This window comes from Diospyros lotus, chromosome 15 (genome assembly GCF_014633365.1).
Source record: "Diospyros lotus cultivar Yz01 chromosome 15, ASM1463336v1, whole genome shotgun sequence".
Lineage (NCBI taxonomy): Eukaryota > Viridiplantae > Streptophyta > Magnoliopsida > Ericales > Ebenaceae > Diospyros > Diospyros lotus.
Genome location: NC_068352.1, coordinates 8,495,765 through 8,639,943, shown reverse-complemented (window position 1 = coordinate 8,639,943; position 144,179 = coordinate 8,495,765). Strand labels below are relative to the sequence as shown.

The 144,179-nt window shown below is 37.1% G+C and overlaps 1 protein-coding gene and 1 long non-coding RNA gene across 9 annotated transcripts in view; one reads left to right on the top strand and one right to left on the bottom strand.

The window, feature by feature from the left end:
* Window positions 1-10,171, bottom strand: part of LOC127792390 (uncharacterized) — a 14,690-nt gene extending 4,519 nt beyond the window's left edge. The window contains exons 1-3 of the long non-coding RNA XR_008021120.1: window positions 9,557-10,171; window positions 8,379-8,524; window positions 1-4,031 (exon numbers count right to left, since the gene is read on the bottom strand). The exon at window positions 1-4,031 is cut by the window's left edge and continues 4,519 nt beyond it. This is a non-coding gene — a long non-coding RNA (uncharacterized LOC127792390). The remainder of the gene's footprint in view (window positions 4,032-8,378; window positions 8,525-9,556) is intronic.
* A 32,316-nt stretch (window positions 10,172-42,487) lies between these two features.
* LOC127791387 (peptidyl-prolyl cis-trans isomerase CYP59-like) lies at window positions 42,488-118,036 on the top strand. 8 transcript variants are annotated; one of them, XM_052321231.1, is made up of 16 exons: window positions 42,488-42,630; window positions 47,986-48,143; window positions 67,757-67,804; window positions 78,347-78,451; window positions 79,060-79,177; window positions 79,519-79,569; window positions 96,024-96,115; window positions 96,208-96,307; window positions 97,327-97,449; window positions 97,536-97,613; window positions 97,806-97,852; window positions 97,934-97,989; window positions 106,523-106,563; window positions 115,843-115,948; window positions 116,875-117,007; window positions 117,084-118,036. In XM_052321231.1, the coding sequence occupies exons 2-16, from the start codon at window positions 48,046-48,048 to the stop codon at window positions 117,703-117,705; spliced, it is 1,818 nt and encodes a 605-aa protein (XP_052177191.1). In that variant the 5' UTR covers window positions 42,488-42,630; window positions 47,986-48,045; the 3' UTR covers window positions 117,706-118,036. The 8 variants fall into 8 exon arrangements, with proteins under 8 accessions (XP_052177191.1, XP_052177189.1, XP_052177192.1 ...); XM_052321229.1 differs by lacking the exon at window positions 42,488-42,630 and adding an exon at window positions 46,985-47,097; XM_052321230.1 differs by lacking the exon at window positions 42,488-42,630 and adding an exon at window positions 46,987-47,550.
* Window positions 118,037-144,179: the final 26,143 nt, after the last annotated feature.

Here is a 144,179-nt window from a genome sequence, read left to right as displayed (position 1 = left end):
ACAATACTGAACCCAATTGAAACTGACAAAGTTCTTGAATCAGCAAAATTGTCTTCTAGAAATTCCCGGGCTGCTCGCCTGTTGGAAATTAACCACATCAGTAGCAATATTCGGAAACCCGTTCGGAATTCTCTTGGCAAGATCACCATCGAAGTCCTTCTCCCCGACTCCGAACCTAATTGTTGCCACAGTAGATACTTTCCAAATCAGATCAGAAGCTCAACCTATCCACCGTCAAGCCAATTTTGCAATAGTCGCAGCCCACCCAATCACTGACTCAGCAACCCAGGCCCAGTCACTCCAGTTTGTGAATCCTCATGGGTTGCTCGTCTTTAAGTCTGGTCCAGATTACTGGAGTCTTGGCCGCAATCCAATCCTCCTACTTCTCCTTCGCGTCTTCACTGGAAGTTGTTGCTTCTTGAATCGCCTTCAAGCGACGAACTAGGATTGTTGAAGTTTTGCCAAACCGGCTTTGATCACCATCGCAGTTTGCACTCGCCTCACCCAAATCGCCTTCAAAGCCTTCTCAATCTGGGCTTGATTAAGTCAACCAGAAAGAGTCGACAGCCCCGGATTTGCTCTCGCCAAGTATATCCGAAAATCTGATCACTGTGATGGGTTCCAGAAGTCACCCTGATTTGCTTCGCACCGTCTGGGTTGGACTTGCTTGCTCATCTAGAAGTTCTAATCAACTAGAATTAAATCCACAGCCAATGATTGACTGTTCTGATACCATTTGTCATGAACCTAGGGTTCATAATGGGTTAAAATTGGCAATCAGAAGGATCCGATTGAAGTAAGGTCAAGAACATAATCTATAAAGGGAAAATTGAAGAAGAATGGGGGAGGAATTAGAGAGAATTGAGGGAGAGTAAAAAAGAGAAATGAGAGGGAGATTTGAGAGAATTGTAGAGAGAGAGAATCAGATTTTCTTTCATTCATTCAAGCATAATCTCTCCACTTACAATTGGCCTTTTATAGGCATAGCTAAATGCTTAACTAATTTCTAACAACATCCTAACAGCACCCATGTGTTTCTAACAACTTGTAAAATATCTCTAACTAACTATTATACCCTATTACAACAATGTCCCTTTATTACTCCTATGGTCATGACAGGGGTGTTATGGATAGCATGAATTGTGTGGAACTCTCTTGTTTCGAGTCATTGATGTACTACTCCTATGATCTCATTAATATATTTGTGCTCACTCATTTCAAAAAAAAAAAAAAGATCAGATCTAATAGGATTTGTCTTTTCTGCAGATCCAGCATCCTTCAACTCCTTGCTTGAGATATAGGCATAATTCTTGGGAGTTAGGTTCTTAAATCCTCCCACTCTGCTCAAAACAGCTTCTTTCTAGTGGAGTTTGAAGCATGTATCCCTAGTGTACCTTGGCTTCTTGCAATAGGTACACCAAAAGCTATCACAGCCTGAATTCTTCATTGACACCTCCGATTTTCCTACTTTGTTACTTGACACCATAGCTGAACTTTCTGCACCATGTTCATTAAGCATGGCTACCCTTCTGTTTTCTTCACTTCTAACAATGGCAAATATTTCATTAAGAGTAGGCAATTTCTACCTACCAAGCACCTGAATTCTCACTTGATCATACTCTTGATTTAGCCCTACTAGGAATTCTACAATCCTATCCCTTTCAAAACTTCGATTAAGGGTGGCAGCATCTACACTACACACCATTTTGATGTCTTGATAGTGGTCTAGTTCTAGCCATAATCCTTTCATCTTATTGTAGTACTCTCTTATAGTCAAGGTTCCTTATCTAGTGCCACTAATCTTAGTCTTAATCTCAAAAATAACCGAGGCATCTTGAACCTTGGAATAGGTTTGCCTCACAATCTCCCAAATATCCCTTGCTAAAGTTAAAAACATTAAGTTCTTACAACATCTGGCTGCATGACACTCCATAGCCAAGACATGATCAAAGAGTCTTTAGTATCCCATGCTATGAAGATGGGATTTGTGTCCTTTGGGGGGGGGGTTCAGTGTCCAATCTCCCCTCGACCCTTGAGGAACGTCCTCACCAGTTGAGCCCACTGCAAGTAATTCCTACCATTTAACCGGTAGGAATGGTGCATCCCCGACAGCTCTCCTGCTCCAGTTGGCTAATCAATTGGGGTTGATTTAGCGGTGGTTATGGTAGGTACTGCTTCAAATATTTTAGACATAATTATCGAAAAAAATGGCTGAACAAAGAGGAAGCACTTAAGGCTTGAATGGAACGAACAAGAATGTGCAATGAAGGCACACTAGGATTTGAGCAGTGACAGTACACTAGGGTTTTAGGATGAACAAGAGGATATCGCTGGCTTTGATACCATGTAGGAAATCAGAATATAATTCTCCTTATTGATTGTATGTACACGGATACATCCTCTTATAGAGGAAAAGGAATACAACATGGAAACAAATCTAATTACAAGAAAGGAAGGAAAAACAAAAAGAAAAGATACATATAAACAATCTTAGGAAAGTTTCCTAAGACTAAATTAGGAAATATCCTATTTCAGTTTTGAATATTTCTAAAGATTTTTTCCTTGACATATCCTCATGATCCAACATTAATAAATAAATCAGTGCCTGCATCTTGAGAAAAGGATGAACAGAAATTTTAAGAATTCCAAGAGTTGCTAGGGAACAAAAACTCTATTAAGTTATAATTAATTTGCTTGGGAAAAGAGGGTGGTTAAGCAGCATAAAGGAATATAATATTAATTTTTAACTTATAATTAATTTGCTTGGGAACAGAAACTCTATTAAGTTATAATTAATTTTTAAGTTTTATATTAATTACTTTTTTGGAAATCTAAACTCTATTATTATATTTGAAGTACCCAGAATAAAATAAAGGTTAAGCAACATAAAAGGAATCTGAAAAGACTTTTCAGAAAGGCACTGCCTTAGGGCATTTCTATTGTCTTGAGGAACCTCTCAAGCATGCCTAGGCGGGCGCCTCATTGAAGGCACCTTGCCTGGGATGCCCAGAGGCACTATTCTGCTCTGGTGCCCAGGTTAGCGCCTTGACAATCCTGGGTGAGACAATGGCTTACTCTCACTGATATGACAAGAGTAAGCCAACTAGCTAATCAAATTCCAAAATGCACAAATGTCATCCTCCTTGCAAGCAAGTTATAATTATTTTATAATTCAAGCCAACCACAACCCAAAACCCAATGCAAAGCAATACTAGAATAAGTTGAAAAAGAAAACCCTATAAGCTCCATCCACGTGTCACCAACACGCTATATAGTCCAAGAAAAGCTTTATCAATTTAACGTTTTGCAACTACCAGATTTGGTTTTTACCCTATAAAGCTCTATATACATGTAAAGCTAACATGCTTTAGTCCAGAAAGCTTTTGTCGATATAACATTTGAAACTGCCAGTCTTAGGTTTCATTCACTTATTCCAAAACAGAAACTAGTAATGCTTCTTTTAGAAAGGGAGTTTCATGTTTTGTAAGTACAAGATGACAAAGAAAATGTACAAACGACAACTAATTACGTTGGGCTTGTCCAAATATAAAATAAAAAAAAAATTCTGGAGAAGGATGATCGGCTCCAAAAAGAGAAAAGGGCTTCAAGTATGCCAACATATTTCAAAAAAGGAAAAAAAAAACAAAAAGTTTCAAAATGTGACAACAGCAACCATATAATATGCAATAGAAGCCTCCCTGCTCTTCAAGGGTTAAAAAGGACCCAATGAATTTAAACACCATCCCTACAAATCAAACTGCACGCCACATTATGACCAACCCCCCCCCCCCCCCCCCCCCAAAAAAAAAAAAGAAAAAAACCTCACATTTAATTAAAAAATATTGATAACATGTCCTATAGAAGACAATAATGACAGTTAAAAATCTCAAAAATAAATGTAGGCACAATTTTTGTCTTTCAAATCTCACTCCAGAAGTGCATGCAAAATACTTCCAACTTTCATGGAAACCAACCTTTGAAAATGCCTCTGCAAGATCATCAATTTCAGATAAAGATCCTAAAACTTCACCCTGCAAATAAGAGGAGAGAACATATTAGTTGCATAAATTAATTGAATGGTGATTACTATAAAATTTGCACAAACATTCAAAATCACTCCCATTAGGATAGCTACAAGGAAGCACACACAAAGATACACTGACTGCAAAACAATTATGCACCAGATTTTGTGATATAATAACATTACTATCAATCTGAGGGCAGTCACCAATTTCATCCCTTCCAATAAAATGTAAAAGTACAACAAAGGATTTTGTGAAAAATGGTTGACTATTAGCATCCAAAAGAGCTTGATATATTTGCCACCCAATCAATTTAAGAAAATCCTCAGCAATACAATAAAGAAACATTTACCAAAGAACGAAAATGCAAGAACCATTAGACTTTAGTATGAAATTTTGAAAACACGTAAGCTCACATTACAAATGTATTTTGGGAAACCCCAATCACTAGGATCCACACCCCAAACAGAGAGATTCAAGTTCAAGGTCCATTTTCTTTCATAAGTACTCAGAGTTCAAGTCCCACCAAGCTACTCATGCACACGCATGCAGAGAGAGAGAGAGAGCAACAAAATCAGCCATACTGTATGTCTTGAAAATTAAATACATGCATGATAAACAGATAGACCTTCATTCTGAAGGAGGGCAGGAATCATTTAATTATGTCAGTAAGAAAATTCTCCAATAATAAGTCATTTGCTCTTATATGACAAGGTTGAAATATAACTCAAAAACTCAAAGCTAGGGACAGAATGAGGAGGATCAACTGGGGGCCATGGCCTAGAAATCTTGCTTTTACCTTTCATGTTTTGGAGATTTGAGAAAACAATACTGTTTTGGCCCCTCAAATTTTCAAAATTGGTTACCTTAGCCACTTCAAACTCAGAAAATTTTACCTCACCTCCTTCACAGTTGAAAACATTTCCATTTCAATTCCTTGCAGAATATCTAAGACCCACATAATTGACCAAATATAATATCCCTTAATATTTTATTTATAACCTATACATACAAAAGAAGGCCACCATTGCTGTGGTTGTGACATGTGGGTCATTCTAGATATTTCTTTTATTTTTCTCCTTCTGAGGAATAAATTATCTCTTATTGATCTGCTCATAACTTTTGATATTATAAGAATTTTTAAGTACTGGTAATTATTTTTCATTAGTTACAAAAATACTACTTAAAGAAGAAAACTTAAGAAAGATTACAATGAAAAAAAAAAACTATATATTTCTCCAAGTGTAATTAGCGAAAAGAAGTATTTCCTTAAATATTAAAATGTGAGTAGAGCAAATGTACCTAATTTGAGGAAGAATTCTGAAAGTGAGTGATGTTATATTTTATTAGTTTCTTCAACGTTTGATTCAAGTGCATGTAAATCATTTACACAACATCAACAAGATTTCTTAATCCCACGAGGTGGGTCAGTTACAAAGATTCTAACCTGCCAATCATTTCAACTCATGATCATATTTTTTCTCAATCCCATTATATTAATTCCATGTGATACTTAAAGAGTTACCTACCAAACTTTCTCTGATCTTCATCTACCTCTTTTTCCATGAACATTTTCCATTTCATCTACTCTCTGCCCAAGTCCAGCTATTGGTCTTCTACACATGTAAACCATCATAATTGCACCTTAGCATTTTATCTTCAATAAGTGTCACGTCAGCCTTATTGAGAATATTCTTTTCTAATTCTATTTTGTCTTGCATAGTTGCACATCAACTGTAAATTAGGTTTTTGAATTGTACATTATTTACGAGATGTAAGCGAAATTTTTATCTTCCTTGGCCCTCATTTCTTACAATTATTTATCTAAACATGAAATATCTAATAGGAAGTGTATTATTTACCAAGTATCTAATAGAAAGTACATTTACACGATTATATTAAATGTGAGCCTTTTGTCTTTGCCAAGCCAAAAAAGAAAGTGAAAACTTTGATTTCTTATGACCCATTACTGCAGCATGCCAAAGTCTTCAGATAACTAAAGTAGCCTCTAGGTCAACCCAGTTATCTTCCTGTACAATTTGGAGCCCTCTTAAGCTTACACATTCATTTGAATGTGTTAATATAACAATTTATGGTTCCTCTTTTCACAATTTTACAGCAACTCTACATTACAATTCCCATTTCTCTTCAACACTTATCACTAAATAATAAAGTCGCATATCCAGTCTGTCCATCCATTAATCCACAATAACTGTAATGCTAAATTAATGTGCCATTGACAAACTCTATCACCACCCAACTCCTCCCTTGAGGAAAGTAGTAATTTTGGCACAAGCCTATTATGTCATACCCCAATTTCAACTTCCCTAGAACAGGCTTATTACTTTTAGAACTTACTCAAACACCACAAAAATCTATTTCTACTAACCCTCTATCATATAGACCAAAATAAGCTGCCTTTATTCAGAGTCAAAGCAACCACATTCTCAATATTTTTGAGATTTTTAGGTAGCAAGGTGAAGCATGCGTACAAAAGGGTCCCCCAACACTCACAAAGTGGGGGAACCTTGTGTGTTAGGGATGCCCTATAGCAAACAAAGCATAGTTGCAATGTAACTTTGACATGTAAGCAGGGTGGCATTTTGATTGAGCTTTCTCTCGGCCAACCAAGCTTTCGCCAATAATTCAATCTTTCAATATAAGAATGAATAAAGGCTGTTCCATTCAGTTTTACTCTAAAGCTAAATATGTTTCACTAAAGTTTCAAAAAACAAATAAAATTCTCAAATGAATGTTTTAATTTCCCCATCTTCTTGCATGGGAACCAAGGACATCCAAAGTATAATTCCTAAAGCATTAAAGCACTATTGACAAAAACCCCACCTCTTTGTGCACTTTTAAACCTTGGAGCAAGTACCCAACCATTTCCTACTTCCCTTCCTTGGTAAGTTAGTGGCCTCATTTTATCTCCCTCTTCATTTTTGGTGAAGACGCTGTTTGGGTCAGAAACACTTTTGGCCAATCAAACAAAAAAAAAAAACTTAAGTGGATCACTTGTAAATGGATATATACAAATTTGTTTTTTCTCTCTGTCCTAATATCATACATCTATCTCTCTGTCCTAATATTTTAAACTAAACGTTGCTCTCATTTTTATAATCAATATTCACTTTATCCATCTGAAGTCAATCTTTCCTAATATCATTCTAACTGGCATTATGTTGGATTTTCTCATTTATTTATTTTTTGTTTATCCTACCTAATGACATTTATTTTTACATTGTTCATGATTCTTTAATTGTACTGCCACAATTGTGATAAACTCTGGCCTTCTTTGTTTCTTTCTTTTTTTTCCCTCTACTACATTAATAAAACTAATCATGTAAACTATAGTTCAATCGCTCAATGAAGCATCTAAAAAATTACTTATAACATAGAGACTATTCTTTTCCTTCTTGCGAATCACTCATTTTCATAAGCTAAATTGGGATTGTTTTTCTCAATTTCACATCCCAACTCTACTCTCCATAAATTAGCAGTAGCACAGTGGAATCATTCCATTAGAAGTGTGTAGCATGGAAATGGCTACAAATATAGACATCCTTGGCATAGAATTGAGTATATAAGATTAGGATCTTATAGATTTCAAAAAAGACTAGGACAAATGCCTTTGTTGTACAATTAATAGATATACCAACCTTGCTCCATCAATACAAAATAAGGTACACATTTTAAATATTTTTAATTGACAGTCCATGCCTGCAATGGCTAATGTGATTATTTGGCCTTTTTTTAGATAGAATCTATCCATGCTTTGCATATTATCTCATTTTACAATGATTTCCTTACCTATCTACATAGGCAACATGTGGGAGTCACAGACTCACAGCTAGTATTCAGCAACAAACATCATAGATGTCATATTAAGTAAGTATCCTATTAATAAAATCTAATACTAAATAGCTTCATCCCCCATTACACGCTCTCCCAAAAATTAATCTTGCAAGAATATCCTATTAATTTCATTCATATATTTAAGGACTTCCATTATTTTTATAGATGAACAGCGGAAATCAATAAAAGCAAAAGCTCTACATGTTCAATTAAGTTCGATATAGATAGAGAGACAAATACATTATAATATAATTAAAGTATTAAGAATATAATGACATGTTCTTTACTTTGTTATTAGATAAAGCCAACAAAAACATATGAGCGCACATGGAGCTAAAATAAGTATAGTAAAAATTAATTAAAAAGCATAAGCAAAGAAGCAGGTGTAGAATTCAAGAACATCCAAAGCAAAAGGTCAACACTAGAAGAAAAAACCCACAAAGACAATACTGAACAAGCACAAGTTCCGTTCAAGACTAGAAGCGAAAAGAAGAAAGCAACCTCTTCTTGATCCAGCTGATGCTGCTCATCATCAAACCCAACTGGAGCAAAATCATCTTCCTCATCTTCTAGTCCCCCCAATTCAACTTCTTCAACAGCATCATTACCAAAGAAGGCATATTGTGATGCATCAAATACAGCATCTTCTGTAATTTATCAAAAATATTAGAGAACATACAACATGAAGAACAAGCCAGGCTTCAAATCAGTATATGGAATCCATAAACATGTATGAGGGCAGGCATTGGAAAAACTGTGTAGTCACAAACTCACACTGGAATCCGAAGTTCACAAATCACTTGGACATGGAAACTAGCAAGCATGGGATAATGAAGAATTAAGTCTTCAAACCAGTTATTACATTCTTAAATCAAAACCAAACAGTTATATTGGGAATATATTATAATTGATAACAAAACAGAGCATAGAAAACCCATAACCAAAACTCAGACCTCACGGCAATACCCTACAATGACTAACCACCAATCTGCAATGGCCAATCTTCCTGGGTTTTATTATCATCTTATAAGTTCATGACAAAGTGGCACAGATTGGTATACCCAACAAAAGTATGATGGCTAACAACCAATCTGCAATGGCCAATCTTATTATTATCAGCCTATAAGTTCATGATAAAGTGCCACAGATCAAATGAACCAAGCAATAAATATCTAGCATTTCATGAGGAGAAAGATAGAAGAAATGCACAACAGAAGAGTAAAGAATAATTCTAAAATGGGTAACTATCTGCAACAAAAAAAACATCTAAAAGCCGCAGAAGCTCGCAACTTAGTTGCCATATTCTTGCTTCAATTCAAACATCAACATATAAAACCAAAAAGAAGAAATAAAATTAAAAAAAAAAAAAAGAAAGAAAGAAACTTAAGCACAAAGGAACAGTAAAAGCATGCTTCTAAAATCGATAACTATTCGCAACCAATAAACGTCTGAGAGTCATGGAAGCTCGCAACTTCGTTGCCTTATTCTTGCTTCAATTCAAACCCTAAGAGATATAAACCAAAAAATAAATTCAAAACTCGTATTTCACCTTCGTTTTTCTCTGACGGGAAAAAATTAGTAGACAAGCTATTAAGAAACTGAAACCAGATCCAGAATCGTCGCCGCCATCAAAAATTCGAACCCACGGGAAAGACAAAGCCGAAAAACCAAACTCGTACCTGACGAATTCGCGCCGAAGGGTTTGAGATCCCGATGATTAACCGCACCTCGAAAGCTTCCCCCACCTTCAAATCCTTCCATACTCGCAACCCTTCCACTGACAAAGAAAGATTTCCCCGAAACCCAAAAATACAAAACCCTAAAACCAATTCAACTCAACCGCAAACAGAACCCAGCAAGCGAACCAAAGGAACAGAATACGATACGAAATTCCGAGGCTCCCTCAAACGTTTCATAGAAGCTAGGCTATAATTCATGGGAATCTTTGGGGGACGAAGATAGATAGTGCCTCTGAGGGCATTTAGGATGGATAACGATGGCTATCAGTTTCTAGAGAGAGATAAAGGGAGATAAAATTGTCGAGGTGATAAGCTGTTGGGTTGGGGTTTAATGCCAGAAAAAGGTCTGGACGGAAAGGCGAAGCAATTATGCATGAAAGATGGATGTGATTTGGTCGCTTAGGCGATGCCGATCCATCTTTTCGATGTGGGTCTGAGATCTACGAGATCAATGGCGAAACTGGACCCTAGACCAAACCAAGCACGAAATCGAGAGCCCCGGTCGGTGTGGCGGCCTGGCTTTCCTTAGCTAGCTTGTATTCTAGTTTCCTCCGCTTCCCAAACTTCTCTTTTTCAAGTCTAAAACAATTACACGACTCGTGAGGAGATTCATTTGTGTACGGAATATAATTTTATCTAACTGTGCAAATTTTACGAGATTATTAGTCGTTTAATCTCATAAGTATGATAATGAGAGTTTTCAAGTAATTTTTTCTTTACATTTCGTTGAGTTTAGTAAGGTATATATTATTGGATCAATTAACGACATTTCAGATACTATCTAACTGTATAAGTCTCACTAAATTGTTAATTGCTTAATCTCATGATGAGAGTTTTTCGCTTAATTTCACAATGAGAGTTTTTAAGTGGGTTTTTTTTTTTTTTTACGTTTCATCAAGTTTAGTAAAGTATATATTATTGGATCAATGGATGACATTTCAGGTACTATCTATCTGTGTAGGTCTCACTAAGTTGTTAGTTGCTTAATCTCGTGACTAAGATAACAAATTAGACATAATTATACACAATGTCCTTTGATCATCTAATCTTATCTTCAACGGGCAAGGAGAAAAAAGAAGTTTTAACCATGATTAAGAATATTAGTGGATCGTATATACTTAGATCTCATCTCCCACCTCTATTGTACCTAGAATGTATTAATGTTTTATCTCTGCTCAACAAGTAATGGTTATTCATTACCTACATGTATGAGAAATTGTATTTGACCTAATTACAAAAAGTTGTCCTCCCATTTTGAAAATAATAAAAAGCACATGTGCTGTTAAAAACCAAAATAAATTAACTATTTTACTATTAAATTCAGCAATGTAAAAATAAATTAACTATTTTGAAAATAAATAAAAAATAAGTTTTATTTGATAAGAAAATATATTTGTAAAATATATTAAAAATCTAATTCTAAATTAAATGACCAATAAATTATTATTAAAAAGATGCTAAATTTGTAACCTAGTTTCAGTTGTAGAACAAATATTTAGTTTCGTCGCTTGTATACTTAACTTTTTTTTTTGTTTCATTAGAATAAACTTTTATTAATAGTGCTAATTTTTTTAGTTTTAGTAGTTACAATGCTTTATCATGGAAGAATTGATCAAATTCTAACACGACAAAAGAACAAAAGAGATAAGACAAAAAAAATAAAGAAATAAACTAGTGGTGGTTGTTGGTCGTTGCCGACCACCATCAATGATAGTTAATAAACCGTTAATAGTGCTACGTTCATTGATTGAACCCTAGTTGGGATTCAACTGAGTAATAGTGCAGTGACTGAGTAATTAACTATAACGAGACAAGGCAAAAATTATAATGCATGAATGAAATAATAGAATTACGGTGGAACAAGATCAAATCAATAAGTAGAGTTGACGAAAAGAAAGGAGCCTTTTAGAGAGAAGATAAATAGATAATCGAGATATCGTTATGATATTATGGCGATGGTTATACTTAAGATAATTTCGTTTCCTATTTGTTTTTTCCTTGTGTGGAGAGAGAGAAAGAGAACTCATGACATGGGGTGTGGCTAATGAGACAAAGATTGAATCCGATGTGAGGTTAAATCAATAAACCCCATTGATACGTGAGGATTCATTTCAACTTTTCACCAACAATTGTTGCACCTCTAATTAATTGTTTTTTAATTTTGTTTCTCTCTCTCTCTCCCGTGCCATGTTAGTGTTCAATCAACTCTTTTACAATGCCACATCAGCATTTTAATAATAGAACAAACAAACGGTAGCATTATTCTATAACTAAAACTAAAAAACAAGTTGATTATACTATTGAAAAAAATTATTTTAAGATTGGAAGTAGGATAATAGTTTAGCATTTTTAGTAATTTACGAAAATATATATATAAATGTATTATAATTATAGGAAATATATTTTTGAATGAAAAAAATACATTTTATAATCTTTAACTAAATATATATATATATAAACTTTATTTAACAAATATATATTTAGAAAATCTTACTAGAAAACATGCAGACTTAATAATTGACATTATTTTTAAAATTATATAAAATATTTTATAAACATTATATTTTATGACATTTAGATATAAATTAAATATATATTTTCTATGAAAAGATTTTATATATAAAAATACTAAAAGAAGGCTTTGTGAACAATCATCAGAGTCTCTGCAAACCCATCGGATGAGGGAATATTTACATGGGGCAATTTTACTATACTACTTCTGGGAGGTTACCATTAACTTGGAGCCATGTGTGCCAGTAAAGACCAATATGCGATCGTCACGTGTCAAGTCCTAGGTGCTCCACGTGTCTTTATAATCTCTATTATGATTTTGAACTAGAAAGAGATAGAAAAGAAAATTTAGTCAACCAAAAATATCTCTAACATCGCAAGAATATTTCCAACATCTCAAAAATTATCTCCATTGGGAAAGGTTATCTTTTCTCCCCATAGAAAGGGGATCGACCTCTATTTTTAAAAAATATCTTATCTCCTAAACGAAAGACCAATGGACATCTATAAATAAATGACAGTCTTTACAGGTATGGGGAGCTGACTCTTAAGGGACTTCTTTATTCTTTCTATTACTATTTTCAATTTATAACCCTATGAATTGACTTAAACGTCGGAATGATCACGGGGAGCAAGTCTCTACCCTTTTTGCATGTACTTAGTTCGAGACAGAAGAAGGTGATTGGTTCTGTATCATCATCATCTAATCAGAAAGGTATTGTTGTTTAATGATTTGATAAGATTAATCGAATTAGGAAATCTAAAATTTAGTTATGTAATAGTTGAATGAGGGGAGTTTTAAAATTTTAGTTGGTACCTTCTTTCCAATGGTAGCTACACAAGAACCAAACACACTTTTATAGGCATCTAATATATTAAGCGAAACTTAAAATGTGATTCCAGTTAAAAAGTTTACCCTCTCCCAAGGAAACACAAACAAATAAGTTTTTGTCTAATAGTCATTTCTCATAGCTATAAAGGGCTTGGCCTATACACAATTTGCTATTTGGGACAAGGTAAAAAATAAAATCACTTTGATCTTGGGGACATTTTTAGGAGCACTTAAGGTTGGAGCAATGATCCTAAATAAAATTATTAATATTACAAGCGAGTCATAAGTAACTATAAGTGACTTACCATTTAAGTAACAAAATGAAAACTTTAGTGGCACTTTGTATGAAGAAAATGAGTCAATATTTGAAAAAAAAATTAGTCTTATATTTAGTATGTCACATTCCTACTAAAGTGACTTTATCATGGGAAACACTTTTCTATATGTTGTGTGCGAATATGATTCTCATTAAAGGGAAAATAAATAATGCAATGGCGATATCAAGTCATCATGCCAACGCGGTATTATAACTTAACGGTTTGTTAGATATTTTGATTAAATAGTGATGAGATAAAATAGCAATAGAATAAAATAATGTTGACCTATGTTTATAAAAAAAATCAATAATATATAAACCAAAGCAATACTTATATCATTAGTTGGTATGTGAACTTGTAAATGACATATTATTAGTCACTATCTAACAAATTACCAAATTCTCTATGTGCCCTTGATAGAATTAAAAATCAGATTTGACCTAATCCCATATAATACCAATTGAAAAAACCCTTATAACCCCCCCCCCCCCCCTCATCCCCAATCATCACTCACACATTTAAAGCTTGAAAATTCACCCAATAACCCAAATACCTAGCAAATTATTCCTATGAATTTCAAACACTGAGAATGGATAAGAGATTAATAAAGACAAATCCTAACAAAATTTTCCCTTCGAATTGAATTAACAAAGATGAATCACACATTAATTTTGTTTACAAAATCTAACTCGTATTTCCTAACATGAATTATTCCAAATTATTTTTATTTATACCCTAGCTTTATAAAACCAACAACAAAGTGATGGTAATGAAAATCTAGAAGAAGAAGAAGAAGAAACTAAGATTGAATTCAAAGAAAACAGAGAATAAACAATTTAAGAAATCAAAATTGGAAGTAATTGAGATTAAAAGATTATATTTGAAAATGAAGAAGAAGAAGAAACTATAACCAAAATTGAAGAAAAATGAGAAGAGATGACCTAAAAAATTAGACCCGAAAATAATCAAGACCAACAAATCAAGCATGGGAATGATAACGAAGAAAGAGAAGAACATGGTAGTGCTAAAATGAAAAATCAAATCAAAAAATCAAGATCTAAAAGAAGAAGAAAAGGGAGGAAGAAAATTGAGACCAACAAATCATACATGGGAAAAAGAAGAAGAAAAGAAAGTGGTGTTGGCAGTGGATGCCGATAATAGTCGTATCTATTGGTGGATACAAGACGATGGTTATAGTGAAAACAAGGAAGAGAAAGGTTTTGTATTCTACACAAATTGAGGAGAAAGAATGTGAGAGTGGGTTTTTAACAAAAGGTAAAATTGTCTAAACAAAAAAAATGTTAAACCTACTAAAGTGAGATTAATTAATACATAGGGTGGTAGTATTAATTTATCCCGCTTCAATGGGATAAATTCATCCTTACCATAGTTAATCATGCTAATTTAAAACAACAAATACGATAATACAATGTTAAAAGGTATTATTGATTGTTGCTCATACCAAATGGGTTGTAACAACCTACCAAGTTTATGGATTTTAAATATATGGCGTTGGTGGTTTAAAATTAAAATACTGTTTATCTTCACCATCGATCATGTATTGAATAATTTAAACACATAATAAGTTATTATTGAGTTGTGATATCACATCAACACAATAATGTGGTATAACCAGTGTTCGAAAACTCGGCCTAGGCGTTGGGCGGCCACTGGCCACGGCAATTTAGGGCTGGTCAGCACTCCTAGGCGTCGGCCTGATTCTCGGGCCACGGCAGCCGCCTGGGTCACGTACGGCCTAGGTCGCCTAGGTTGTGCGCGTCCAGGGTCGACCTTCTTTCCCCTTCCCTTTCTCTATTTCCCCTTTCCCTTTCTCTCTCTGGTTGTTCATCGCGAGTCCTCTCTCTCTCGCCTTCGATCTCCTCTTGGTCGTTCGCCACCGCCATCAATCTCTTCTCTTGGTCCTGCTCTCTCGTCGCCGTCGACCTCACTTGTTGGTCGTCCTCTCTCGTCGTCGCCAATCTCATATGTTGGTTGTCATCTCTCGTCGCCAATCTCGTCTTCCTCTGGTTTGTATCCATTTTCTTCCGCCTCCGATTATTTAGTAAAAAACATTAAAGAAGCTGTAGCAGCAAGCTTGCATTGCTGCTTGCTGCAGCTACTCGCTGTTTACTGCTTATTGCAGTAATGAGAATATTAAGAAAAAAATAAAAATATATTAAATTTTTTAGGGGCCGCCTAGACCCTGCCTAGGCGACCTAGGCGCTAGGCGCCAGTCTGCCGCCCGACTAGCGCCTTTTAGAACACTGGGTATAACCACTATATTGAGTATTTTATCCCCATGAAGAAATGTGGGAAAAAATTATTGTTGCGGAGTGTCATAAAATTCTTCTAAATTTCAAAGCAATTTTTTAGTTCATTATCTTCCGGACAGTTTCCGGGATGAGATCCACACGAACCCCCGATGGGTCATTTGGGACCAGCATAGCATGCATCATTTTTGTCCAACTCTAAGGACACCCTTCGGGATCTCTCAGACCAAAGTCATTCGGTGGCTCGAAGCCTTTTCAAGACCACTTGGAGACAACTATCGGGGTGCCTCTCCCCGAAGACTTCTCTAGGCCCTCCGGCCTTATCCGATGGGGTCTCCCAAAAGACCATTTTGATTCAATCATGGGTCCCACCATTTTATCTATAAATAGACGCCTCCACGAAGTCAAATGGATATTTTTGAACATTTTGGGCAAGAGCTCTTTCAAATTCTCCCCTATACTATTGTCTCAACTCTCTCGAGCCATTCAACCATCATTCTATAGAACCTGTAACACCTCACTTTCTCGGGCATGTTATAACTTGCGACAATTTTTGGATAATAATTTTTTTTTTCAAAACAAATGTTAAACCATATCATTTCTCATATCCATCCTAAAATTTTCATACACTACAAAAAAATTAGCATTTTACGACGATTTTTTTTGCATTTTCCAATGATTTTTTTGCATTTTGCGACGGTTCAAGAATTTTGGCTGCGGTTTTGAAAACAGTTACTATATCAGGCATCGCGAAACATTTAGCAACGATTTTCAGCAACCGCTGGAGTAACTGCCGTTAAATGCTATTTTTTGCGGCAGTTTGTAAACCGCCGCAAACTAAGTGATTTAGCAGCGATTTTAAAAATATTTAGCAGCGATTCTGACATCACCGCAAAAAAATCACAAAAATATTAAATTTCTAAAAAAGATAAAATTATTGGATTTTAGCGTCGGTTTTAAAACTACCGCTAAAAACTCCAAAATTTTGAATTTAAAACCGCCTCTATTTACCGCACCAGTGCACAAGTAAGCGGCCAGGCCAAGCGCCCGGCCGCTCGCTGGCGTGGGCCCATACGCTCGTGCTTGGCCCTACGCGCCATGTGACCATGCTAGAAATTTAATTTTTCAGCCTCTTCCTTCCTTGAATTCGAACCCACAACCTCCCGTACGCACGTGCGTGCGTGAAATCATCTTATCTGTGAAGTCTCCTTGTTAAATATTCGCGTATATAAATTATATACCAAACTAATCCCATTTTTCAAAATTATATTCTATATTTTTTTAATATAAATTAAAAATAAATTGAAATACATAAATTAATGGATTATTTTTTAAAAGGATAATGGAAAAAATTTAAAAATAAATTAATTAGATTAAATTAAATAAATTAATTGATTAAAAAATAAAAAGAAGATTTTATATATTTTTTTAAAATTTAATTTTAAAATTATTAAAAATTTGATCCATGTTTTTTTTTTATTTTTTAAAAATTAAATTTTTAATGAAATTTTATTTTTAATTATTTAATTATTTCTTAATTATATAAACTTTTTTATTATTTTTGAATTAAATTTTGCTGCAAATATTAATTATTTAATTAAAATAATTTTGCTACAAATATTAAACATTAATTTTTATTTAATTATTTAATTTTATTTGAATTTAACCGCGATTTTTCAAAACCGCCGCAAATATTAATTTAATTATTTAATTTTATTTTAATATAGTGATGATTTTTCAAAAACTATCACAAAATTTAATTTAATTTTTTAATTATTTATTTATTTTCTAAATTTAGCGGCGATTTTAAAAAACTGTCGCAAATATTAATTTAAATTTTATTTAATTATTTAATTTTATCTAAATTTAGCGACGGTTTCCATCGCAAAATTTATTTATTTTTTAATTATTTATTTATCTTCTGAATTTAGCGGTGATTTTTTGAAAACTGCCGCTAAGTTCAAGTTTTTAATGAATTTTACGGCAATTCTAAAAAATCGCCACTAAATGTCAAAAAATCACTGCAAAAAACATATTTCACGGCGGTTTACAAACCGCCGCGAAATACTGTATTTTGCGGCAATTTTTAAAACTGCCGCGAAAAATCAATTTTTTTGTAGTGATACATCTATCTGGAATGAGAATCATCATAAACATCAAATGTAGAAGGTAGAATCGAACATTAACTTTATCATTAACCATAAAGAAGGTTATACATCATGATTTTTCAAAACGTTCAGAATTCAAAATAGCAGAACTTAAATTCATGGGCTACATAACATACAATCAATTCATTATGCACTTTACTAAGTGTTATTTCATGCCTCATTCATCATCGTTTCTACTTCAATCTAGATTTGGAACATTTGAATATTTCTGGGGCAAAGCTCAAATTAGATGATATTTCATGTATATATGCAAAATACAAAATGTCATCATTCTTTTTTAGTTTGAGTCGATCGCACCCAACTGCTGCTTTCTATTTTTACAGTCTCCTTACCATGTCGAGGTATATGGGTGCACATTTGGTAAAGCAGCAGTGCCAGACCATAATCCCAAACCCTTTGCAATGCATGACCAATAATACCACCGTATATATATGCACATTTCATCATAGCATGTATATGCATTCTACATGACATTCACATCAAAGCATGACAACATGATAAATCATTTACATAGAATTGGGTTTTGGGTAGAACCACTTATCTCGAACGTATCTCATAACATCTTGATTCTCGTGCCAGGCATTTAACGTACTCAATACGGATCCTCAACATACCCGGACCATCATATTTATTTAAGGATATCAATATCTTATTTTTCCTAAATTTCTCATAATTTTCCTCTATTTATTCTTATTTTTCTCCAATAAATCCAAACTAAATATTTCTCAACTATTTCGTCAAATACTTCTCTATAAAAATTCATAAAATAACTTCCTTGATTTTTTGGGATTTTCTAAAAAATTTTACTCACCTTAGTTTAGCCTCTTAGGCTTCTACGGTATGCGTGCCCAAACCTCGAAACGCATGCTCGATGAATTTTTTGGCTTCGGGCATGCTCTTCTAATCCCAAATTAGTTCATAGAATTTTTCAACAACATTTTTCTCCTTTTTTTCTTTTTTTCCTTTTTTCCTTTTCTTTTCTTCATCCCTTCTTCTTCCTCCCCTACCTCCTGCTCCTGTGCACGCTACCTGCGTACGTGGCACTTTGGCCACCCCTGTGCACCTCCACGGGTCGCTGCTAGTGCCAACGTCGTCGCGCACCACTGCCTATGCTACCACCGGCCTTGCTGGACAACCGTCGTGCCCGCCACAGCTTTGAGCTTGCTGCCCACGGCTATGCCCGACCTTCCTGCGTGTTGCAGCTGCCACGACCAGCAGCCTCCGACCGCTGCTTCTTTTAGCTATCGCTGCCCTCTGCCTTAGCCGTAGCTTGCGCAACCACCTCCGGTAGCCTCAGCCTTCATCGCTGGAGCCGCTAGATGTTACTGTAACGACCCGTTAGTGGGTCTAGGTGTTATGGGTATTTTAGTTTGCACATTAGAGTTGTTGCCTTTATTAATTAATTGTTAAAAATATTATATGAGTTGGTAATGGGGTAAATTAATAAAAATAATATTTGGTGTGAAAAAGTCTCAAAGTTGTGGGCTAAATGGGTTTGGGCCTTATTTGAATTAGACCATTGATAAATAATTAAATCTTAAGTGTAAATGAATTGGGTTGAACCCAAATCTCAAGAAAAGTCCATTGGACCTTAGTTGGATTGGGCTATATATATATTTTGACTTGGGCTTGGCTATATATATATTTTGACTTGGGCTTGGGCTATGGGCATAGAGAATGGTATCTTAATTAAAAAGAAAAAAGATTAAGAAAATGGTAAAATGACCAAAATGGGTAAGAGATATGTGAATTGTGTGTGTTAGTATGAAGGGCAAATTAGAGAAAATTAAAAGTGAGATGGATTGAAAGGAGTTGGGAGACAAGTCTCCCATGTAATACCCAGTATTAAATATCAAGAGAAGTTTTGGAAGTTATGGGATCAAAATTAAATTTACAATAGTTTCGGGCTTAAGTGCAATATGCTAACATAAACAGAAGGCCAGGGATTGTGTCAAGTAGATCAACAAAGGTCAAAATGGTTCAAATAAGCAATACTCAACACAATCAAGGGACTTTCAAAGGATTGAAGTCAAAAGCACGCAATTAGGAGCATCCGGGCAAAAGTACAGTTTTTGTAAACTGCCCGAGGGAGATCAAGATGACAAGTTTTTTTGAAATTCCAAAGGGAAATAGGAAATATAAAAACTGAGGGTCGTGGTGAAGGTGTTAGATAGTCTAGGGGTATCAAGAAATTCAATTAAAAGTTGGCTGGGGGCTAAAATGCAATTTTTGAAAGTTGCTTGGTGTGAAACCGACCGGCCGCCTATGGCCGTCGGCGGCCGCTTCTGGGGCATCGGGCAGGTCACCCGGAGGCTCTAGGCTAGCCTCCAGGCGATGACGAGGCCGTTGGGAGCTTCCATTGGCCGGAAAATGGCCTTGATGTGATCGGAATTAATGGCCAAAGGATTTTCGATTTGGCCGAATTTTTCGAGGGATCTAGCGCTTGATTTGGTGTTTTTCGATTGGTTTAGAGGCTAGATTTGGGCTTAAGGGATAAGGACGAGCCGGATATGGTAGGGAATCGGGTCCAAAACGAGTATAAAAGGAGGTTTTCGGCCGAGGGTTCAAAAACAAAAATCGCTCAAATTTCTTTTGTTTTTGCTTGAATCGAGCTTGAGGGATAAGAGGCTTTTGTTCCTTGGGTTGAGAGGATCATTTCTGGAGCATTTGGGAGCGTTTGGTGTAGATTTAGAGGGGTTTTGGAAGTTTGGCCGGAAAACCGAACCGCCGCCACCGCGACCTGCAACTGGGTTTTAAACCCACCTCCGGCCACTTTTTCCGACGATCAAGGGCACCATTGAGGTCGCCTTGAAGAGCTCTACAAGCCCCTATAAGAATTTAGGGCATTGGACGTCGCCGGAATCGGAGAAGACGACCGGAGAAGAAGACTGTGCGGCGGCGCGTGGCAGCCACTCGCGGGACCTCTGGGTGGCGCGTGAGGGCGCGTGAGGTATGTTTTTTCTTTGTTTTTAATTTCATAATTTAGGTAAAATTATTTTAAGAATTATCATGGAAAAATATTTTGTGAAAATTGATTTTAGGTATTTTTAATGAATTTTCGAAGATAGAAATGTTTGAAAAATAAATAAAAATAGAGAAATCGTGGAAAAATAGAAATATTGATTCTAAAGGTCTTAAATGGTGAAATAGGAATCAATTGGGTCATTGGAAGAAGAATCACACAATTTTTGAGGTGTGGCACGTTTTTCGAGGCAAAATCTGGACTTTTCTGAATTAAGGTGAGTGGTTTGATTTTAGCGTTATCTTGACTCAAAAGTGTTTTTAGGTGCTTTTGGTGAGTTCTTGTGAGTATTTGTACGCTCCTAGACTTAGCTTATTTTACAAGGCATTTACTTACATTCGTTGTGTCGATATTCACTACATTGCATTAACTGTTTTTTTTTTAAAATATTGGTGCATGGCGTGTAAATTTTCGTATCATATGGGGTCAAGTCTAATTGCATCGTTGGGTCCATATGGGGCGGTATGGGGTCTACTTGAGATTGGGACAATTTTAATCCTGCTGAACGGGTGTCACACTGGGGCACTCGAAGGAATAATGTTAAACCAGGTGAACGGGTGTCACGACGGTGCACCCGAGGGATTAACGTTGGACCAGGTGAACGTGTGCCACAGTGGGATATTCGAGGGATTAAGTATGTCAAGGTGATATCTCGAGTTAGACGTGTCTTGCATGTTGTCGTATAGTATGTCATGCTCGTATGTCTTTCATGCATTGTATAACTGTTTCATACCTTCACTTAGATGGTTTATCATCTAACATGGGTTATGCCCCTGGAACATTCAACGTTCCAGTCAGGGACTACAGCGAGGTCGAGGACATGACAGATGAGACAGTGGTGTTTGTTTGATAGCTGTCGTTGTTATATAAATTTGGAAGCATTGATGTTATATATCGCTTGACGATGTTGTAATAATTAGTATTGATGTTGTATACCTATGACGGCATGGGAACATTTTGGTGTGTAACACGTGGTAGGCCACGTCACTTTGATTAATTAAGTATTCCGCTGTGTTTATATTGTCTCGTTCGGTTAAGATTTGTTATTGTTAACTAAACAAGTAAGACTGGATCTCTCGGGGTATATTAACTGCATGTGGAGACTGTTCTTAAGATCATCGCGGGTGCCGGCTGTAGTTTTACGACGAGTGTTTCATCTGCATACGAAGATTGTGCTCACAGGCGCCGCGAGTATCGGATTTTTTTTTAAAAAAAAAGAAACCCCGGGAATTTCCTTATAGTGACACGCCTGTATAGGGCGGGGTGTTACATTCCACATTTTTTCCCTCCTTTTCTTCTTCTTACTTTCTTGTTCCCTTCTTCTTCTCCCTCTCCCGATTGTCTCTTCTTCCTTCATTGTTCTTCTTCATTAGAGCTTCAAGTGGAGAATTTCCAATTTGAAGGGTGTCTTCATCTCTTTGGATTTTGCAACCATCTAAGGCAAGTTCCCTTCCTTCTTGTTTTATACGCAAGATCTTCTTTTTCTTCTTCTCCTTATGATTGTGTAAGTTCTTCTTCTCTTGATTATCTTTTAATGCAAGTTCTTCAACCTTGTTTCCATCTTAGAAGGCTTGTTTCCTTCATTTTTAAGTTGTTGCTCTTAAATTCTTATCCTCGGATTTACTGACCATGTTATGTTCTTTGGTCTATAACTCCTTGTGTTTATATGCAAATTGAGATCCGTTTATTGAGTTGTAAACTAGACATATTAAGCTTCATTTTAGACACAAGAATCGCAATTTTTGACTAAGATTTGATCATGTTATAGCCTTGTAAATCCCTGCTAAGATCTGGAAATTTTACTGCTTTCGAGTAAACTAACCTTGTTGTACTCTTTAGGGTATAACTCTCTGTGGTTATATCCGATTCAAGATCCGTTTGTTTCTGTGTAAACTAGACTTGATAATCTTCATTTGGTAATTTTTTTTTGAATTTTTGGCTGCGTTTTGAGCCTACAATATCCTTGTAAATTCTTGCCCAGAATCTGGAAATTTTCTGCTCTGTTTTTGAATAATCTGTTCTTGCTTCGGTTTTTGAGGTATAATGCTATGTGTTTATATCCAAATTGTGATCCATTTATTTTTCTATAAAATAGACATCATTGGCTTCGATTCGGTATAAGATTTGAAATTTTTGGTTATGATTTGTACCCATAACAACCTTGTTGAATTCTATGTAGAATTCTGTAAATTACTGTTACAAATTCTGCCTTGTTTCGGTTTTTGTGGAATATCTGCTTGTGGTTATTTCCGATTTCAAATCCAGTTGATGTTCCAAAAACTAGACTGATTAGGCTTTGATTTGGTATATCGTTTGTGGTATTTGACCAAATATTGAGCCCGGATTGGATTTTTGAAAATATGCTTGAAATCTGGAAATTTCTGAAATATGTTGTTATTCAACTCTTCCTATGTAGTCTATCCTTCCTACGTTTAAAATTATGATTTTTGTATAGTTCTTCCATTATTTTTTGAATTATTCTTGATAACCCTAATTATTGGATAAAAGGGTTTTATTTTCCTTATTTCGATAAATCTTGCAATATTAATTCGTTTTCTTGTTGAACATTGCAAAAATCTAAATAGGGTTTTGTGTCACCCTACATTTCTTAAGGAATGACATTTATTCATTAGGGTCTAGTGTCATGCAAGATTTAGTGTTTCTTGCATGTATAAATTTTGATTCCTTGAGATTATTATTGGGGTAAAAATATACCGTAAATATTGGTTTGGGCATTTCTATAAGTATGAGTAAATAAATGTATTAAAATTTACCCTGTGATCATAAGATAGTGCACACTTTAATTTATGTAATTGTGCATGTTAAGCATGATTTGAGATTTTTTTTAATCATTGAGGATTGACATGAAATGGGGATATGCATATGTGATGCATGATTATACTGATTTGCGCACCTATTATTTTGCGCGACGGCTAAGTCCGTGGATGAGAAAGGATATCCTATGAGCGCTTGACGCGGGTGAGGTGGCCATCAACCCGGAAGGCGTGGCTCAAATTGTTATCATTTGTTGATGTATTTTCATGATACATATATATTCATGAATGGATATATATATATATATTGGCCGTGAGAGCCTTGAGAATTATGCGGAAAAAAATTCCCTACTATTGAAGCATATGCATGAGTATGGGAACGAGTACATAATATATGTAATAATCACGACATGGGAAATTAATGTAAACGGAGAACTTATGAGTCGCGTTATACTAATATCTTCTCATAGAGTTGTTTATTCTATCTTGATTATCCCTGCCTTTGATTCTATATCTCCATGCTTTATAAATACACTTGCTGAGCCTTGTGGCTCACCTTGTTTACTCTCATGTCATTCCAGGTACAAGTAGAGCAGTGGTTGAGGGCGAGCCCAGTGGGGCTAAAGCCCAGGGTTAGAAGTGTACAGAGACCTTCCAAATTAGATGGTCTATGTTAGCATTTGTGATGAGGGCAAGTGTGAGGAAGTTTTATGTTGTAAAATTTGTTAGTGCCCTTGTATTTCATTTTGTTTAGACTATGGTCTAAGATGTTGTAAACCTTTATGTTAGCTTCCGCTGAGTTTATCTAAGGATAGTATTATGGTGTTGTATGTTATTGTTCTATATCACACTTGTGATGACCTCCTTTCGGATATCCTATGCTAGCGGGACTATCCGGTAGTGGGCCATTACAGTTACTTTAGCCATCGGCTGCTCCAGCTCTCCCTTTCAATCTCCTTCTCTTTCTTGGCCATGCTCAGCCCAAGCTTTCTCTCTCTCAATCTCTATTCCCTCAATCTCCTCTCATTTGCTTTATTGCTTCTCAATCGACCAAAGTTACTCCAATTTATAAGGAATCTGCTGCTTGCTCTCCACGAAACATGTATATATATATGTATAATCATACTTCAAAATCTCCAACCTTACCTATTCCAAATTTCTTACTGATTTTTCTCCTTAAATCTCGTTGCCATATCTCCCCAACTTGAGCAAATATCGACCATGAAAGATTTTGCAAAGGCTCCATCATGCGTATATATACATACATATATATATCATATATTATATTATAATAATAGAGAAATAATGCATTTAAGTATCAAATTTCATCTCTAATTCACTTGGGCAATTCACTAATTGCAATTACACCATCAAATATCAAATTAATTTGCATTACGATACCGAAAATTTAAAATTAATTTCTTATAACTTACTCGATAAGGACAATTTCATCTTTGTGCCCTCACGGAACTTCTATTTCGTCACAAAACCACTTCAGGGTTGATCCTTACTCAAAACTGGAGCCCCCTAGGGTTCTATTGTCTTTCCGGGAGTCCTCTATGATGATTTGATTTTTGATACTGAATCGAACCTATACCGAAAACTGTGTCGATTTCAATATCTTTTAATACCATAAATCTTATATCGGGATGCTCATCAAAATCATATTATTTTTCTGAGACAATTACACTTTGGGGCATTCCCTGCAGTTGATTCGATACTAATAATTATAAAAATTATACTTAAACCCCTAATCTTTTGATATTTTCACTTATGACCCAAATTAAAATTACTCTTGAGTCCTTTAGAAAATTTGGGATATTACAGAACCCATCCAGGAACTTGAACATAACATAAATACTCTATTGGGATAATGGTCATATACATCCACTTGCATCATCTCTATGACATTGGACACACATTTGGACATTTCTCTTAGATCATTGTCTGACTTAGGCATCGAAGGGCCTGCATGGGGGAGTCTTTCATGTGCCTTTTTGACTCTCATTTGTGACCGTAGGGTAAGTTCTAGCTTAGCTCACTCGAAGGACTAGAAGCCCCTTCTCCAGAAGACCCATCGAAGCTTCTTCCTGCTGACTCCCCAAGACCCATCCGGGTAGCACATACGAAAGTCCCCGAGGACCCATCCAGGTTCTTGCCTCATTAAGCTTCGGTCTTAACCTATTCTAGATTCGTTTGACCTCGCTCGTGGAACCTCGGACCCTTTACTATAGTGAAGGATTTTGCTTTGACTAATCTCAAGACAAATGAATTTAATTGTTGTAGTTAGGCACCAACAATTAGGCATTATCTGTGGAAATCGAGTAAAAATCCATCCCTTAGCTGCTACCATAAGGGTCAGTTGTGTGTAGATGTTGTGCTCCCGCTTTATCTTGCAATGTCTCCAAATGAGTCATGCTTTGAATCCTCTAAGAAGGCACTGAGATCTTGTTGGGACGTTTTTCTCCTACTATTATGAGCCTTTCAAGATTCTTCTCCCGTTATTATGCTAGCCCTCGGGAAAAGAACACACCTCTTCACCTGGTACCTCTGCCAGGCGCCCATGTTGTTCATCAAAACAAGAATCCAGGCTAGGCAAATGGGAAGTAAGGATGAATCCCTTGAGGATATAGGAAGGCTAAGGGCTCATTCTCTCTAGCAATGTCGGCTCCAGTAGAAGAGTGTTATTATGAAGAATGAGGTATGTGAAGACCTTTTCCACAAGAAAAGACCTTCTGGGATGCGTCTGCCAGAGCTTTCTATGACCCAGAAGGTAGACCGTTTAGCATGCCAACTCTCTTAGATATGTCCCACCCATGCCAGATGAGGCATCTCCTCGAACTTCCCAACTTCCTCGGATATATTTTTCGAGTTTAAGAAGATTCTAGCTGATATGGCTTAATTATATGTATATTTATTTTTAATTTTTATCTTAACATTGTATTATTTTTTTCTATTTAGAATGTGTGTTATATAGATTTTATATAATTTAAATCTTTTTTTGTAGGAAACAAGCGAATGAATTAAATTTGAAGATTTGGAAGTAAAAAGAAAAAAATATTATAAATTAATTTATAATATTAATTTTAAAATTAATATTATAATATAATTAAAAAATTAATAATTAATTAAAGAAGCCATGCATATATATAATATAATAAGAGATTGATTTGGAGCATAAATGCAATTGAAACAGAATTGGATTTGGAGGAGAAATGGGTTACATGCGTATATATATAATATTTATATAATAAAGTAGAATGGTTTTTAAAAATGCCTCAAATGTATCAGAGACACATTTGAGATGAATGACTGAGATACATTTTAGATGTATATTGTTCGCCTAATTCTATCCCGCAAGTGGACGGATCGTGACGAGTAATATAATGATGAATAGAGTGTCGTACCCACGAGAACTAACTTTTGACGTTTACTCTAACTGATTTAATCTTAACCTAATGCACACAATGATATAGCTATTAACAATGAATTCAATTGCAATGAAAACTAATTCACTAATAAAATATGCAACTAAAATAATTTCTTTGATTAAAAAACTCACAAGAATAAGGCATTAGGGTTTGTGAATCCACCATCGGTCTTCTATGATTCAATTATTCATTACTCGGGTCTTGTTGTTCCTTATCTTAGGTTGAAAATCAATGATCCAATTACAACCAAAAGCCTCTCTCTCGATGGTCATTTAGGTCTATTTATATATATAAGATTAATTATTTCTAGTCAACCTTCGAACATATCAATATGCAATCAATCATAGTGATCATCATAAAATGATTTTATAGGGCATAACGATATCTCTACCTATTATAGGACCTTACGTTGTTTGCTACCATATCTAATCCATATTGAATCTCTCGAAAGCAATACAAATCACAACTACATTTCAATTGTGATCAAGCATTAAAACGACATTATAAACATAACAAACAATCAACCCGAATGAATAAGAAAATAACAAATCTAGTAACTTTAAATCAAACTATTAGAAGTCGAGGTTTCATCATTTACCCTAGCTATAAAAACTTATGTTGCGTTCTCTTTGTTGTTTTCAAGTCAGTTTTAGTTTTCAATTTTTTAAAATAATGAAAACGCGTTCTCATTGCCGTTTTTAAAAATGCATTTTTGAAAACAAAAAAAAAAATTGTAAAGAAAACTCAAAACAACAAAAAGTTGTTTTGAGTGTTTTCATCCAAAACAAAGTCAAAACTCAAAACACATTTATTTATTTATTTATTCATATTTTATTATTATAATAAAAAAAATATTACAAAATTCATTAACTTTAAAATATAGATATTTTTTTAATAATGTATAAATATTAAATATTTTTAATTTACTAAATAATCAAATTTATTGAATAAAATATCATTAAAAAATTATTTTCAAAATTTCAAAGAGAATGCATTTTCTACTTTTCTGTTTTAAGAAATATTTTTTAAAATGACAAAGAGAATGCGTTTTCAATTTTCTAAACATAGACTACCAAAACAGAAAACTGAAAATGAATTCAAAACTCAAAACTGAAAATTGAAAAGCAAAGAGAATGCAGCCTTAGTAATGCATTCTTGCAATCAAAAGAAAAAGAAAAGAGTTGGAATCCATAGCAAAGAATTGAGAAAGAAAAGAAAAATTCAACCCAAGAGTATAGTGTTCAATCTTCCGCCGACACCTCATCTCTCCCAAAAACTCCCAAATCCCCCAAGAATAAGACTTTATATAGTTCTTTTTAGGTTATTAAAGTCGTGCACAGTGAAAACTCTAGTTTCCCATTGATTTGGACAGAGACGGGCTGAAATTGGATTTTGAATTGAAGTTCAGAACGCTACCGCGGTCCTATCGCGGTATGCTTATTGCTGCAAACCCGTGAGCTCCAGATAGCAATTCCTAAATCGGTCTTACAGCGATATGCATTCCGCTATAAGACTGTGAACTCCAGAAACTAATTCTTATAGCGGTCCTACAGCGGAATGCATACCGTTGTAAGCCACTAAATTTCTTCATTAGCCTATTTCTTATTCGCCTTCCACTTTTCGCTCTTATTCCACTTTCACTTTCTCCACCTCATTTCGAGTTGATAGCTAACCATGCCTTCAAGTTTTATTTCCACTCCTATCATGCACCGAAATCGTTTCTTTTCTTTTTTTTGTTTCCGCTTTGCATGTGATGTGTACCTATATTGACAATATTGAGCCCAAAATGAGTAGCAATCATGTTCATTGAATACTTAAATGCTAAGATTGAGCCACTAAATAAGAGTGCAAAATATGCTGATCATATATAAATGGTTGTGCTTAATTTTAAATGTATAAAGTTCTTATCTACCATTTCTCTCTCTCTTCCTCTCTGTTATTCTTCCTGCCCAGCAATCCTCTCCCTTTTGTTTCGTCTTAGCTGTGTTTAGGTATGCCCAAGCTGTCTATCCTTTCTCTCTGTTTTTTATTCTATATATACACAGGCCCATATATATATTTGCACATATACGCACAAGCTGTATACCATTTCTCTCCATTTTTGCTTCTATACATACACACACATATATATATATATATATATTATCTTCACATATACGCAGAAGTTATCCATCTTTTCTCTCTGTTTTTGCTTCTATATATACACAAGCTATATATACACACATTTACGCACAAGCTGTCTACCATTTCTTTCTGTTTTTGCTTTTACATATACACATGCACATAAATATATCTGCTCATATATGCACACAATATACACCCTCACACACACACACATATATATATATATATATATCTACACTAGCCGCCGATAGTCTAACCCATCGCCCTTATCGGTGGCGATGGGGGTTTGACGACTCCTTGAGCCCCTGATCGGCTGCTATCTGGGGCCCTTGAAGCCCCCAACCAGGGACGGTCAAGGCCTCTCCATTTTTTTTTTTAATTTTTATTTTTTGTGAAATTTAATTGTTAAATATCAATACTTAATTTTTAAGTATTTTAAATATCAATACAATATTTGAAATTTATTAAATAAAAAAAACCCGTAAGTTTTAATTTTTTTAAATATGTTTAATTTAGAATTGTTTTAAATATTAACACTAAAAGTGTACTTTTTTTAAATACTAGCGTATTAAAAAAAAACATCTTTAGAATTTAACACCAATAGTGTAATTTTTTTAAATAATTTAGAATTTTTTTTAAATCATAGATGATTCAATTCCAAAAGAAATAAAAATCTCTTTTTTAAATCTTTATTCAAATAATGATATCAAAGGAGTTTAATTCAAAATTTAATATTTTTATCTTTAATACTTAAAGAAATGTAAAATTGGTTAATCTATCCTATTGGTTAATATTTGTTCTCTATGTCTCTTTACAGATTATTATTATTTTTTTTTGTTAATACTTTTTTTTGATAGCTGATTTGTTGCAAAGCTATTTAAAAAGAAAATGAAAGTTTAAATATATTGAAAGTATTTATTTGGAGCTATTTAAAAAAAATATTTAAATATATTGAAAGTATTTTTTTGATAGCTGATTTGTTTAGCAACAAAAAAAAGTATTTAAAATTTTATTATAAAAAAAATTGTATCATTCAAATGTAATATATTTGGTGACAGATTCTAAAAAGAAAGGGACTATTTTTTTCATATATTTTTTTTTGAATATCTAGAGTTCCTAATTAAAAGATAAATTTCGATGACTTGACATTTTAACATTTAAATTTCGGACACTTGGTAAGAGAGTTTATGTTTTTTTTTTTTTTTTTTTTTTTGCACTTTTTAAGGGAGTATAATTATTGCTTATAAAATGACTTTGTTATTTGTTGATTTTTTTTTTGGCATAAATTTATGTTTGGACTTTCCAAGTGATAAATTGTGAACTTCAGAATATTTATAAGTATAACAGGTTTTGATTTTGGTTTTAATTTCATTTCTATAAAATTGAAGTCTGTTAGGAAAGATAAGAATTCAAATTTGGACAATTGTTGTGATTGTTAAAATACATCTAATCTAAACATTGGCAGTTAAGTATTTTTATATTTATGATTGTGATTGTTAATATACATCTTTTTCTTACTCTTAGATGTTTATATTTTTAGTTCCTCTCCTTTTGATTATAGCTCGTTATGTATTTTCTATTCATGACAGTTATTTATTTAAATAAATATTTGAATTTTATTATCCGATTTGGTTGCAATTGATTTGAAAATAAAGTTTCATTGCTAATGAAATCCATGTTAACTTTTAGTATTGTTAATTTTTTGTTTCTTGGTGTCTAAAATTATATAACTAAACATTTTTTATTTAAAGTCCAACAGTTATGGACAATATCACTATTTTTGGTCAAGTAAGTTTTTTTTTTTTTGTTTTTCATATAAATTTAAGTACTTATCCTTTAACCAACTCTTTTGGTGTATGACAATATAATGTTTGTTTTTCTTATATAGTTATAACTGGATGACAGTAGTACTAATTGGTGTGCATTTTAATTTTAATTTTTTTTAAATTGCATAGTACTGTCTGTTGTACAATACAGACTGGTATTAAATACATTTAATTTTTTTTATATTTGATTTTTTTGGAATTGTATAATACATACTGGTATTTAGTAGCAGAATATAGGTTGAAATTGTAAAATACGAACATATATGTAGAATATAGGTTGCTTTATTATATTAAAATTATTATAATACAGACTGGTATGTAGAATATAGGCTAGTACTTTTTTAACTTTTTATTATAAAATGTTAAAAAGTATATAATAATTTTAATTTATGTTTTTGTTCAGTGTTTATGATTTTTTTTTACTTGCTCTTATATTTTGATTTGCAATATTGGTGAACATTATAAATCTTATATGTTTGTTTATTATTTGAATTTTGTAGAGTCTTATTATATAAATAATCAGGTATTGATATAGTTGTTTGTGTAGGAAGAATGGTGTTGTGGTAATTCGTACATAGTTGGATTTCAGAGTGCATATGACATGATTTGATTATGATTATAAAATATATAAGTTTTGTACACATGTTGATATATTTGTTGCATCATATTTTCAGAAAATATTCTTTCAAATTTTTGATAGAGTATCCACATTTTGACCATTTTTATTTCACTAAAGTCATGGCATTAAAAATGATCAAACGATTTTAAACTTAATGCATGTTCATATTCATTGTTTGATTATTTCGTGTTTAAGAACTATATACATTGTCTTCAGACACGTGATATAGGGCGATTTTAGGCTTTTGGTTTAGTACGTGTCCAAGTTCAGTATTTAATTATTTTGTGTTCAAATTCAATGTTTGATTTTTTTTAGTTGCACCATGCCTTCAGGCACGGGTTATCCCTAGTTATTATATAAAGGAGAAAGGCATTGGATTGAAGGGAATTGGAGAAAGCTAGGGCGATCGCGCGTTGCATATATATATATTATATTACAAAGTGGCAATTGGAGATTGGAGGCAAAACAGAAGAGAAAAACGCAAGAAGCTGCACAACCCCCTGTCATGCATAGCAACAGCATAGAGACGCAAACATACAACAACCAACAGACGCAATCCAATTTCTTCAACCCAGATTTGGGTAGGAAGCATCCTTCTCCATTCAACTTTCAAAATTTTATTTTATTTTAATTTTGTCTAAGTTGAATTATTTTAGGTAGGGTTTGGATGGATTTTAATGTTTGGATTATGTGATTATTTGTTTAGTTTGCTTCAAAACTCAATTATTATTTGCATGAGGAATTTAAATTATTATGCTTAATGCTTTAAAAGATTAGATACATTTTAATGATTTATGCATGATTGACTAAATGATTGTTATAAATTACATCTATAAGTAATATAAATCACATGCTAGACTATGAGCTCATGTGTGGGAATCGAGGAAACTTAGTGAGTGAAATCTCTTTTCGAGATTAGAGGTTTATAAAGAACTTAATGCTTATTTGTTCATTTGACATTCACTCGGAAATTTAACGATGAACTTGAATTAAGAAATGATTAATATGACTAGAGAAAGTTTATTAATTAATTGAGAGAAATTCACCGTCACATGCAAATAATTATAAAATACTTAAGGGTATTTTGGTTTTGGATCGGGTTGAATAGATAATTACATAAATTAGATTAAATGAAATCTAAACCCTAGTTATATTCATTAACTAGTTTTTCTCATAAAACAATTTAGTTTTGCATTAATTTCTTCTTGTTAGTTTTTTATTCATTTGATTAATTAATTAGTTCAACTTAGGCTAAGTTAAAATTGATTTGGTATTGTAATCTATTCTTTTTGGGATTGACATTCTTTTCATCACTATATGTATATTTGACTAGGGTACATTTGCTTGAATTAATTGTGCATAAATCACACATTAGTAGCACAGTGAGGTATAAATGAGTTGGTAAAGCTACACAAAGTGCTTATGAAAGGAAATTAATTATCAACGTCTTCTACAGCCTCACAAGAGCTGGACTGTTGATTTAACAAGACAACTCTATGGCGGCATTTTTGCTGCAACCAATCCTGGACCAGTCTCCTCTCCTTTTGTCAGAAGGTGTTTGGCAAGCCAAACGATCGACAGACTGAGAAAGCCATAAGTGCCTTGAAAGGCATAAGACCGCACGATACTATAGAGAAACCTGTAGCATTATATTAATAACTTCAGGAATGCCACGCCTAGAGACAGAGCCAAGAAGCTCTAAGGTTGGAAGTGGAAGCTGTCAAGTCGCAAGCAAAAGTAAACAAATGAAGACATTACTAACTAACTCATTGTAAATCGTGGATGTAGGTGCCTGTATTGAACTGCCCAAACAAAATGATCCCGTGATATAATAGATATAAGGTAACATACATATGTTGGTATCCTTTATTTTGAAGAGTTTTAAGGAAAGATTGAGAATCGGATTAGGGAGCTAAAGGGATGGAAACCCTTAGGCTTGACCCATTGTACATCTCCTGTAATCTCAAGTTCAGAATTAGACATATATGAATAAACATGATTTTTGAGCGGGGAATTCTCATAACGTCGTGAATTATCTAAACAACCATCAGCCAAAGATAACCTTTAAGAGCAGACGTAGGAATGCATCCGAACAGCTAAAAATAAAACACCAAGACCTCAACATCTTTAGCTTTCATATGTCGGGTCACAAGAATTGTGCCCTGATACATCTCGCAGACGTATGCATTTTATCGAACCGCTAAAACAAAAATAGTAGAAGTAGGCATCCCCGCCGAACCGCTTCGACAAAATCTTATCATAGTGGAAGTAGGCATCCCGTCAAACTGCTTTGACAAAATCTTATCATAGTGGAAGTAGGCGTCCTATCGAACCATTTCAACGAAATCTCATGATAGTGAAAATAAGCACCCCGCCGAATCGCTTTGACAAAACCTTATCATATATAGCGAAAGTAGGCATCCTATAGAACCGTTTCGACAAAATCTGATCATAGTGAAAATAGGCATCCTGTCGAACCGTTTTGATAAAATATTATGATTGTGGAAGTAAGCATTCCGTCGAACGCTTTGACAAAATATTGGTATTCAAATTGCGGACATAAGTGGCTTATGAAATTTTCCACCGAATCGTGTCACAAAAATATTGCTCCCATTGGCGTACTTAGTGCCATTAGGCTCCCTATCCTCTTCACCCAAAACTCTCTTATGGGCCCAACACTCTCGCATCTCGGACAGTCCCATCATCTTCGAAAACAAAGACCAAGGTTGCTCCCTTAAATGATTGCTCAACTGGCCTTGTGTATTGACACACCAATTGGTGGAAGGAATGGAGTTGTAAGGAATTGTTTTTCCTTTGTGCAAGTCCACTGTTACTTACCCCTTTTACTACACTAGGGCGCTTAGGACTGTGTACTGCTCCTCATGTCCAAAACTTTCTACAAAGAAACTTTATAGGTCAATGTCCTTTCTCTCGGTTGGCCTTGGGGAATAGTAGTGACCTCCTGACTACGGATGAGACAAGTTGGTAAAAGAGGGCCCGTGGACTCGGACATGCGTCTCACTTCTAGTTGCAAGTGGCAGCAGTAGTACTCCCAGATGATGTTAGATGTGAGGCATCTCACACCTTACTCTGGACCTACAAACATTTATCTCAAATTTTATGTCTTGGGGTTGGCTATTCCTATTACCCTGAAAGGTATACCGTTACTTCTGAAAGTACTTCACTATCTCCTTTGTCCTTTCCATAAACTTACATAGATGATTGATTAACTCACCCTTTATGAGTTGGAAAATAACAACATTCCCCATACAGGGAGCTCGATTATCTTTATATGTCAATAGGCACACAAGTATCAAAACTTCGCTCTAAGAGATGACTTGTTTTCAATGGTAATAGTTAAATTATTTCCTTAGGTTTTATTCATGTTCCATGCATTCATATAACTCATAAACATGATAGGCTCTCAATGGGTCATCCAAATACCAATCCCCAAAAGAATGCTCATTGTATTAATATATGTTTAGTTCTCAAAATACAAAAAGAATAATTAGCCCAAAAAAACAAAAAGAGGTAAAGGGCAGCAATTAATCTTTCCTAAATTAAAGCCCTAGAAAACCTGTCCTCCTGACCAGGGGCCCCCTCGCTAAATTTCAAATCAGTGAACTCAATATCTTCCAGGGCACCAATCGCCTCCAACCCTTGAGAAGTTTCTGAGTCAACTAGCGTGTCCGGCTCCTGTACATATGGACCCCATGGACCTGCAGGCTTGTTAAGATCCTTCACCTCTTCATTCAAAAATGACTTAGGCGATATAGGATTAAGGTCCCAAATAACCGCCAGTCACAAATATCCCATATTTTGTCGCCAGTGAAGATGACATCTGAAAAGTTGGTGTTTGAGCACATTCTCTCTCTAAATATTACCAGGCCAAGTAAAACCCATATTTCATGATTTCAAAAGCATATCTTTCCTTCTCCTTAAAACATACCTAGGACGACCGATATTCTTTGACTATTTTGGCCTTGATGGCCTTAATACTCCTTCCCTGAGCTAGTCGGATACTTATTAGCCCGCCTCTTCTCTTCCAAAAATTAAGAGCAAGCATCATCCCTTTCTTGTAAGGCTCGCTTCAGCTCGACATATTCCTCAAAATTAGCCCTTGATAGCAACGTCTCAGTTTTCATAAGATGCTCCATGTCTCTTTTCAAGGAGTCCTTATCTTTCTTCATCTCTTCTACCTCGCACTCGAGCCAGGAATCCCCCCTATTGTGTTCCTTGAGGTCCTTGACTGTGTGCTCCAGATCCCTCACTTTGCCTTGCATGTGTAGAGTACGGAAGGCCATTAAGACTTTGTCTGTTTAGGCCTTAAGCAGGTCAGCCCGAGCCCTTGCCGTGGCCATTGCCTGTTGTTCAATTCCTTATTAAGCAAAAGTTCCAATATCATAAGCCGCGATAAGCATAAGGGAAATATCAAAAGAAAAATTCAAAGTTCTCTATACCTTAGTCAAATATTGTTTTACCGTGTCAAGCTGGATCAGCGTGTCTCCTGAATACCTCGCCTCATCCCACGATATTATTGAGGTATACATCTACCTCGCCGCAACCCCCAGCTCCAAAATAATATTTGTATCCAGGAGCCTTGGGTTAGCGGCGAAGTTAGTGGCGAAACCTTGTGGCAGAATCTTGCGGCGAAGCCTTGTGGCGAGGGCTAGCAGCGAAGCCTTGTGGGAAATCCTTGTGGTAAGAGCTAGCGGCGAAACCTGGGCCTTGTGACAAAAGGGCTAGTGGCGAAATCCTTGCGGCAAGCATCTAAGCGGTGAACTCTCTTGAGACAGCTTCTTTTACGGCAACCTAACTTCACCTGACATCAAGCTTGAGTGGACCCCACATCACAAATATTAATTGTTGTATTTTGGCAACAACAGTTTTAAAATTGAAAATCAAGTGTAGAAGTTTTAGAAGAATAATTAAATACATTGTCTTCAAAAGCTTTAATAATATGAGTATATATTCAAAAGGATTTTTCGTACTTAGGTGATTTTCAAAAATATTTTCGCAAATGTTTTACATCAAGTTTAATTAATATAAAATTCTATTTTTCTATTTTAGAGAATATAAGAATATATGAACCTAAAGTTCTCCAATTTAAAATACTTATACAAATATTTTAAAAATTATTAATAAATCAAATTTACTAAAATATATTTTTTAATATTATTTTTTTCATAAATCAAAATATAAATTTGTGAACAAGCATTTTTTGAAGCTTATGGGGTGATTAACACCATATGGTACCTTAGGTTGGGACAGGTAGCCACATGGCGATAATATAAAATTGAAGTGAAATTGAAAATTGCATGCCTTAATTGATAAACTTAAAAGTTAAAGTTTAATTATAAACACAATGTGAAAGTTGAGTATTTTTATAATTTATCATATAATTATATTAAAACTTCAATACCATAGTTGTAAAATCTATACAATATTGATCAATACATGGATTCTAGTGAGAAAATAAAACAAATAAATGATTAGTACTACATCAACAATAAGAGCTCATATTATTAGCCAAATTTGAAGTACAGAGTGTTATCTCTTTTGGGAGTAGATTTCAAATTAAAAAAATATAAAAATAGAAAATTCTCCTTAATTTCTTCTCCCACTACCCCATACCTACACAAGATAATAAAATATTCGTCCCCACGGGCATGACGTAGTAGTAAAACACTTAGAGTTTTATATGAAATATCGGGATTCGAATCAATACGACAACTTAGAAGGCATAATTATTGCTGAAAGGTAAGTCTCACATGTACTGCCCCGAATGTTTAGCTCTGAATGTATATAAATTGTAACCATATCCAGATTTACCTGGGGGGTACATTAGGAATAAAGGTCACCTGTGTAATGCCCGAAAAATTCTAAAGGACTCAAGGGTAATTTATCTTGGGGCAAAAATAAAATTTAAGAATAAATAGAAGGTATAACGATAACTTATTACCGTATGAATGACCGAATTGACTGCCGGGAGTGCCCTGGAGTCGAGATGCTAAAGGAAAATGATTTAGCTCTAACAAGCACCCCGAGATAGGATTTATGGTGCCAAAAGATATCGGATCGAGAACAGTTTTCGGTACAGCAAAATGACAGTTGCCAATTAGGCTGCAAAACCGAATCGTTATAGGAGACTTCTCGGAAGTCAACGGAAGCTTGAGGGGGTTTCAGTTTTTCATAAAGAACAACCCTTCAGTGGTTTCAAGAAGTAATGAAGAGGTTTAGGGCCAAAACGAATATTCGGGCCTAAGTGCAGTTTTTAGAAATAGCTAGAAGAATGTCAAAATGATGTTTTTTCGGAATCTTCAGGGGTCAAATGGATGTTTTATGACTTGAGGAACTTATAGGCAATTATCAAAAGTCGAGGGGCTTGGTGAAAGAGGGCCAAAATGAGAAAACCAAAATCAGTGGGGTAAAAGTGTAAAAACTCAAAAATGGCAGCATAGGGAAATCTGACCAGCACATGGCCGATCAGCCATGGCCGATTTTGGCCATAGGGTTGCACTAGGGATGGTCAGGGGAGTAACTTTTGCAAAGGATGATCTAACAAAAGCCATCGAGGTAGCCAAAAATCGAGCAAAAACCAACCAAGAATTCAGCTGATTAGTCGAGCACCTGCAAGTCGATTTCTTGGTTGGCAAGGGCTGCCTCGAGGTCGATCTAAGGAAGGGTTTAGCCCCTAAGGCAATGTGTTGGCCGATCTCGGGCATTTGGTTGCTCAAAAATGCCTATAAATAGGCGTTCATAGATGACCGAAAATGGGGAAGAAGAGGCTTCAAATTAAGGCCGAAATCGAACAAATTGGGCAATGGGAATAAATAGCTTTTGAAGCCTATGAGATGTAGAGGCTATCTGGAGAATTTTTAGCATTTTGGAAGAAGTTTGAAGGCTGTTCAAAGCCTCGCCGGAAAATAGCGTCCGCCTGGCCGATCATTCGAGGCCCCGGTTGGACACCCTCCGGTGCTTCTTTCGGTCGCCAAGTCATTCCATGGTGATCGAATGAAAGAGGGGAACAAGATGGTAGAGTCGGTGAGTTTCTCCGTTATGCCGTGGCCAGGGAAGATGACCGGCGCGTGGGCCACATGCGCTGGTCAGCATGTGCAGCCCACACACCAACGCGTGAGGGCCTAGAAAAATGTGCAAAAATTTCCTAATTTTCTAAAAAAATGTTTTATCGAGGTCCGTGTAAAAAGTTTTGAAGTTGGAATTCCCGATGTCTCGGTTTTTGCACCAAAGAACCTCGTTTTGCGTGAAAACGCACCGTCCGGGTAAGTCCAATATTTTTCCCTTGAAGTTCATAGCCTATGATGAATTGTTGTGGAATTAGATTTGAGAAACAAGTCTAGATGGTATTTATTGGATTTTTAGAAGAAAAAATGAGAGAAATGGAATATTGAGGATATTTAGTGATAAAATATCATTTTTATGATTGAGGTGATCGAGGAGATGTGATGGGTGAAACTTTCGAGAGTTGACACCAAAATTAAGGTCAGACACGCATATCGAGGCGATGCATGCTTTTCGAGGTGTCTTAATCTTTGGGCAAAGGTGAAAATTTTATCCTAAACATGGTTTTGTGAGTGATTTTCTCACAAAAACTTATATTTATGATATGATTGTTATATATGCATGCTACTTATGAATGGAATATTCATTTTGTCATGTTGCATGGAAAGTCGTGATAATTGCATGATACGATATTATTATCACATTGATAATTGTGCATGGGAATGGGATGTCACCCCTAGAGTGTAGCCGTAATTCCCCTAGGGCAATGATGAAATAACGTTAGGCTTATCCTGCAGAAGTTCGGGATTTGCCTAGGATTCCGTGCTGGGCTGGTGGGCCTGAGAAGTTACATTAAGGGCATATGTTGAACAACCAGAGGTGGTGCGGCAGGGTTGATTGTAGAGGCAACCGACGATAGAGCAGCCAGAGGTGGTGTGAGCACAGAGGGAGGGGCGACAGGCTGGTGCAAGCACAGAGGGGGCGACGACCAATGATACTCGTGGCAGTGGTGGGGCAAGGGGAGCGATAGTCGGCGAATGGTGCTCTTTGGGTTGTGGGTTGTTTCAGAGAGAGAGAGAGAAAGAATAGGGGATAACAGAGAAGATGAAAAGACATGCACGATGGCGGATCTGATTTGGTGTTGGCCGTAGATGACTAGTACGGTGGATCTGTGAAAGAGAATAACATAAGGATGGCTCTGGCTGGCTCTGGCTCGGTAGTGGCCGAAAAACGCAAAGGGGAGCAGAGCGGCACTCTAAGGTGCAGCGACTGAGATGGGGGCGGAGGAACGAAGATGTAGAACAGGCGGCGCCATTTGGGGCAGAGGTCAGAACCTCACCTTAACTCTTATATAAACCACCACACAAATTACTTAAAGTCCACACACACACATATAATAAGATTATCAGAAAAATTAATATACATGTTGTACCAAATAAAGCAGAAACTACTCTAATACATTAACTCTAACTCTAGCCAAGATATATACAAAATTAGATAAGAGTAAATAAGTCAATATACGCCAAATATAACTACTGTAATACATTAGCTCTAACTCTAACATGCTGTACCATTTGCTTAGATGAATCTGTTCAAGGATAAGAGTTCCACTATGTGGTTGTTCTAATGGTGATGATAGTGTACATATATAGATAGAGATTGTACTAAAAGGCATTTTATCGTTTTCCATTTTATTGTTGTACATTCTCCCAGTTGGAAGATACGGATTTGGATTAATACAATGACATTCAAAGTTGTGATAAGAGAGTATTTACAATGACGTGTAGATAAATGAACCATTTTGATAAACTAGAGTAAATAATTATCCATTTTGCAAATGTAGTATATATAATTACGTTTTGTGGTTATTCTTTAATCTTATTTATGTTTAGGCACAACTATGGGTTTATTTTGCAATGGTAAATAGTTTGAAATAGGTAGAATAATGGTTATTATTGTTTTGATGCCTAAAGCAATTGGTAAATAGTCATGTTTAGGCATGACATGGTTTTGTGGTATCATATTTTTAAAGGATATTCTGTTGAAAAATTAAAAATTTCTTACATTGATTTCAATTTACATTTTCAAAGGATACTCTCTCATTATATGGTTTTTGAATTAAGCAAATTTTTTAGTGATCCAAAATATAATTCGATACCTCTTGCTTGGTTTTGTTCATTTATTGAGATAATAATTGATTTATAAGTAGTTTATGTCATTTTGTTTTGTGATTAAAGTAGTCTATGATTGAAAATTTTTATGGGTTTATTTTGTTGTCACTTTTACAGTTTTGATATAGTTGTTTGTGTAAGAAAAATGATGTTGTGGTAATTAGTACATAGTTGGATTTTAGTGTGTATATGACATAATTTGATTATGGTTATGAAATATATAAGTTTTGTACACATGTTGATATATTTGTTGCATCATATTTTTAGAGGATACCCTGTCAAATTTTTGACAAAGTATTCACATTTTGATCCTTTTTATTTCATTAAAGTCATGACATTAAAAATAATCAATCAATTTTCAGTTTAATGTATGTTTATATTCATTGTTTGATTATTTTGTGTTTAAGAACTATATACATTGTCTTCAAACATGTGATATAGGGCAAGTATAGGCTTTTAATTTAGTACGCATCTGAATTCAATGCTTGATTATTTCGCGTTCAAATTTAATGTTCGATATTTTTTAGTTGCGCAGTACCTTCAGACATGGGTTATCTCTAATATATATATAAATTAAAATTGTAATACAGAGTCACTAACCTTACTTCAACTTCATCGATTAGTTATTAATATATCATTTTTTCGTTGTTGTTGACTAAAATTTTAATTATAACCATTAAATAATAAAAAATAATTATTAAGATTTAACTAACAATTACATAAATAATCCCTAATATAATTATATTTTTGTGTACATGCCCGAATATAATCATTAAATAAATGTAATTGAGCATTAATTATTTATTGATAATATAATAAATTAAAAAATTATGAACATATTAAAAATGATACAATATACCAAACTAATTCATTATAATTATTAGATTTATAACATAATTACTTTTAAATAAATATTAATTTGATGCAATACTTGAAGTTATTTTATTATCATAAATTATTATTTATTTTTTTAATAATTCTCTTAATTTAAATTATATATTAATAATCATAATTATACATTATTTTATTTTTCATTAAATAAATATTTCAATAAAAAATTTAAAAAGTTAAAAATAATGGCTGCCATGCCTCTTTCCCTTAAATCCCCAAATTCCCATTGCGTTTCATCTTCCTCTCTCGTACTCTCGCTGAAGCCGTCTCCAACCCATCGTCGTCACCGCCTCCAGCTCTTTCGCAGCCTCCTCGCTGCTTCAACGCGGCTGCCACCCCCAATTCCATCATGGACTCCTCACTGTGTCTATACCACTGCCGCCCAGAACCGCCGGATCTTTCACCAGATCCATGAGACTGTTGCCTTAAGACCCATGAAAATTTAAAAATTTGAGTATTTGGGGCCCATAAATTGGACACCTCCCTCTTTGGTAAGGCCGATTGCCTAGGCCCAGCCGCCCACGGTCCACACTCCCTCCCCTACTGCAAAAGCTTCGCCCCTGCTCTTAGCCCTTCTCCTTCTCTCGCATTCACTGCCCTGCCTCTCTCAACTCTTGCTCCGTCACTTCCTCCGTCGCCCTCGTCCTCGCCGTCGACGGCTCGCCCAACTCTCGCCTCTCGCTGCTCCGTCGCTCGCTGCCTGTCGCTCTCTCCCTCGCCCTCGCTCTCTCGCCTCTCGTTGCTCGGTCGCTCGCCCTCGCCCTTGTGGCCAGTGGCTCGCTCTCCGTCGACCGTTGCTCACTGCCTCTCTCTCGCTCCGTCTCTTCGTCGCTTCGCTCGTCCTCGCCGCCGCCGGCTCGCCCTCCGTCGCTTCGCTCGCCCTCGCCTCCGCCTCCTCAACGTTGCTGCCGCTGCTTCCAGCTCCATTGCAGCCTCCTCGCCGCCTCCAGCCCATCGCCTCCGCCGCCTCAACGCCATTGTGGCCTCCAGCCCATAGCCTCCGCCGCCGCCGCCTCCATCTCTATCGCTGATCAGGTCTCTCTCTCTGACACTATTGATTTTGTATTATTTATATCCGATTTTGTGATTAGTATACCTAATTTTGGATTAGGGTTTTTTTGATTTTTTGGTTTCAAATTGCATCCTATGCTAGCTCTGCTAATTGAATTCGCGACATCAAATAATCCGGCAAATCCTACATTTCAGGCACTGCAACCACAAAGAAAATTTAGACAAAACCTACAGCTCTTTCTGTGCAAATCCTACATTTGAGCCTCCTAGTGCACTCTTGTCCCTCTCAACAGTGAAGTATTATCATGCTCATTAAACCCAAGCCCACTGGTGCATTAACAATTAAGCAGCCAGTAGGAATAATTCAAGTCTCTTGAAGTATTATCATCAGCTCATTGCCCCTAACATTCTAAGATAATTTGCAAACAAGGGCGGATTAGTTCCATATATATTTGAGTCAATTATGTTTAGCAGTGTGAACTTGAATCCAAGTATGAAAGAAAATGCCTTGACTTACTGTTGTTCGAAAAACAGACATGCTATTCCCCGTTTCATGGCAGTTGGTGATGTCTTCTATTTACAGAACCACGCCATTATTAAAAATGACACCCCACTGTAAATTGCATGGCATGAACCAACTGATCATCAATATATATATATATATATATATAGTATTCGTTACTTCAAATACAAAATGATTTTCAGCACCTCCAAATTCAGTGCCATTTTTTGAATTTATTAATGTAATTTGCACTGCTATTAATAAAAAATCAAGTTATAAACTTCGAAGTTTCACTTACCACAGTTCGTGAGTCCCAATTTCGGAGGCAATCAAACACTTGCTTTGGTGGGTTTTGCAGCCAAAATGAAGCTGCAACACTTAGCCAATACCCACAGGGTGTCCTGGATCGGCTACGATATTCTTGATGCTATGGTTGATTTGGGTATCTTGCTCTTATTATATAATTCCATCACTTGCCTTAGTTTTAGCGTTTTGATTTGCATCTTTGTTTTTTTTTATTTACTATCTCAACTGAAGTCAGTATTACCTCCCTCCTCCCTAGAGACTTCAAACAGTCTGGCCTGACCAGTTTCCTGCTTGGCCCAGCACTGTGCGTGCAAGGCCATACCCCCCTGGATGTGGCCTAGCATTGCCCTAGGTACCTACTATTTCAGGCTGCCCTTGGCTCACTGGGAAAAATATTTTTAGATATATTAAAGAACTAAATACAAACATAGATATATTATATTTACGAAGTTAAATTTGAAATTTCATCTACCGTTTGATTATCTATTTGAAATTTCAAATGTATTTATATTAACATAAATTGTTGATTGTTACATAAATAAATTTTAAAGTTAAATGTTTTTCTATAACATTTTCCCAACGTATTTATATCATGTACATTGTTAAATAAATGTATTAATGTTATCTATAATAAATTATTATATTAATTTTAAAGTTAATGGTTTAAAACTTGTTGCAGCTGCTGCAGCAAGCAGCAGCAACAGCAAGCACCTGCTTTTGAGGGTGAGCTTGAGATACCTACAAGTGTTGTCAATTGCTTTGAAATACCTAAAAGTACTACTTTTAGATTGTTGCACAACACGTCTAAATCATGATATCTCTAAATTCAAAATTTTTTCCTCTCCTCTTTTGACACAACGACAATTACAGTCTTTTGACACAAGTTTATTTTTTTAAAAGTTCATACAAGTTTAAAATCTAACTGTAATAATGAGAAGCTGAATTTTGTCATGAATAGCCAACTTTATTTTTTATGGCTTTGTTAAACGATACTATTGTTATATTGTTTAGGTGAAGTATAAGGTTTTGTCATTCTTTTACGAGATATTGACACCTAATAAGGAGTGAATGGATCTTGTTAATGATCGGTTTAATGAAGATTATCAAATAGGGGTACAAAAGTTTCTAGATTATGCTTTCAAGTAGTTGGGTGCCAAAAATAAGATTTGGTGCCTATGCACGAAATGTTGCAACATTGATTTTGGAACTCGTGAGTCTATTGAGGCACATCTAATGATATATGGAATATTTGAAGGGTATACATTTTGGTATCATCATGGTGAAATGAACAATGAGCCTCAATCTTTGTCGAGGATGAAGAAAATGAGATCTTACAAGATGATACCACCGCTTCAAATGATAGTGATGAAGAGATCCAACAATTCATAAATGATTGTATCCTCAATTTAAAAGGATGAGGCGAAAATAGTAGAGATGTTAGATTTTCAAGTACCCAAAATTTGCCTAAAATGGAATTGAATGATGGAGCCAAACAGTACTAAAAGTTGATAGATGACCTTGAACAACCAATATATATTGGTTCGCTAGTTTCAAGATTATTTGTAATTCTTAAATTGTTGCATGTAAAGAGTCTTGGTCGTTGGAGTTATAAATCATTCACTATGTTATTGCAATTGTTGAAAGAACTCCTACCTGAAGGGTCTTTCTTACCAGACTCATATTATAATGCGAAAAAGATATTGCATGACATTGGTTTGTCTTATGAAAAGTTTGACTCTTGTGGAATGATTGCATGTTGTATCGGACAAACAATGGATGTGATTGTTGCAAGGTACGTGGTACCTCTTGATGGAAGAAAGATTATCGTAGGGAGAATTTAAGATGAAAACAAATGGCAAAAAAGTACTAGTAAAAACTCTATGTTACTTTTCATTAAGGCCACGACTTTAGAGGTTGTTTATGTCTTCCAAGACAGTCTCTTCTATGAGATGGCATTTTGATTAAAGAGTAGATGATAGAGTGATAAGACATCCGGCTAATTCAATTGCATGGAGGGATTTTGATAAAGTCCATCCAACTTTTGTCTCAGAACCTTGTAATGTCAGACTTGGTCTTACTAGTGATGGCTTTCAATCTTTTTCTAATTCAAAAACACCTGATAGTATATGGTCAGTAGTGCTTATTACATATAATATGGAATCTTGGGTTTGCATGAAGCCTCTTAATTTCCCTCTGTCAATGCTTATCCTAGGACTAGAGATGTGCTAACATGTCAAAATTTTACAATGCATGTAGCTTTGATGTGGACAATCAATGACTTCCTTGCTTATGAGATTTTATCTAGATGGAGTACAAAAGGAAAATTGGCATATCCTTGTTGTAACAAGAATATTTTTTCGACTAGACTTACTAACGGTGGGAAACAATGTTATATGGGTCATCGATGCTATTTGCCTATGAATCAAATAAATAAACTAGAGTATAAAAATAAACAATAACAAGTCAATATTGTAGCTCAAGTGGATGTCATAGAAATTAAATCACATTTGAGTTCATCAAAGAAATAAACTAGAGTATAAAAGAGCGAATGATTTAATATATGTTGGTAACAATTTGAAGCTTAGGGTAAGGTAGTTTATTAATATATCTCTATGCTTAATGATGTTTCTGTACTTGAAATGATTGTTATGCAAGTGTGCATTGTTTTTTTTTATTTTTTTATTTTGTTGTTTATGATTGACTAAAAAAAATAAACACGAAAGGTTAGAAATAAATACTAAAACAAATATATAAAAATCAATAATAAAACCAAAACCACATGCAATTAAAGTACTGAGTGAAGTTCTAAATAAGCCACTGTATTTTTAGATTCAAGCTAAATCAACCATTATAATAAATATCATTTTAATGTTGTTAACGACATTTAAATTTTATTAACAATGTCAACTATATCCCTAATCAATTCTTAATTAAAAAAAATGGATCTAAAATCAAACTTAAAGCCCACTGAACATGAGAGTGTTTTTGATTGTGATCTAGGGTTCTCATATTGTGAGGTGTTTGTCACTATGTACGGTTTTTTGAATTTTTCGAATTTTGATTGCGATTGAGGTGAATTGGCTTGCAATTGATCTAGGGTTATCATGGATTATATTAAGACAACATCTACCGTAATGGGTAACTTAGCGTTAGGTTTAAAAATGCAATGGCTTATTTAGCATCTTTTAAAGTATTGTCACCAATTTGCTATAGAATTTGAAAGCTTAATGGCCTCTTTGGTCATTTTTTAAAGTGTAGTCACCAATTTAACTCTTAAACCAAAATGTAATGGTTTATTTGACACTTTACCCTAAATTATTTATTATTATGTTTGTCTTACTAAAAGAAAATCACTTGTCCACATAAGAAAAAAAAAACCCAACACTGTTTGGGAAAGAGCTTTAAATAAAATAAAATTATATTAAATTCATCCATGCAAATAATGGGAATGTATCAAACTTTATATTGGCTTTTCTTTCATGGTGGTGCCCTAATGGTAAAAGGTAATAATTTGTAGTATTTTATTGATTTCTTAAAATTATTATAAGTACTAGGGAACCATATCGTATTTCGGAATACCGGCCTACGAACCCTGCGCAGCTGGACGGTCTTCTCTCTCTCAGAATATACACGAAGCGCATCCGTTGAGACGCCGACGACCTCACCGCCAGGGGCGGATCTATGTGAGCAACAAAAATTAAATTTGTAGAGTAATTTTTTTGATTATTTAGGATTAGCCCATCACAAACTCAGTACAGCCCACTTGCCTGCAAACCCTTCTCTTCTCCTTCCCGTCGACCTCGCTCTCGCTCGCGGCTCACCCTCGCTGCCTCCTCTTCTCTTGCTCGTCCCCTCGCGCTTGCTCTCGCTCGCCCTCGCTGGCTCTCTCTTGCTCTCGCGCCGAGCTCGGCCCCTCTTGCTCTCGCTCGCCCTCGCTCTCTGCCTCTCTTGCTCTCGCTCGCCCTCCCTCTCTGCCTGACTGCCTCTCTCAGTCTCTCTTGCTCTCGCCCCCACGCTCGCTCGGCCAGTCGGCCTCGCCCTCTTGCTCGCTGCCCTGGCCCCTGCCTCTGATTCAGGTCTTCGTTTTACCCCCCCCCCCCTCCCCAAACATCCAGATTTGCTTCATTCGAGCCCAGGTATGTTTTCTCTTCTTTCAGTTCTTTGATTCTCTCGATTGACAGCAAAATCTCAATAGTTTTTCTATTTTTCGCCCATATTTTTTTTTACTTGTTTATGCTTGATTTGTCGTTGAAATCGCTGCCTTTTTTCAGCAAGTTTTAGGTAAGTGATTTTGTTGTTTATGCTTGATTTGTTGTGTCTGCTTGCCTATTTGACTACTGCATTTAGTTAGGAACTTAGGAATTGGTGTGGCTGGAAGCCTGGAATTTGTTATTGTGAATCTGTTATTGAATATTTGAATTGAATATTTGAATTGACCATGATAGATGTAGACTCTGTTGTAGGCGAAATTTTTGTTTCAAAACCTCGTTGAGCACAAGTTTAATGAAAATTTATTTTACTGACTTTTTGGTTACATAAAAAATTTATTACATTAACTTTTTAAATTTCAGCCCCCCCAACCTAAATTCCTAGATCCGCCCCTGCTCACCGCCGTCCTTTACTGTCAAAAAATGTCGGTGCTGATAGTGACGAGTTTAGGAGACATCGTCATGGACCTGCACACGGATCTCTGCCCCTTGACCTGCAAGAACTTCTTGAAGCTTTGCAAGTACGCTTGGATACACTGTTCATTGATCTATTTTCTAATTTTTTCAGCTCGTTCTCTGTGAAAGCATAATAAACTGTCATATGTGCGTGTCAATTTGATTTTTTGTTAGAAGCACATAGGCTATTCATTGAGTTTTTCCTTAGTGTAATATGTTGGAATTTGTTATTTCGCAGCTGTTGCTTGTCACAGTCATTGCGTTGGTTCTTAAGAATGAGGAAAAGTTTGATTTACATATTTTTTCCTCTATTTTTTGCTTTGCTAATTGCTGGTTCCATTGGTGATTAAACTGTCATATTTGTGTATCAATTTTAGTTTTGTTGTATGTTTATTTGTGTTTGTGGAACTTGTCTTATACTACTAATTTCTCTGACGTAGTGCCCTTGTTTAGAGGCCCAAGCATGGTTGGTTTGGTGACTCGTGGGACAGTTCTGAAAGAAGTGAGATAGATCATCTCCCTAATGGGTGTTGTTAAAAATTTAGAAATATTCTCAAGATGATTTTTCTTCCATGGATCATTAGGCTTAGATGGGTGTTATGGGTTATTCTATTTATTGGACATTTTGTTTCTGCATGATTTAGAAATGTTGTTATTATGTTTTCATTGCAGTCAAGGTGCATGCAATCATGTATAATATGACAAATAAGGGTACAGGATCCATATATCAAATTGATAGTGTAAGATGAGTTGTTCGGCAACATTAAGTAAGGGATTCTTTAGCATATAACTTGGGATATCTGGTGGGATCATTGCATTTGGCATGCTTGGTACTACCATTTGGGGCTTATTTCAAGTGCAGGGCAGCTTGGAATGGCAAGGAGAGATATCTGAGAGGAGGCTTGCCTCTTTCAAGATAATATTTTGTCCAAGGGAAGTAGAGTAATGAAAGTTAGTTATCCGATTTGATGGGTTATTCCTTTTCCTTCTTCACCATTCTTACTTTGGCAATGAGAACAAAAGAAAAAATGATTGGGAAAACGCTCAGGTTGACCCAGGGGATTTTTAAGTAGTTATTTATAAACAATTGTGAGAAAACTTAGTCTATATTTTTCTAATCTTCACTAGGAATGGTTACAATATATATAGGAGAAAGAAATTAATCAAATCCCTATAACTAAGGATAAAAGAAGGAATCCTAATTATATCAATTACTAATTTACATCAATTAATCAATCCTAACAATTAAGGTTGATTATAATCAATCCTATAGATTGAGGGATAATTGGGTTTGATAATCAATCGCATAGATTGTGGGATCTGATTTTCTAACACTCCCTCTCAAGCTGGTGAATAGATGTCAATCATTCCCAACTTGCCCACACAAGACTAAAGCTTGTTTTGGATAGAGCTTTGATAAGAACATCAGCTTCCTGAGAAGTTGTGGGAACACAAGATAAGAATATAGTTCCATTATCTATTTCAGACTTGATGAAATGTCTGTCGATTCTAACGTGTTTCATCCTGTCATATTGAATTGGGTTGTGTACTACACTTATAGTTGATTTATTGTCAATGTAAAGTTTCATGAGACCGGTGATAGGCATGTTTAAATCTGCTACAAGTCTTTGGATCCAAATGAGCTCACAAGTTTTTTGAGGCAATGCATGAAACTTGGCTTCTACACTGCTTTTTGTAACAATGGTTTGTTTTTAACTTCTCTAAGTGACTAGATTTCTCCAAACTTTAGTGCAATACCTAGTTGTAGATTTACTGTCATTTATTGCTCCTGTCCAATTTGCATCTGAGTACCCCACTACATCCTTAGTACTCATCTTTCTAAACAATAATCCTTATTCTAGACTTCCTTTTAAGTATCTCAGGATCTGAATTGCTGCATCCATATGCCTCTTCGTGGGAGCACGCATGAACTGGCTGATGAAGCTCACACCGAAAGCGATGTTTGGCCTAGTTAAGGATGGATAGATCAATTTCCCAACTAGGTGTTGATAGGTCTCTGTGTCCATTGGAGGATCGTCATCTGTTTCCAATTCCTCTTTCGAGATGTCGATGTAGGTCTACACCCAAGTTTTCTAGTTTCCTTTGATAGATTGAGATCATATTTTCTTTGTGAGCTGAAGATTCCCTGTTTACTCCTAGCAAACTTCATTCCCAAGAAATACTTTAGAGTTTCGAGGTCTTTCACTTTGAATTCTGACTGGAGTTCTTTCTTTAAATTCACAATCTCTATAGTGTCATCACCTGTGATAACCATATCATTTACATAGACAATCGGAACTGCTTGCTTCCCATTATCACTTCTTTTGACAAATAAAGTGTGATATGCTTGTCCTTGTTTATATCCAAGTTTCTTCATAACAGAGCTAAATCTAGTAAACCATGCTCTAGGAGACTGTTTTAGACCATAAAGGGATTTTTTTAGTTTACATACCTTCCCTGATCCATCATGCATCTCAAATCTTGGAGTAGCTCTCATGTAAACTTCCTTATCCAGAGTGGCGTTCAGAAAAAAACATTCTTAATGTCCATCTGGTGTAGTTCCCAATCCAAGTTTGCAACTAGTGATAGCAATACTCGAATTGTATTTAGTTTTGCCACCAGAGCAAAGTTCTCTTCATAGTCAACTCCATATGTTTGGGTGTACCCTTGAGCCACCAATTTATCCTTATATCTTTCTACAGTGCCATCTGATTTGTACTTTATTGTAAACACCCATTTGCTTCCAACAGTTTTTTTTCCTTCGGGCAACTCCACCATCTCCCATGTTCTATTTTCTTTTAGAGCTTTCATTTCTTCCATTACCGCCATTTTCTAGTGTCGATCTTGTAATGCTTCAAGATTAGTGTGAGGCACTTGAATCTCATTTACTTTGGAAATAAAGGCCATGTAACTTCTGATAATTGAGAATATGTGAGATAGTTAGAAATTGGGTGCTTTGTACAAGCTCTTACCCCTTTTTCTAACAACAATGGGGAGATCAAGTTATCTTCTTCTTTTACATCTTCTTCAACCACACTTGGTTCCTTTTCCACAGGAGGATCTACCACTAGTTCAAATTCATGGTTCTGTTCAAAAAGTGTGTAGTCTGTGAGAGTAAACATGTTTCAATGGTGGTCCAGGATTAGGGGATACTCCCCTGGGATTTGGGACCGGTTTGGTTTGAGTGTTTGGGGAGGAAGAGCGTGGAAAATCAAGGGCAGATAAGGTTATAGGATGTAAGGGAAAAGCTTGTTGCTTAGGGTTTAGTCTAACAAGTTCTCCTACGGCTATTGGATCCCAACTTTGATCTCTTGATGAAGTCTACCCCTGGAGAATAGCTTGGGGATAGAAGAATTGGTGTTCCACAAAGGAAACATCACAAGAAATCATAAATCTTTTGGAGGGAGGATGATAACACCTGTACCCCTTTTGAGAAACAGAGTTTTCCAGGAAAATACACTTGTAGGCTTTGGGGTCAAGCTTATTGGGATTGGGTTGATTATTGTGAACAAAGGCAAGACACCCAAAAACCCGAGGTGGAAGAGAGTTATGAATGTGAGATGAAGGAAAGACAAAGAGTAAAGCACTAAGCGGAGTGCTAAACTTGAGAACTTTGCATGTCAACCAGTTGATAATGTAAGCTGAAGTCAAAAGAGTCTCTCCCCAAAGGGAATAAGGGACATGACTAGCGATCATGAGGGAGTGAGGAACTTCTAGCAAGTGACGTTTTTTGTGCTCGGCTACCCCATTTTGTTGAGGAGTATAAGAGCAAAAACTTTATGTCAAGTCTTAGATTTGAGACTTGATCAATTCGGTAAATATAGTAGCTGTAGGAATTTGAATTGAGAGAGGGAGAGAATTAGAAATGGGAGGGAGAATAGGAGGGAGAAGAGTTTGAGAGGGAAATAATTATGTCAAATTCATTTATAATCCCCATCCTCGGGCACTTGATTCCTTTTATAGGTTGCCTTTGGTTGTAACCATTTGTTAGGGTCTCAGCTTGACAGAGGGTAAGAGAAAAAGAGAAAACAGGAGGGAGAAAAAAAGCATGGGAGGGAGAGAATTGAGAGAGAGACAAGGAATAGAGAGAATTTGAGAGAGGGAATAGATTGTAAATTCATAAAAGTATTCATCGATGGTTCTTATTGAGAGGGAAAGCCTTTTATATAGGCCCATCCTCAATCGTTACAACCACTTAACTCTCCCACTGTTATTTGTTACAATCTTCCAACTATATCAACAGCCTCAACAACCTATGGTTACAACCTTTAACTACCTTTTCCACTGTAGGGTCCTGACACCATCAATTTACAACAAGCCTATAGCTATAACCGTTAAGTACAATAGTAGCTTATTACATGTATTTAGCTAATTACAACTTTACCCCTAGCTTTACTTATTATAATTATACCCCTGTCTGCCCTTAGGGTCATGACAAATTCCCCCCCCCCCCCCCCCCCACCCCAAAACCCTTTGAGGCCTTTCTTGTCCCCAAGAAAGGATAGAAGATGAGTTGCTTGGGGGTACTATCTTAGCAAATTCGGAAGGTACTCCTAGGTAGTGTTGTCCGGATGTAGGTGGCTCTATTAAACAAGTACCTCTGTTAATGGCAATGTGTCCTTGTAAGTAATCCTCCAGTCCATGATAGCTTGGGGCTCCATAGTCACTTCCCGGTCCTCATCTATTGTGGGGAGGTTCTAGTTGGTAGTGGTTGTAGGTTCCGCTGCCTTTTTAAGCAGTGATACGTGGAACGCTGGGTGAATAGTTGTTAGATAATTGGGCCAATGTACTAGCCATTAGGCATCGATCTATTGGGCTGAAGCTTATGTAAATAAAAGCCTCGGTTAAAACATAGTTGGAGAAATGTTCCAGCATGTTCCCGGGCAAGTTGTAAGACAAGTGGGAAAGGCATAACCGCTTTTGGCGCCAATTGAGCCATAGATCAGTATAAAAAGGATTGATCTACGCCTCCTCCCTTATGTTGAATGAAATTAGGAAATTAGTTTCCTTCTTAATTCTTTTCCCTCCTAAATTTCACTCTTCTTTTCCCTCTAAATTCTCTCAATCCTTCTCTCTCTCTTCCTCTCGCCATTTTTGATTTCACTTGTTAGATTAGGAATCTGACAAATTGGTATCAGAGCAGCTTTCTTAACCGACGCTTGAGAACGCAATGGCTGACAGAACTCGCATGAAACAAATGGAGATGCAGATCCAGCGAGTCACTGCGATGGTGACCGAGGTGCAACAGCGGGTTGGAAATATGAAAGATGCGGTCGGAGACGTGGACAAGAAGTTGGAAGTAGTGGCTGATCGCTTGAGGGGAGATATGCGCATCCAGATCTGAGAAGAAATGCGGGAGCATAGCAATATGGTGAGAGATCAGATGCAACAATTCATGCTGATGTTCTCAAATCAGGCGCAGGTAAGAATATCCCCAGATTTTTCTTCTTCTGAGCAATTGGATCCTATACTCCCAGGTATTGGCACTAGCCATAGGGCGGGGGGATCGTCAGAATTAGGAGGTGAACCAGGAGAAATGGGAGAAAGAGTCATGGATCGAAGGCAAGCAGTGGTGGTAAACTCCAATGACTCTAATTTTCCAATCCCTAAATTAGAGTTATCGGTGTTTGATGAGGCCGAACCAAGGTGGTGGACTCGACGATGTGAAAAATTATTCAATATACATTAGGTGGCCGAGGATCAGAGAGTTAACCTGGCCACAACATACTTAAATGATGTAGGGGATATATGGTTTCAAGGGTGGTCAGGAGTAAGAGAGAACTACAATTGGGAAGAATTTGTTAGGGGACTGTGTGAACCGTTTGGTGAACGAAGGACGATAGACATAGTAGAAGAATTCAACAAATTAAAACAATTGGGGACGGTCCAGGATTATCAGCTCAAGTTCAAAGAGCTGAAGTCGCTCATGCTCCACAGAAATCCTTAATTAACCGAGGATTATTTTGTATCGAGTTTCATCAGTGAATTGAGCGATGACCTCAAATCCTTGATGAAGATGATGAGGCCGAGATCGGTGTAGGAAGCAGCAGAGGATGCACTATTACAAGAACTTACCGTGGAGGCCTTAATGAAGAAACAAAGGGTGCAAAGTAGGGGAATAAATTCGGGAATGATACTGTTAGGGGGCCAGATATAGAACAAGGAAAATTTTAGAGGAACAGGGGTAAGGTATCTGACCAACACCTCCAATGATTTAAATTTACCCTCAAGAGATAAGATCTTTGAACAAAGGAGGATTGCGGGTTTGTGCTTCAAATGTGGGGATAGGTACTCCCCTGGACACCAATGCAATAAACAACCCCTCTTATTAGAAGGGGCAGAGGGAACAGATGAGGAAGAGATCGCTAGCAAAGAAGAAGACGAAGATGAAGAAGGAGGGGCCATCTCTTTACATGCTATAAAAGGAATGGCCAGTAGCAAGATTATAAAGGTGGAGGGGAAGGTTCAGGAGAGTACCCTCATGGTTTTAATAGATAGTGGGAGTACCCACAGCTTCATAGATGAGGGAACAACTAGAAAGATGAAGTGGCCGTTAGCCAGCACTCAACAACTTTTGGTAACTATGGCTAACGGAAACCGAGTTATTAGCAAATCCGCTTGTGTGGGGTTTTGCTAGGAAATGCAAGGAGAAGACTACCAGGCTGACTTAAGGTTGCTCAAGTTAGGAGGATGCCATATTGTTCTTGGGGTTGATTGGATGAAGGAGGTGAGCCCAATCAGCTTTGATTTTAACAAAATGGAGGTTACCTTAGAGAAAGAGGGAAGAATGGTGGTATTACAAGGAAATATGGAGGTGGGCACTTGCAAGATGATTAAGGGAAAAGAAACTGCAGAGACTATTCAAAAAGAAGATATCACAAGTAGTCCAACTCTTTTCAATTAAGGTCACTGAACAACAGGGACTAGAGAGTGAAGCAGATTCATCAATCACATCCACTTGGCAGGTAGACGATTTGGCTCTTCTTGATGCACTTTTAATTGAATATCAAGATTTGTTTGTAGAACCTAAGACCCTTCCCCCTCAAAGATCCTTGGATCACACCATACCCTTTTTACCTAATGCTGAACTAGTTAACATTATAACATTCATAAATATCATGCATAGTAATAGATATCATGCATAGTAATAGTAATCATGTCATATATGGGTATTTGGGACAAAATTGCTCACCTTAAAATAGAAATTTGGCTTGCCTTGATTTGCGTGCCAATCTCGAAAATAATGCAAATCATCAAGATCCTTGGCCAAATCACTTCCCGGCTAATCATTTCCAAGGAAAATCAATAATATAATTTTTCCAAACTTTTTCTTATTTTTCCAGACTTTTCCTCTATTTTTCAGTCATAAATTCTTCCAAAATTCAAAATAAATACCTAATCATGTAATTTCTTCAATTTTTCTTCATGAAAATCTTAAACTAACATTTCTAATCTCCAGAAATTTTTTAGGAATTTTTCAAAACCTCTTTCTATTTTTTTCTAATTAACTTTGCTTTCAAAATAATTATTTCCTCATGAAATTTCCAAAAAAAAAATTCATAAAAGTAAGCTATTCTTTTTTCCTGTATTTTTGGACATTTTTCTAGAATTTTATCCCTTTTATTTCTATTTCTACTCTATTTTCCTTTATTTTCAGCATTTAAAAACAATAAAAATTACCTCCGGTTGTCTTCTCCAATGCGGGCTCGCCAAAAAATCAAACGGCTTATACCAGAAGATAGCCCACCTTGAGTCGATCACTCTGGTCAAATTTGATCTTGAAACAACACCCCGAAGATCTCCCTCCGGGCAAATATCAGTCCGGCTCCGACGAGATTCGATTTTTTCAGCGAAGCTCAGTTACCCCTTCAAATGGACTCTAAATGTTTCAGATCAAAGACCCATGACCCAAGGATAAAAATCCCTATGGTATTAACCCTTGAATCACTCTCTAACCCCTTAGATCTGAGGTTTAAACTTTTGGAAAAAAACTCTCAATTTTGACCCCTATTTATACTCAATATTGGACCTCAGAAATGGCCAAGAATCGACACAATGAACACCCCAAGCACTAACCCATCCACTTTCGGCCACAATGGATCTGATCCAAAGCCAAAAATGATAAAAATCATCCGGCCACTGCTTTAACATTGAGCCAAAATTTAGATATCATTCTTACTTGATTTTGGCCAATGGCCATAGCCAATCGATTCACTATTGCGAGGGCCACCCACTGGCAAGCTTCCCGACGGCCGGTAGGCGCCGCCGGCGATGACAGTGATTGCCGACCAAGCCCATCCCCTACTTTTGAGAAATTGCACTTTAGCTCTCAAGAAAATTCCAAAGAGTTGTCAGATTCTTTAGGGGTGCAATTACTCAAAAGTAGGGGATGGGCTTGGTAGCCAACACCTATCATATTGGCTTCAGCTGCCTCGTTGTCGTCCCAATCTCCATCTAAGTTCGACATTTCTCTTCTTCTATTACAATCCCTTCGTACATGTTAGCAGCATGGTCGCGAAATTACTGGCAATAGAAGTATAAGGACGCATAATTGCCTTGAAGGCGAAGTCCTTTAGCTAAGTCTCTCCAAACCCCCTCCAAATGATTTATTAGAAAATCCACCTGGGCATGCATCAAGCTTGGCTGCACGAAACTGCTTGGCGACACATCTCTTAATATACCTTCGAGAATATTAAGGCGACCAAAAACGTCTTTCATCATTGGTTCGTTGTCCGTCCATCGACTGATCCAGTGGGTCACCCAAAATTGCACAAGGTAATCTCCTTCCATTCTGACATTAAAAAACCAGTCAGATTTTCATTGTTAAATAGTAACCGTATAGTGTCTGTACGTGAATAGTACACCAGGTAAGTTCTAGGAAGGAGATGTGGGTCACAAATGGACATAGTTAAATACAATGTTGTTTTGGGTTTTCTTTAGAATTTTTTTTTCTTTTTTTCAAAAATGCTTTTTTGAAAACAACAAAGTGAACGTGTTTTCAGTGTTTTGAAAAATTGAAAACTCAAAACGGGCTGAAAACAACAAATAGAACGCACCCTAGTTTTTTCAGGTTTTGATTTTGGCTTCCTTTTAGTTTGGATGGTTTTTGACAAATGAGTTTGATGACGTCCCTCTTGCCTTTTTTCCTTTCCCTTAGTAGGCCTGCCACGTAAAGACCAACAAGTCTCCTTTGTATGCCTAAGTTTTTCATTATATTCACACTTCAACAGATTCTTACTGATACTCTCGTGGCGTGTAGAGGTTCTTTCAAGTGATGGTTTCACTATCATAGCTGATCTGTTTGTTACAGGAGGCTGGAGCATGATACTCTTGCTCTCTTCTTGGTGAACATAAGAATAAGCTTGCTTCAAGGTAGGAAAAAGGTTCTCTACCTAAGATCTGAATCCTTATTTGTTCAAACTTTACATTTAACCCAGCCAAAAAATCAAATACTCTTTCGTTATTCATCACTGTTTAGATCTTAGAAGCATCATTGGGACATTCCGCCTGGAAATCTTGATAATAATCTAACTCTTGCCATATACTGTTTAATTCAGCAATATTGAGATATTGACCACTGACCTTGTTTTGTTTCATGTACATTTTTTCAGATCTCGTTGTTGGAGACATTATTTTAGTTGATATATTATTTGTATTCTGTTATCTTGTTAGCAGTGTTTGTTTTAGTTTCTGTTAAGTTGTTGCTGTTATGTTTGAGAGTAGTTAGTCGATTATTTGAACATAGCTATTCATTTGTTTCATTAATTCAGTTGATCGAGGTTTATTTCTTTGTATTCTCTCTTCCATTTTCTGCTTGTCTAACTGAGAGAAACCTAATCACATGGTATCAGAGCCTTGACCAGCGTCTATGACTTTCAATCGAAATTCGAGTGCCTCGTCTCTGCCTCGATCATTGTCTTCTTCGGATTCGCAAAATGATTTTCCTTCTGTTGCGAAATCCTTGAATTTTGTTCCAATCAAATTAGACAATAGTAACTTTTAGGTTGGTTGTTCTCGACAATGAATAAAGAAGTATTAGCTCAAGTAATTCACTGTGAATCTTCTGGAGAGGTATGGTCATCTCTTGAAACACTTTATTCTCTGCAAATTGTGGCAAAATCGTTTCAATTGGAACAACAACTCAGGTTTGTTAAGAAACATTCTCTGTTAATTAATGACTATATTTTACGGATCAAAACTATCGCTCATGCATTAGCGGTAATTGGAGAACCCCTAGGTGACAAGGATCTGTTGTTAGCCATCTTGAATGGACTTGATCATGAGTATGATATTGTGGTGAGTCTAATTACGTATCAAATGGATGAGATTAACTTGGAGAAAGTTCAATATCTTGTTCTTATGCATGAACAACGATTAGTTACTAATAATTCAGCTGTTTCGTTCTCTATTAATTTTGATGCTGTTAATGTGAATGTTGCGACATTTGGATTTAAACCTGGTAGTAGTTATCATAATCAAAACAGAGGAGGTTTTGTTTTGCGAGGAGGAGGTTCTAAGAACCGAGGTGGTCGTGGTCGAGGTTGATTTAATAATAAGAGGTTCTACTGTCAATTATGTGGTAAACCAGGCCATCTTGTACACAAATGTTATCATCGGTTTGACAAAAGTTTTCAGAGAGGTCCTAGTCAGTTTCAAAACTATGGACAGTCTAATCAAGGAACTAATAGTGGTTTTCAAATTGAACCACAAGCATATTTGGCCGGTCCTAGTGAAGTGAATGAAGTCTTTATGTCTGATTTAGGTTCTTCACCTTTTGCTTATCATTCATTGTCTCAATCTGCTGACGCTCAATCTCAGTTTTCTTCTCCTCCATGGTTTGTCTCTTTCATCTCCCTATCATGGCAATGACAAGATTACTGTTGGTGATGGTAAGAGTTTGCCTATCTCTCATATTGGTGTAAGTCATTTATATACTAATACTCGTCCTCAATTAGTTCTTTCCTTGTCTAATGTCCTTCATGTTCCTAAAATGAAAAAGTGTCTTCTTAGTGTCTCTCAGCTTACAAAGGATAACATTGTTGTCGCTGAATTTGATTCAACTTCTTGTTTGATTAAGGACAAAGCCTCAGGTCTGGTGTTATTTCGAGGAACGCTTAGGAATGGTCTATATCAGTTGGAGCCTGTGCTTGATCTTGTTGTGCTTATGTCCAAGACCATTACTCTTTCCAAAACCTCAAACATTGCTGCCAATCTTTCTTTCAAGATCATGGATGTTACTAATTCATCTTCTAATAAGTCTACAAAGCAGCATATGATTGTTCTAGATCTGCCTTTGAATGTAAATGTAGCTCAAACAAATTGTACAACAGTGGCATGCCAAGCTAGGCCATCCCACTTTTCATGTATTGAAACATGTTTTGAATAAAATTCAAATTGATTGTTCTAAATCTGCTGTTCCATTCTGTGATTCATGCAAAATTGGCAAATCACATAAACTTCCTTTTGAAAATTGTCCTATTACTGCAAAGCAGCCTTCGGAATTGATATACTCAGATGTATGGGGTCCAGCACCTATGGTTTCCATTGAGGGTTATAGGTACTATATTGTTTTTGTTGATGCCTACACCCGATACTCTTGGCTATTTTCGTTGAAATTGAAATCTGATTCCTTGCAAACTTTTATAAACTTTCATAAGCTTGCTGAATTACAGTACAACTTTAAGTTGAAAGCTTTACAAACTGACAATGGGGGAGAGTTTAAAGCTTTTCTTCCTTATCTTCTATCTTGTGGGATTCAACCTAGATTTTCTTGTCCCTACACACACCAACAAAATGGTGTGGCTGAACGCAAACATTGTCATATTACCGAGATGGGAATGACCTTATTGACTCATGCCCAAATGCCTCTTAAATTTTGGGCAACAGCATTTCAGACTATTGTTTATCTCATTAATCGTCTTCCTTCAGTTGTGCTTCAATTTGCTAATCCCTTTGAATTACTCTTATCTCAAGCAACCTTATTACCTTAAACTACAACTATTTGGTTGCTCATGTTTTCCTTATCTTAGATCTTATAATAAACACAAGTTTGCTTTTCGTTCATCCAAATGTGTCTTTATTGGTTATACTATTGACCAGGCTGGCTATCGGTATTTACATCCTACAGGAAAAATATATGTCTCTCGACATGTTGAATTCAATCCCATTGAATTTCCTTGCTCTTCTCTATTTCTTTTAAGTGGTGCTGGTATCTCATGTGTGACTCCATCCTCAGGACCTTCAACTGAAATGTTTCAGATTCTTCCCTCTTCTTCTTCAAATGTTCCTCGGGTATCCCAGTCTTTAGTCTCTCCTTTGTTAGCGGCTATCTCAAATAATTCAGGAGTTTCCTTGCCTGGAAATTCTGTTAGGTCTCATGATCATTTGTCTTCCACTTCTAGTCCTTAGTTCATTCCACCTTCTAAACCTAAAGTTCCTAAATATCGATTACCTCCAGCTCCATCTGTCCACCCTATGATCACTCGATCGAAGTAACCTCTTGTTACCTCTCCTCATGTTCTGTTAACTTCCCTTGAACCTAGATCAGTTCATGAAACACTTTGTGATCCTCATTGGACTAAGGCTATGTAGGAGGAATTTCATGCATTACAGTCCAATCAAGGATTGGAGTTGGTTCCCTATTGTTCGAATATGAATCTTATTGGGTGTAAATGGGTATTTCCGGTCAAGTACAATTCTGATGGATCTATTCTTAGGCATAAGGTTCGCCTAGTAGCTAAGGGATTTCTTCAAAGCCCTGGGATTGATTATAATGATACATTCAGTCTAATTGTAAAAGCATCCACTATAAGAGTGTTGTTTTCTTTGGCTCTCACCTTTGGTTGGGACATACAACAAGTAGACATCAGACTGAAGGGTTTAGGGTTTATTAATGCTCAGTTGCCTGATTTTGTCTGCAAACTTAAGAAATCTCTCTCTATGGCCTCAAACAAGCTCCACGAGCTTGGTGCACCAAACTTAAAACTGCTCTGCAAGCATGAGGTTTTGTTCGTTCAGTTGCAAATGCTTATCTGTTTATTAAGAGATCTTCTAGTACTGTGTTTCTCTTTTGGTATATGTTGATGATTTCCTTGTCACGGGGTTAGATTCTGCCGCTCTTTAGCAGTGTATTCATGATTTGGATCAACATTTTGCTCTCAAAACCTTAAGATCAGTCAACTACTTCTTAGGTTTTGAAGCCCACAGAGATGAGATTGGTTTATATCTTACACAATCAAAGTATACTATTGATTTGTTAAATAAAGCTGGTATGAACGATTGCAAACCATGTGATACGCCAGTAAATTTAGTAGTCTCTTTTACTGATGAAGGTGAACTTTTTCCAGATCCATCATTGTATAGAACTATTGTTGGTTCTCTCCAATACTTAACCTACATCCGACTGAATATATCTCTTGTGGTGAATAGATTGAGCCAATTCTTGGCAACCCCTAAATTGCAACACTGGACAGCCTGTAAACGTCTTCTTAGATACTTAAATGGTATTATTGGTCTTGGGCTATGACACTTACTGTATTTATAAATGCAGAGCATGCTGGCTGCAAAGTGTCTAGAAAATCTAGTAGTGGTATATGTGTGTTTCTTGGGTCCAACTTGTTGGTTTGGAGTTCTCGTAAACAATTAGTAGTGGCTCGTTCAGTAGGAGAAGTTGAGTACCTTGTTATGGCCTAAGGTGTAACTGAAGTCATGGGGCTGCAATCACTTTTTGCTGAGTTAGGTTATAAGCTCTCTAATGTTCCAGTGTTGTGGTGTGACAACCTAGTAGCCAAAAGCATAGTAGAGAATCCAGTGTTTCACTCTCGGACTAAACACATTGAAATAGATGTGCACTTTGTGAGGGAGAAAGTTGAGAATAAGGAAGTTGAAATTCGGTATATGCCTTCATTACATCAGGTTGCTGATATTTTTACAAAGGGTTTATCTAAAGAGAGGTTGCAATTTCTGTATGCCAAACTTGGTCTACAGATCTCTCCCATTTGCTCTCATATGATAACTAATCTGTGCTCAGATAATGAAGGCAGGAAGATTAATTAGCAGAGTGTTATTCTACCAAGAGGTCCAAATTGAGGGGGAATGTTGGAGACATTATTTTAGCTGATATATTATTTGTATTCTGTTATCTTGTTAGGAATGTTTGTTATAGTTTTTGTTAGCAGGCTATTTTCAATTCGAATAGGCTTTACATCTTAAATTTCCATTCGAACCGGCTTGTTTATTAAAGTCTCATTCGAATCATTAATGCCTCATTCGAATCATGCCTTCATTTAAATGCCATTCGAATCGGCCTAGCCTCTATTCGAATGGCCTTGCGTCTTCAAAGCCCCCAATTCGCCATTGTAGAATCCGAATAAGGGGGAGAATAATCTAGGAGAGAAGGAAGGAGGCTATGTGCTGTTGGGAGTTGCGTTATATATATATATATAAATGGAAACAGTGCGTGAGGAGGGGGAGATTGTAATACCCCATATATGTAGTGTTAAATAAGTTCAAGGAACTAAAAATCAGTTTGAGAATTTAGTTAAGTAATTACCAAATCGATGGAAGGGAGTACCTCGGAACGTAAATGTCTAAGGAAAAAGATATGTCATTGACGAGTGTCTTGAGATAGGATTTATGACACTGAAAGCGATCGGAACAGAGACAATTTATTGGTATGGCTAATTTTTGCCTCGAAAATCCAATGATCATAAGGGATGTAATACTCGAGATTTTTAGATTCAAATACTTGAGGAAATAGGATATTTCAAGGGATTGTGGAAGTCTGGAGACAAAAGTTCAATTTCTGAGCCAGGGGTAAAATTATAATTTTTGAGGTTTGCGTAAAAGTGCAATTTACCTAAAAATTAGGGTATTAGCGTAATTAATCATTTTTTCAAGGACTAAAATGCAATTAAAAATGGCCAAGGGACCAAGTTGCAAGGAGTCTAAGTGCAATTACCCAAAAGTTCAAGTCAAAGTGTAATTCTTAAAACCTTTTTCCTAGGGGCATTTGGGAGATTAAGGATAAAGATTCATGATCACTTTAGTGATAAGGGTGGAGACTTATGATGATTTTAGTGATAAGGATGAAGCCTCATGATGACTTTAGAGATAAGATAAAAGCTCATGATGACGTTAGAGAAAATGAAGGCTCATGATGACTTTGGAGATAAGATAAAGGCTCATGATGACTTTAGAGATAAAAATGAAGTCTCATGATGACTTCAAAGATAAAATTTGGATAAGATTTGATTGGATAAGATTTTATTGTATATGATTTGATTTGGATAAATAATTGATAAGATTTGATTCGGATAATATTGACCGCAGAAAATCTTAGAAGATTTGGAATGATTGGAGAGATCTTAAAAGATTTGAAATGATTACAAAAAATCTTAGAAGATCTAGAATGATTGTTAAAGATTTGAAATAATTAAAATATCTTGGCAGATTTGGAAAAGATTTGAAATGATTAAGAAATATCGTAATATAATGTGACTTACATGGTGGCTAAGTTTCAAAGCCTTATAAATAAGGTGTTTATGGCCAAGGGTTTTCCCATTCAAAATTGTGATAAATTCTTGCTAGACGAGAGTGCTTCGGGTTTAGTGGATAGAGGGCTTTTAAAGTATACGCGAGGCATCAAATGCGCAGCGCACTTGGGCAGCGCGTGAGGGCGTGTAAGGAGGTGGTTTGGTCAAAAGACTCTAGGAGTTGCACGAAAATAGAGGTTGGATACAAGATTTGAGGTGTTTTGACTTTCGTTCAATGTGAGTAGTTCTATCCTAAAACTTGGTTTTGTTTACCTAAACTTGATTTGATTACATGCAAAAAAGGGTTTCGTTCCATGTGAATGGTTTAACCTGTGACGGTTGTTTTCATGAGGGAGGTTCATCCTTAAATGTTTTATGCATGTGCATTGAATTTATTGCGATAAATTATGCACATGAAATGTTATTTTAAATGATGCATCAAATCATGATATATGGCATTGGCTTATTTTTGTGCTTGTTCATGTGGGATGTGAGATGTCAATCTGTGATGTGGCACTTGTGTGATAATACTAGGGAAGCGTGCCAAGGATTAATGCCCACTTGTGACGGGGGTTGAGAGTGGGAACCACCCTTGCAAGTCAACAAGTGGCAGGGTTGAGAGTATACACCATCCCGGATCGGCTTAAGTGGCGGGACTGTGAGTGGACACCACCTCGGGTTCTTTAAGTTGCAACATTGTTTCTGAGGTGGATATGGATTCTCAGGGATAGTGTTGATTATCTTGTGGTTAGGGTTTGTGTTGATGTGGTCCAGAATGCTTCGGAGTGGGAACGGAATGATGATGGGGTGATTCCCGGATTCATGTATTGATGTTGCCCCTCTTAAGCTAGGACGGTGTTATGCCAATATGTCAATGTGGTTGTGTTGACTCTAGAGAGATTGCTCTTTTCGCATGGTAGGGGTTAAGTGTTGTGTGGGATTCTCTTGGGCTGGGCTTGTCGAGATGTGTCGGTTTGTTTTATGTCTTGGATACATTCATGAAAATGTTTTTGAACTCTCACTTAGATGATTCAACATCTAATTTGGACTATGTTCCTGAAATATTCAAATGTTCTAGGTGAAAGCAGCGACGCCAAGGGGAAAGAGGTTATTGAGATGTAGTTGTTATTTGCATAGGTGGTCTTTAGCATGTTTCTGTTGTTATGGTTAAGAGATGTACCTATGTATTACGTTTTGATGACGTCATGTTAAGCGATGACATGATTTCAATATTATGAATAAAGGAATTATGGTTATGTGTCATTTGAGGTTTCGATCTAACTTCCACATTTGAGATAATTTACTTGTCTTAGTTTATTAACTAGTAAGTTTGATACATTGAGAAGGTCTAACGAGATTGTCGGGGAACGATTTATGTGGTGAGTTTTTGTTGAAAAAAATATATCCTCGAACCAACACGACAGTCCATTTGAACTAGCCTTGCCTTTAAAAACCTATTCGAATCGGCCAAGCCCCCATTCGAATCAAGCCTAAAGAGTTATATATTTTTAAAGAGCTATTTGAATCGGTAATACGCTAATTCGAATCGGTGTTGTTCTCCAATCTCATTCAAATCACTCTTGTTCATTTGAATCAAGCTTCATTTAAAAACCATCCGAATCGGTCATAACCTTATTCGAATAGACCCCGTTTCTTCAAAGCCCTCATTCGAATTAACTTAGTTGCTTTAGAGCCTTATTCGAATTAGCCTGATGCTTTAAAACTCCATTCAAATCGGCCTTGCTGCTTTAAAGCCTCCTTCGAATCGATCATGCCCTCATTCAGATCAGCCTCGCTTGTTAAATCCTCATTTGCTGCTTTACTCTGTTTTATTCGAACCAGCCCTATCTGAATCAATCATAAGCCCCATTCGAATTACTAATCTGGGCATTCGAATCACCCAGCCAAAGCCTATTGGCGAAGAAGCGGAGTTCGATCTCGAGTGGTTCGGTTAGGAGGTAAGCTTTGATTATGTATTTCGATTGGAAGATTGTGTAAGCTCTTGGAAGTTGTGTTGTGAAAGGGTGTAGATGGGAGAAAATTGTAGAAGGAGAGGGAGTATTTTCGGCCAAATCAAAAGAAAAGAGAAGGAAGGATTTTGCAGTTGCCCACCAAGTGTTCGACGAAAATATCAGACCAAAAAGAAAAAACATAGTAAATCCCAAATCAAAAGAGTCAAAAACAAGTCTCATTCGGCCATGGCTCCAAAACACAAAAGACCAAAAGTTTTAGATGGAAATTCTAGAGTAGCGAAAAGGCTAAGAAGAGAGGTAGTAGCCGCACCTATCGAATCAACCACCCAATCCCCTACCCCATCCAAGAATCGAAGGAAGCCGCATGCCCCCTTTGCAACTGAGACCTCAAGTGCATGTACCAACCCACGGTTTGTAAATTTTGAAGCGAAGACACGTTTCACGGATGAGTATTCTAGGAGACTGATTTTATGTGAGAGTGAGATTATGTTGGAGCAATTCAATGAGCCACCATATGAATTGTTGACCTTAATGAGCACTAGAGGATTGCAAAAGTGGGTAAAATTCCAACATAGAGTGATAGTGCCCTTAACAAAAGAATTCTATTCTAATGTGTCGGGTACTCACGATGATTCAGGGAATAGGTGTTTAACAACAAAAGTTCGAAAAATGGTGATACAATTAAGACCCATGGACATTGCCTAAATGTTTGACATGCCCAGAGAAACACCATCTCGTGCACTAGTGGAACAAGAGGGGATAAAGACAAACAACAATATATCCAGCCTTTATCCCACTATGTGGGGTTGGCTACATGAATTCTAGACTTCTATGTGGGTTACGTCCCAACAGATAGTTTGTCTAGAATTCATATTTGGATCCGACTAAGTTTTACGCTGGCTGCCGGCTACCTAACGCAACCCTCATTCTTTATCCGGGCTTGGGACCGGCAGTGGATAACATCCCCTGGTGGAGTAATGATAAAATGAAGTTTCAACACCATCTTCGTATGGAGAAGTTTCATGAGATGGTGGTGAATGAAGATAATTGATATAGTTGTGTTCTATCACTTAGTTGACATGGTGAAACCAACAAGTACAATATGAAAACACAACAAAGAGGGGATAAAGACAACTTAGCAAAAATCTTGGCCGAAAAGGAGGATGCTATATGGATAGGAACCAAGTTCCTGAAGAGCTATCTGTCCCTCAAGTGTAATATCCTTCATAGGTTAGTCTGTTCCGACTTTGTTCTCCAAGCATGCACTTTTTCAGTCGTAGTTGAGCAAGTTACATTTATGGGAAAAGTGTTGTTAGGAGTACACATCGACGTAGCTAAACATATTTTCAACATTATTAATTCTGTGGAAAAAAAAAAGTCCCGTTGGAGTTGGTAGATTTTCTTTTGGGGGACTAATTACATGCTTACTGAAAAAGCATGGAGTAAAGGAAAATGTAGGTATGGAAACCATCAAGCCCATGATGCGCATCAGTCTAGTCTCCACATGCCGAAGTGCGGGGCAGCTAAGAAGAAAAATGGTAGTGTTAAGCGATCTAGAAGAAGTTCCTGCCCTACCACCCCTATCCCAAGAATCTCATGAAGTAGAGCCATCCTCACAGCCATTGTCGCAAGTGTCACTTGAAGCAGGATATTCATTAAAAGGGTTGTGTGATTTGGTGAAGGACATATAACAATGACATGAGAAAATGTTTACACAAGTGACTATGCGACATGATTTAATTTATGCATATTTGAAGAAGCTTACTGTGAAATACGGAAGCTTGGAGAGCAAAATGGATCAGCTATTCGACGTATCATTAGATGACGAGTCACCACAACCCCAGCATTCCTGAGACATTACGACTGCGGAGGGTGAAGTTGCTTTTGCCAAGTTTGCTGCAATCACTGCTAAATATGCTGCTGGGCTAGCATCAATCTCCTCGACCCATGTTGAGCACGACCCTGCACCTGATGACCCCTTGTAGTCATAGGGTTTTATTCTCATGTTGGATTTTTGTTGGCATCAATTTCATTATTTCATCCTTTTGTATTGAAACTTAAAATGCTTGCCCTGCTTGCGTTAGATTTCTTTGCGCTATACTGTTTTAAAGCTATAAAATGGTGTATGAATGTGTTAATTTCTTGTTTGACTTGTGTATGTTTCTTTTTTAGTTCAAAATTCACAATGAGCATTTGGATCTTTTCTGCGAAGACCGTCAGGTATTTCTAATCTCAACTTTTTGCTGTGTTTAAAGATGTTTCACCATTCAGGTATCCCTATTTCATGTGTTTTATTGTGTTTGAGGACAATACACAATTCAAGTTGGGGGGGTGAGGTGAGAATTAATTTATGTTGAATTGATGTAGGTAGCTGTGGCTTGATGTGTTTTTGATAAAAGAAATTGGTTATTTGCTTGTTTTGATAAATTTTTGTTTAGACTTAAGTGGCTGTGTAATTATTAGGTTGTGATAGTACTAATATGTTTACTAAAAAAAAAAAAAATCATGTATTTTTGGTCACACCACTGTTTCAAACTTGAAATCTCAACCCAGTTGTGAGTTGTGGGTAAATATTCTTCAAATATAAGTCTAAATTGCTAAAGACTAACAATATTCAAGTTGGAGAGTGTGATTAATGAGTAAATATACCACATTTTATCATATTCTTATTCTTTTACTATCAAATAAATGTGATAAATTGGTATTTATATTTGTTTTGAGAGGAATTATCGAAATTGAACGTGCTGCATTCAAATTGAGGAAAAAAGTGCAATTGAGGAAAAAATGAAGGATATTCGGATATCTGGAAAACCATTTGAATGCAAGAGGACACATCTGGATATCACACCGTGCATCCGGATCCGAGAAGAAGCAGCCACGAATGAAGTCCAAAGAAGTGAGTATCTCACTTCTTTGGACTTCATTCGGATATCATTGAAGCACATTAGGATATCTCGCATCATATCCAGATATATGAATGAAGTCCAAAGAAGTATATCCGGATACCATTCAAAGATATCCGGATACCAAAACAACACATTCGGATATCACGCAACATACCCGGATGCAAGAGAGAAGATTCAAGAGCCTCGTGTGGATATCGCATTATACATTCGGATACACACGAAAAATAATTCCAAGCAGATTACACATTTGCATGCCTCATAAAGCCATTTTCAAAGAGTCTCGCAAGCAAAAACACGTGGTTCCTGATTTCAATTTTTGTAATTAGTGATGTGCCAGCATTATTTTACAATTTCGTCCATATTGTGTTCATGAGAAGAGAGAATGGGCTGAAAAATTTTTAGGGGAATGGGCAAGGGATCGTTGTCAAAGAACTTTCAGAGACCCATATTCACGGATCGTTGTTTGAAATGTGAACCCCAATTGTTATAGAAATTGAAATGCAATTAGTAACGCTATTTATCAAAACAAGGGTGAGGTGTTTGTACTCATCAGAGTACGAGTGTACGTGTAGTACAATTTAATTTCTGTATGAGTTCAAGTCAAATCACTGGGAGGTTGTCTATGGAAGAAAATAATTATACTAGAAATGTTGGAAATTTTCGGATTTAAAAAGAGTATGTTGAATAAGATTTGCAAGATGAAGTCAACTGTTTACTGAATGTGGAGTCTTGAGTCATGGCAATTCAATGCCAATCCCATGATTTCCCAATAGCTAGATAGATTATATAAACATAGATCTGAATTAATTTGAGGCTCTGTTATTAAAATGCATGCCAAGATGATGATGATTCTTGGTCTATCAATCTCCATACATGATATTAGAGATTCTAAGTTAAACAATTACTATAAATTGAGATGCCGTTAATATGCAGAAACAAATAACTCATTTGGATTTGGGTGTGATAGTATTTCCAGTTCTAGTAACCTCCATACATGATATAGAGACTCTAACTTAGGCTCTCATCCAAATCCAAAGATTCAACAAACGCACCATACTCAAATTAAATCAGATTTCTGTTAATACATTTGAAGTTCGACTAACTTGGGAAATCTATGGCATTGGACACTGTCCTCGCTTGAACCTAAGTATTGGTTTAGTCACACATGTTCATTATTGCATACAAAAGGTTAAAAGAAAATACAAATACAGAATAGTAAATTATGGTATTTAAATGATCAAATCTAAATGACAAGAAATTAATGTTGCTGAAAATTAAATGCAAGAATGAAATTACATAAGTGCATGAAGTGAGGTTGATGAAACGAAAAGATAAAATCACTCTGTTTTATTGAAATGAAGGATACAGTGCAAAATGAAAATATATAGTAACTTCCGCAGACTATAGAATGCAATTGGTAGTAAAGAAATATTCTCCTTAACAGTAAAATGAGAACTTTGACATGAACATAAAATAATAGAGCAAGGTAGTGTTAACAAAAATTTCTAAACAACATGAAAAGAACAAAGGAAAAATGATGGAAGTATGATAACGGGACTCTTTCGGAAGTAACAGAAATGACAACGGTTGGAGATGTGTCCCTTCTGTCTGGAAGAGCACAGAATATATAGATCCGTGAATATGGGTCTCTAAAAGTTCTCTGACAGCGATCCCTTGCCCATTCCTCTGGAAATTCTTTTAGCCCATTCTCTATTTTCAGGAATACGACATGGACGGAATTGTAAAGTAATGTTAGCCCATCACTGGTTACAGAAATTGAAATAAGGAACCACATGTTTTTGCTTGTGAGACTCTTTGAAAATGGTTTTATGAGGCGTGTAAATGTGTAATCTGCTTGGAATTATTTTTCGTGTGTATCTGGATGTATAATGCGATATCTGCACGAGGCTCTTGAATCTTCTCTTTTGCATCTGGGTATGTTGCGTGATATCCGGATGTGTTGTTTTGGTATCTGGATAGCTTTGAATAGTATTCGGATATACTTCTTTGGACTTCATTCTTGTATCCGAATATGTTGCGAGATATCCAGATGTGCTTCAATGATATCCGAATAGGCCGTGCGGTATTTGGATATATCTAATGGCTGCTTCTTCTTGGATCTGGATGCACGGTGTGACATTCGGATGTGTTTTCTTGCATTCGGATGGTTTTCCAGATATCCGAATATCCTTTACTTTTTTCCTCAATTTGAATGCAACACGTTCAATTCCGATAATTCCTCGCAAAATAAATATAAATATCAATTTATCACATTTATTTGATAGTAAAAGAATGAGAATATGATAAAATGTGGTATATTTACTCATTAATCACATTCCCCAACTTGAATATTGTTAGTGTCTGGCAATTTAGACTTATATTTGAAGAATATTTACTCACAACTGGGGTTGAGATTTTAGGTTTGAAACAGTAGTGTGACAAAAAATATGTGATTTTTTTTAGGTAAATATATTAGTACTATCCCAACCTAATAATGACACAGCCACTTAAATCTAAACAAAAATTTATCAAAACAAGCAAATAACAAATTTGCTTATCAAAAACACATTAAACCATAGCTACATGCATCAATTTAGCATGAATTAATTCTCACCTTACCCCCCAATTTGAATTGTGTATTGTCCTCAAACGCAATAAAACATGAGAATGTGTATTATTCTCAAACACAATAAAACATGAGAAATAGGGATACCTGAATGGTGAAATATCTTTAGACATAGCTGAAAGTTTAGATTAGAAATATCTGGCGGTTTTTGCAAAAAAGATTCAAATGCTCATTGTGGATTTTGAACTAAAAATGAAGCATACACAAGTCAAATAGGAAATCAACACATTCAGGCACCATTTTGTAGAATTAAAATAGCACAAAGAAATCTAATCCAAGCAGGGCAAGCATTTTAAGTTTCAATACGAAAGGAGATTGATGTTAGCCCAACAGCATATTTAGTAGTGATTGCAGCCAACTCGGCAGAAGCAACTTCACCCTCTGCAGTCGTAATGTCTTGGGAATCCTGGGGTGGTGGTGACTCACCATTTGATGATGCGTCAAATAGTTGATCCACTTTGCTCTCTAAGCTTCCTTATTTCGCAGTGAGCTTCTTCAAATATGTATAAATTAAATCCTGTCCCACAGTCACTTGTGTAAACATTTCCTCTTGTCATTGCTGCATGTCCTTCACCAAATCATACAACCCTTGTAATGAATATCCCGTTTCAACTGGCGCTTGTGACAATGGCTGTGAGAGATGTTCTGCTTCATGAGGTGCTTGGGATAGGTGTGGTGGGGCACGAACTTCTTCTAGGCCGCTTAACACTTATCTCTTTTCTTCTTAGCTGCCCCGTACTTCGGCATGTAGAGACTAGACTGATGTGCATCATGGGCTTGATGGTTTCCATTCCTTTATTTTCCTTTACTCCATGTTTTTTCAGTAAGCATGTAATTAGTCCCCAAAAGGAAGTCTACCAACTCCAACAAGGTTTCGGGCCATAGAATTAATAATATTTAAAATATGTTTAGCTACGTCAATTTGTACTCCTAGTAACACTTTTCCCATAAATGTAGCTTACTCAACTGCGACTGAGGAAGTGCATACTTGGGGAACAAAGTGGGAACAGACTAACTTGTGGAGGATATTGTACTTAAGGGACAGACAGCTCTTCGGGAACTTGGTTCCTATCCATATGGCATCCTACTTTTCGGTTAAGATTTTTTGTTAAGTTGTTTTTATTCAAATTCGCCTCTTGTTCCTCTAGTGCACGAGATGATGTTTTTCTAGGTATGTCAAACATTTTGACAATGTCCATGGGTTTTAATTGTATCACTACTTTTTGAACTTTTGTTGTTAAGACACCTATTCCCCGAATCATCGTGACTGCCCGACATATTAGAATAAAATTCTTTCACTAAGGGTACTATCACTCTATGTTGGAATTTGATCAACTTTTGCAATCCTCTAGTGCTCATTAAGGTTAACAATTCATATGGTGGCTCATTGAATTGCTCCAACATAATCTCTCTCTCACATAAAATCTGTCTCCTAGAATAACCATCCGTAAAACGTGTCTTCGCTTCAAAATTTACAAACTGTGGGTTGATATATGCCCTTGAGGGCTCGGTTGCAAAGGGGACGTGCAGCTTCCATTGGTTCTTGGATGGGTTAAAGGATTGGGTGGCTGATTCAATAGGTGTGGCTATTATCTTCCTTCTTGGCCTTTTGCCTGCCCTAGAATTTCCCTAAAAAACTTTTGGTCTTTTGTGCTTTGGAGCTATGGTCGAATGAGACTTGTTTTTGACTCTTTTGATTTGGGATTTATTATATTTTTTGGGTTTGGTATTTTCGTCGAACACTTGGTGGGCAACTGTCAAATCTTTCCTTCTCTTTTCCTTTGATTTGGTTGAAAATACTCCCCCTCCTTCTTCTACAATTTTCTCCCCTCTACACCCTTTGACAACACAACTTCCACAAGATCTAACTTCGCTTCTTCGCCAACAGGCTTCGACTGGGTGATTCGAATGCCTGGATGAGTAATTCGAATGGGGCTTAAGATTGATTCAGATGGGGCTGGTTCGAATAAAACAGAGTAAAGCAACAAATGAGGATTTGAATGAGGATTTAACAAGCAAGGCTGATCCGAATGAGGGCATCACTGATTCGAATGAAGTTTTAAAGCAGCAAGGCTGATTGAATGGAGTTGGAGTTTTATAGCATCAAGCTGATTCGAATAAGGCTCTAAAGCAACTAAGTTGATTTGAATGAGGGCTTTGAAGAAACAGAGTCTATTCGAATAAGGTTATGACCGATTCAGATGGTTTTTAAATGAAGGCTTGATTCAAATGAACAAGAGTGATTCAAATGGGATTGGAGAACAAGACCGATTCGAATTGGGGTATTACCGATTTGGATAGCTCTTTAGAAATATATAGAGGCTTGATTCGAATGGGGCTTGGCCGATTCGAATGGGTTTTTAATGGCAAGGCTGGTTCGAATGGACTGTTGTGCTGTTACTCCTTGCTATCCAGCGCACTGTGCGCTTATTGTCCAGCCATGGATTCGTCCATCTCCCCCCCTCACGCACTATTTCCGTTTATATATATATATATATAATGCAACTCCCAGCAGCACACAACCTCCTTCCTTCTCTCCCAGATTATTCTTCCCCTTGTACGGATTCTGCAATGGTGGATTGGGGGCTTTGAAGACGCAAGGCCGATTCGAATGGCATTTAAATGAAGGCATGATTCGAATGAGGCATTAATGATTCGAATGAGACTTTAATAAACAAGCCGGTTCGAATGGAAATGGCCGATTCGAATGGAAATTTAAGATGCAAGGCCGATTTGATTTGAAAATGTCTTATTCGAATAAGGCTTTGAATGAATGGCCGATTCGGATAGGATAGCTGATTCGAATAGGGCTTTTAAATACAGGTCTGATTTGAATCGGATATAGCTGATTCGAATAGACTTTTAAATTAATGGCTGGTTCGGATAGTGGCATGGCCGATTTGAATTGCTTTAAAAAGTAAGATTGATTCGAATAGTGCTTGGATGATTCGAATAGAAATTGGCTGATTTGAATTGAAAATAGCCGATTCGAATAGCTTTAAAAAGTAAGGTTGATTCGAATGGAAATGGCCGATTCGAATAGAAATTTAACATACAAGGCCGATTCGAATTGAAATTGGATGATTTGAATAGCTTTGAAAAGTAGGGCCCCATTCGAATTGAAATTAGCTGATTCGAATTGGCTTTGAAGAAAATAATGCTGATTTGAATTGGGCTTGGTTGATTCAAATCGGCTTTAAAAACAAGGCTGATTCGAATTCTACATTACAAGTGATTCGAATGAGGCTTGAAGAAAATAATGCTGATTCGAATAGAAGCCTCATTGATTCGAATGGGTTTTGAAAAGAACGGCTATCTGGATGCACATTTGTAAACAAAAAGAAAACAACACCTAACAAAGTTTAAACTACACAAAATTATCAGCAACAATCTCACTTTTTAAGCATAGATCATGAAGCATGACAAGTATATGTGTTCCCCCCAACTTGATTTGCACATTGTAATGAAATAGAGTGATTACAATTTAGAGAGATTTGGAGTTCCTGAAAGTCTTCAACACGACTAAGAGGCTTACCGCGAGATGCTAAACCAGAATGAACTCAAGAAGTTAAGAGTAATAGAAACATCAAGGCGATAATAAGTTAAATAAACTAGATGCTAAACAAACTCATTTTTTTTATATTATTTTATGTGTATTTTAGTTATTTCTCCATGGGTGGATCCACAAGATCCATATTCCACTCTTCCTTTGATGGCAATTCATAGTATGCTTTCAAGCGATGCCCATTTACTTTGAAAACCTGATCTATGTGAAGAGTTTCTATATCACAAACACCATGACTTGAGATGGAACGTACCTTAAAAGGTCCAGTCCATCTGGATTTCAATTTTCCAGGGAACACATGAAGCCTAGAGTCATACAGGAGTACATGCTGGCCGACATGGAAGCTCTTCCTGCTTATGTGTTTATCATGTAACTTTTTCATGTTGAGCTTGGATATCTTGGCTTTTTCAAATGCTTCATTTCTGATCTCCTAAAGCTCATTTATTTGAATCTTTCTATTGAGAGCTGCTTCATTCATACTTTCATTGATTCGGCTAATGGCCCAATAAACTTTATGTACTTCATTCATATCTGCACGCACAAAATCTTTTTAGAAGAAAATGCAAAGCCTGTTAGACAAATGCATAGAAGGCTTAACTCGAATATGAAAGTGGTGGTGAGAGGGGAAGTACTTAAGTTGCTTGATGCAGGTATCATCTACCTCATCTCCGATTCTAAATGGGTTAGCCCGACTCAAGTAGTGCCAAAGAAATCTGGAATCACTGTTGTTAAAAAAGAGAACAATGAGCTGAGTCCCACTCGCATCCAAACTGGATGGTGAATGTGTATCAATTATAAAAAGCTCAATACCATGACTAGAAAGGATCATTTCCCACTGCCTTTTCTAGATCAAGTTCTTGAAAGAATAGCAGGCCAAACATTTTACTGTTTATTGGATGGATATTCAGGTTACAACCAAATAGAAATTGCTCTAGACAATCAAGACAAAACTACTTTTACCTGCCCTTTTGGCACATTCGCATACAAACGTATGCCATTTGGACTATGTAATGCACCCGCCACTTTTCAAAGGTACATGATGAGCATTTTTAGTGAGCTTGTGGAAAATGTTGTGGAAATTTTCATGGATGATTTTTCTGTTTATGGAAACACTTTTGAAACCTGCTTGGAAAATCTAGAAAAAGTCCTAACTCGATGCGAAGAAACGCACCTTGTTCTCAATTGGGAGAAATGTCACTTCATGGTCACTCTAAGGCATTGTTTTAGGGCATATTGTGTCGTCCAAAGGGATGGAGGTAGATAAATCCAAAGTAGAAGCTATCCAAAAGTTGCCAGTCCCCAAAAATGTTAAGGATGTTAGATCTTTTCTTGGTCAGGTCGGATTTTACCGGTGATTCATTGCCTCATTTAATGCCATAACAAGACCTTTATGCCATTTATTGTCTCAAGATGTTCCATTTGAAGTGAGAGTAATTAGTTGGTTATTGTAACATAGCTATATAAATAGCTATTTATTTGTTTCATTAATTTAGTTGATCGAGGTTCATTTCTTTGTATTCTCTCTTTCGTTTTCTGCTTGTCTAACTGAGAGAAACCTAATCACACTCGTAAATTTGTAAATCATGTACTACTTGAGAGTAGGTATGGGATGCAACATTTCATATCTTCCCTGCTACATCGAGAAGTAGATGACCCTTGGCAATGTTTGGCTGCATTGAGTTAATCAGTCAAGACATCACAAGGGAGTTCTCTATCTCCCATTGTCAAGCTTGTACATCTCCAACGACAGGTTTTGATTGTTCATGCCAATAATATAGTCTTTCAATCCTCAGGCTTTGATGAACAATTTGCAAGAACAAGACCAGGCTAGATAGGTACTTTCATCTTGTTTCACTGGACTAATAAACAATAATGGATTTTCGTACGGTATTGCAGTTTTAGACCCCTTGTTAGGCACTACAACCCCTGTAACACTTGATGATCTTACCTCGTCTTGGGACATTTTCACTCAAAATATATCTTTTCTGCTCCTAGCCTAGTTATGGCTTTGATACCTTGTAAGAATAGCAGCAACTAGGCTTTGAAATTGTAGGCAAAAAGACATCTTGCCTCTTCAGATTATTTTGCGTGTGTGTGTGTGTAGAGAGAGAGAGAGAGAGAGAGCTTGTTGATAGTGTGGGTTTGGGATTGAGTTGGGGTGGAGGAATTGGAGATTGATGACGGTATTGGAACTACTGGTGGCAGCAATACTGGGGGAGGTTGACGTGTGCAGATGGTAAAACAAAAACAAGAGGGCAAAAGTGACAAATTTGTTTTATTGGCTACCTTGTCTGGCCTCTTTTTTCTTGTTTAGCATCTTTAGCCATGTTATTATTTGTATGCGTCTACTGCTAATAGATGGGCTGATTCAAAATGTTAGGCTGGTATTTGGATTTACAAGAAAGCTATTTCCTGTATGATCATATAAAGTTAAAAAAATAGATGATGTTTACTACTCTTACTTTACTCTTTTTTTGTTCTTTTCTTTTTTGGAAAAAAAATTGACAGAGAAATGAATTGATAAGGATCATTACGGTTGGTGGATTGACTTCAGGCTTGCTGGATACAATGAACTAAAACGCGGCCTAGGTGGCTGCTGGCCGCCCCGATTGTGGCCAAATCGGCCACCTTAGGCGCCTGCCCGGCTAATCCGTATCGAGCGATGCTTAGGCGGCCGCCTAACCGAGTGAACCACCTAGCCGACTATGGCCGATTGTGGTCGCGTGAACCGCCTGGCCGATTGTTTTTTCCCCTTCTCTCTCTCGCGCACCACCATTGACTATCTATTGCAGAGTCGTTGTCGCCGTCACCTCTCTCGTGCTCGCACACCGCCACTGTCTCTTGCAGTTGCAGAGTTGCCGTCGCCGCTTTCCATTCTTGTTAACCTTCTCATCGCAAGCCGTCGTTGCCCGTTGTGAACGATGGACTCACAGTAGTAGCAAGCAACAACGTAAGCTTGCGTGCTTGCTGCTACAGCAAGCATCAAGCAGCAGGTTGCTGCTCCTTGTTGCAGCACCAAGCCTCGTCAATTTAATATTTTCTCGCACCCCAGTCGTCTCCTTGCTTCTCCCTTTGTTAATATTTCAAATATTTTAATATTTACAAGCAACAAGCGTTGTTAGATAATTTATTTTAATATTCATTAATGTATTAATAAAAAATAAAAAAAATTCTAGGCGGCCTAGGCGCTAGTCTGCCGCCCGACTAGTGCCACCCGACTAGTGCCTAGCGCTTAGCGCTTTTTAGAACATTGGCTGCATATATGCTACTTTTATTATTTTATTTGTATGTATGAGCAAGAAAATGAGGTCTCTGATGCCAAGTTCTCAATCCAAGTGTGGAATTTAGATTCAGTGTCCAGTGTATATTATTTAATTTTATGTTTGTTCACTGATCATCTGTGTTCTTGAACTTGGATGACAGAGATGGTAGTCGTCTTGGCTGCTGCAGCTTGCATTTAAATCCCTTTTTCAGTTTTGCCAATTTGACTGCATTCAAAATTCAATTGCTTTTGGTACCATATTTTCACTTGTTATGCATGTTCAGCCAATTTTAACTGAAATTAATACCATGTTATGCAAGATGCATTGCAAGTTTGATTGTTGGGCATTTAGTTGTAAATTAGACTGCTAACATTATTCCCTTACCCTCTGTTGTTGATGCAGGATCAAGTACTACAATGGTTGTCTATTTCACACGGTTCAGAAGGATTTTACTGCACAAACTGGTGATCCTACTGGAACTGGGGCTGGTGGTGATTCCATATACAAGTAATTTCCTTGCTTTAAATCACTGGAATAAATATTTCCATCTGTAATTGTAGTCTTTTTAACTCTAATCATAGCAGAGACTTGCTCTATGGAACTTAGTTTTGTACGGATATGCAGGTTTACAATAAAAGATAACAATTGAAATGTGGTTATTCATAGTAAGGTTAGAGTGGCTTCTATTAAAGATAAGATGCGTGAATACAATTAAAATGGTTTAGTCATGTGAGAAAAAGACCATAGAGGCAGAGGAGAATGGATATAATTTAACAAGTCTTTAGCAAAAGAGGTAGAGGAAAACCAAGAAAAACTTGGTGAGAGATTCAGGTATGACATGAGTTATAAGACCTTACCGAAGATAAGCCCATTTATAGAAATGATTGACGAGTTAGAATTCATGTAGCTGATCCTACATAATGGGATTAATGCTTGATATGTTTTTTTGTCTTTAGGTGATGCATCCCAAATGTTATGGCATATATTTTGAGACTTTTAAAAATATCACACAGTTGCAGCTTCCTCATTGAGCGATTGCATTTTATATCTATTGAAGGATTTGGATCCGTAGTGTTTCTGTAATGACATGCTTATTAGGCAGCCTGTCCTTTCAGGTTCTTATATGGTGATCAGGCTCGCTTTTTTGGGGATGAAATTCATTTGGATCTAAAACACACAAAGATGGGCACTGTTGCCATGGCTAGTGCTGGAGAGAATCTTAATGCTTCTCAGGTATTGCTTTCTTCTCTAAATGTTGTTGCAAGGATGAGAACACCAAATAGCTTACTCTATTCATTTTTTTTTTCTTATTGAATTTAATCCCAAGTTCAAGCACTAGATGGTGGATAAACTTTATGTTACCTGAATTTTCTCTTTTCATATGTAATATGTCCAGCCACGAAATTTCCGATGTAAAAGTTTCCGTTTATATTTTTTAGTCAACTATTATTGTTATTATTCATTTTGGACTTCTAAAATTTCACACGTGAAAAAATAATTTTTCAGTAGATGCACTTGACATGACAAATTTTGCATCCTGTTTATAAGCTTATGAATCTCTTTTCTTGTTTCAGTTCTATATCACACTTCGTGATGATCTTGACTATCTTGACGGAAAGCACACAGTGAGTTTCCTCTACCAAAATGTTATTATTTCTTATTCTAATATTTGTTTCAGTAAGAAAATAATGAATGTTGATTTGACGTTTACTCCTATACCTTCTCTCTCTGGCTGTAGGTGTTGCAAAAATTATTGGTTTTGAATGCTGGCAGATTCATGTAGTAGTGATTCACTCTACCTTGTTCTATTTTGTGGATTTTGAAATGTCTTATATTTTCCTCCCGTTGGCATTCTTAGTTATTTTTTAGAGCAACAGCTACAAGAACAATCACAAGCCTTGGTCCCATGGGTGGGATCAACTGCATGAATTCTAGACCTCCAGCCATCTTATCCATGGCTATATTTTCTGTAGGCCCATTGTATCCTGTATCATTTTTAAGGGTTCCCCCCCCCCTCTCCTAATCCAAGTTTTCTTGGTCAATCTCTCCATTTGCTACAAACTTCCCCCTATTTCATCCACTTTCCTTCATAGGTGCCTATATTGGTCTTTTTTTGGCAAATGTCTAAGTCATTTTAATTGCATTTCATACATCTTATCTTCACTAGGCACCATTTTAACCTTATTAGATTTAATTTTCTTTCTTATTTTGTTATTACACTGGGAAAACCTTCCGTTTAATTTGAAAAGAATTTTATAGATCATATAAAATCATGGACACACTCTTCCACTTTAACGATCCTCTTATGATGGGAAAGAAAGAAAGAAAGATTACTTTATTGTCACACATAAAATGCTAGATTGTTCATGAAACTTTGCGATTGGCCTTAAGTCTATTTTTTTCCTTTGATATGTTATGGAAAATAACTTACCTTTCATTTATTAAGAAATGATGATAGGGACGAGTCGAATACTTATGAAGTGCTCCCTCCCTACTTTCTCTTCATGTCACATAGAGAGTGCGTGTCAAGCCTGGCGAATGAGACTTGAGTTTTCGTGCAATTAGAAGGAGAGAGAGAGAGAGAGAGAGAGAGAGAGAGAGAGAATTTTGGGGGGAGAATTTGAAAGAATAAGAGAGATTTGAGAGGGAAAGAATTCAGAGTATTGTCATTCACGAATTCCCGTTCTCGGGTAGCTAAGCCTTTTATAGGCTTTTCCTTGCAGTTACACAATACCGAGGGGTAGAATGTAATTCTGCTATCAACTACTTCTGTTGGCTCCTGCTATTACATTTGAAAATTCAAAAAAATTATGATTGGACCCTCGGGTCGTGACACTCCCCCACCCTTCAAATCCCATTTTTGTCGTCAAGAATTTCATAATAGGTTCGTTGCTCTTGGAAATTGTTTCAACAGCTCCGAGAAGTACTCCCAAGTGGTGTGGTCTAGCTATAGCTGCAACCATTAGACTAAAACTTGGGTCAGGGGCATTGCTTTTTGATAGATTACCCTCTTGTCCAGGATAGCCCTGGGCTCTAGGGTTTCTTCCAATTCATCTTCTGTGGTTGGTAGTTGTTAGCTAATGGGGGCTCCCGGTTCAATGGACCTTTTGAGCAATGACACATGAAACATTGGGTGTACATTCACTCTTGGGGCAACTTCAACTTGTAAGCCACTTTTCCCACTTTAGATTCAATGATATAGGGCCCAAAATACTTAGGATTGAGCTTTGATGCGAGTGTGGCAATGAAGGGTTATTGCAAGAACCTTTTCACTTTTAGGAACACCCTGTCCCCCTTCTCAAAGGCCCTATCACCCCTCCTTCTCTCAACTTTTTGCTTCATCCTATTTTGTGTTGTGGCTAACTCTTTCTGTAGTATAGAGAGCATGTCTTGCCTTTCCTGCGAGTATTGCTCCATTGTAGTGTTACTAAAATGGTAGTAGAGCTAGCTATAGCTGGTAGAATGGGTGGCTTGTACCCAAACACTACTTCAAAAGGGCTTCTCTTGATGGCACTGTGGAAGCAGGAGTTGTACCATCATTGAGTTAGTGGTAGCCATCTGTTCCAGCTTTTTGGCTTGGTGAAACACATGCATCTGAGGTAGGCTTCTAGGCACTGGTTGACCCTCTCCGTTTGGCCATCAGATTGAGGGTGTGATAGGCAATTGATATATGCAATCCCAACCCTAACTTCTTAAACAACTCTTGCAAAAAATTGCTAGTAAAGATTTTGTCCTTATCCAATACAATAGATTTAGGGACCCCATGCACTTTACCATCAAATCCAAAAATACCCTGGCCACTTCTTGGGCTGAAAAAGGGTGTGTGAGGCTGAGGAAATGCCCAAATTTTGTCATTCTATCCACCACCACTAATAAAACATCCTTACCTTCAGATTTAGGCAACCCCTCCACAAAGTCCATGGAGATCCCTTCCTATGCTTGTTGTGGAACCTCTAAGGGCTGTAGTAGATCGAGGTATGGCACTTACTCATGTTTACATCTCTTGCACGTTTCACAAGCTAGTACAAAGTCTATTACATCTTTTTTCTATTTTGGCCAAAAAATAATTGCCTCACCTTGTGATGAGTGGCCCTGATCCCGGAGTGTCCCCCTAGTGGTGAGCAGTGGAGAGACTTTAAGATCCTCACCTTCAAACCCTTGTCATCTCCCACCACTAATCTTCCTTAAAACCTGATCTGACCGTTGGACAATGAATACCCCTGATTTCTTATAGGCTGCACCAAGTTGGGGCAATAGTTCCCTCACCCATTCGGGCACCACTGTTGTAATGACATGGCAACTGCCTCGACTACCACTGTCCTCTATTCTGGATAGGGCATCAGCCACTATATTCTCCTTTCCCTTGCAGTAAGGGATGGTGTAGTCTAACCCCATAAGCTTGGAGACCCTCTTCCTTTGTAATTGAGACTATAACCTTCGTTGTGAGAAGAACCGTAGGCTCTCATGATCAGTCTTGATCACAAATGGGTTGCCTTCCAGATAATGTCTCCATTTGTCAACTGCTTTCAGCATTACTAGTAATTCTTTGTCATATGCACTCCACTCCCGATGCTTAGGAGCCAATGCTTTGCTGATGTAAGTTATGGGTCTTCCTTCTTGCATCAGCACTGCTCCTATCCCCTTCACAAGCATCTATCTCTATCACAAATGGTTTGGAAAAATTAGGTAGTGCCAACACAAGGGCTTGAGTCATGGCATTCTTGAGTGCCAAGAAGGTTGTCTTGACTTGGGGGTTCCAATGGAAGCCATCCTTCTTGAGGAGATCTGTCAATGGCCTGCTAAACACCCTATAGTGCCTTATGAATGTTCGGTAGTACCCGGTTAGACCCAGAAAATCTCTAAGTTATTTCATAGTTAGAGGTTTAGGCCACACCACCATAGTTGTGACCTTACTGGGATCAGTTTTGACACCCTCACCAGAAATGATACGCCCCAAATATCCTATTTCATAGTTATGTCAAGCTTTCATTTTGTGATTCTCTGAATAAAAGCTCTGCTTGAGGTATTGTTTCTCTCTCTCTCTCTCTTGTTATGTCCTTGATCTATTCCTAGGGTTTCCCTACATGGTATCAGAACCATCTGCTCTTCTCTAATGGCCCCAAATCAATCCTCCTCTCATTTTCCTCGATCCTCATCTTCTTTATCTTCTGCCTCTCAAGCTGATTTCTCAGCAGTGGCTAAAGCCTTTAGCTTCATTTCGATAAAGCTCGATTCCAGTAACTATATTTTCTGGAATGCTCAAATTCTTACTACAATTCGAGCATTTGATCTAGTTTCGTTCCTTAACAAAACAACTTCCCGATCTAGACGGAGAAGATGCAGTTATTAATCCAGAATACCTGAGCTGGATTCGATTTGATCAGCTCTTGCTAGGATGGCTCTTCTCAACAATTGGCGAAGAAGTTTTAGCGTAGGTGATTCACTGTGAATCATCTGTCGAGGTATGGATTACTATGGAAAACCTTTATGCTCGCCAAACAATAGCTAAGTCATTTCAATTGAAGCAGAAAATAAGATAATCAAAAAGGATGATCTCTCGATAAATGATTACATTCTTAAAATTAAGACAATCAGCCATTCTCTAACTGCTATAGGAGAGCCATTAACCGATAAAGATTTACTGCTTGCTATGTTGAATGGATTAGATCATGATTACAAAATTGTTGCGAGCTTAATTACATATCAAATGGATGAAATTGATTTAGAGAAAGTTCAGTATTTACTTCTAATGCATGAGCAGCGATTATCGGTTAAGAATTCGTCCTTCAGTGTTTCCTCTTTGAACTCAGTTATGCATGCAAATGTTGCATCATCTAATTCATAGAATAGTACTTGTTTTGGTGTCAGTCAGTGCTCTAAAACGCGTTAGATGCTAGTTGGACGCTAGGTTGGGGTCTAGTGCCTAATCCACCTAGGCGGTGCATAAAAAAATTATTTAAATAAAATTTATATTATCCCACATGCACATACATACATATATATTCATATATATATATAAACAAATCTATCTCTATTTATATATATACAATTATTATATTATATTTATATAATATTGTGCATATCTAACAAAGGCAACAACACATTAACACATACTAAAGCAAGCTAAATAATAAATATTAAATAACAAAGGTTGAGATTCAGAGAGAGAGAGCAACCGGAGAGAGCAAATCTTCCTGCAAGCGGCAATGGCAACGTTGACGGCGACTGCAACTAGAGAGAGCAAGCAGCGACGGTGGCGAGTTCACTGTCCACAAGAGGCGGCAGTGGTGTGCGACGAGAGAGGTTGAAACTGAAAGGGAAAGTGACGAGAGACGGTTGGCGACGATGGCAACAGAGAGAGCAAGCAGCGACGGCGAGGCAAGAGAGAATGGGTAAGGGGAAAAAATCCTAAATCAACTTATACTAAACTTAATGTGTGGCCGAGGCGTTTCATGGGGCTAGGCGGCCGCCATGGTCGATTAGGCGCCACTCGGCACTGATTAGCCGGGTCGGCGCCTAAGGGGGCCGATTTGGCCAAAATTGCGACGAACAGGGGCCAACTAGCACCTCGGTACTGCCTAGGTGGCTGCCTAGGCCGATTTTTAGATCATTGGTGATAGTAATAGAGGAGGTTATTCAGTAAGAGCAAACAATTATATGAAAAAAGGAGGGAGAGGTTGAGGAAGAGCATCGAATAGAAGAATTTATTGTCAGTTGTGTGGCAAACCAGGCCATTTTGTCGACTTGTGTTATCATCTCTTTGATAAGAATTTTCGGCAAGAAGTACCTAATCAAGGTTTTACTCGAGCAAATGATGGGAATTAGTATAATAATAGAACTTATATGGCCTCCTTTAGTGATTGTAATGGAGCCTACATGAGTGAGACAGGTTCTATGTTAGGTTCTCATGATGACAATAACCTTAGATCTTCTACTTTTGATACTTTTGTTGCTCAGTCTTCATTTTCAGATCCTTTTTGGTTTGTTGATTCCGGAGCAACAAACCAAACCACATTACATCAAACCTGAACAATTTATCCTTACACACACCTTACAATGGTTGAGACAAAGTTGTCATAGGCAACGATAAGCAATTGCCTATTACTCATGTCGATACTAGTTGTTTGTATACTAACCTTAAACCTACTTTAGTCCTCTCATTTCTAATGTTTTTCATGTTCCACATATGAAGAAAAACTTACTTAGTGTTTCTCTATTAACTCGTGATCATAATGTTGTGGCTGAGTTTCACTCGAATGTATGTTTGATTAAGTACAAAACTACTAAGACTGGTGCTGTTCAGGGGACATCTTAAGGGTGGGCTCTATTGGTTGTTGCCAGCATCTTGGTCTGTTGTTAATAGGAATTCTGCCCTATCCCTGGAGCCTTTATCTGTTGATTTTGCGTTTCTTTCTTTGAATACATGTAATAGTCAAAATGCATGTAATAGACATAACTCATTTAGTCTTGAACTATCAAATCATGTAAATGTTGCTTAAGCACTAATAACTACCAGCAATGGCATGTTAGATTGGGACATCCCTCTTTGAATGTTCTAAAGCTTGTATTGAATAAAATTGGTGTGTCTTGTTCACTCTCCGATTTATCATTTTGTGACTCATGCAAGGTTGGAAAGTTAAGTCAACTTCCTTTTTCTAGCTGGGAAATTATAGCTACGAAATCATTAGAATTAGTTTATTCAGATCTTTGGGGATCTGCAACTATTGTGTCAATTGAAGGGTTTCGATACTACATAATCTTTGTGGATGCATTCACTCGATACATTTGGCTTGACCCTTTAAAACTTAAATCTGATGTCTTTTTAGCTTTTACTGTTTTCATAAATTTGCTGAAATTCAATGTCAAACCAAGCTTTGAGCTTTACAAACTAACAATGGGGGGGGGAGTTTAAAGCATTCTTACCTTATCTTCAATCCAATGGTATTCAACCTAGATTTACATGTCCACACATATCAACAAAATGGTGTGACAGAAAGAAAGCACAGACATGTAGCCGAAATGGGTCTAACCTTGTTATCTCATGCCCAAATGCCCTAAAATTCTGGGTGGAAGCCTTTCAGACATCTGTTCACTTGATAAATTGGTTACCTGCTTCGCCTATTAAGTACAACACACATTTTGAATTACTCTATCAAAAGCCACCTAACTATCAGTTGTTGACACTTTTTGGCTGTGCTTGCTTCCCTTATCTTCGTTCCTACAACAAGCACAAGTTTGACTTTCATTCCACAAAATGTATCTTTATTGGATATACTCAAGCTGATTATAGGTGCTTGCATCCATCAGAAAGAGTGTATGTGTCTTGGAATGTAAAATTTAATGCTAATGAGTTTCCTTTTCTTAATCTGTTTCCCATCCCTTCTTCTACTCCTAGAGCAGTGTCATCATCATCTTTGGGGTGTTCTACTAATTTTCTTTAATCTATTGTTACTTCACATATTTCTTCAAAATGTCCTCAAGTAGCATAGTCCCCTCTAGCTTCAAATCAAGCTAGTACTACCAGTTCTTAGGCCACGACGACTCCGTCAACTTCATCTACGTTACAACGGTTACCCACTCATTCACCAACCATTATTTCTCCTTTGTCCAAATACAAAGTTGTTCCAACTTCTTCAATTCATCCTATGCTCACCAGGTCTAAAGCCAAATAACTTGTAATCTTTTCACCTCATGCCTTAGTGAGTAACATTGAACCTAGTTCTATTTGGGAGGCTCTTTTATACTCACAATGTGTTGAAGTTTGTCTCAAGTTTTGTCCTAGAAGATAGCAGAACCGAAAGGAGCATGAAGGAGTAGTCTCAGCTGAAGAAATTAGGTAGCTAGGGATTAAGTGTAATTAGTACATTTTGTTGGGGTTAATATGTAATTTCCCTAAGCTAGTTAGTTGCCTAAGTGTGTTTGCCTCCTCTATAAATAAGAGGGCAAGGGGCCTGCTGAGAGGGGATCATTCTGTGAAGTGCTCTAGTCCTTTGTATTATGAGTGCAAGGCATTGTTCAAGAAAGGAAGATTGTTTACGAGTCTTGGGTTCTTCTTGGGGAAATAGTGTGGTGTTGTACTTGGGATTTGAGGGCTGTGATATACTGATCTTCTGTCTAGAAATAAAAGCTGCTTGAAGGGGTGTTTGGACTGCTGGATGTAGGATTGCCAAAGGCATTCCAAACCAGGATATATCTTGCGCCTATTGTTTGGCTTGATCTTTTTCAATTCTGTTATTTTCTTTTTTGTTAGTGTATGTTTTCTGTTCTTACATTTACATTGCATCCGAGAGTCTTTGAGAGGATTTATGTGAGGGTTTTCTTGCCTAAAGGTGTAATCAAAGAGTCCTAAGGTTAACAATTTGGTATCAGAGCCTCCCCTAGGATCAAGAACTGCTTTCTTGCAAGGTTTCTTTATATTTCTTGTTGATTTAATCTACCTACTGTCTTCGGCCATGGCTGCAACAGGATATGATGTAGAGAAATTCACTGGCCATAATGATTTTGGCCTTTGGAGGCTTAAAATGAAAGCTTTACTAGGGAACTTAGGACTGAAATCAGCTTTAGAAGAGGAAGGAAAATTACCTGAAACCCTCTCTGCAGAACAGAAACAAGAAAGGTTAAAACAGAAAGAGGAAATTGATGAGAAGGCCCATAATACGTTGATTTTTAGCCTTGTTGATAAGATTTTAAGAGAAGTATCCAAGAGGACCACCGCCCTATCCCTGTGGAATAGGGTAGAGACTCTATATCTAACCAAGACCCTCTCTACTCGGTTGTTTTTGAAAACCCGCTTCTTCTCATTTAGAATGGGAGAAGGTCAGAAATTGCATGATCATATTGATGATTTTAGAAAGCTGTGTTTGGACCTAGAGAACATAGATATCAAATATGATGATGAGGACATGGCCCTTGTTCTCTTGCATTCTTTGCCTAAGATCTATGAGACTTTTGTTGACATTCTAAAGCATGGCAGGGAAAATCTTTCATTAGATGATGTAATTGGAGCTTTAAACTCCAAGGAACTACAACAAAAGGTAGAGGTAAATAGTTCTCCAGGAGATGCCCTAGCAATTGGGTCTAGGCCGGAAAAGGGCGATCAAAGAAATAGGGGTAGGGGAAGATTTAAGTCTAAAAATAATAGGAGATCTGTTAGGTGTTTCTTGTGTCATGAAGAGGGCCATATTAAGAAGAATTGCCCAAACAAGAAAAAGGAATCCCAAGAGAAAACCAGTCCCGAATGCTCTAGCACCATGTGTGGTTTTGGCTATGAGAGTGCGGATGTCCTATAGTTTTTCTAGGTATGCAGTAAAATTAGCATAGATCCTAGGGTTAGGGTGTACTTCTCATAGGAAATGGGTATTTACCCATAGAGTCATGGTGGAGGGGGAAATGGTTTGTCTAGGCATCAATTAAGGTCAAGGGAATTGGAGATGGTAGAGAACAGGATGCATGGTGGAGCTGTTCCAAAATTCTAGAAGCTGTAAAATATGTCCCTGTTTTAGGAGAAAGCCTAATGTCCTTAGGAATAATTAGATAGTGAGAAGTGGAGTCTTAAGAGTTGCTAGGATCTCTTAGAGAGATGGAAGCAACCCTCAAGAATAGAGGATATGTGGTGCATGCTTGCAGGTTTTGTGGATAAGCTGCAGCCACTAAGGATAGTGTATGATAAGTTAGGTTAGGTCATTTCTTGAGGATAGCTCACAATTGTGAGCAAGAACTAGGAAAGGTATCTAAGGCTAGGGATATTAGGGGATGGGAAAATTTGCAGGTGTATAGGAATAGAATCCATGTAGTTTTTTGACTAGGTCTCCAGATGTAGAAGTCTCCAAAATCAGTAAATCCTATTATAAATCAGTTTCTAGGATGTTTTGGGAACCTATCTAGGCCTTGTCTCATGGTGGAGCTAGGTGAGGTGAACCTAGTGGTGATGGTGTGTCCCTAAGGAATTCCCAAGCGTATATGAGCTTGCTGGAATTTAGGAAGCTTGCTGGAAATTGCTTCTGGTGTGAAAGGTTAGGTGTAGTAGAGTTGTGAAATAGGCATGCCTAGTTTTTCCAAAAGCTAGGGTTCTTACCTATGAGGGAAATCTCTAATAATAGGACATGGAATTAGTTGATTTCAAGACCAGGGGATTGAATTTGGAATGCTGGCCAGCAAGGAGAATCCTTTTGGGAATGTCCAAATCTAACCTATGAACCAGGGTATGGCAATAAGGAAATCTGGAAAATGTTCTGGTCATATTCATTGTGTAAGCTTGGGCTGGATTGTGAGAGGGAGGAAGCTAGTGTTTAAGATAGCTTTGGCTCTTGCAGTGAGGGTCCTTGTGAACAGTGAGGGGAAATGGTGTATGGTGTAGCCATTATTGATCAAAAGTCCAGATTAAGTAAGGAAAGGGAAGGAGAATCATCTTGCAGAAAATGAGCCAGGGAATAGAAGGTTTAGAGTGCTGCCTAGGATGGGTAGTTATAGGTCTTAAGTTAGTTTCCAGTGAGATATGGAAATTTGGGTTTATAAGATGCTTAGGCTCAGGTTTGAGTGCTAAGGATAGGCTAGGATATAGAGCCCCTTGTATAAAAAGAGGGTTGCACTCATGTCCAAATGAATGGCATGTAGCCATGTAAATTTGAGGAGTCTTGGACTCGGGTGGAAGATCCCTTAGGTTAAAGGGGTAAATTGAGTGCATAGGAAAGCTGTGTCAATTTCAATGGTATGCCTAGGATAAGTAAGGCAGCTTCATTAATAGTTATCCAATGGGAATCTCAAGGTGTAGCTGAGGTTGTAGTTCAGTTTTTGAGATTGTTGGAAGGAGGAGAAGTTGTAAAGATAAGGCATAGAGGTTGGAATAGGAAAAGGACAGCTCATGGCAGCCTAGGAATACCCAAATCTTAATCATACCTTTGTTAAGCTGGAAATAGAGGTCGAGCAGCGTTTTGAGTTTTTTGAAGCAAACATAAGAAGAGAAGACAGTGGTAAAGCCTAAAGGCCAGTTTTGGGAGCTAGGAGGAAGTCTAGCAGTGTTAAGGCCAATCTGGGTAAGGTGCACTGTTGATGTGATGCTGTGTAAAAGTTTGGACTCTTTGGGAGTAATGAGTAACATCATATATGGATTTGGTTTATGGTGGAGTGTGCCTGGTTGGAAATTATGCATTTAGGGTGTATATGTTGCATTTTGTATGCAGCAGGAACCCTAAAATATAGTCTAGGTAGGGGTTAAGTGTAATTAGTACATTTTGTTGGGGTTAATATGTAATTTTCCTAAGTTAGTTAGTTGTCCAAGTGTGTCCGTCTCCTCTATAAATAAATGGGCAAGGCGCCTATTGAGAGGGGATCATTCTGTGAAGTGCTCTAGTCCTTTGTATTATGAGTGCAAGGCATTGTTCAAGAAAGGAAGACTGTTTGCGAGTCTTGGGTTCTTCTTGGGGAAATAGTGTGGTGTTGTACTCGGGATTTGAGGGCTGTGATATACTGATCTTCTGTCTAGAAATAAAAGCTGCTTGAAGGGGTGTTTGGACTGTTGGATGTAGGATTGCCAAAGGCATTCCAAACTAGGATATATCTTGCACCTATTGTTTGGTTTGATCTTTTTCAATTCTGTTATTTTCTTTTCTGTTAGTGTATGTTTTTCGTTCTTACATCTACATTGCATCCGAGAGTCTTTGAGAGGATTTATGTGAGGGTTTTCTCGCCTAAAGGCGTAATCAAAGAGTCCTAAGGTTAACACAATGGGTTAAGGCCATGGAAGAAGAGTATTCAGCCTTGCAGAGAAATCATACTTGGGATTTGGTTCCCTTTTCAAAGGATATGAACTTAGTTGGTTGTAAGTGAGTGTTCCGAGTGAAATACAATGTCGATGGGTCAATTCTAAAATATAAGGCCAGATTGGTGGCCAAAGGCTTTCATCAAACACTTGGTGTGGACTATGCAAAGACTTTTGGTCCAGTAGTTAAGGCTCCCATTATCAGAATATTATTCTCATTAGCAGTAAATTTTGGTTGGGATATACAACAAGTGGATGTTAACAATGCATTTCTTAATGGAGACTTGACTGAAACTATTTATATGGCTCAACCAGAAGGATTTGTAGATAATCAGTCTCGTACTCTATGTCTCAGTTGAATAAGTCACTCTATGGACTTAAACAGGCTCCTCAAGCCTGGTATTCAATACTGCTAGCTGTCTTACAATCTTGGGGTTTTGTAAGATCTATATCAAATGCATCTTTGTTTATTAAAAGGACAGCTTCGTATGTGCTCTTTGTTCTAGTCTATGTTGTTGATACACTGCTCACTAGATCGAATTCAGCAGCTCTTAGTTCTTGCATTCATGATTTGGACACACAATTCGCTCTCAAGACCCTAGGCTCTACGAATTATTTTCTAGGGTTTGAAGTCTATAGGGATGGAAGTGGCCTTTATCTTACTTAGTCTAAGTATGTGCTTGATTTGTTGAAAAAGGCGGCCATGCAAAGTTGTAAGCCATGCAGCACACCTATGGCTGCTGGAGTTTCATTGACTGATGATGGGGATCCTTTTCCTAATCCATCTTTGTATAGAAATTTACATTGAACAAGTTGAGCCAGTTCTGATCTAGTCCTAAGTCTCAACATTGGTTAGCATGTTAGAGGTTATTTCAGTATCTTAAAGGTACTATTGGTATGGGTTTGGTCTTTTTTTTGTGTGAAATAAGTGAGCACAAATATATTAATGAGATCATAGGAGTAGTACATCAATGATATCCATCCCCCCGCCCCACACACCCACACACACCACCACCAGCCATTAGGGGGATCATGACAACCCAAAATTGACTTCATAGTCAACAAATGACTTGTTCTTAGCGACTTATACAGATGCAGATCATGCTGATTGCAAGGTTACTAGGCGATCTACCAGTGGTTTTTGTGTATAATTGTGTATATTTTGGCCAAAATGTTATCATGTGGGGGTCCAAGAAATAGTCTATTGTTGCTAGATCTGTTGGAGAGGCTGAATATCGGGCAATTGCTATTGGTGTGACTGAACTAATGTGGTTGAAATCTTTATTTGTTGAGTTGGGATATCCTTGTGTGTCCCCTCTAGTCGTATGGAGTGACAACTTGGCTGCTAAGAGCATGGTAGAGAATCCAATGTTTCATTCTAGGACAAAACATGTTGAAACTGATGTTCATTTTGTGCGGGAGAAAGTTGATGTGGTGGAGTAGAAATCATATATGTTCCAATATTTGATCAAGTGATAGATATTCTTAGTAAAGGATTGCCTAGAGACCGGTTTGAGTTTTTGTGTAAGAGACTTGGTTTAAAAGTGTCACTTGTGTGTGCTGATTTAAAGACGACTACAGCTGTTGTAGCTTTATCCACAAAGTTCTTGACTTCTATGGAGTCTGGTTTGAAGGGGAGTGTGGAAGCATCTAATAGTTTGTTATAACAGTTTGTTGTTACGGAATGAGTTGTGGGATTGTGGGATTGTGTGTGTGTGTTTTCCAGATTTCCCTCTTAGAAGGAAGGAATTTGGTGGTGTTCAGAAAATATAACTATTTGGCAGAGCTCATCGTCATTCAATCATGAACAAGAAGCCATTATATTCTTTGTGCATTTCAGCTTAAAGGAGGGTGGTCTAGATATGAGAATCTTGTGGGACTTTGTAGGAAAAGGAAAAGAAGAATCACTGGCGCTGATGAAGCTGTTGGCTAGGTGTTTCAGAGAGGTGGCAAAAATTTTATCATGGCCAGATATACCCCAAACAGTAGATGGGGGAATAACATGGTCTACAGTTTTGACTTTAAAGAGAGTGTTCTTGATTTGAAAAATATTTTGACACTCTTAACTCATTTGATTTTGAAATAAATACAAAAAATTGATTTCAAAATAAATACAAAAGATTTTGCATACATTGAAAACATATTTATCGTTTGGCATGATTTGGAATTTTCATTTTCGATTTCCAAAGATAAAATATATTTCATTTTCAAAAGCCAAAAATATAAAGTTTTTCATCATCAAAAGTAAAACAACAATCTCCCCCTTTTTTATGATGACAAAACTACTATGAAAAACCCAAAATTCTCTCCCTTTTTTTCATAATCTAAAAAGGACTTTCTTGCAAAAATTTGAAAAGAATTTGCCATTTGCAAAGGAGGGAATTGGGGCAAAACAACAATTAGAGACCAATTGGAGTAAGATAAAAATTTAATACTCACCATTTATCAAAAATTTAATACTCCCCCTTAATCAATACATATATCAAAGATTTGAGAACAACTTTGACAATATAACTCCCCTTTAATTTGAGAAACCAATATGATTGAAACTTTTAGAAAGAGATTTGCAAGCAAAATTATAGAGGTAAGCACTAAGCACGTAATTCAAAATCATCAAAAATTATCAAAATTTTCACAATCATAGAGAGTTGAGGGATAGAGATATACCCTCCAAGATTGAATTTTTAAAGGCTTCTTACTCTTGGTTGGTAATCAAGATACTTCATTTGAGGGATAATTTTTTTTTCGCTTCCCTTTTTTTCTTTATGCTTGATTCATCCATAAATGTTTTGACTTTGCAACCCCATTTGAATGTCAAGCATACTTGCAAAATTAACCATCCACAAGCTTTTGGTACCCAAACCATTTTGAGTCTACCATTGATTCATCCATTGTTGCTTAAATCTCCTTTATAAGAAGCCATCCCACAAGATTTAAGCAAATATGGGTTCCAGCCCACATTTTCCACAATAATGACAAATAATATTAGAATGTGAGGAAAAATTTTGTTTTCTTCTTATCACAACTATTTTGCCCTTTTCTTCTTTTATGAAAATCTTTTCCTTGACTTTCAAGGGCATTTTTCAATACTTCCATTTCTTTGTTAAGCTTTTCAAGAGATACTTTTAAACACTGGTTTTTCTCTTAAAGTTCATCATTTTGAGCTTTCAAAATTTCCTTATCATTTTCAAAGAATTTGCTTCATTTTCTAGAGAAAATTTTATTTTACAACATAGTATTTTTCAAACTTAATTTCTTAAAATCATGTGCTAATTCATCAAAGGCATCTTACAATTCTTCAAAAGAAAAATTATCATTTAAAGTATTAAAAGTTTGAGATGTTACCTTAAGATCTTCATGTTGCTATCACTTTATTTATTGCTGATGTGGATTGATTTTCACCACTCCAAGTTGCAGGGGACTTCTTCTTGGATTTCTTCTCTCTTCTTTGTTTCCTTGACTTGATTTGTGCCTTCACGAGTAACTTCCAATTTGTCCCAAATCTCCTTGGCCGTTTTGCATGTGGATACTTGATTGAATTCCTTTGGCCCAAGTGCACCAAAAAGGATGTTCATGGCTTTGGCATTTATCTCCACGATCCATTTTTCTTCTTTGGTCCATTGCCCCATCTTCTCCATTAAGGGTAATGTGACTCCGTTCATGATGATATCATAAACGTTGAGGTCTTGCATCAAATAACAAGAGATCCTCTTCTTTCAATATGCATAATTTGATTCATCGAAGTATGGTGGCATTGAGTTGCTTTGGCTTCCAATGATTTGTGCCATCTTAGGATCCTCCTTAAGTGGTTAAGCTTGACTTGTGAGAATAAAAACAAAGGAGATCAAGCTCCGATACCAATTGTTAGCTTTGTGTAATCTAATGGTACCTCATGCCCAATAGGGGGAGGGGGGGTGAATTAGGTGTTTATAAATTTTAAAAATTTGTGGAGGTATTAAAGAGAAATATCAAAGCAGTGAATGAGGAGTAAGATAATATAAATCAAGGTAGGTAAAAGACACAAAAGATTTAGGTGGTTCGGCACTAGAGATTTCAAAATTTACTATAACCTCCTACTTAACAAGTAGGCCCTATAGCAAAACCGATAGGAAGTTACAACTTCCTACTTATACCCAAGTAGGTTCTCTAGCAAAACCATTAGGAAATACAACACAAATTACAAAGAGAATAATCTAAGAGTTGACACTCTCAGTTACAAAGACCTTTCTAAAATATCCAACAAGGCTTTAATAAGAAATTACAAATAATGTACAGCCTTGGTCGGGAGAAATAGTGAAAGTATAAGCATTAGTGAGAAGAGTAAGAACACTTGTAAGCTTTTATGTCTTGATCAACCTCTCTAGTGCATCCTTGGTCTGGTATTTATTTGCTTCTCTCTTGCTTTGAATCAATTAGCTGTTTCAAAAGTTGTTGGAGCATATAATGCTTGCAAAAAAAATAGTCATTTAAACCTGTCAGTGAAGAAACTGTCGACAATCTTTCAAAATGGTCGATTGTTTCCATTGAGAAACCTGAAACCCTCTTACAGCTTTGGGCAATCAATTGATAGATTAAGGAACCAATTGATAGTTTCATAAAAACGGTCTACTATTTTAGCAAACAAGTCGATAGTTTTGAGAAACTTTTGACATGTTACAGTAACGATCAACTCTTTTTGAATTTTCACAAAAAATAAAAAAAGTATAAAAATGCCCTATTGATGGTTTATAGGAACGGTCAACTGTTTTTGCTCAAAGCTAAAACCAGTTGACAATTTTGCCTTGATTCAACAACCCAATTCCTAAGGCACTAAATGGTCAATAGTTTCACTAATATGGTCAATAGTTTTGCCTTTAAAGAGAGTGTTCATGATTTGAAAAATATTTTGACACTTTAACTCATTTGATTTTAAAATAAAAATGAAAGGTTGATTTTAAAATAAATGAAAAAAGATTTTGCATACATTGATAGCATGTTTATCCTTTGACATAATTTGGAATTTTCATATTTGATTTCCAAAGAGAAAATATATTTCATTTTCAAAAGCCAAAGATATATAGTTTTTCATCATCAAAATATCATCAAAAGCAAAACAACAAAGTTTGCAAGTTGGGAAGAAATAATCTCGAGAATAGAGTTGTTTTGATATTTACATGCTGATAACATGTCCATTCAGAATGGTCATATATATGCACAGGGGAGTTACATCTTCCACATATTTAGGTGTAGATGTGTAACCATGTTTATTTCCTATCCTCCTCCACACTAGATTTTTTTGTGGTGAACTTGTAAATCCTCATACAAAAGTCTTTACTTAAACAGGTTTTTGGGGAGGTTGCAGAGGGGCTTGACACACTTCAGAGATTAAATGAAGCTTATGTGGATGAGAAGGGCAGGCCTTTCAGAAATATACGGTTAATTCTTACCCTCTACATAGGATATTTATGTGAGTTTTATTTTAATTAGGTAACGTGCATTTTGGCTAACAGATATGATTTATTAATAGAATCAAGCATACTTATATACTAGATGATCCTTTTGAGGATCCTGCCCAGCTAGCTGAGTTGATTCCAGATCCTTCGCCTGAAGGAAAACCGAAAGAGGAGGTAACCTATTGCAGAATATTTTATGTATTTTATTATTTTGTGGTGTTTTGAGGCCATTTGGAAATGATCAGTTGATGTCTGTCCAATTGACAGCTGAAATTTGTTGTTGATACATAATATAATAAATTTCCTTGATGGAATAAATGAGGTTATTCGTAATAAGATAGAAGTATTGCCAATCAAGGAGAAGATGAGAGATACTAGAATAAGATGGTTTGATCATGTGAGAAGGAGACCAAGAGACGCTCTTGTGAGGAGAGTTGATGAAATGGAACAATTAGTCAAAAAAAGAGATAGAGGCAGACCTAAAAAGACTTTGGGAGAGACATTAAAGTTTGATACGAAGTGTATGGGCCTAAATGAAGATATTACAAAAGACAAAAATATATGAAAGTCTAGAATTCATGTAGCCGACCCCATATAGTGGGATAAAGGCTGGATATGAGCCCATGATTGTTCATTGTTATGAGCATCTTTTTCTCCTAGCTTATTTCAAGGTGTTCTTTGTTATGGGCATCTTTATGGTATTGCCTTTAGCATCTCTTATTGAACTTTGTCCTAAATTTAGTCTTAATAAAACAGTGTCGTTCTTTGGGTGGCTGAACTGGATCTAGTCGTTCTCTCAAGGTTTGATATGATCCATCAGTTATCACTTGGTCTTTGCTTCTTCACTGTGAGGGATTTCTGTATGTTCTTTCCTTTGAGTTTAGTCATTATGGGACAGTTTCTTAATAGTTCAGTTGATACAAGAATCCTAAGCCTAGACTTGAATGCCAACAGACAACATATTGTGATTTATGTATGACATGATGCAAGTTGAGTCCCCACAAACAACTTCTTGCGAACAACCATGTATGCCAACAGACAAGATATTGTGGTCATGTGCATTATAGAAATTCACATAAAATTTGTTGCTTTTAAAGCTACACTTGTAATCTATTCTGGTTTGTTTTACATAGAGTGTATTTAACTTGATTTTTTCCACATGATATATAACCACTTGTTTACTTTATGCTTAGGTTGAAGTTGATGTACGGCTTGAAGATGACTGGGTGCCCATGGATGAGCAATTAGATGCATCAGAGCTTGAGGAGGTTCTCCGTGCAAAGGCTGCGCATTCCAGTGCAGTAGTCCTAGAGAGTGTAAGCATTTTACATACTGTGATGTCTAGTTTTTACAATCCAGGTTTAACATTTTCATTGAAGTCGTTACTCTTTTGTGCATACAGATAGGAGACATACCTGAAGCTGAAACAAAGCCTCCTGACAATGTGCTGTTTGTTTGTAAACTAAATCCTGTAACTGAAGTGAGTGACTGTTTATCTTTTCAAAATGTCTTTTTTTTTGTGAAGCCTATTACATTAGAATCTTGAAGGCTGTACTGCATTTCTAGTTATGGTGTAAAAAGGATGGTACCATGTTTTATTCACTGCTTGTTTATTGCCTTTTGCTGTCCTTTAACATCTCGTATTCATCTGTTTGTTTGATTTTAAATGCAGGATGAGGACTTGCATACTATCTTTTCACGTTTTGGAGTTGTGACATCGTAATTTCTGAATGACTGGACTTTCCTTTTATTTTATTCTCATGTTGCAAAATTTTTCTCATGAAAAATACATGTTGACAGGGCTGAAATCATCAGGGATTATAAAACTGGAGACAGTTTATGCTATGCTTTCATTGGTAAGTGTTCTTTATTATTGTTACTGATTTTGTAGTTCTGTTCCCTCTCTATACCAGTCCTTAACCAAAGCTAGGAAAGTCATACTCGAGGCTATCAGCACAGGGATGGTCCATTTTTTATTTCTTACTATTTTATGTTTTCCCCTTTGAACTTTTTGTGATTTAAAATTATTCTCTTAATTGACAAGGGGGGCAGAGAGGAGGCGGCAAAATGTGAGCAGATTCTGTGATGTTTTTAAAATCTTTGCATGAGTTTGAACTATCATTTTCAAGTGCGGAGCCTTCGGGCACTGGAGACACTCTCTTTTAGAAAAATGAGATATAGAAATCAAAAGAACTCCACTAGTGCTGGCATCATGCACTGAATACAAAAGGTCTGGAAGAGTAACATCCATATCTCATTAGCCATTTGGCAATGCATGGGCAAATGATAGGTAGTCTCACCATCATCCTTTACCCAAATAGCGCCCCTGAACCAAATCTGTGCTCTTGTTCTACGTTAGGAATCATAGGGATAGCACTGCTAGAAGCTGTCTAAACGAAAGAAAGAAATTCTGGGGGAAGCTTCCATTTCCTAATGGTTTTACAATGAAAGGGAACTCGTGCCATTGAGATTATAATAGGATGAACTAATCAAGAAGTGCCCTTATCTCGGGGCCAATTTGGTTTGTTGGAGTGGATTATAGGGAAAAGGAATGAGAATGGGAATTGAAATATGAATGGAATAAAGTGACCATTCCATTCTATGATCATATTTGATACAACGAGTAATGGGGACGACCATTTTATTCTGTCGTTATGTTTGGTATGTTAGAATCTCAATTGGAAAAAATAACTCCATGACAAAAAATGCCCTCTGTTAAAAAAAAAGAATCAAATAGAATTCCAATCTTATTATTCTGTAATCGTAGAGAACAACATATATACATGTCAAGTAACCTTAATTTGTATGCAACATATATACATGTCAAATAATTTTTACCATTCAACCTGTATGCAGCTTGTATATTCTGCAACTCCCCACCAGTGATTCCTTCGGTGACACCATCGCTACTGGAACTACCCGAGAAAGGAACCTCATTGGTACTCCTAGATTCAAAGGTTTCGGTCATGGCTCTAGGTTATGAAATAAGATTGGAATGAAGGATAAAGGAGATTTCGGCTTTCAAATAACCGAGAAATGATGAACTTGAATCAAAGAGAATTCTGATTTCAAGTAGTCGAAAAAAAAAAAAACGATTGGATCGAATTATGGCTCTGATACCATGTTAAAAGAAAGAACCAAACAGAATTTCAATCTTATTATTCTGTAATCGTAGATAACTGCATATATACATGTCAAGTAACCTTAATAGGCAGCTGTCTAATGAGAGAGAGCTTCCTAAACTACCTTAAGAAATACGTACAATAAGGAAAGATCTTACAAAGATAAAATACAATAAAATACGAGGAAACAAATCAAAGCAAGAATACAAGGAAACGAATCAGAATAATAAGCAGCATGTAATCAACAGGAAAGTAAGACAACACGATACACTAGGAAAGAATCCACCATAGGAAAGAAAATCCATTCGTTGACTTCTAACACCCTCAAACTAAAAACAGTTTGTAGTGGCTAGAAGTAGTGCGAAAGCAGAGTATAAAGCAATTGCTCAATGAATATGTGAATTAATTTGGTTGAAAAGACTATTACAAGGCTTAAGGATATCGTGGGACAAACCTATGAAACTATACAGTGACAGCAAATCAACCATCAATATAGTTCACAATTCAATTCCGCATGATAGGATGAAGTATGTAAGGATTGACAAAAACTTCATCAAAACTAAAATTGAAAAATGAGCAGTTATCCTCTCATACATTCCTACTCAAGTTCAAGAGGTTGATATCCAAACTAAAGCAATGTCCAAACCAAGTTTTGAAGTATTAATTAGTAAGCTGGGAATGATTGATATCTATTCACTAGTTTGAGGGGAAGTGTTGGAATGCCGAGAGTTAAGGATAATTGATAGGATGTATATTAAACAAGATTACAATTGTAAATTATGGATTGATAGATGATTGATGGGAGTAATTATAGGGATTGTACAAGGTCAAAACTTTTTATTTCTAGGATTGTCTAATTCCTTGATTGTTGTACATTCTAGATGGTAACATTGTAGATCTTTTGTCTACTTGTACAGAAGATTAGTCTGTATGGATGAAATCATTCTTTCATCCAAAAATACTTTCTGTTCAAAGGCAATATGTAGGGTTACCTGATTATCAGAAATAAGCTGCATGTGCCCTGAATCTCCAAATTTTCACTTGTTAAGAAGTTGCTTGAGCCATACCAACTCACATGGGGCTAAAGTCATGGCTCGATACTTTGCTTCTACAATAGATCTAGCCACAATAGTTTGCTTCTTACCTTTCCAATACCCAAAATTACCTCCAATCAAGACATAATAGCTTGATGTAGAGCGCCTATCTGTAAGACAACTAGCCCAATCTACATCAGAATATCCAACAACCTGTTTATGTCTTTTGTTCTCAAACAACAAGCCTCTACCAGGAGTACTCTTATTGTATCTCAAGATACTCACTAAAGCATGTCAGTGGCTATCACAAAGAGTGTCCAAAAACTGACTCATCACCCTAACAATAAAAGAGATGTCGGGTTAAGTAATGATGAGGTAATTAAGCTTCCCAACTAGTCTCCTATATCGCCAAGGATCCTTTAATGGCTCCCTTAATCTTGGTACAAGCTTAACTTTAGAAGCCATAGGAGTTTCTATAGGCTGAGAATCAAGCATGCCAGACTTTTCCAAAATATCCAAGGCATATTTTCGTTGAGATATGCACACCCTATGTATAGATTAAGCAACCTCAATGCCAAGAAAACACTTTAACCCACCCAAATCCTTAGTCTAAAAATGAGAATGCAAGTGAATCTTCAATTACCCAATACTAACCCATCACAACCTGTAATAACAATATCATCGGCATACACTAACAAGAATATTACTCCACCAGCATAATGGCAATAAACACAAAATGATCTACTTCACTTCTAGTCATATCAAAGGACTGGATGACAAGCTAAACTGACCAAACAACACTGAGCAGATTGCTTTAGACCAAATAATGATTTTTATAGGTGTCGTACCATGCTAGGCTCCCCTTAAGCGATGAACCCAGGTGGTTGCTCTATATGGACCTCCTCCTAAAGGTTGCCATGAAGAAAGGCATTTTTGATATCCAACTGATAAAGAGATCACAACTAAATAGTAGTGATAGGAAGAAAGACTCGAACAAAAGCAATCTTAGCCATTGCAGAGAAGGTATCACCATAATCAAGACCAAAAATTTGAGTATACCCCTTGGCAACCAACCAGGCTTTCAAATGATCAACAGTGCCATCTAGACCAATCTTGACAGTAAACATCAATTGACAACCAATTAAGAAACTTTCTCAAAGGGAGAGGAACAAGATCTTAGGTCACGTTAGCCAACAAGGCAAACATCTCCTCCTCCATAGCATGACTCTACCTAGGGTGAGATAGAGCTTCTACATTAGTCTTAGGAATAGAGATACAAGCAAGAGCAAAGACAAAAGCAAATTAAATAGGGGACAATGATGATAACTCACAAAAGGCACGAATGGCACCGTTAGGAGGAACATCAACATCTATAATAGGTGGTGAAGGAGGGATGTGAAGAGGCACAAATGGTGGCTTAGAACTATTCTGATATGTTTGAAGAGGAAAAAGAACAAGAGGAACAAGAATAAGAAAGGGAACAAAGAAGGAAAAGATGGGACTGAAAGAACCTCATGCAGAGAGGAGAATGAGACATTGGATGAAGAAGAGAAAAAGGGGGTAGACTCAAAAAAAAGTGACATTAGAAGAGAGAAAATACCTACCAAGATCAGGGGAGTAGTACTTGTAATCCTTTTGAAGGCAAGAGTAGCCTAGAAATACACATTACAGTTTGTCACGATTAGGGGAAAGAAGATGGACAAAACAAGTTGAGCCAAAGACACGAGGGGGAAAAGATAGATGGGATCGTGAGGAAAAAGTAAGGTATGGGGAATGATCTCGTTCAAAACCAAGGATGGCATATAGTTGATCAAATAGCTAAAGGTAAGAATAGCTGCTTCCCAAATGAAATAGGAACATTCATGTGAAGAAGAAGTGTGCGAGCAATCTCAAGGAGATGACAATTTTTATGTTCAGTTATCCTATTTTGTTGTGGGGTATAAGGGTAAGATAACTAATGAACAATACCTCGAAATGAGAGAAAAGCCTCAAATGTAATATAACAATATTCCTTAGCATTATTACTTTGAAGAATTCGAATTTGATGACCAAGTTGAGTAGAAATTTCATATCAGAAAAAAGTGAATAAAGATTGCAATCTAATACGATTTTTCATCAAGTAAAACCAAGCATAACGAGAGTGATCATCAATGAATGTAACAAAATAGGAGAAACCCCGTTTAGACTTAACTTTGCTACTGCTAGGACCCCAAATATCGGAGTACACGATCAAAATGAGCCTTAGCTTGTTTATTAAGATAACTCAAATAAGAAGTACGAACATGTTTTCCTAACTAACAAGACTCTCGTTCTAGAACGATTGAGGAAAATGAAGGGACTATCTTGCATAGAGTGGATAGGTTAGGATGACTAAGGCAGGAATGAATTTGGAGAGGAGAGGCCCTTGTAATAGAACAAGCAGATGTCTGAGGTGAAGGCAAAGCAAGATGGTAGAGTCCCTCAAAACTCATGTCTGGTACCAATCATCCATCCCATACCCTGGTCCTGCACAAGAAAAATCAGAATTAAAGATGACACGATAATTCAAAGATCCAAGAGAGGCAACATATAGAAATGAGACTATATGGACAACAAGAAACAAAAGTAGATGGGAGCAAATTAGCCCTATTGATACCTATAGTTTTAGAACCATTGGCTATAGTGATAGGCAGTAGGGAGGTAGATGAATCAAAATGAGAAATAAAGATTTATTACTAGAAATATGCTCTAAAGTGGCAGAATCAAGAATCCAAGGACTAAATGGAGCATGACTAACAAATATATGAGGATTACCAATAGATGAATGAGTAGAAGGAAAAGATGGCTAGGCAAGAGAAGGTATAGGAGAAGATGCTTGTCGGGCTGCTTGTAATTGATGATACTCTGCTAGCTCCTCAACAGAGATCATGTATGTAGGAGTCGATATGGGAAGAAGGATTGAGTACCATTGACTGCGCCTTCTACACCTTAGGAATTGCAATATTGGCCTTAGGAGGTGTCCTTATAATAACTAGGGTGACTACAGTAGTTAAAATAGGGTCGCTTTCCAGCTTGGCCACATCCAGCACCCCTACCACAGCCACCTCCAAATCCAATCTCAGAAGAAGAGCCATGAGTCTAAGAGGCAATTATGGATCACTCTCTAGCTGAAACATTAGAAAAAGTCTGTGCTAGGTAGAATTCAAGCAAATACCTCTTCCATAGTAGGAATAGTGGGACTAAAAATCTGGGTACGAACACCCTCCATATTAGCCCCCAAGGCTTGCTAAAGTAAGCACCATAAACAATTTATCCCTTTGTTTCTTTTTCTCTGTAAAATCAGCTATAACGGGAGCGATGCGTTAAAATCTTCCACAGTGGACTAAGTACGACCCAAGTGTGTAGCCACATTGGAATCTCCCTTATAAGGTAGAATAAATTACTAATGATACTGTATAAGCGTACAATATCTTTAATATACAGTTTTTGGGCATGGGACCAAATATCAAAACAAGTCTCATAAACATGAAATAATGGGATCAACTCAACATCTATCAACTACCACAACAAAGTAACCAATTGTGCATCCACAAGATCTACAATCCAATCAAATTCAGCAACGTAAGAGAGTTTCATAGTTAGATGGTCACTCACACCATGTCCTTGAAACCAAATGTGAACAAAGGTTGACCATGATAAAGAGTTCTTGCCAATCAATGTTTCAGTGGTAATAGCAAGAATACCAAAAACCGACAGCACAGTCACAGGAACATTTGCAGATGAAGAAGAGCGCGCGCACCACTCCTGGATTTAATGATTATCCCAAACCAACCAAATACAAATCCAAACCAGGTTTGAAGAGAATATGGATCAGGGACCACATTTGACTGAGATAGATCTGAAAAGGCTGCAGATGGAGAAGGGACGAAACAAAGGGCACAAGTTACAGGTTGGAGATCTAAAAGTGATAGATTTGAAGATCACAAATCTGGCCACTGTTGAGTAGCCATTGGGTTGCCAAACAGGTGGTCATCCCAGATGGTTCACCATCGCTAGGAGGGGCATTGAATGCAAGTCGCCGTCGTGGGATCGTCGCTGTAGTAGGTGGCAGCAACAACAGAAGTGTCACACAACAAGGGGAGGCATGATAGAGAACCCACTGGCAATGGATAAGCGGTGACAACATAGGATGGTGGTGGCTTGGTTGGCAATGGCACAAGAGGCAGGGTTAGGGTTTTTGTGGCTTTCTTGGCCCTGATACCATGTTTGAGAAAGAGACAAAAAAGTTGAATATTTTATTCATGTGTACTAGGTATATATACACTCTACTAAGTACAACTTAGGAAGCACTATGTACAAGTCTAAGCATTGTACAATACTATAAAGCTAACAGGATGTTAACAAAATATTATTTATATTTTTTAGTGTTACTACAATATTATTTATTTATTTTTGGGTTTTGATAAAAATATTATGTTTGGGTGCTAATAAGGTTTTTTTTTTTATTTTTAATAACATATTATCTTTATTTTTCAGTGTTAATAAAAATTGTTTTGTTTTTTGGATGTTAGTAAAATATTATTTTTATTTTTTGAGACTGAAATATTGTTTTTGGGTGTTAAAAAAATAAGGAAATTTTGTAATTTTGAAAACAAAAATGGTGGGTAAAACGTTAGTTGCAACAATATCTAATGGAATGGAATAAGGATTCTATATATTTGGAGGGAATGCCCATTTCCACACATGATGGATGGGCATTCCCTTGGAATGGACAATTCCGTTTCAAAGTTGAAACCAAACACATCTTTGCCATATTCACATTCCCATTCTCATTTCCTCCACCCCTATTCCATCCAACCAAATGGCACGTCAATACACCTAGACACAATAATTATGATGAACTCCTGAAAGAGCTATTATTGAATCAACTTCTTATTCCTGAAAGCTTCTCCTCAAGATGGAGGTCCATGGCCCAACTCCACTTCGTGAAGAATAATATAATAGACTAAAACAAGCCTGCAGGTTGCTAAACAAAATAACCTGGGGAAAGATTTCATATGGAGGTCCATGACCACACCAATTATGAAGCCAAAATTTGATGCGATTCTCGTCCCGCCCTAAAACCAGCATTACGAACAAAGACTAGCCAATGACTTTGATTGAGTGACTTGGTGAAGGTTTTTTCTTAGATAAGTGTGGCTTGATTTAGGGCCCAACCTGTTCAACAATCTGGGTCAGTAAGGCTAAGGTGCATTTAGTCTTGCACTATGGCCACAACTAGCCTACGGTAGCTATTGGAATGTGAAATTCTTAGCTCATTTTCTTTCCCATGTGAGCATTTGGTCATCCTGTGCTGACCATTCTTTTTAAGCCAACAATCTTGTCTTGGTAGCAAGTGTGAGGCTGCTCCTTTGTGACTGGAAGGTCACAAAAAACCTCTTTGCAAAGTAGGGTAAGTCTGAAAAAAAAAAAAAAAAACTACCCTCTGCTGATCCTTGTAAAGTGGAGACATTTGTGTATGAGGGGCACTCTTCAACACACTCAAAGTATAGGGAATTCTTATCCAAAACCCAAGTAAGACTATAATTCGGTTCTTTCAAAATTACATCAGTAGGCAACATGTTTTGTCATGGGATAAGCCAGCATAAGAAATTAAATTCACACTTCTTTTTTGTTTCAGTTACATCCTAAAAAGTGTTTTGACAAGTTAGAACACATGGATGGATACCTCCTTTTAGCCAATTGGCTCACAATCTGGTTCCTTTAAGCTAGAACTTATGGTTCAACTAGAAAGTGAATGGGAAACCCTTCAGTTCATAGTAGTTTGATTTTCCTTTTCTATATAAACCTTCATTACTCTGAATTTTATGGGGAGTGAATAAATGAATTCTAAGATTGAATTGAGATAACTCTTATGTTAATTATGTCAAAAGAATGAATGGTGTGGAAGGAAGAAAAAGTTAAATTTATGCACACATTTTGATTCATTGGCAAACTTTGGCTGTGATATAGAAACTTGTTTCTCCAAAACTGTTGGTTACATTTAATCTCTTTGGTAAAACTTAATTATAAATTTATAGTGCATTTCCAAACTCCTTTTCCTAACTCTTCCTCTATAATTCCTTCCACTTTGTTTGGACTTGTGTAACAATGTTCTCCTAAACATTGACTCCTAGTAGGCAGTTCCCTCATGTTTGAAGTGTAGTCTTCACGCTGATGACATAAGCCGATTGGGTTTTTTTTTGTTTTATCAGAGTTTGAGAGCAACGAAGCTTGCGAACAAGCATATTTTAAGGTATGCTGATCAACTAGAGCTTTTTGTCTGGCATTTCATTTTACTTTCTACTTGCGTATCTTGTTGCCATAATATGCTTACCCATCTATCTAGTTATGTAGGTTCAGTTACATTCATTCATGCATGTTATGACAATTCCTTTTGATAAGTAAAATTTTATTAGGAAAGAACACCAAAAGGGTACAAACTTATATATGGAATATCAACGACACTACCAAATCCTATCTATCTGTAGGGATATAGAACACTGGTGAGTTCCTAACTTTATAACATTTATACATCTAATTGTAACATATTGTATAACAGTACAAAATGTTATAAAAACAATACTGTAACACTCCACCCTAGCCCAAGGTATTACAAAGAGCATCCAACTCTCCTTCTTGGGGAGAACACTTGATTGGGAGTTATCAACTAGGGATAATCAGGTTATCAACCCCTGAATTGTTCTCCCACTCACCAAGCTAAAGAAAAGTCCGCAGAAGTATGAAACCTTTCTTGGTGAGTACTCCCTTCACATGTCACTTGAGCAAAGGTGAGCTTTTATTGTTTTGCACTTGTAGAAATTCCATGATTTAGATAACCTAATCATGCAACAATGGGTCCATCATACAATCAAGACTGACTCACTGACATATTATAGAACATTCAAAACCTAACACAAGCATGAATGACATAAAAAATATATTGAGCCTCCAGCTCATTGTACACATACATTCTTCTGGATAGACAAAACATCACTAATTATATTCCAAAACAAATAATACCTACATGATGTTGCCACCATAGTTGTCAAAGGCTCAAGGCACATGAGTGCTTGGAGCCTAGGCACTAGGAGCAAGGCTCAACCATGAGCCTTTAAGATGCAAGGCACACTTTTAAAAAAATTGTATAAAAATAGTTATACATTATTATTTTCAATATATCCCTATAAGAAGATAAATGCAAACTTTTAAAATCATAAATTACAAATAACCAACAATGTTTAACTAAATAATGGGGCATTTTATTGTTTCTCAAATTTCTTTTAAGTTTTTCTAGTTATTACTAGTTAGGTTTTTCTCTGTCCATCAAAAAACTAGAAAAAATTACATAGGAGAAAATGGAGTGTGCCTTATACCTCAGGGCGAGGTGTGTCTTAGCGTCAAGGCGCACACCTTATAGAGCCAAGTGCCATGAACTAAGCCCTAAGCCCGGGCAAGCTTGTCGTAGGCACGCCTTTGACAACCATGGTTGATGCTTGCCTTCAAACTATGTTCGAACTAGCAATGCTTGTCCTTCAATCTGTATTTGTTCTTCGACCTCTTCACGGTTGCTTGATTGTTATCCTATCTTTGGCGGAACCTGCAATGGCTATGAAAAATATAGGGGAAAAAGGATGAGTATATATACTCAGTAAGGCCCTACCATAGTCCATGGTTGCAAAGGATGTGCAACTTGAACATGCTTGTAAAAACCTTGCAAAACAACATTTTCTTGCCTGTGTGCTTGCTTTAGAATTACATTGGTTGTGCACACTCACTTGAAATGACCACTTTGACTGCCTACCTCATCTTGACCTCGTCCATCAGACCTAATTGTATAACTTCCTACAATGTCACAATCATTTTGGTATGGTTTAGGATTCCTAATTGTTTGAGAATATATTTATTTTTCCTTTTTGATTTGGGATTCTTATTTCCTTTTGGTTTTGGATTCTTATTCTTATTTGGAGTTGGATTCCTATTCATATTATAATTATTTTCCTCTTTAGTTTAGGATTCCCTTCTATAAATAAGGATGCTATGTAGTAGTTTTATCATCAATTTGAATGAAATAATAAGTCTTCTTCAGAGAAAGATTTCTCCTATTTGCTTTTTTTTTTTTCTTAATGGTGGATTCTGTCACAACCCCAAGGGTAGAAAGGGAAATATCCAATAAATACCATTGTATCTGTTAGCTAGGGGGTTGTACGGGGGCGAGAAGTAGCCGAGACAGTTACAACAGACTAACTCATTATGTTAGAGGAAGGCTATAAGTGTAACCAAGAGGAGGGAAAAGAGGTTATCGAATAACAGAAGAATTTCTCTCTCTCTCTCTTTCTTTTCTCTCGTTCCTTTCCTATTCTATTTGCGACCAACTTCCATAATTGTCCAAGGTCGATTCTCGGGTCTTGAAATTTGTGGTATCAGAGCTAGACGATTCGGCTATGGGTGATCGACAAGGAGTAATTTGGAGGGACCAACGTTGGAATTGGTTGGTGAGAATCTTGCGAGGTGAACTGATGGCGGAGGGCATGCGGATGAAGCAACTAGAAACCAGGATAAAGGCTATGGAGTTTGGGATGTCCCAAACCCAGGGGGCGATGGTTTAGACGCGGGATGATGTGGTAATTATGAAGGAGGCTTTACGAGGGGATACTGAGAAGAATCGGGAGATGTTGGAGCAATACGTGCAAAGGCTAAACAACGTGCTTGGCATGCTATCATCCTTGCCCCAGTTTTGGCTATCATCGGAATTCCCTCCAAGGCAAAATTCCGATCCACTCTTGCCAACCCAGAGCAGCATGCCGACTCGGGGGGATCTGGAAGCGGAGGAATTTCCAACGGTTCAAGAAACGCAGGTTCTGAATTCCTGATCCTTTTCTCATAATCACCCCCTTATGCCAAGATTAGAAATTCCCATGTTTGAGGGAACAAGGCCTAGATGGTGGGTTAGGAGGTGCGATAGATTTTTTCAATTGTATAAGGTGCCAGATGAATAGAAAGTCAATTTGGTGGCAACCTACTTAAATGATAAGGCGGACTCTTGGTTCCAAGGGTGGATCCAAGATGACGACAATGGTGGTAGTTGGGGGGAATTTACAGAAGGGTTGTATGCACAATTCGGTGAAAGGAATATGATAGACTTAATTGAGGAGTTCAGTAAATTGAAACAAGAGGGGTCGATGGTAGAATATCAAGCTAGATTCAAGGAGTTGAGGTCCATTGTTTGTACGGTTTAGCTGGGATTAACAGAGCAATACTTGGTGTCCATTTTCACAAGTGTTTTGAGGGATGAATTGCCCTCAATGGTGAAAATGATGATGCCCACTTTTGTGAGGCAAGCAATTAAGAAAGCCAGGCTACAAGAATTAGCATTGGAGGCTATTTTCAATAAACATAAGATGCCTTTTCGACCAGGGTTGGGGGCTGGACAGCAAGTTGGAGGAAATCATAGGGCCATGTTTATGGGATCTAATCAATTGGCAGCCAAGGGTTCGTATAACCCCAGTGGTCCTAAGAACCCCCTTATGGAGCAGAGGCGACAACTAGGACTTTGTTACAAATGTGGGGATAAGTACAACATTGGACACTAATGTAAGAGGCAGTTGATGAACATGGAAGGATCAGATGATGAAAAGGAAGAAGAAGAAGAAATAGTGGTTGAGGAAGAGGACGTTCAAGAGGAGTTACAAAGAGAGGAAGGAGAAAAAATATCCTTCCACACATTAAAAGGGAGTCCTATGGGGCAAATAATTAGGGTGAAGGGTCATGTATGGAAAAGAAGGTTGATGGTGTTAATCGATAGTGGGAGCACCCACAGCTTCCTTAGTGAAGCTACTGCTACTAGCTTGAAGTGTCCCTTGACATCAACCACCCCTCTATCTATAACAGTAGCTAATGGAAGCAGGATGTTTAGCCACTACAAATGCATGGGATTTAAATGGGTGATGCAAGAGTAGGAGTTCATGGCCGATCTTAGGTCCTTGAGTTGGGCGAATGTGATATTGTCCTCAGGGTGAATTGGATGATGACTGTGAGCCCTTTGACTTACGATTTTAACAAGCTGGAGGTCACGGTGGAAATTGAAGGCAGAAGGCTAACCTTGTTGGGTAGCCTTGAGCAAGGAGAGCGTAAGATGATTGGGGGAAGAAAGTTGTAGAAAATGATGTTGACTAAGGGGGGCCAAATAGCACAGTTGTTTACCATACAAGCTGTGGCGGTAGAGGGAAATGACAGTCGGAAAGAGGGACAACAGTCGGCAGCAAAATCCATTCCCAGATCTCAAATAAGGTGCAATTCTTAGAGAACTTGCACTTACTTTTGATAGAATTTAAGGACTTGTTTGATGAACCACATTCTTTGCCACCCCAACATCCATTAGACCATTCCATTCCCTTGAAGCCAAACTCGAGCCCCATTAACATCAGGGCTTATAGATATTCCCCTATTCAGAAATTTGAGATTGAAAAACAAGTTAAATCTATGTTGAGCATAGCCATAATTCAACCTAGCCGAAGTCCCTATACCTCTCCAGTCCTTCTTGTCAAAAAAAAGGATGACACATGGAGATTTTGCATTGATTACCAACAACTTAATTCCAACAGTGTCAAGAACAAGTTTCACATACCATTAATAGAGGACTTATTGGATGAATTGTTTGGTGCCAAAATCTTTTCTAAGCTGGATCTTAGATCGAAATACCACCAAATTCGTATGACACCCATTGACATCCCTAAAATAGCTTTTAGGACCCACCAAGGGCTATATGAATTCACTGTTATGCCCTTTGGCTTAACCAATGGCCCAGCTATCTTTCAAGCATTGATGAACCACAATTTTCATCCCTAAAATGTACTCTAAATGTACTAATATGGTTCAACCACATTTGAACCATATTATATTTGGGATATATTAAATCTCATCAATTGTATATTAGTGGTTGCCATGGTGGAATGGCCTTGACCTATGGCTGTAAAGGAGTTAAGGGGATTCTTGGGATTGACCGAGTATTACCAGAAATTTATCAAACATCATGGGTTGATTAGTAAGCCCTTAACAGAGTTGTTGAAGAAGAATGCCTTCAAATGGAACCCTAGAGCTGAAGCAGCTTTCATGGCATTAAAGCGGGCCATGACTCAGGCTCCAATGCTAGCCCTACCAAACTTCACCAAGCCTTCCATAGTTGAAACCGATGCCTGTGACAGGGGATAGGGGTTGTCCTTATGCAGGAAGGGAGGCCCTTGGCATTCATCAGTTAGGTTTTAGCCCAAAAATACTTGGGTTTAAGTGTTTATAATAAGGAGCTGCTGGCAGTATTGGGAGCAGTAGAGAGGTGGTAGCACTACTTGGAAGGAGGTCCGTTTGTGATTAAAACGAACCATGAAAGTCTCCAATTTTTATCACAACAAAGATTACATATGCAGTTGCAAAGGAAGGGTATATCTAAACTAATGGGATTGAATTATACAATCCATTACTCGAAGAGGAAAGAAAATGTGGTTGTTGATGCATTATTAAGAAGGGAAGAAAGGAGGAAAAGGGGAATTGTCAAGCTATTTCGATTGCGATTCTAGAATGGATTCAAGAGTTGGTTGCAAGTTATGAGAATACTGATTGGATAAAGGAGAAGGTGGCCCAATTGTCAGTGCAGCCTAGGAATCTTGCGGGATACACACTTGTAAATAGGGTAGTCCGTTACAAAGGTAGGCTGGTGGTGGGAAATGACCAACCTTTGAAAGAACGAATTTTGAAGGCCTTCCACTATTCCCCTGTGGGAGTTCATTCAAGAGTAAGGGTCACTTATCAAAAGGTGAAACAATTGTTCTTTTGGCTTGGGCAAAAAAAGATGTGGTGCAGTTTGTGTTGACATGTGCGATATGTCAACAGTGCAAACAGGAGCAAGTACCTTACCTAGGATTGTTACAGCCATTAGCAATCCTTGAGCAAGCATGGGTGGGTATCTCTATGGATTTTGTGGAAGGATTACCAAGATCAGAAATGAAGGATGTGATCTTAGTAATAGTAGATCGTTTGACCAAATTTGGCCACTTCATCAGTTTGACACATCCATTTACAGCCCAGGAGGTGGCCCGAGTATTCTTAGATTTGGTGACTAAAATCCACGGGGTGCTTAAGTCAATTGTGTCTGATCAGGATAAGGTTTTTACAAGTATTTTCTGGCAAGAATTGTTCAAGAAATTGGGGGTAGGATTGCATATGTCTACTGCATATCATCCCCAAACAAATGGCTAGACGATGAGGGTTAATCAGTGTGTGGAAGCATATTTGTGCTACATGTGTTTTACTAAACCTCGAAGCTAGAACAAATGGTTAGACCTAACACAATGGTGGTATAACTCCAACTACCACAATGCAATTAAAAGGAGTCCATTTGAGGCTATGTTTGGTTTCAAACCATCCCTCTTGCCAGTGATTTCAGGTACAAATCCTACTATGGCTGCAATAGGACAATATTTACTCCAGAGACAACAAATGCTAACCATTCTTAAGAGAGCTAGCCACTTCCCAAAACCGTATGAAGCAGATAGCAGACCGAAGAAGGAGTGATAGGTCGTTTAAGGTGGGAGACCAAGTCTATCTTAAGGTCAGACGTTTTCTTCAGCATCCTTATACTCCTATTCCCGCTTCTAAGTTGAGTCCCAAGTATTTTGGGCCTTACTTGATTGTGGACAAAGTGGGCAACGTTGCTTATAGGCTATAACTTCTGGAGGGAGTGAACAACCACCTTGTTTTCCATGTCTCATTACTCAACCAAGCTAGGGAGCCATTGCCTAATGTGAGTCCAAATCTGCGACCAACAGCGGAGGAACTGGCAGAACTGGTTGAACCCCAAGCTATTGTAGAGAAGAGTGTCATTTACCAAGGCTCATGACCCCTAACTTGGGTTCTGGTACAGTGGTCCCATCGGCCACTAGAGCTTCCCAGGGCTACCATAATTCTTGTGGGCAAGAATGGTTTGAAAGAGATGGGGGGGGGGGGGGGGGGGGGGGGATTGTCACGACCCCATGGGTAGAAAGGGAAATATCCAATAAATATCGTTGTATTTGTTAGCTAGGGGGTTGTACAAGGGCGGGAAGTAGCTAGGACAGTTACAACAGACTAACTCATTATGTTAAAGGAAGGCTATATGTGTAACCAAGAAGAGGGAAAAGAGGTTGTCGAATAACAGAAGAATTTTTTTTCTCTCGTTCTTCCTCTCTCTCTCTCTCTCTCTTGTTCCTTTCCTATTCTGTTTACGACCAACTTCCATAATTGTCCAAGGCTGATTCTTGGGTCTTGATAGATTCCTAAGGATTGTAGAGTAATTATATCCTTAGCATGGCCTACCAAGGTGGTGATTGGGCCATTCATCTACATTATTTGTTCATTCACATTCTGATGTCAAATTTTGCCCAATCTCAATTTAAGGACTTATGGACCCTAGTCTTGCTCCTAGCCTAAGGTAAGAATACATGCACCCTTGGCCAAGTTCCTAGAATTGTTCATTGTGTGGAATGGCCAAGAATGGCCATTCCATGTTGTGAGAGAGAAAGCCCTAGTTATAGGGATGAGGAATTACAACATAGGAAAGATATCTATAGAAGGTTTAGGAAAGTATCCTAAACTGATTGATGCATTCCCCATTTCTGGTACACATGTAAAACCAATCAATCATTTTGATATGCCTCTTACTCAAATTATCCATCGTCAAAAAAAGCCTCTTGACCTATCAATCAGAGAGAAAGCCAGATTTACTGGAGCTGTCTTTTCCAAAAACAATATTCCACTAGAGTACTGTTAAGTCTTGAATCTGAGACTTAGACAATTCGGAAATTATAGTAACTGTAGGAATGCGAATTGAGAAGAGAGAGAATTTGGAGGGAAAGAATTATGTTCAATTCATTCATAATTCTCATTCTTTGGTGCATGATCTCCTTTTATAGGCTGTCTTAAGGTGTAATCGTATGTGTACAAGCAGCTACAACTATGACTGCTAAGTACAACAATGCTTATTACATGTGTTAGGCTAATTATAGCCCTATCTTCCCTTAGGGTCGTGATAATTTCCCCTCCCCTTGAGATCTTTCTTGTCCCCAAGAAAGGACAAAAGGTGAGTTGCTCGAGGATTCTGCTTCAGTAGATCTGGTAAATACTCCCAGGTAGTATTGTCTGGGTGCAGGTGGGTCCATTGGACCAATACCTCCATTAGTGGCAATTCTTCCTTATAAGTAATTATCCTATCAACAATGGCTTGGGGCTCCATAATCACCTCCCTGTCTTCATCTGCTATAGGAAGGTTTGAACTCATAGTGGTCGTAGGCTCTATTGCTTTTTTTAGCAAAGACACATGGAACACCAGATGAATGGGAGTTCCCTCTAGTAATTGTAGCCGATAGGCTACCTTGCCCACCCTAGCTAGAACAATATATGGCCCAAAATACTTGGAGCTCAATTTAAAAACCGGAGTTGTTGAGAAGGAATGTTGGAGGAACCTCTTGACGTACACTTTGTCTACCACACTGAACTCCCTGTCACTTCTTCTCTTGTCCGTTACTTGCTTCATTCTATTCTGAGCTGTGGTAAGCTCCTTCTTTAGCAATTGTATCATCCGATGTTGTTGTAGATAGTCTTCCACGGTAGACACAATCATAGGGGCATTCATCGGGGTTGGTAAGATAGGGGCCTTATATTTGAATAGTTCCTCGAAAGGGGATTTCTTCAGAGCATTGTGATAACTTGTATTGTACCACCACTGTGCCATAGACAGCCACCGGATCCAACTTTTAGGTTTGGCAAACCACATGTGCATCGTAAGTAAGCCTCTAGGCATTGGTTTACTCTCTTCATTTGCCCATCCGTCTAAGGGTGATAGGCTCTTGACATATGTAACTCAACTCCCAACCCTTTAAAGAGTTCTTGCCAAAAATTGCTAGTGAAGATCTTATCTCTATCAGACACTATTCGATTTTGGAACCCCATGCACTGTGGCTACTGAGTCCATGAGCTATCTCCTTTCTCTAACACAAGTTACACCCTCTCTATTTCTCTCTTTTTTGAACATATATTCTAATTTTATAGATTGGAAATTAGTTTTCTGCAGACAAGTTTTTCAAATTTTCTATGGAAAATGAAAACTAGAGATCTTATAGAAAATTGGAATAGAAGGAATAGAAAACTGGAAAACATTTTCCAGTACTAAACAGCCCCTAAAAGTGTCATTATTAAAGAGTCAGGATTCTGGCGGGATAAAAATGGGAGAATCAATTTATTGCCATGTTAAAATCATTATGTTGCATATTTCTTCTTCAGATTCTAAAACGTTCACATTGTGGGGGATAAGTCTATGTAACTGGTCTTTGTAAATTTATAAATCTTTTTAGAACCTTTCAACAATGGCTGTTAAAATCTACTGCATATCACATTTTAAAATTTACAGTTTATATTTCGAACTGTGAATTAATAACTAATTTGTGGGTCAGCTTATTTGTTGCAAACTGGTTTTGCTTACTTTGTTTTTTTGCAATTCTTTTCGCAGATGGATAATGCACTAATTGATGATAGAAGGATACATGTGGATTTTAGTCAAAGTGTTGCAAAATTGTGGTCCCAATATAGGCGCAAAGATAGCCAAAAGGGTAAAGGTAAGGTACAACTAGATTTTTTCAGTCAGTAGCTTCACTGGGACATTAATTGCTACTGTGGAGAAGTAAGTAGTTTCTTGGGTCATCATTACTTCTTTCCTCACGAAGCATCATGGAAGTTGGTTACAACCTCGTATAGTGGTTAGTCTAGCAAAAGGGTAAATTTAGGTAAGGTGCAACTAGATTTTTCCGGTGAGTTGCTTTACTGGGACATTATTGCTACTTTGGAGAAGAAGTTTCTTGGGTCGTCATTTTTCCTTTCCACGTGAATCACCATGGAAGTGGGTTCACAACCTGGTATTGTGGTTGGTCTAGTTTTCATTCATCGCTTCAATCCTAACCATTATGTGCTTTCAAGAATATCTTCTTTCTGTTTGTTAGGCATGATATTATGTGTTCATTTGTAAAGGTACCAAGGTGGTACTACCCAAATACAAAGATAGGATGAAATAAGCATCTGTCCTCTATAAACTAATGAATCTGAAGGCAAAAACCTTCTACAGAAAATTACTGTTACAATTTGAATGATGTTCTTAATTTGGTTTGCTTGGATGAGTCATAGAGAGAGGGATCTCTGGCATCTGAGAAGTAGGATCTATCATCTGCAATTTAATTCTCCTGCTGCTCGTTTTTAATTTCTAGTACACACTTGTGATTTTGTTCCAGTTGCAGCTGAGTTGCACATGATGTGAGTTCATGTTGAAAGTGCCCATTCAATTTGACAGACAATATTAGATATAGGCTTAGCCACGTACTCAAAAGATCCCAAAGTAGTTTGTGTATATTCTTCTTTCATGGGCTTGGATTCATTGTTGCATTACAGTTGGTATCTCTCATATGAAGCTCCTATGCTCGGATTGAATTTCATTCTTGCGACTTTCCTTAATCCTGGCAAGCAGTTTATATTTTCTAACAATTTGGTGTAGGAGGGGGTTGTTTCAAATGTGGTGCTACAGATCACATTGCCAAGGATTGTACAGGGGATCCCTCCAGGCAGCAGTCAACGAAGTATATTTTAAAAGATGATAACAGTCAGCGAGGGGGAACGAACAACTCAAGGTGAGTCAATATGTTTGTTTTGTGGTTTTGAATCTCTCTCTCTGTCTCCCTCTCTCTGACCGAAATGTGATGTTAGGTATGAGATGGTGTTTGATGAGGAAACTGCCAGAAGTCCACCGAAAGAGCGGAGACAGAGAGACTATGAAATAGAAGAACGTAATCAGAGAAGGAAGGTGGAACACCAAAGTGCGGAAGATCTTAAGGAAAGGGAACATGAAAGGTCTCGTGATAGGCATGGGCACGGTGATAGAACAAGGGAAAACAGGGACCATGATAGACATAGGCACGGTGATAGAACGAGAGAAAACAGGGACCATGAGAGGAACCGTGAAAGTAGAGCTAGTCAATCCAGTAGAAGATCGAGGGACTTTGAATACCATGACGACAGAAGGGATAGAGAGAAGCACATGCAAAGGCATGGGCATAGAGATGACAGCAGGACAGATGCACGGGATTACAAGAAGAGAAGTGCAGATGGTGTTAGCAGTGCGGACAGGAAGGAAGATGGGAGGGATAACGAAGGCCCTAAAAGTTTAAATATCGATAATGGTAGACAGACCAAGGATGATGATTCAAGCCACAGGAGGAACCGGGACGAGCGAGATTATGGGAAGAAAAGCAGAGATATCGATGATTATCGTGATCACGATCGTGGTCGTGATCGTGAGATAAGACATAGAGGGGATGGTAGGAGATAAAACGTCCAAATGGTGAAAGTTTATGATTGTAATGTAATATTCTCTGGGATTTGTTGTATTTCCCTCTGTTTTTGGCTCTCTTCAGATGCTCAACTATTGAGTGTTAAATCAAGACAAAGCAAATGTAGCTCCATTTCCCTAGTGCTATACATCCATCCCAAAACTTCATAGAATTTTTTCTTGTTTGATCGGACTAGTGTAATGAGCTGTTGGGTTCGTGATCTTCAAGTCCCTGAAAGAGCAGAATTATGTAGACATCAACGTAAGTTTTTGTTAATGCTTGACAGATCAACTGTTTTGCTCAAAATAACCATACTTGATTTTTCTCCTACTTCTGCCCTTTGTATTGGATGATCAAACTGGAGTGTGTGCGCCTTTTGTCGTCGTCTTTCTTTTTTATGAGAACTTAGGTGATCGAACCTTTCGCCTTACAAATTATCACGAGTTCATGCATATTGCCTTGTCTACATATGCTGAATAAAACTCTACTCAAATGGATGACAAATGTGGACAAGGAAAAACCAAAAGTTCCCAATATTCGTACCCAAATCAACTGTGTTTTTCTCTGCTTCTTTACCAGTAGTTGTGCTTTGGAATGTATGAATATGTGCGCCTTGGCTAGTATTGGAAATGATATAATCGCTAAGTTGTTAATCTCACTAAGTTAGGTAAATTGCATGAAGTTTAAACGCTCAATCATCCATATATGTACTTATATATTTTGTAAGAATATGATATATTCAGGTAAACTACACTTAAGATCACTATGGTTCAAAAATGGCTCTCAAAGTTCTTGTGATTTAGTTTTTTTTTATTCTCTCAAACACCTTTACCATAATAAATAGTGTTACTTAAATTCTAATTAATCTTAATTAAGTTAATTAAATGATAATTAAAATGAATTTAAAACTAAATAAAAATAAAAAGTTTAAGGTTTGGGTATCTGGAGCCAATTGGTTCCAAATTCCAGAACCCATTTAAGGTTTCTAGAAATCCAACTCTGTTGAGTTTTGTTCTTCAATCAATTCCTCAACCTCCTCCTCAAAATCCTCAAACTCTTGCATCTTCATCTCATCAGCCAACAGTGAGGATGCCCTTGGCTGAATTCCTCACAAGCTCCATCTCGAGGCTCACCAACAATCAGGAAGCTATAATGGAGAGAATAGATAGTCTGGAGCATAGGCAACAAAAAGTGGAAGAGGGCTTAGCTGAAATCAGAACAGCTATACACTCAATTGGGAGAATCAAATCCACTGCTCAAAAATCTTCAAGAACTGTAGTGGATGAATAAGGATCTGGAGAATCCAGTAGGATAGGTTATCAATGTAATTTCTTTTATCAATGTAATTACATCTCAATGTATCTCTTTAAAAGTTTAATGAAAACTTCAAGTTTTCTTTATTTTCTGTGTCTATACAAAATTCTTTACTTCCATTCCTCACAAGGGAACATATATCAAATGAGGAAACAAAATTCTTAAAAAAAAAAAACCAATATGTCAGGGTGAGCACTATTAAGCAATCTCTTTATTGTTTATAGGGGGAGCTTCTTTTGTTAATGACAAAAAGAGAGAAAAAAATGTCATAAACCAAAAAGTGTTATCATATTGAGGTGGAGCATTTGAATAATTTTAGGAGAATCTTTACTGAAATTTTCTTTAAAGTAAATTGTTTGTAAATTATTTTGTCATCATAAAAAAGGATCATAAATAAAAAAGGGGGGAGATTGTTGAGAAATTTGATGTTTTGATTTTATGAGAAAATTAGTAAATTTGGTTAAAGAATGATGACTAAAACAATTATATATATAATTTGAAAAGTTTTTGGAGAAAGTTTTAATGAAGTAATTTCTTCAAATCATCTCAAGTTAATCGAGTAATAAACTTAAAGTAATCGAGTATGTAAAAGGGTTAAGTAGATTTTTCAAGCTCTAGTTAATTGAATAAGAGGATTGCATAATCAAGTGAATACTCTGTTATCTCTTAAAATAATTAATTACATATGAAGGATTAATCTAGTAAAGATTAAGTAAACTAAATAAGTCCTTGTATCTGAGTATATAATGCATCTTTCTGTTGGGTTAAAAATAATTGAGTAATAGAATTTGTAATCGAATAATGTCTAACCTATCGCTTCATACTCAAGTAAATTTTCTTTGTAATTGAGTAATAGGTTGAAATTAAGCCAAGTCTCTAGACCTAAAGTTTAATGAAGTAATAATCTTTGTACTCAAATAAGGATTTTGTTGTAATTGAATAGATAGTACTTTGTAATAGAGTATTTTAAGAATTTTTCTGTGACTCAAATATAATCGAGTAAAAGTATCTTTATACTTGAGTTAGTATCAAAAGTAATCGATTACAAAATATACATAGTTGAGTAAATATCAAACTTAGTCTAATAATGCCTAGTTTGTACTCAAGTAATACTTGACAGATTTTGAAAAATATAGCCATTACAGCTCATTAAATGCTTTCTGTCCTTACTTTTTAGTGCATTAAACGTTCTTCAAACAACATGTGGATATTTTATGAATTTCTAATTAATTGTTTGAAGTTTGTAGAGACAAAAAGTGACAATTGTGAGACAAAACAAATATTCTAATTGTTTAAGATAGGTCAACAGTTTCATTCAATATTAGAAGACTATAATAGGAGAAGAAACCTAAAGAAAAAGGTTACAACACACAACAGAGCCTTCTAAACTCTTACATTCTATTCTCGTGAACTCAAGAGCCTTCACGTTCATTCTACTTGAGCTTTTCAAAGAAATAGTGTACTAAAATTTATTATTCTATATCTCTCTGTATTTTCAAGAGAAAATCCTAATTACTTGTGTTATCTTTCTTTTTTCTTGAGAAATCATTTTCACACTTCATTGTGAAATTTGTAAAGTTTAAGCCTTACTCTGTAAAAAACATTGGTTGTAACTGAACCAAAGTTAAAAAGCCATTGTTTAAAGGTTAGTAGTTGAGCCTGCTCAAAGCTACTAGGGTAAAATTGGAATGCCAAAATCTTTGGTGATAAGCTAAAATAGTGGGCTAGACTTTTAAAGTTAAACCACTCTACATTGTGTGTGCTGCATTATTAATTTACTTTTTATTTAAGTTTTTTTTTAAATGGTGAAAAAATTTAATTCACTCTCTTTTTAAGCTAACATTTTCTACAAATTCTAATTCTAAAAATATTTTGGAATATTGGAATAAACATCATTCATAAGAATCATAATTCTAACGAGTTCTAAAATTTCAAGATAGATGTTATTTATAAGAATCCTAATCCTGGACTATTTAGAATTACTCCATACCCTTTTATAAATAAGTAGATACTCATTCCAAAAAAAGTATGTATTTGATACTGATTTCAATATGTCCTTCATCATTCTCAATGTTTCATTTAAGTATCGGAGTGTTTACGCGAAGACCTTCTTGCGCCCTCTAATCGTGTTTTTTTCTTGTAGACTCAAGAGGCTAGATGACAACGTTTTCAATCAAATAAATTTGTTATTGTATCTCGACAACAACAATTGGTATCGTCTGTGGGAGACAAACAAAAAGCCTAACAAGATCTCAAGTTAAGGGAAATAAAGATGACGAAGAAGGTCAGGATGACAATAGCCATTCTAATCCTAATTTCTAGGAAACTAACAGTATCACCAATAGATTGAAAATGAAAGACCATTGAAGCCAACAAATTGGTTTTCTGGGAGACCAAAAGCTAGAATTGGGAAAGCATAAAAAGAGACGATAGCAAAAGTCTCCCTGGGAGACCAACCAATAGACGAAAAGACCTTGACAATTTTAATTCTATAGGAAGCTGAATCAAATCAATTAGAAGAGAAGACATTACGCGAAGGAAGCAAGAAGCAAACAATGAGTTAGGGGGATAATACAAATTTAAAGACAATGAAATCTCTTGATCCCTTGGTAGTTGAACAATAAATTCTTCTAAAAGCTTTAAATGAGCCACCAGCCCTTATTTATAGTTGATGGAGAGTAGAAACAAAAATCAGACCGTTAGTGGTGGTTGGGAGCATTTAATGCGAACAAAAACTAACCATTACAATTTTCTGCAAAACAAACTGTCGATAGATTCAGGCAATAAAACTAGACTTAGTAGACAAATTGATATTATATGTCGACATAATCATTTTTTTGATTCTGTTAGTCGACAAATTTAAGGAAATAGTCAACATATTAAGACTAACTTTCAAAAGAATTTGAAACTACATACTGTTAGTCGACAAAGCCTAGGGATTAGTCAACAGAATAAAGCTTAGAAAAAATTTCAAAGAAGCAATCTTACTGTTAGTTGATAGATGCATATAGGTTAGTCGATAGATTATAGGAAAATTATTTAATGTAGCCGACAGAAAACTCTTTCATATTTCTTCCAAGATATTTGATTTAAGATATGTTTCACTTGTTTTTCCAATCTCCTTAAAACATACACGAAGGCTTTAAATACTTGTTTCATTTCATAGAAATTGATTTTTGATTGCAAACTAAAGACTTGATACATAGAGAAATTTTACTTGGAATATTTTCATCATCAAAATCTTAATCCCAAGAGTGAAATATCATAGACATACTAAAAGATAAACCTATTTAAGGTTCCTTGACCAAGGCAACCTTAACATATCTTTAGTTAATATTCTAAATAAAATAATGCAAAAACATATTAATAAACCTAAGAGAATATAATATAAAAGGACATTAAAGTTTTGGCATAAATGTGGTTATCATCAAAACATCCATAACATAAAACTCAACAGGCACCGATGAAGTCCAAGAGGCAGATCAACCTATTTCTCAGTTCGGAATGGGTCATTCATCACCATCCCAGCAAAGAGAGGATGGGTCATCTCGTGATGACGATCTTAGTTAGTCCTTCATGGTCTTGCTGACTTCAAGAGCAAGATGGGCCTTATTTGGTCTCGTTAGGATGAGATAATGGCTAGGCAAGATGAGATGTCCTCTCAGCACACCTAGCTCATTCCTCTTGTGCATTCTATTCTTACTCGTATCCCTTCGTCAGATCCTACGGCTTCTCCTCATGACTTGTAGTGTTTTATCTTATTTGTATCCATTATTGTTCACATTTGAAACTTTTGTGTCTCTTTACATTGTTGTTTTAAGCTTATATTGATGTCTCTTAAAATTGTACGAAGAATGTTGTTTTTAAGGTTACATTGTTGTTTCATGTTGCTCTTGAATGAATGTATCATGTGAATCTCACTATCTTCTATTCTCTACTCCATGCTTAAGGGGGAGTTCTCCATCAAAGATAAGATCTTGATTTCAAGTTGCATTTGTAAGTTGTATTTTTTATTAAGGGGGACAATTTTGTTTTTACCTCCGACCCTTTTTGATTATTTCAAAAAAAAAGGAGAATAATAAGTTTATTTGGTTAATGTCTTGTTTAGAAATTTTGTCGTCATCAAAAAGAGGGAAATTGTTATTTTACATTTGAGCTTATTTTGATGATGAAAAACTTCATAATTGTTATTTCGATAAAAAAAGTTTCATGACATATATTTATTTCAACATAATAATCAAGCATATATGCTTATAAAATGAAAAATAAAACATTTTCATATATATCTTTGAAAATTCATCATATGTTCATTTAGTATTGATCTATGTCAAAATCCAAGGAAATTGATTAAGAATCATACATATCTTCTTTTTCAAAGTAACAATTGTCGACTTGTTTGAAAGAACAATTGACTGATTTATGCCTTTAAAATTTTTGGAAAGACTAAGTTCACCAACTGTCGACTTTCTCAAAGAAGAAGTCGATCATTTTTTGTCTCTAGCCAAAAATAGTCGACAGTTCCCATTATCTGCCGACAATCAAAATTGATGCTCTCGGTCTAATTAACTTTAGTTCAAAATCAGTCAACAATGATTGTATAGTGTTGACATTTCTCAAAAACTATCGACTTATTGTTCAACACTATCAACAGTTTATTCAAAGAAGTCGACTTTTCTCTCAAGAATGTCGACTGTTTTTCAAAAGCCTTATGATATTTCAAATATATCAATGAAAATTATCGACCGGATTATGTATCTGTTGACAATTCTTTCGCTAACAATCTTAAACGACTAGTTTTTGCAGGCATTAAATGAGTCTAACAGCTTCATCAATGATGAATAAATTCAAAGGTCGTGAGAAACCTATAAATACCAGCAATATTGTGTAATTGAGGGGTTAGCGAAACTATTACAAGCTTCAATTCATATTATTTTCTTCAAGTGCACTTACATTTTCAATCTTCTCTTTCAAAAGGCTTTGTATATCATTTGTATTATTTTGTTTAAGCCTATGTGTAATTTTGAGAGACATTATAACTAGGAGCTTCATCTCTTAGATCATATCTTCTTCACAAATTCATTGTATATTGCCTAGCAAGATTGCTAGAGGGTCTACTTTGTATAAGTAAGAGGTTATAATTATAGTAGTCATACTAGAGAGCCTATTTGGAATCAAGTAGGACGTTTTAGTGATTTTGAAAATTCTTAGTAAGAAGTTAAGGTAATGGATTAGGCTAGTTGAGTCAAACCACTATATATCGCTTGTGTCATTTTCATATTTGTTGTTTATTTCCTCAAATCTTTACAAGCATCATCTTATTGCACTAAAACCTCATTAATAAACAAAAAAAAATTAAAGCTTCAACAATTTAACACACCCAATTCCCCCCTCCCCCCCTTGGGTATGAGGTACCATAGTTTACACAACCTAACAAATTCTAACCATTGCTATGGATAAGAAAATGAGGGGGGGGGGGGGAGGGGAATGTTCTATGTAGATTTTTAGGTTAAATACATTATCCATTGGACAATCTACCAAGTATGTTGAAGATGAAAAACTATAACTATCCAGAGCTTGAAGACAATAGTAGGGTGCTGAACTGAATAGAAATGTAAGAAAAAAATAGACACCCAAGAGGGGAGTGAATAGGGTTTTCAAAAAAAATTCTTAATTTTAAACTCTTTGAATAAAACAATTTGGACTTTTCAAACTATGAACACTAAGTCTTTAAATATATAAAGATATGAAATAAATGTAAAATAAATTCAATTCAAGAAAATTAATCCTTTTTTTAAGTTTTAGAAAGTTGTTGCTAGAGTAATAAAACTAATCTTAAATTTGCTGAAAGATAACTCTTGCTAAAAGAAGAATGAAAGTGCTAAAATAAAAGAAAATCAGCAGAGCAACACACAACAAGTTTTATAGTGGTTCGGCTCAACCAACATACTCCACTCCCTTAACTCCTTACCAAGGATTTAACAATCCACTATACCTTTTTGTAGGGTCAGCTATAACCTCAGCTTTTAACAGGCGTAGCTGCAACCTTTATTTTTCAATAGATCAGCAGTAACCGAATACATAGCTTTTACAAGGATAAGCTAAAACCTTTTACATTGTGCTTTTTATGGGCTCAAGCACTAACCACAATAAGATAAGTGAAGAATATAAATTAAACACTTTGAGAAACTATTACAAGATTGAAATCAAATAATAGAGGTAGCTTCTCACTATTGGTCCCTTGACACACAATGGCCATTCAAGAGGGGGGGGAATTGAGTGATTAAAACTTAACTTATTAAATCGAATTCTTCCCTTTTAAAAACTCTTGAGATTTTGATATACACAAAATACACTTGTTATAAATATATATGTTGTTTGAGAGTGATAGCAATATAGATACACAAACAACCACAATATTAACACAAGATATATAGTGGTTCGGTCTCTCCAACACCTACTCCACTCTCTCAAGGTCAACCCGACACTTGAGGTTCCACTAAAATCACAACACTAGGTTTCCACACAAGATCACCTAGCAAACTTGTAAAACACTGAGGCTTTTCCCTTAGCTCACCTCGAAAACTATTGCAACAAAACACCACACCTAGATTATTTGGGTTCTAGGAGGCCACTCACAGTCCACAAATAATACAAATGAACAATCCTATGTCTAACACACTTGGACTAATATGGATATGAATACAAGAACAAATATTACAAGGCAAGTATGAATACAAATACAATTTACCTCACTTGGAGAGAATATCTTCTCCTCATTTACCTTGGGCTCCAAATGATATGTCTTTGAGCTTGAGCTTTGGATTGCTTTATTTGAGTTGCTTGAGAGCTTAGGTGTGCTTTAGGAAGATAGATCTTGATTGTGCATTAGCCTTCCCCAAAAATCCATTCTTGATATTTATAATGGAGCTTTCAACGAATCTATAACGGCTAGAAAAAATTCGACCGTTGGACCCGAGAGTCGACTTCTCTAAAATAGGAGTCGACTCTAGTTATACAAGAGTCGACTCTTCAAAAAACACCAATGTTGTCAGGTCGACTCCGCATCAACTGCTCCCGGCTGGGTCGCTTCTAACTTTGCAAGAGTCGACTCTAGATATACAAGAGTCGACTTCTGAGGCCAGATTTTACAAAAAATATATTTTATACATATAGCAATTATTTGAAGATATAAACCATATAACATAAATACATTACAAGATATTTACATTTCTTTAGTTTAAATAAATGTCCTCATTTTATTTTATTTATATTTTACCTTTCATTTACTTTAATATATAAATGTAAATAAGAAAGTACCCTCCATTTGGATTCAATAAAAATATCTAAAAAATTAAAATCTATAACAATAAGAAAGTAGAATTTTGGTTTTAGTACAAAATCGAAATTTAACGATTTTACCACCCCCAAAATACATACCTTCTATTTCTTGAAAAATTCATTAAAAATCATTTTAGTGACAGTGAATATTAGCTATCGAAATACCGGGAGATAATTTTCCAAAATAAAAACATTTTCTAATATGTTCCCTTATAGCGCGCTAATCTTCCAGACTTAGAGAAATAACATTTCTTAATTCATTTTGATACACAAAATAATATAATACTTAAGACATATCAAAAATCCATTACGGGTTTTAAATATACCAAAAATAGTTTTACTAAAATTATATTTTGTTAATCATCAAAACACACAATAGGTTGATTGGAGCAATTCGGCTCAACACTCACAAATAGAAGAAAGATTGAAAGATTAAGAAGATAAGCACTATTTCTCTCTTTTTCTAATTGAAGATAAAAACTTGAAGAATCTTTTTAGCTCAAGGCAGTAGTAGAAAGTATTTGAACAACAACTAGTTTCTTCATCTTCTTCTCCTTTTATACATGTTGCCAAGAGAATGAAATCTACAAGTACAACCTTATTTTCTCATAAAATAATCATTAGAATATTCAAAAATCAGGATAAAAGATTTAGGATAAATTTAGAGCCATTTTGAAGCCTTAGCGATCAAAACTAAGCATTAAAAGCACTTGCAATGGTTAGTTTAACGGTTCTATTTTTCAGCTTGAGCACAATATTAGTTGATTATTTTTTATCCTTACTCAAGTAAATTTGATCTTTACTCAACTATATTTGTTTATTAGTCAACTAAGTTTTGTTTGCACTTGATTATTCTTAATAGATACTCATTTTTTTTTTTGCTCTGCACACAGTTTGGAGAGACATGCATAAGACACTCGATTATCACTCAAATATAGTCGATTATACATCAAATTTTTCTCGATTACAAATGAAAAAAACTAGATTATAAAAGAAATAATGCCTCATAATCTCGGCTCAAGCAAAATCACTCAACTATGGAATTAAAATACTTGACTAATATAATATTTTACTTGATTTTTCTTAACCCTTAGTAGATTAATGCTCAAGCAATGAAACTTGACATTTCTCTTGAAATAATATTCGATTAAACATGATCTTTACTCAAGTATACAGATAATTTCTCAATTAAAAGATAAGTCCAGAGACTTGGGCAGATTTCAACCTACGATTACTCAATTGCAAAAGATATCTACTAGAGTATGAAGCAATCATTATTTGAGTAAAGAGATATATTACTCGGTCGCCAAATTTAATCACTTGAGTAAAAGAGGCCCAAAAATTCTAACATATATTCACTCAATTACAAGAAAAGATTACTCGAGTATAAAAACAACACTTACTCAATTACTGAGAGCATTTACTTGAGTAAATAGATGAAACCATAGATTCAATATCCTAGATTGATATTTTACTCGAGTAAACATGGGACTTTTACTCGATTAATATTCAAACATACTCAATTTATTCTATACCTTACTCAATTATCATTCAATCAACATATTTGTTTAGAATATCATCATCAAAATAATTTTCTGATCAACATCTAAATAATATAAACATTAAACTCAAATAAACACGAGTGTTGTTTGTGAAAGTTGGTTAAAACTAACTTTTCAATTACATTCACTTGGTTACATAGAAAGACTTAGAGAATATTTAATACCCAAAATTGTTATAAATTATTGCTCTTGAAGAAATAAAGCATTTCTTGGAATTAGAGATCCCGAGTGTACAAGTGCAGTTTTTGAAAAATTCAGGGAACAAGTGTAAATTTCCAAAACTTTAGGAATTGATACAAATGACCATTATTCCAAGGGTGATTCGAGAAATCAAGATTAATCCAAGGGTTTGAATAATAAGGGGCAAAGTGCAAGTATATGAAACTTCGGGCCAAAGTGTAATTTTTGAAAACCCAAAACGAACTCGTCAGAGAAACGAACCGGCCAAACCGACAATTGGAGGTAATCATGAGCACACAAAACAAGGTGGCATAGCAAGTGGAATGTGGTGATTAGCCAAAGCTTTCTATAAATTAAACCTTGGGGGAAGGTTTTGAGGCAACTCAAGAGGATTAAGGTGAGGGTTGGCTGATTTGAGGTGAGAATTCTATTCTTGAGGGTGTGGGGAGTATTGTGGAAGCATCTAATGTCTTTTTATGACTGTTAGTGCAGTGCTACTATTGATTTCCTTTATCTGTTTGTTTAGTTGTTGTTGTTAAGATTGGTAGCTGGTAGCCTTGCTTAGTTCATATAAGTTGTTAGGCGATTGGTTCTTTTTATTATGCTTGAGCAGTATATATATAATCTTTTGCTCCTGTTATTTGTAATGTTTTTGTATTCTAATTCTTAATTGAATCTCTCGAGGTATTCTTTCTCTCCTTGTGTTCTATCTCTATTCACGACACTTAGGGTTTCTTTCATGGTATCAGAGCCTTATCATTTGTCCCGATGGCCTCAAATCAAGATCGCAACTCATTCTCCTCTTCCTTTCCTCGTTCTTTCGCCTCCTTATCATCTGCTTCTCAGGCCGATTTTGCAATTGTAGCGAAGGCCTTCAGCTTTATTCCTATAAAGCTTGACTTTAGTAATTACATATTCTAGAAGGTTTAAGTACTCGCCACAGTGAGGGTGCTCAACCTGGTCTCGTTTCTCAACAAGGTGCCACATCCACCGAAGAGTTTGCCAGATTCAAATGGAGGCAAGTCCGTTGTCAATCTTGAGTACTTGTGTTGGATGTGTTCGGATCAGCTCCTGCTTAGATGGTTGTTCTCTATAATTGGCAAAGAGGTTTTGGCACAGGTGATTCACTATAAATCATCTTCCGAGGTATGACTTTCTTTAGAGAATCTTTATGCTCGCTAAACAATAGCTAAATCGTTTCAATTGAAACAAAAGTTACGCTCAAATAAGAAGGATGATATTTCTATCAATGATTATATCATTAAGATCAAGACCATCGGTCATGCTCTGGCAGCAATAAGCGAGCCACTAACTGATAATGATCTACTACTTTCCATATTAAATGGACTGGATCAGGAATACGAGATTGTTGTGAGCCTAGTGACTTATCAAATGGATGAGATTGATTTGGAAAAAGTTCAATACTTACTCTTAATGCATGAGCAATGGTTGTCTGTTAAGAATTCATCTTCATCATCTATGACTACTTTTGATTCATTAAATTCTAGAATGCATGCAAATGTTGCGAACATTGCTAATGTTCCTTCACGGAACAGTACTGGCTTTGGTAATAGCAGTAGAGGAGGCAATACTATGAGAGGGATGAGTTATATGAATAGAGAAGGACGAGGTTGAGGACACGCGTCTAATAGACGTGTTTACTATTAGCTTTGTGGGAAATTGGGACATTTTGTGGATAAATGTTACCATCAATTTGACAGAAACTTTCAACGATTTCCTAATCGGAATTTTGGTGATTTTGGTTGATCTAATGGTGATAATCAGCTTCATTCAAAGGCCTACATGGCTGCCTTTAGTGACTCTAATGGTGCCTACATGAGTGAGACTGGTTCTATATTAGGTTCTCCCTATGGACATTCTCCTAAACCTTCTTCTGATAATTTTGCTGCTCATTCTTCCTTTTCAGATCCCTCCTGGTTTGTTGACTCATGAGCAATCAATCATATCACCTCTAATCTGAGCAATTTGTCTTTGCATACTCCATATAATGGGGGGACAGAGTTACCATAGGTAATGGTAAGAACCTACCTATTACTCATATCGGTACTAGTCGATTATGCTCTCATCTTAAACCTGTTACTTTTCTGTCCATTCCTAATTTTCTTCATGTTCCTAGTATGAAGAAAAATTTATTTTGTGTCTCTTAATTAACTCGAGACCATAATGTTGTGGCTGAATTTCACTCAAATGTTTGTTTGGTTAAGGACAAAGCTACAGGACAAGTGCTGCTTCGGGGATGCCTTAAGGATGGGCTTTATCAGCTGCTACCAGCATCTTGGTCTACTGCTAATAGTGTTTCAGCCCAACCTCTAGAGTCCTTACCTATTTCTTCCTTTGTGTTTTCTTCCAATACATGTAATACTAGACAAACATGTAATAGACAGAACTAATTCAATCATGAGCTGTCTAATGTTGTAAACATAGCTCAAAGCACCAATGTTTGTCAGGAATGGCATAATAAATTGGGTCATCCTTCTTTTCCTATTCTACATCGTGTGTTGAATAAAATTGGTGTGTCATGTTCTTCTTCTGATTTAGTCTTTTGTGATTCTTGTAAAATTGGCAAACCTAGCCAACTTCGTTTCTCCATGCATGATATTATAGTCAGCACATCATTAGAACTGGTTTATTCTAATCTTTGGGGGCCAGCACCCATTGTTTCTGTTCAAGGGTTTAGATATTACATTCTCTTTGTGGATGCATACACTAGATATACTTGGATTTATCCCTTAAAACTCAAGTCTGATGCTCTATCTATTTTCACTACCTTTCATAAATTTGCTAAAATTCAATTTTAGTCTAAGCTTAGAGCATTGCAAACAAATAATGGAGGTGAAATTAAAGCTTTTCTGCCCTATCTCCAATCTAATGGCATTCAACCTAGGTTCACCTGCCCCCATACTCATCAACAAAATGGTGTGGTGCGAAAACATAGACACGTAGCAGAGATGGGATTAACTTTGTTGTCTCATGCTCAAATGCCCTTGAAATTCTGGGTAGAAGCATTTCAAACTTCTGTTCACTTAATAAATCTGCTACCTGCTTCTTCTATTAAGTTTTCAGTCCCTTTCGAGTTACTTTTTCACAAGAAACCTAACTACCAGACCCTGCAGCCCTTTGGATGTGCCTATTTTCCCTACCTTCATCCTTATAACATGCACAAATTTGACTTTCATTCTACCAAGTGTGTCTTCATTGGTTATACCCAAGCTGGCTAACAGTGTTTGCATCTGTCAGGGAGAGTGTATGTATCTCATCATGTAAAGTTCAATGTAAATGATTTTTTATTTCCTTTCTTGTTTCCTACTCCTACCATGACTAAATCTTTGTGTCCTCCCTTGAGTTCTTCTACTGATTTTCTTCACTATGCAGTTTCTTCTTCTTCTTGACAGTATCCTCGGACATCACGACCTTCTGTAGTTCCTGTATTGCCTGCCTCTCAATCACAGTCTTCAGACTCTTCATTCATACCTACGTTTTCACCTTCTTCTTCAGTTCCCCTTCCACCATGTTCTGGTTCTGTTTCCAACCTTCCTCAGCCTAAACCTCTCTCAGCTCCCTCTCTATTCATCCTATGCTTACTCACTCAAAGGCCAAACAACTTGTAACCTCTTTTCCTCTTGTCCTAGTAAGTAACCTAGAACCTAGCTCAATTCTTGAGGCACTCTTAGATTCACGATGGGTTAAGGCCATGGAGGAGGAGTTCACTACCCTGAAATAGAATAATACTTGGACCTTAGTTCCCTTTTCATCCCATATGAATTTAGTAGGTTGCAAGTGGGTTTACCGAGTTATATATAATGTTGATGGCTCTATTCTCAAATATAAGGCTCGGTTGGTGGCCAAGGGGTTTCATCAAAGCCCTGGAGTGGACTATGAAGAAACTTTTATTCCAGTGGTTAAGGGCCTAACAATTCATGTTTTGTTTTCTTTGGTTGTTACCTATGGTTGGGACATTCAACAGGTGGATGTAAATAATGCTTCTCTTAATGGGGACGTAACTGAAACAGTCTACATGGCTCAACCTGATGGTTTTGTTGACCCCTGGTTTCATCATCATGTCTGTTAGCTAAACAAGTATTCGTATGGGCTCAAGCAAGCCCCCAGGGCCTGGTATTCTAAGTTGAGAATAGCCTTACAGAATTGGGGTTTTGTACAATAATACCTGAGAATTTTAAAAGGACTCAAGAGAAAATTATCTGGGGGTAAAAGTGAAATTTGTAGATAAATTGGGGATATAGGGTAATTTATTACCGCTATGATGGATCGAATCAACTACAAGGAGTGTCCTGGAGCCGAAATACCAAAGAAAAATAGTACGGTATTAACGAGCATCCCGAGATAGGATTTATGATATTAAAACAAATCAGAAATGATATGGTTTTTGGTACAATTATGATTTAAGCTAAAAAATTAAATTATTGTAGGGGACTTTTGGGAAGTCAACAGAAACCTGAGAGGGCTCCGATTTTTCGTAACTATCAACCCTGTGGTGGTTTCGGGATGAATCAAGGGCCCAGTGAGGACACTGGAGCGGAATTGTCTTTATTGAGTAATCTTACGTTATTAATTTTGTGTTTTTGGTATTGAAATGCAAATTAATTGGTTGTTAGAGGGTGTATTTGCAATTTAAGATATTGACCAAGTGAAATTAAGAATTAAGTTGAGGGATTTAGGTGTAAATTCTCCTATGGTGTTATAATATATATATATATATATGTGTGTGTGTGTGTGTATAATGCAAGCACGCGTGAGGGGCATGGGGAAGATCCAGAGGGTTGTCCGTGCACATGAAAGAGGCAAGCTGTAACATGTGAGCTTTGGGCTAAGAGATGTCAAGAAAGGAATAACTGGTGGCTAACCGGTGGCTTGCCTATATAGAGAGAGATAGATCGAATGAGAGAGTTGTAGGGAGAGAAGAGACGGCCGAATTCGGCCATGGCAGTGGCCGAGCATGGCCGAGATCAGAGAAGGAGAGAGAGAGCTTGCTCGAGTGAGAAAGGGTCGAAGCTGGTGGCCGGGAGGTAACTGCAAGGACAGCTAGTACTAGCCAGGATTGGCCACAATAGGGCGGAGATAAAACCATGGCCAGAAGTTGTAGCCATGGCAGTGCAGTCGGAGGGTAGGACAGCGTGGGCCGACGCTGAAGCCGAGTGAAGCAGCTGTTGCAGTGGGTGGTCAGCGAAGTCGTTGTGAGTTGCAGCTGGCAGACGCGGTGCAGTTGCTGTGGGCAGCATCGGAGCTAGAGTCATGGCCATGGCAGCCGCGAAGCTGCATTACAACAGCTAGCCAGCAACGCAGCCTACGTCAGGGTGGTATGGCAGCCACCGGCAAAGCCGGGGAGGCCGGCGAGGGCGGTTTCGGCAGGTGTGGGCGACAGCAAGGCCAGGAACGCATCGGCGAGGTGGCTAGGCGAAGCTGGTTTGTGCATTGCAGAGAAAAGCAAAAAAAAAATAAGAGAAAAAGAATAAGAATAAAAGAAAAAAAAGCAAGAAAAAAAAAGAAAAAGGAAAAACAAATAAAACAGGAAAGAAAAATTTCAAAAAATTCTAGAAAAATAAGAAATAAAGATGTATTAATATTTTAGAAATTTTGGTGAGAAAAATGGTTCTGGCACGCTTTTCTAGGTCTGGCATAAAAATCGAGGTGGTGCACAAAAATTGAGGCAATGCACGAGAATTAACGTAGTGCACGAGAATCGAGGTAATGTGCGAGAATCGAGGAGTTGCGCGTGTTTTGACATCAAGGCGCGCATCAAGGAGACTTTAAAAGCTAAGCCTAGGTAAGTTTTGGATTTTTTACTATTCTTAGAAAAATAGTTTATGAATTTCTCTGGAAAGATATTTGGTGGAATATTTAAGTAGATATTTATTTTAGGGGAAAAAGGGAGAAAAATAGAGAATAATGCAAAGATATTGAGGAAAAATAGGTTTTAATGTTTATCGGAATAAATATAATTTATAGGATCATTGTGCTTAAGGTGAAGTGACTCATGCAAAAATCGAGGTGGGACACACAAATCGAGGTGATGCGCATTTTTTGAGGTGTTCTAAATTTCGGGCATCAGGTGAGTAGTTTTATCCTAAACCTGATTTTGTGAGTAGTTTTATCCTAAACCTGGTTTTGTGAGTGGTTTTTCCCCAAAAACTTATATATGATATGATTGTTTATGTTATGCATGCTATTCATGAAAGTTATGAGCATTTTGTCATATTTGTTTATATATTATTGCATGAAAATGCGTAATTTTCATATGGCATGATATTATTGGCATATTGATACTTGTGTCAGGATGGGATATCGCCTCGATAGTGTAGTTGTAATTTTTACAAGGGTAATTGATGGAACAACGTTAGGATTATCCTATCGAATGTGTCAGGATTCTGCCCAGGGTTCCGTTCTGGGCTGGGTCTGGGAAGTTACACTGAGGAAAATGTTTGTTCATGTATTTGCATCATGCATTCATGTAACTATTTTTAAAATACTCACTAGAAGATTCATCTTCTAATCTGGTTATGCTCCTAGAACATTTAAACGTTCCAATTAAGACTTGCAGCTGAGGCAAGGAAGCAGTTGGGATATGACCGGCACGAGGTGACATGTCTGGTGGATTTGATGAGTAGATTTGGTATTTTCTCCTGTATGAAGATCCGGATATGTTTTAGTCGAGTTGAGAGATAATCATGTATGATGTTATTTAAGGTATTTAATTATTATCTCTTGATGATGAGTCTCCATGTATTTTATTGGAAGATTTAATGTTAAGCTATGGTACGATTTTTCATGTTATGAATAAAATGATGTTGATTATGTACCATATCAGGTTACGATTATTGCTTCTGCAGTTGTAAATGATGTGCTGGGGGGGTTTTGTCTGAAAATTCAGTACTTGAGGTTTAAGATATGTACCGTGAAAAAAAAAGAATTTATGAATATTTTGGGTCCTAGCATAGTGACACACTCGATAAGAAAAAACAGAGTGTTACATTTGGTATCAGAGCCAGGTCGTTATTTGGAGACTTAGGAGAAGTCTAACTTGGAGACTTAAGTGACTCGGATACAATTAGTAAAAGTGCTTAACCATATTTGGAGATTTAGGGAAAAGAAACTTGGAGACTTAAGGATCTGATATTGATGGAACCAATTAGTAGGAACCCTGAGTTGAGACTTAAGGGGAAAAGAGACTAATTGTTCATAAAATGAAATCCCTACTTAGAGATTCGGGGATTATCGGTTAAAGTCTTAGAGATTATTGATTTGAGGATCTAACCCTATTACGCGATAGAACAGCTAGTCGGGATGATCTAGCTATGAAAGATAGGGTCCGATGATGTGGTTCGGACGTAAGGTTGGTTCGGTAACCATGATTATTGATTTACGTATGGTGTAGTGGAAGTGCATGTCTAGGAAAGTTCTGGCTAAGAAAAGACTTGGTATTTAAGTGTGTCTATTTGTGACCCACCTCTCTTTCCTGGCAACTTACCTAGTATACTATTCACGCACAAACACTATTCCAATATATGATTACTATTCACAGTGAATAGTGGAAGCCTGATGGAAGCTAATACAATCATGAATGATTAGTTGGATGGGACATGGCCTAGCTAATGAGTTAAGATCGAATGATAAGTATTTTCAAGGATCATTTAGTATCTCAGAAATAAGATGTAAATCAGGGATCCATCGGATTGGGTTAAGCAAGAGGCTGAAGATGGCCAAGTGATGGCGTGTGAGTTGCGTCAAATGATGAGGTGATAGTGGTGCAATCGATGTGACTCGCAGAGATAGGATAAGGAACCCTAGTAGCGTGATGACACTACTAGTTCGGTGTTTGTAGTGACAGATTTGGATCTAGGGACCTGCATGCAGAGGGCTGATGGATGGCTTGTGGTAAGGTATAGGAGACCTGTCGACCAAAGTATCATAGCAGACTGCCTGGGAGACGATTAGATGCTGAAGACCTAGGACAGCACATTAGGGTCTGTACCTTGTATAGGGTCCAAGTTCCAATGGTCTAGGGTGCGAGGTGTGCCACTAACTAAGCTTGAAAGAGGCCGAAAGTCTAGGGAATCAACCCAAAATGAGAAAGATTGAATATGGGTCGAATGTCCTATTTAAAGAATTGTATCGGGGTTCGTGGTCATCTTGGGAGTTGGTGACACGACGATCAGTGCAAGGCTCGAGGGGTAGAATACCTTGGTATCTAGTACGACAATGAGATCATGAGATGGTCATGTTTGCAATTGCCTCAAAGAAAAAGTTGGGTTGCAAAGGAAAAGCTAGCCAACGTGTGGAATGAATATGGTGGATGCATGCTCGTGAGCCATTTAGGCGCTACCTATGAGGTGATGAAATCACCGGCCATGATGAGGGCTTAGAATGAATGTTCTTGCGAAAAGAGTTAAATGCGTGGTAGCGACAGCGAATGATAGTTCTTAGAGGACTGCGACGAGACTGTGCAGTTTTCACCTGGGGCGTACCTATGTGAGGGTCGGCGCTTGGGGTAGGAGTAAGCCTACTATGTGATTGGGGTGATGATGGCAGCTTGTGTGCTGGCTGATAGCAAGTGTAGTGCCTATGAAGAACTAATTTAATGGTCGTGTACCGATAGTTAGTTGGATCTGAAGAATGAAATGTGAGAGTCAGTGGATTCTCAGTAAATGAAATTTTAGGTAATGGAGCATGGCTAGTCTAAAAGCTTGACGATGAGTTGTGAGGTGGCAATCTCGGTTCAAGTTAAAGTTCGGGTACCCAAAAAGGCAAGAATTGCTTGATAAGTCATAGCAACGTAAAAAGGAGTGATAAGAGACCTAGTTAACAAAGGTTGTGACTATGGTTCAGTGTGTTAAATGGACCTATGGAATCAGGAAAAGTTATCGGTGGTCAACTCGACAAGGAGAACTTGAAAGCACCATGGTGAATGGAGGATTGAGAGCTATAGTTGCAAAGAAATCAAGTCCTTGGAAGATAGTTGGAACCAGATATTGTGATCTAATTCGAGATCTTCGGAGATAAATCGGTTTAGGATTCCTGAAGAATTTCCTAAAGGTGATTTTAAGGGCCATTGAGGATCTAAGGATTCATGATGAAACTTTAGATTTTTCAGGAAGAAATCCAGCAAGGATTAGAGTACCGTAGGTGACGTAAGTACCTACTTGCCCTAGTTGGTAGTGTGGCTATGGATTATTTCCTTGATAGTTGTGCGAATCTTTGACACAATTGAGAAAGATAGATGATGGCAGATGTACCAGGATGATGGGTAGCAATAGGAGAAACTGCAGACCTAAATCAATTAGAAATCTGAGAATTTCGATTTTGGAGTATGGAATTCTCATACAGATAGACAATTAGTCTAGGTAGCCTAGTAGGAAAATTGAGAGATGTATAGCTGGACGATCATTAAAATGATTTCAGTAAAGCTATGGAAATAAGGAGCCGGTTTATATGTGGTACGAGAGCTTGCGGTCAGTGAAAAATCGTAAGAAAATTAAAAAATGATAGGATGTATTATTGGAAGATTTATTAGGATTAATTCTTAATGATGAGTCTGAATTTGCCAATGATAACTTGAGGATATTGGATGCTTAGCTATGAGTGGCTTAACTGAGGACGTAAATTATCAAACTGGAATAAGATGATAATTAAAAGTCAGTATCTCTTACCTCGAGTTTGATGAATTATGAAATAACTGCAAGAGGCTAGGATATGTTTTGATGATTGATATGTGATTGAGGTTAAGATAAAGAATGAGGCATTCCAAAAATCGACATCAAGTCATGATGTTGATGTAGGGATGTTGAGATGAGGATCCCGGAATCGATGATATATGGTGTACTCCTTGGATAGGAAGATGCATAAGGAACATTGAGGATAATGTTGGGACCTCTTAGGGAACATCACAATAGATGTTGTGAACGAGATTGGCTTGCTAGGTCGTAAGCAAACCCTAAAAGAAATGATGAGAGCATGAGGCTCCATGTTAGTGAACATGAGAACAAAATTGATTATCATAAGCACCAAGAGATTTGAAAGTTTCGAAAAGTCAAATGTACTGATAGATTTCGGGAGACGAACCAAAAGTTTTGAATAGAGGTTCGTTCGAGCAAAGATTGGTAACCTGAGTAAGTGTAACTCCGAAAAGGATCAAGGATCCATGAGATTTGGAGAATTAGGCTGTTACTGAGAAAAGTATCAGAAGTGACGGGAGTTGGGTCAATTACAACTCTCGGAGATGGGACAAGGAGGCTCTAAAATGACAATAGCACCATGGGTGAGTGGCCTGTAATAAGGGATCTGAGCCTAGGGACCAAAGTAGAAGACTAGTAATGAGCTCGTAACTACTAATGACCGAAGCAGCTGGGCTGGCACGCGGTGGGGGTAGGACCCTTGGGTTTGAGTTGCTTAGTGAACTGCCAATGAGACGGTCAGATGCCAAAGTTTAGGTAACACCGTGACTGTTATGTCTTGACTAGGATCCAAGTTCCAAGGGATCAGAGCACTGCGATAGGATCCCTAACTGTTTATGAAATGATTGAAAGTTTTTTAGGTTGGCAAACTGTTGTCAAGGGTTCATGAAGGGACTCTCTAAAATAGTTGTGTCCATGAAAGGACTCGTGAAAAGAGTCAAATGAGAATGATTTGTCGGATGCAATGAGAGCTTGTGATAGCTCAAAGGATCGGGTTGCGTGTAAATGCAACATGGTCGAATGATTCCGTGTGAATCATGCCGAGGGACAGAGCGAACTACTCGATGTATGACTTGGAGCTAGTAGTTGTGGTATGTGCTCTTGAGGTTATAGAGGTATTACTGATGCGATGAGAAATTTTGAGGTGCTCACAAACCCCGAGGAGCCTGAGGTATGGATTCTCGCAGAAAGAGCTGAACGAGAGGTAGCGATGGTGGATGGAGTTCCTTAAGGACTACGGCTATACTACTTCGTATCACCCAGGGCATGGCAGTGAGGTGCCCGATGCATGACCTAGTGCATAGTTGTGAGTGTCAGATGTTGGAGGCTTGTTGGCCTGCTGACTATGAGTGTAGTGCCGAAAGGATCATCTGTTTTTATCACTGGCCTAACGGTTTAGCTAGATTTGGTGAACGAGATACGAAAGGCATGTGTGGTTAACAAGAGTACTTATCTATGGATTGATGATCGTGGCTAGCCTAAGGGTTTTGATTTTCGAGATGCGAGATGGCATTCTCAAAAGTTTTGGGGTAGGATGTGCATGCCTAAAATGTTATGAGATGTGTGATTGTTTGTAAGAGCCACAATAGGAAATTATGTAAATGACACGGTATGCTTGTAGGCATTGGACGTGTAATAAATGCAAACTAGGGGGTTTGTAGAGAATTGAATAAATCTATGATTGATGTATTCAGGTAATAAGCTGTGTATTATCTTAGTTACCTAAACGGTCAGATAAAAATTTCGAGGATGAAATTTCTTTAAGGAGGGTGAATATAATACCCGAGAATTTCAAAAGGACTCAAGAGTAAATTATCTTGGCGTAAAAGTGAAATTTGTAGATAAATTGGGGATATAGGGTAATTTATTATCGCTATGATGGACTGAATCGACTATAGGCAGTGCCCTAGAGCGGAAATACCAAAGAAAAATAGTACGGTATTGACGAGCATCCAGAGATAGGATTTATGGTATTAAAAGAAATAAAAAATGAAACAATTTTCGGTACAGCTATGATTTAAGCTGAAAAATTGAATTATCGTAGGGGACTTTCGAGAAGTCAAAGAAAACCTAAGGGGTCTCCGATTTTTTGTAACTATCAACCCTATGGTGGTTTCGGGATGAATCAAGGGCCCAGTGAGGATATTGGGGGGAATCGTCTTTATCGAGTAATCTTGCATTATTAATTTTGCATTTTCGGTATTGAAATGAAAATTAATTGGCTGTTAGAGGGTGTATTTCAATTTAAGAAATTTCCCAAGTGAAATTAAGAATTAAGTTAAAGGATTTAGGTGTAAATTCCCTTATGGTGTTATATAATATATATATGTCCAAGCACGTGTGAGGGGCATGGGGAAGCTCCAAAGGGTTGTCCGTGAGCATGAAGGAGGCAGGCTGCAGTATGTGAGCTTTGGGCAAAGAGATGTCGAGAAAGGGAGAGTTGGTGGTCAACTGGTGGCTTGCCTATATATATATATATACAGAGAGAGAGAGAGAGAGAGAGAGAGAGAGAGATTGAATGAGAGAGTTATAGTGAGAAAAAGGGATGGTCAAATTCGGCCATGTCAATGGCCGAGCATGGCCAAGATCAGAGAGGGAGAGAGAGAGAGAGAGAGAGAGAGCTTGCTCGAGTGAGAGAGGGCCGAAGCTAGTGGCTGGGAGGCAGCCGCAAGGACAGCCAGTAGCACCCAGGATTGGCCGCAATAGGGCGGACAACAACCATGACCGCAAGCTACGGCCATGGCAACACAGTCGGAGGGCAGGGCAGCATGGGTCGACGCTGAAGACGAGCAAAGCAACTGTTGCAGTAGGCGGTCGGTGAAGTCGCTGCGAGTTGTAGCTAGTGGACGCGATGCGGTTGTGGTGGGCAGCATCGGAGCTTGAGTCGGGACCATGGCAACCGCGAAGCTGCGTTGCAGCAGCTGGCCAGCAACACAGCCAAGGTCGGGGGTTGTATGACGGCCACCGGCGAAGGCGATTTCAGCTGGTGTGGGTGGCTGTAATACCCGGTATTACGTGGTATTGAAAAATAAATAATTTTTGGATTATTTTGTCAGGCCTCGGGTGGTCCGGAAAGCCCAAGGGTCAATCCCGATAAATTAATTAATAAAATTGCCGAATTAGCAGCTGGGAGTGTCTCGGGACTTGGATGTCCAAGGAAGAGGGCAAGAGATTGGTGAGTGTCTCGAGACAAGGTTAATGATGCTGGAAGCAGTTCAACCGGGAATAATTTTCGAAATAAATTCTATATAAGTCCAAGTGGGTGCCAATACCGAATAGTCGGAGGGGACCTCCTGGAAGCTGAGGGGACCCTAGGGGCGGTTCGATTTTCTGAGTAAGGCAATCCTTAAGTGTTTTCGGATGGAATAAAGGTTCTGTGGAGGCGCAGAGTCGAAATCAAGATTCCCGAGTAGATGTCGGTTATTAATTTTGGGAAAAATCAAGATTTTGTGTGGTTTTGTGATAATTAATTAAGTCTTAGAGGGGCAAGTGCTATAATAAATTTCTTAAGTGAGATTAAGGATATCTTGAAGTGAAATAATTAAGAAATTAGAGGGTTTAATGTAAATTAGTATATATATGTATATATATATTGTATGCACGAAAGTGGGGAGGAAGCTTCCTCCCCTCAGATATTTTTGAAATGGCCGAAATGAGGGAGCAGAGCCGAGATAGAGAACTCGGGAGGGAGGAGTCGAGAGCAAGAGAGAGAGCTCGCGCGGGGGAGATAGAGTGAGTAAGAAGCATAGAGGCAGAGAGATAGAGAGCTTGGGCCGAGAATGATCGAGAGAGAGAGAGAGAGCTGGTGCGGCCATGGCGGATGCGGATGGAGGCAGCGATGGCAGCCATGGAGATCGGGTAGAGCAGCGCCGGTAAGTGTAGTGGCGCACGGAGGTGGCCGGCGAGGTTGCGGCGTGCTGCAGTTGCGGGCGCGAGGACGGCTAGGATCTTCGACATCCGGCCATGGAGGTTGCAACGCTGCTGTGCGTGCGGGCGCGGGAAGCTCGCGACGTGAGGCAGCTAGTGGAGCAGTGCACGGCGATCAGGGGTGCACGACCAGTGGCCGAAGGCGGCGGTGGCCGACTGCTGGTGCGCGTTGGAGGTAGAAGAAGCATGAACAGTGCGTGTGCAGGGGAGGCGCGGAGAAGAAGAGAAAAATAAGAGATAAAGGAAAAGAAAAAAAAAAGAGAAAATAATGGAAAAATCTGGAAAATGGGGAAAAAATCCTAAAAATTTCAAAAAATGGGGGAAAGTTCTGGAAATTAAATTGGGGCTTGAGGAGCGGGTTGGAAGGTCAAAAATGAGATTTTTGGCCGCAAATGGCAGCTCGGAAGGCAACATCAATGTGGGCGTTTTTTTCGAATTTCTCTCCAGATGAGTCGAGATAAATTAATATTTTCTTCCCAAGTTATTTACATTAAGCGAGTTAATGTAAAATAATTATTTTTTGGATTAAACCCTATGTCGGGGTTGTTTGGTAAATTATTGAGGGCTGGTTATGCCGTGGTTGGTGTTATTTTTGTTGTCGGGTGGTTTTGCGGTATACGGCGTAGTTGAGGGCATTGGATGAATGCCGGATGTTAATGGAGTTGGGTTTTGTGTGTTTGCCTCTAGGTTTGACCGGGAAGGCGATGATCCTAGAAGAGCTCGGAGTTCCGGCTGGCGTTCGTGCAGAGACAGAGATGAGGCTTCGAGCCAGGTAAGGGACGGCCCCATGTAGAGGTGGCCTTGGAAGTTGGTAAATGTGTTTGATAATGTTTTTATGTTGCATTGCATGTAGTGGTTAACACTTGCGTGATGCGAGATCTAGTGGACCTGTGGCCATAAGGAGGACTAGTGTTGTGAGGGCTGATAGGTTAATGCCTCAAACCTTGGAGGGTTGTGAGGATGTGTGGGCCTAGCCTCATTTGCATGCATTGGGCATACATAAACATCTTTATACTCATATTTACATGCATTGCACCCTTACTGAGTCTTTGTGACTCATGAGGTTTTACCTTATGTGTAGATGTTGGAAGTCCAGATACAAGCAGGGATGGTGCCGGGAGGCTGTTGTGGCAATTAGCTTGTTGCCTGAGATGTGTTGTTATGTAATCTCCTGTAATTTTTATATGTAGTCATGTAATTGAATGTAAACGATATTGAGCACTAGATGTATTAAATTGTTTAAATCATTGTAGTGTGATAAATGATTGTGAGATTGTTCGTGGTATATGGTTTAGTTGGAGAAGCCGAGTTCGGAACGAGTAAAGATCAGCAAGGTATGTTATCATAAATCCCCAATACTCAACGAAGTGTTTGTATGCTATCTTTGTGCCTGGGTCACCTCTGGTTTGCTATGGGGTGAGCTGAAGAGAGGTGAAGCTCACTCGGGTTTCGGGTCTTGGTTCGCTGGATTTTTTTTTTCTTATTTGAGTTGGGACCGATTCCTGAGTGGAGCGAAGGAAAGGATGAAGCCTAGTTCCCACCTAGGGCGTTTCCTGTTGAAACATAGTCCAACCCTTCAGTTGTGGTTTATCGGGTGAGTAATCTGTTCGATTATTTACCAGTGGCGCCCGTAAGTGGGAGCAGGGTCGTTACAGTTGGTATCAGAGCATGGCTAGCTATATAAGTGAGGAAGGCTAGCGTGCTTGGGTGTTAAGTATGGTCGGTTAAGTGATTAATGTGAGTAATTGCCAAAGTTGGAATAGAGGTTGTCTGGCATGATTTAAATGTAAGTCGGAATGTCTTAACTGCTGAGTTGGGGTCGAGAATAATTGATTTGAAATTTTGAGATTTCAATGTGAGGTTGGTCCGATAACCTTGAAAGTTGGACATGTGGACCGAGGACCCTGAGGGATTGGGTCAAGTCGTTGAGGCCTGCAATGGTTTGTTTGGATATTCCTATTCTAGGGATGAGAAAATACCCTGGATTGAGATGATATACCTGTGAGAGGTATACGGGTTAAGCAGTGAGGAACCGAAAACCCGAGTGTGGGTGTTGGTGTCAAGAAAACTCTAATGTGGCATTTCGAGGATATGAAGTGTTTTAAGAATGGGAACTCCTTGGGATTGAAGTGTTGAGGCTCGTGTGGGGACACGAAGTTGAAGTATGACTAATCCGAGAGGGGATTAGTGGAGCGTCCCTATGCCAGGGATTTGCCGAGCATGTTCGAGGGAATAGAATTGTCCCTTATAAGTGGTGTAGTAAGGCATGTACGCTTGAGGTAAAATGAGCTAAAGTGGGTGTTAGCTCGAGGCCCAAGGAAAAGATTCGACATCAGGCGATGTGACGAGCTACTGGGAATAAGGTTGCTTGCAGTAAGGCTCTGTGGGGAGTATGCATATAATGCATTTGTATGTCATGGCCAGTGAAGGCATGACCTAAGTAGA

What these genes read in the sequence shown, in the direction of transcription:
- LOC127791387 (XM_052321231.1), top strand. Translation starts at nt 48,046, where the DNA reads ATGTCGGTGCTGATAGTGACGAGTTTAGGAGACATCGTCATGGACCTG. An exon ending in AAGGAAAACCGAAAGAGGAG is followed by an intron (nt 96,308 to 97,326) that starts GTAACCTATTGC and finishes CTTTATGCTTAG; the next exon opens with GTTGAAGTTGATGTACGGCT. An exon ending in GTGCAGTAGTCCTAGAGAGT is followed by an intron (nt 97,450 to 97,535) that starts GTAAGCATTTTA and finishes TTGTGCATACAG; the next exon opens with ATAGGAGACATACCTGAAGC.